The sequence below is a fragment of the Rhipicephalus sanguineus genome, chromosome 9 (genome assembly GCF_013339695.2).
Source record: "Rhipicephalus sanguineus isolate Rsan-2018 chromosome 9, BIME_Rsan_1.4, whole genome shotgun sequence".
Taxonomy (NCBI): Eukaryota; Metazoa; Arthropoda; class Arachnida; order Ixodida; family Ixodidae; genus Rhipicephalus; species Rhipicephalus sanguineus.
In genome coordinates, this window is record NC_051184.2 from 24728291 (window position 1) to 24856539 (window position 128249).

A 128249-nucleotide genomic window follows, 5' to 3' on the forward strand; every position below is an offset into this window, starting at 1 on the left:
AAAACTCTCTATTACCAATGGTTCAACGTGCATCTCAATCTAAGCACACGGGTGGTGTTTGCATCTTCCCCCCTTCTACCGAAATGAGGCCGCCGTGGCTGGGAACCGAAGCCGCGTACTCCAGCTAGTACGATTGAAGGCGGTAGATTAACTCCTAGGTAGTAACACTCGCACCTAAATGCTGAGCACTGAATGAAAAGTTGCCTATGTGTCACTCGTTTTCTCTAACACAACCACAATAGCAAAGCATAAGTGTTGGCACGAGATTTAAGACCTCATCTTTTTGGATGCCAATCATCGAAGCGCAGAAAGGATCTGTCCCACTGGATCGCTACAAATATATTCACAACTGCCCGAGCAAAGAGTGGCTAACCCCAAACGAGTAGACCGCGTTGCTCGGCACAAAACATTGCTTGTGTAGCCATTCGAGACACCCATTTAATTCCTCCCGGTAACGCCGCAATTGCACCATTAAGTTAGTGCAACGAATTCGCGCTTGAGCTAGAAAAAACGCACATCAGCCACGCGGCAACAATCTTCGGTGACCCCCAATTCAGTAGTGACCGCAGTAAACAGCACCTTAATCGCGATTATTCCACAGCAAATCTAAGCGTATTTGATCGTCCTGTGCGTTAATGAGCATTACTTTTTATGAACTAATTACGCGACACGGATATTTTTCAGCTATTCGTAGCAAAAAAAGAAGTGACATTTCCGCTCACCATTCTCGCAGCCGTGGCGTCCTCGGCCAGGTCACGGCACGTTCTGACGTTTCACGGCCGCAACGCGCATGCGCCGAGTTTGCGCGGGCTACCTTTCCGAGCCGCGCGGCCGCTTCCGCGCATCGACAGTCTCATATCGCTCGTCTTTATCACTATCGCGTTCGCTTGATCGCCCGCGACGGTATAGCAATCTAGTCGACGCGTTTTGTAAAAAGTTCAATTTTGCTGGTGTGCCCGAATCGCGTTGCGCTACACAAATCGGCGAAGACCCTGCAGCCTCTCGTCATCTCTTGCGCTTTCCGGCACGCCATGTGTGCGGCTTCGTGACACCATAGTTGCAGTGAACTAGTACCATAATGAATCCAAGGAAAATGATTACGTTACTCGCCAGTTTTCGTAGCCGACTGATACGTATAGCCAGTTTTAAATTAAATGACCCACGGTTATAGGCGCCGACACAACCGTGTATACGTATGCGTTTACAAAAATTACAGGCAGTTGCACGCCTGTGCAATCTGTGAACGGTGGAGCTTTTTTTTTTGCTGTCCTACGTTTCTTTCTTTATCTCTGGCTCCTAACACTCACTTCCCTTTCCCGTTCCACTCCTGCGACTAAGCTGGAAAGCTTAATTATATTCGACTTAACTAGACATGACTTAATTAAAATGGGCTCCATTAGTCTTGACTATAGTGAACTAGAATATTCTAGTTCACTATAGTCTTGACTAAGCTTACCTTGCTGTCACTCAGTGACGTCATAACTAGGCGCAGTTACCTGCACGCAAAACACGGCCTAACGAAAACCTGAAACAGCTCCGATTTTAATAAACCGTTCTACCGCTTCCTTAAAAGAAAAAGTTATGGCAAACCACATACACGACGATGTAAGTTCACTCGGTATTACCGTGATGACGCCGCGTCCTTAATTTTCTTGCATTCTCAGTCTTCGCGGTTGTATTTTGTTTTTGTTTTTTCGTTTCTGCGGACACAACAGCATAGATGAAGCTGGCATTCTTTTAACCGGGCGCATGTTCACGATAGAAATATACTTGGATACAGTTCCGCACGCATCTGCCCTTACATATAAACAAGATGACTACCCGCCGCAGTCGTCTGGTGGCTATGCTTCCTCGCTTCTGACCCGAATGTCGCGGGATCGAATCGCAGTCGTGGCGGTCGCATTTCGCTGAAGGTAAAATGCTAGCGGCCCGGGTACATATATTTAGGTGCACGTTAAAGAAACTCAGCTGGTCGAAATCAGTGTTGTCGGCAACGCGTTTCATGTAAGGGCGTTACCGGAAGCGCACTACTCTTTTCGGTAACTTTGTAACGTACACCATTACGGATTGCATTTTGCGCGAAAAACATGAACACAAGGAAAGAACCACGAAACGTACTCGTTACCATTTCGGAACTGTAATGTACTCTGGTTAAAACTTTTCGGTAACGTGAAGTGTCAAGTTACTCGTTACTTTTTGTTACAATTCCAATTGTCCCTGGAGTTTTACACTAAACTCGTTTGTCTCATAGGCGCCACTTTCCGGGAGCTCGCCCCCCCCCCTTCTTTTGTCGCAGCGGCAGGCTGCCGATGGCGCAGCTGGCGCGCCAGAGACTGACTGGACGCGAGATCGAGCAGAGTCGGCACCTAGCGGCGAGCGGACGAAACCCCGTCGTGTGGATGGCTCCTGGCGTCGTCTGCTAGCCACACCGTGTTTGCATGTGTGCGTGCGTCATGCACGCCCTCAGATTACAGCTTATTCCGTTGTGCTAGCACAGTACCAAATGTTCGTACTACACTTTTCGGTAACGTGAAGTGTCAAGTTACTCGTTACTTTTTGTTACAATTCCAATTATCCCTGGAGTTTTACACTAAACTCGTTTGTCTCATAGGCGCCACTTTCCGGGAGCTCGCCCCCCCGTTCTTTTGTCGCAGCAGCAGGCTGCCGATGGCGCTGAAGGAAAAGTACCTACACGATATACATAAGCATTTCGCGTTACGAGACTTGTATGCACTCTAATAAGCATAGGCGTATATAACGGGGGGGGGGGGGGCAAGGGGGGCGCTAGCACTCCCACAGAGAAATGTTGGCGGGGGAGGGGGGTGTGAGCGCCCACTTTCGACTGTGGTTATTGTCGGCTGAATGCTGGGAAACTAACAAAAGTCAGGCAATGTTTTGCTTGAACGCAGCAATAAAGTAATTTTGTAATAACATTTGTCCTACGATTCTGCTGTGACGACTGCTGTGACGACTGTGACGCACTGTAGGCTACTTGCGGTGCGGGCTGCCTATTCCACGCTTGTGCGTCTTGTGCTCGAGCATGGCAGAGGAGGCTATCGCGAGCAGGGGCTATACCATTACAGCAATCTGTCATGATTTTATTTTGTTATGCTTGGCCTGAAATTTATGTAATCGGCGACGCAAATATGGGCGGGAACCAGTAAACGTTTTACAGACCGATCAAACGCTCTCCTTTTTCAGGAAATTCAGTTTCTTTCTTTGAAAATGAATAGCATCCCCACTGATCCATATTCAATATTCAAGCTGCTGTGAGTTGATGAGTGTGCAGAAGTATCCAGTATTTTAGTTGTGCCTAGCCAGGACAGCTAAAATAGATTCCCACTTCTCCAATTAGCCTGCTTCACTTGGTTTATCATATGGTCGCCTGCAGCGATCGTGGCGGCTTGTAACAAGGCAGTGGACTCGAGCACACTGAGAAGCCCAGCTTTCAAGTTTGCCCCGTTACTTGATCTACCTCACCAGGGAGATAATCAGCGTCCACGGTGTTCTGGACTAAGAAGGCTGCCTACTTGCAAAGGATTGTGTCTGTTCCTAATAATGTTTATTTCTCTCTCTAACTTCCTATCAGCAACGATGGGTTCACAGAGAGTTGTACACGCGCAAAAACAGCTCATCGTCGTTATACTATCTATTATACACATATGAATCCATCTCGCCCGCTGCTATAAGCAGCCGCTGCCAATGTGATTGGCGGGCAGCCTTCTTGAATTACGTTCAGAAAGAGACACTGTCTGACTATTCCGAAAAAAAAAATGAGTTATTATTCAGCACAGTAATGTGTGGCTTATTGTGCACACTTCAATTTAACGCCGCGAGTTTTCGCAGACTTGTGACGTCGCGTAACAAGGAGGCGATTTTATGACACATTGAAAAATTTTGACGAATAGCGAAGAACCGATGACAAACAATACGCCGTATTGAAAATAGTTCATTACTATTATTATTTTATGCAGCCATGCGTATGTGGTAATTATGCGGTGGATCACTTACGCGTCATTTGTTGCGTCATTTTACGAGCAGGTGCTGTGAGCATGACCCAGAAAATTTCGACCAATCATTAACAGCTAACGACCTATACGGAAGGAAACAATACGAGATAGTTTAACGTTATAATCGCCCACATTTTTTCAAGGAAGATTTTAGCTTACACAGTTTACGTAGGCTATTCACTTGAAGGATCCGGAGGGGAGGAGTAAAGGGCCACTTCATCGGTTTTCCGTCCCCCCCCCCCGCCCAAGCTGGGAAAAGTAAGAGGGCAGGGAACGACACCTAGTACATAAATTCGTAGTCATTTATGATCTTATAACTATACACAACCATCTCAATGTGGTTTCCATAAATATTAATCGACTGAACTTGGTCTTCTTCTTAAGAAAGACTTTATATTAGAGGGCTCTAACAGTAAAGAAATTGGCACTCGGCTTATCCTGAAGACTTCTGCGAAGTACCTTGCTTTGTCAGCCACATGTTTTGTTTAATAAGTGAGAACCTAAGGTACTAGAGCCATAGCAGGTTCTTCATATCGTATCTACAACGCCAAACTAAGACTGGGAAGTTTGCTGATGCAATGCTCAGATGATCAGGTTAAATTTAGGTGTACTTTATAAACTTCACGGTAATATTTACAAAATGTTATTAAACACTGCTTTGTTGTCGCGGTATAGGGCGGCCCAGCCTGCACAATCTGTTAGTGCAGATTCTTCCTTGATTTAAAACAGTTTTGAAAAGCAAGTTATCTGATCAGCTCTACGAATATAAAAACATCCCCTCATATCAAATATATATATATATATATATATATATATATATATATATATATATATATATATATATATATATATATATATATATATATATATATATATATATATATATACTGCGGACAGAGTGAGCGACGCCAGCCCCCCTTCTCGCGAACGAGTTGGTACGCCACTGCATGCTGATAAGTGAGTGCACGCACGTGTCGGTATGGCGCTAGGTCTAACAATCGTACCGTCTATTCGCCAAAATCATTTCAATGTGGGTACCACTTTGTCGTTCAAGCACGTCACATGGTGCATTTGACGTCGTCCTAAATGAAACAAAAAGTACTAAATGTCGAGGTGTGAATGCAGAATTTTAGCGACATCATCTCGTGGAGTGTTGGCGATTTGGAAATCCTTGTGATTACGCAAAGCATTAATTAGCGTCTGCAGAGGCCGGTTAACGGTAAAAAGAAAACCTTAAGCCACGCATTTTCATGCGTGGCTTCAGGTCAGTACGCGTCAGTACGCGTTTTCATGCGAACAGAAAAGCAGCGTGCACAAAGTTCTACTTCATCTAATTACACAGAAATACAGGCTCTTTTTTTTTTTTTTGTAGCCGCTAGAGCAAGAAGTAAGTACTTAATTGGCTCAGTCGCGCAACACTATTTATAATAAAATTTAAACACGTGCAAGAAAGAACATCGAGCACAGTGCAGTGCCCCATTGATCGGCAGATTGCGCTTATCTCACACGTAATAGGAATGTTAGGCCGGTTGCGTGCATTAATGTGGCTACGGAGGGCGTATACATCACCATTAGGCTGCAGTCAACGCGCTTTATTCGCCGACAACCGACTCAAACTGAAGGTGGTGTTGCTCAAACCACCTACGGCGAAGCGCCGCTGCGTACACAAACGTGGCGACGGTGCTGCCACCTATAGCCCGATCTCGCGGCGAGTAGTATCCAGTGCGTCCGTCGGGAGTCTAGAGCACTGCACGGGCCGGATTTTTAGGCCCGGGCCCGGCCCGGGCCCGTTTTATGAAGCCCGAGCCCAGCCCCGACCCGTGGTTCCAAGCTCGGGCCCGGGCGTACATGAACGAACCCAGCCCGAGCCCGGCCTGGGCCCGTGGTTCCAAGACCGTGCCTGGCCCGGGCCCGGGCGTTCATTACTAAGCTTATCCAGGGCACGCGTGTTCATGACCAGGTGATTTAAAGCTTACACAAGCCTTAACATCAGTAATTCGACCAGAAGGATAGCCACATATAGTGCGGTCTACGCCTCTATAGGCGCAACGAAGAACGCGAGCATCAAATATATTCGTTTACTTACAGATTGTACCGCATGTGCTTGTACCGTATGTGCTACCGTATGTGATTGTACCGTTTTTTTTTTGTATAATTCATTTTTCCTCACGCTGAAGCCATGCTCGTTTTTGTGGAAAAGAAAAAAAAGTAGGACTTCAACATGTTTTTCTATTTACTTAGCTAAGCCTTTTAATGCACGCGTGACTTCATCTTGGCACAGAATGCCTTAGACCATACAATGCATAACGTTCGTGTGTGGTCGAAGGCCCGACTTAGGCCTTTGAATGAGCGGGCCCGAGTCCGGCCCGGCCAGCAGCCTCAAGCCCGGGCCCGGCCCGCGGCTTCAAGCCCGGCCCAGGCCCGCACTTTCAAGCAATGTAGTATTGTAGACATTGTCGGAATTTGCTTCGTTTATCGATAACTGACCGTCAATGTTATTGAAGTTCGCATTTTTTCCCGCTTCGCGCATGCTCCTTCCTTATTTATTTTTTCTACTTGTGTGTTACTCGTCCTCTTTCTGGCATTCGAATAAATCGTAATATCTCAGTGCACCTTTCAGAATCCATAGATTAGATTTCATTTTTTCTGTATTTATCGCATATGTTAAATTGAACCATGTATCGTCACCCTTACACAATGCTCCGATAAGGATCCTGTAAGGTATTGTGAATAAATAAATAAATGAATGAATAAATAAATAAATAAATAAATAAATAAATAAATAAATAAATAAATAAATAACAAGCAATGGTTAGACCAATAGGTTAGTACAATGATTAGAACAAGTAAGATAACAGAAGTATAAAGAAATAAAATGAGCCAGGCTAGGGTATACTATTAACCCACAAAAAGCTCTTAACTCAACGCCTTAATATTGGTAAATAGCGCTTGATGCAGTGCACTTACTATAAAAAAATCATAAGCACATGCCCCGAATATGAACTTCGCGCTCAGTGGTTTTCCATCTCTCCTGTAGAGAGAGGCCCAGGGCTTAAAGTCAGGGAGGGCCCAGGGATGCCCGGTCCCCCTTTTATTTTTTTTTAAGAAGGGGCTCCATTCCCCCCCCCCCCCCCTTCCTTTGCAGGTCAACTGCAGTACTGCGGCACCCATATGACAAGCGCTGGAGTTGATTTGTTGACAGTAGTGCTATGTGCGGAGAAATTATAACTCTAATATATTTATTTGTGCAATATTCATAAGCATTTGTTCAATTCTAGACATAGTTGGCTTCATTACACCGTGATCGCACCAAACACACTCGATTTTGTGTGTGTTTACATTAGTAATTTTCAAATGTCCATGGCTTACTTTTTTGCTCTCGTCGCGGTAGCCTCGTTGGTGACACAACAGAACACATCTTTTCAACCACCTTTAGCAGCACGTTTCTGGCACGATTCACAACACGCAAGCCGGCTGCCGCGCTAGCGAAACCTCACGCACCAGCAGTTGGAGTCTCGCCGAGTGTCGTCTGCTGCTGCGGCGACCTAAACATGGCGGCTTGTGGTAGTTCGCGCGAAGGGCGCTTGAGGCGCCCTTTTACAAAACGACGACGAAGATGTAGTACTAGAGAATTTCAATTGGAAGAAGGCCGAAGGAAAAATTCCTAAGCGCACTACTCCGGGCTTAGATGGGGTGCCCGTCAGTCTCATTAACGAACTCGGACATAACACTAAAGAAGCACTGCTGAAAGCCGTAGAAAAGTGCTTGCAGAAGAGGGAAATACCAGACAGTTGGCGAAAAAGTAGAATGAACTTAATCTATAAAGGCAAGGGAGAAAAGGATAACATTCGCTCGTATAGACCGCTAACAATTACATCGGTGCTATACAGGTTGGCGATGCAGGCAGTAAAATTAAAAATAGAAGCGTGGGTAGAACAAAATGATATTTTGGGAGAACTTCAGAATGGATTTCGAATCGACAGGCGGTTAGACGATAATCTGTTTGTTCTTACCCAGTGTATAGAAATATCTAAAATAGAAAACAGGCCCTTATACGTAGCTTATCTAGATATCACCGGGGCGTATGACAACGTTAATCAGGAAATTTTGTGGGATATATTGAAGGAAGTGGGCATAGGTGACGACTGTGTACAGCTTTTGAAGGAAATATACCGAGAAAATACAGTTTGTATAGAATGGGAAGGAATAAGTGGCAAGGACAGCGTTGAAATTAGCAAGGGGCTGAGACAGGGATGCCCTCTGTCCCCGCTGTTATTCATGCTGTACATGGCGAGGATGGAAAAAGCGCTAGAAGGTAGCAACATTGGATTTAATTTGTCACACAAACAGGTCGGAGCGATGGTTGAGCAGAAGCTTCCTGGTCTATTTTATGCTGATGATATTGTCTTATTTGCGGACAGTCAAGATGATATACAGCGACTGGCAGATATATGCGGAAGGGAGTGTGAGGCTCTAGGACTAGGATTTAGTGCAACAAAATGTGGATTGATGGTATTCAATGATCACGGAGACCATACGGTCTTAATACAGGGCCAAAAAATACCGAGGGTAAGCGAGTACAAGTACCTCGGAGTATGGGTAAATGAGGGGGATAGATATATGGAAGTACAAGAGAAAGCATCGGTAGCAAAGGGAAAGAGGAATGCTGCAATTATGAAGCACAGAGCTTTATGGGGATACAATAGGTACGAGGTGCTTCGAGGGCTGTGGAAGGGTGTGATGGTTCCGGGGCTTACATTTGGGAACTCAGTGGTGTGCATGAAGTCAGAGGTGCAATCAAGAATGGATGTAAATCAAAGGACGGTGGGCCGCCTCGCGTTGGGCGCTCACGGGAAGACGACAAATGAGGCGGTAAAGGGTGATATGGGATGGACAGGCTTTGAAGTGAGGGAAACGCAGAGCAAAATGAGATTCGAAGAGAGGCTGAGGAAAATGAAGGAGAGTAGATGGGCAGAGAAGGTTTTCAGGTATTTGTATAGAAAAAGCGTTGACACGCAGTGGAGAAAAAGAACTAGGAGGCTCACCAGTAAATATACGGCTGGCAGTGCGGGCGATATGACAACAAGGAGCATTAAGCGGAAAGTCAGAGAGGCGGAGAGGACTTATTGGATGACAGCGATGGAAAAGAAGCCGGTTCTGAGTAACTACCGAAAAGGAAAAAACGAAATAAGGAGGGAAAGGTTTTATGATAATTCAAGGGGAAGCGCTTTACTGTTTGAAGCAAGGTCGGGCTGCCTTAGAACGCGTAGTTATAAAGCGAAATTCAGTAACGAAGAAGAACAATGTACATGCTGCGGGGGAACTAAGGAAACGATGGAACATGTACTGATTGAATGTGGCGATATTCACCCAGGTATACGTGTGGGCACGAGTCTACATGAAGCCTTGGGTTTTAGGGACAACAATGGAAAGCTGAACACGTCCGCGATAGAAATAAGTAAGAGACGGTTAGAGTATTGGTGGCAGAAAAGTAGAGATAAAGTACAAAAATAAATAACTGGGAAAAAAAAAAGGTCATTCTGCCTTAAGAGGCAGAGAGATGGACCGTGAATTTATATTTTTTGGTATAATAACGTAGATTTAATCAATGTAGATAAGGCATTAGGACAACATGAAACAAGGAAGTTTTTTTTTTCTTTCTTTTTTTTCGCCTTCGAGCCTGGTGGCAGACATGTCACCGCCCCGTTATAAAGGGGACGCTCATAGCATCCATCCATCCAACATGTGTGAGTTTGGTGCTGCTAGAGGACGGACGTGTTTTTCGTGGGCTCCGGAATGACAGCGTCAGATAAGTGTTTTTTTTTTTTTTGCATGATTCGAGCTTGTTTTTTTAGTTAATCCACTAGATTGCAGCTTAATAGAGCTTACAACTTTGTACTGTTGGTACAAAGTGGTGTGACAGTCGCCTCGGGTGTTTTTTTTTTTTTTAAATATTTGTTTGTTCGGCCACCACGTGGCTGAAAGGTGCACAGGTGCTTTGACGTGTAACGTACTTGCGGAGTTTTGTGATACATTTGGCTTTAAGTGTATCTAATCCACCGTGTGAACGATCTATAGCCATGGTCAAAAAGACCGTAAAGTGTTCAGGATGCGGAATGGGGCGGAAAATAGAGGTTTGTGAGGATGAGACGACAGAGACAGCTGACGCCAAGTGTAAGCAATGCGAGTTAGAGGCGAAAATGGAAATAATGATGGCCGCCCAGAATGAGCTCATGGTGAGAATCTCCGAGCTGGAGAAAGCGGTAGCGACAGAGCGGGAAAAAACGATGGCTATGGCGAAAAGGCTTAAGTCAGCCGAGGAGGGATTAGCAAAGGTAGCCATGCCAGCAAAGGTAGCAAGCGACAGCGGCAACAATGGGGCATCGACCCCGACAGTGGTAGGCGCGAAGGGGGAAACAGGTTTGGAAAAGACAGGTGCAAGGGTCACAGGACCCACTTTCCGCGAAGTAGTCTTGGGAACGGGAGGGGACAAAACAACAGCAGTAGCAGGCGCTAGTAACCGGGGCAGTGGCCAGGTGCGGGAGAGTCCAGCAGAAAAGTCGGATCACGTGATAATCGCCGGGGACTCGAATTTAGCTACATGCGCAGAAGCAATCGAGGAAAGGGTGAGAGGCGACAAACGAGTTTTAATAGGGAAGTTCCCGGGACATAGGCTGCGATCAGTGATGAGACAAGCTAGCGCAGAACTCGCAACTAAGTCTAATAGACGTAACCTCGTGATAATCGCGGGAGGTCTAAACGACGTCTTGAGTAAAGAATCAGCCGAACTAGCGACCACATTGGCGAAAGGGGTCGATGACATGCGCGCCATTTCCCCTCAGGTGCAGATAGTGGTATGCACAATACCGGAAGTACCAGTGCGAAATATCAGCTTGCAAAGAGCGGTTGTCGTCGCAAACAAAGAGATATGGCGAATTAGTCGAGAGAAAGGCATCGAGGTAGTGGAAATAAACAGAGAGGTGCACAGGTGGGGTGGTTTTCGAAGAGACGGAATACACTTCGATAGGAGGCTTGGCCATGAGGTGGGTTGGCGTCTTGCAGGACGCGCAGTAGCTTTTTTTTGGGGGGCAAGCGGGCCCTTCGGTGCCCAAGGTAGCTTGTAATGAGGAAAACAACCAGGGGGACTCTTTGACAGGTAGTATAGCGAAAAAACAGAGAAAAGGTAAAAGAAGGGAGAAGGCGCGTGTTGCAATTAGTTACATTAACATGCAGGGTGGCAGAAAAAAGGCAAAATGGTTAGAGATTGAGAGACAGTTAAACAAGGAACAGATAGGTGTTTATGCGGTTACAGAAACACACCTTATAGACTTGGAAGAGCCACCACATATTGAAAATTATGTTTGGGAAGGATGTAACAGGATCACATCAGAAAGGAGAGGTGGGGGGGTTGGAATGCTAATTCATAGCAGAACAAAATGGGAGAGAGTGAAACAAACGTGTTCAGAGCACATATGGGTTTCGGGCACAGTAGGTGGAAAGAAAACGTGGCTAGGTGTAGCTTACTTGTGGACGGGGAATAACTGCAGAGAAAAGAATATGGAGATAGTGAAATGCATAAGCACCGATATTAAAGAATTTGGTCGTGATGCCGAAATAATCCTTCTAGGGGACATGAACGCTCACATTCATGACCTTGACGGATATTCAGACACCAATGGCAAGTTATTGCTAGATCTCTGCGAGCAACATAGTCTTGAGATAGTTAACGTGGGGCCTAAGCTGTGAGGGGCAGATCACGTGGGAAGTCGGAAACAGGCAATCGAGCATTGATTACTGTCTCATGACAGAAGGAATATATGACAAACTTACAGACATGAGAATAGACGAAGAAGGCATTAACAGCTTGGGTAGTGATCATAAACGCATAATATTACAAATGGGATATAAAACTGAAAATAAGAACATAGAATCAAAGTTTGGCAGCTCGTATCTAAATGACAAACAAATAACAAATATAGCCGCAAGAGTCGAGGAAAAAGTAGACGAACTACCAGGCAAAGACTGGAAGTATAGTGAGCTGCTACATGTAATCACGAAAGAAATGGAAATAGAGAAGAAAACTATTTGTTGGAAAGGAAAGAAAAAGCCAAAAAGTTGGTGGAACAAAGAAATCCGGGAAGCGATCGAGATGCGACGTCAGGCATCACGGGAGCACAGACAGGCAAAAAAGGAGAAGCGGCCACAGGACGAAGTTAACCAAATATGGGAAATATATTTAGAGCAAAAATCCATTGTGCAGAAATTAGTCGAGGCAAAAATTAAAGGTGAAAGTGAACGCTGGATGACGGAGATTCGCGAAAAGAAGAAGGCCGCGCCTAGGATATTTTGGAGCCACCTAAAAGCGCTGGGTAGGAAGTCTGTCACAATGCAACAACATATGGTAGATGAAGGAGGAAATAAATTCGAAGGATATGAAGCGCTAGGTTACATTCGAAAGATAACAGCCGATTCGTTTAAAAAGGTCCCCCAGGGATTCCCCCGGTGAGTAAAAGTACGCAAAGGAGAGCAACCGACGAAGATGTAGTACTAGAGAATTTCAATTGGAAGAAGGCCGAAGGAAAAATTCCTAAGCGCACTACTCCGGGCTTAGATGGGGTTCCCGTCAGCCTCATTAACGAACTCGGACATAACACTAAAGAAGCACTGCTGAAAGCCGTAGAAAAGTGCTTACAGGAGAGGGAAATACCAGACAGTTGGCGAAAAAGTAGAATGAACTTAATCTATAAAGGCAAGGGAGAAAAAGATAACATTCGCTCGTATAGACCCCTAACAATTACATCGGTGCTATACAGGTTGGCGATGCAGGCAGTAAAATTAAAAATAGAAGCGTGGGTAGAACAAAATGATATTTTGGGAGAACTTCAGAATGGATTTCGAATCGACAGGCGGTTAGACGACAATCTGTTTGTTCTTACCCAGTGTATAGAAATATCTAAAATAGAAAACAGGCCCTTATACGTAGCTTATCTAGATATCACCGGGGCGTATGACAACGTTCATCAGGAAATTTTGTGGGATATATTGAAGGAAGTGGGCATAGGTGACGACTGTGTACAGCTTTTGAGAGAAATATACCGAGAAAATACAGTTTGTATAGAATGGGAAGGAATAAGTAGCAAGGACAGCGTTGAAATTAGCAAGGGACTGAGACAGGGATGCCCTTTGTCCCCGCTGTTATTCATGCTGTACATGGCGAGGATGGAAAAAGCGCTAGAAGGTAGCAACATTGGATTTAATTTGTCACACAAACAGGTCGGAGCGATGGTTGAGCAGAAGCTTCCAGGTCTATTTTATGCTGATGATATTGTCTTATTTGCGGACAGTCAAGATGATATACAGCGACTGGCAGATATATGCGGAAGGGAGTGTGAGGCTCTAGGACTAGGATTTAGTGCAACAAAATGTGGATTGATGATATTCAATGATCACGGAGACCATACGGTCTTAATACAGGGCCAAAAAATACCGAGGGTAAGCGAGTACAAGTACCTCGGAGTATGGGTAAATGAGGGGGATAGATATATGGAGGTACAAGAGAAAGCATCGGTAGCAAAGGGAAAGAGGAATGCTGCAATTATGAAGCACAGAGCTTTATGGGGATACAATAGGTACGAGGTGCTTCGAGGGCTGTGGAAGGGTGTGATGGTTCCGGGGCTTACATTTGGGAACTCAGTGGTGTGCATGAAGTCAGAGGTGCAATCAGGAATGGATGTAAATCAAAGGACGGTGGGCCGCCTCGTCTTGGGCGCTCACGGGAAGACGACAAATGAGGCGGTGAAGGGTGATATGGGATGGACAGGCTTTGAAGTGAGGGAAGCGCAGAGCAAAATGAGATTCGAAGAGAGGCTGAGGAAAATGAAGAAGAGTAGATGGGCAGAGAAGGTTTTCAGGTATTTGTATAGGAAAAGCGTTGACACGCAGTGGAGAAAAAGAACTAGGAGGCTCACCAGTAAATATACGGCTGGCAGTGCGGGCGATATGGCAACAAGGAGCATTAAGCGGAAGGTCAGAGAGGCGGAGAAGACTTATTGGATGACAGCGATGGAAAAGAAGCCGGCTCTGAGTAACTACCGAAAAGGAAAAAACGAAATAAGGAGGGAAAGGTTTTATGATAATTCAAGGGGAAGCGCTTTACTGTTTGAAGCAAGGTCGGGCTGCCTGAGAACGCGTAGTTATAAAGCGAGATTCAGTAACGAAGAAGAACTATGTACATGCTGCGGGGGAACTAAGGAAACGATGGAACATGTACTGATTGAATGTGGCGATATTCACCCAGGTATACGTGTGGGCACGAGTCTACATGAAGCCTTGGGTTTTAGGGACAACAATGGAAAGCTGAACACGCCCGCGATAGAAATAAGTAAGAGACGGTTAGAGTATTGGTGGCAGAAAAGTAGAGTTAAAGTACAAAAATAAATAATTGGGGGAAAAAAGGTTATTCTGCCTTAAGAGGCAGAGAGATGGACTGTGAATTTATATTTTTTGTTATAATAACATAGATTTAATCAATGTAGATAAGGCATTAGGACAACATGAGGAAGTTTTTTTTCTTTTTTTATCCTTCGAGCCTGGTGGCAGACATGTCACCGCCCCGTTATAAAGGGGACGCTCATAGCATCCATCCATCCAACATGAAACAAGGAAGCTTTTTTTTTTTTTTTCGAGCCTGGGGTGCTATCGCGGAACGATTCTATTTTTTATTCCAATGCTTTTCGTGCTTTTCGCGCTTGGCCAGTGGTCAGAACGACGGTCCGTCCGCGTTATCAACGCGATCAGCCAGCCGTGAGTGGTGGATGATAAGAATAGCATAGAATATGGCATGGAATCGGGAATAGCATCGTTCCGCGATTGCACCCCTGGTGGCAGACATGTCACCGCCCCGTTATAAAGGGGACGCTCATAGCATCCATCCATCCATCCATCCAGTTTATGGCCGTTAAGTAATGCAGCGCCACAGTTTTTGTAGCGGCAGTCTTAAAACATCGCTGTGTGCTTAGGCTGGACAGCGCATGTTTAGGAGACCAACTAAACTTCATTTGTAGGATTTCTGAATGGTGGGCATGTTGTCCGAGTAATTTGCCGAGACCCTTGAGCTGGAGCGAATGAAATAAGACCGCAATGCTGCGATCGTTGCCAGGTTTCGACCGGCACGGCGCAAGCGTCCTGTACGTGCGACATTCTGCATGACAACGGCGTCAGGCCGCAGCCGGCGCGCTGCGCTCTGTCGGTCGGCGAGACATCGCGATGATGCACGGGCGGCGCGTATCGCTCGCGCTGCTATTGTGCGGCTTGCTGTGTACGCTGCTTGTGCCGTTTGCGCTGGTGCTGCGTTCGCCGACGGGCTGCAGCGTTGGTGATGAAGATGACGACTATGAGCTTGAAAGCGCGGTAGGGCACCGATTAGCCGTGATCATTCCGTTTCGCGATCGCTTCGACGAACTGCTCCGGCTGGCGCCTCACTTGCATCGCTTCCTGCGCAAGCAGGGTATTCGGCACCGGCTGGTTGTGGTGAACCAGGTAAATCCTTACATGTCGATTGAGTTTGTGAAGTCAGCGCGCGATGGTTTACTTGCGCCGACAAATTTCGTGTGTATATCTCTTGCATAAACCGGCACCTAACTGATTGGCTGTGCGTAAATTAAAACGAAGGTACGTTTCTGCAGCAACCAACAGCAACCGACCGCCGCCTGCTTTGCAGAGCTTGAAACTGTGCCTCTGACGTCATTTGTTTCTGCGGCCATTCAGTCCAATCTCCTACCCCGCTCCTGTCCGATATCCGCCTTTACTTTCACGACTGCATGGCGCATGCGCCCTTCTCCTTGCGGGAAAGTCGTGAAACGCCTCTTGATCTCGGAGGCTTTATTTCTGGCGATAGCAGCTAGTTGTCCCGTCCCGTACCTGAACCCCTACCAAAACGGCAGAGGACAGCATAGGAAAATAAGAAAGGCTGGATTTCACGCACTGAGCAGCGCAGGAGAACAGGGTGGCGAATGTCGATGCATATCATTCGTTTCTACACACAGCAGTCGCGTGAAGTGGTTGCCAAACGTTCTCTAGAAACTGTTGCCAGTTCCATCAGGATGTTAGTACTAGTGTACTGCTAGTGATTGTGACAAGAAATATAGAAATGAGTGGGCTTGCAACTTTAAGTGAGAATTTTGTAGTCGGTGGCAACTAAAGAAGGCAGTGGAAAACGCCAAATTTTATCTTGGCTGTTCATAACCAACTTGGATGAAATCGTATAGAGGTGCCTGCCAATTATGTTCACCCATTTCCATGATGTCTTGGGGGAGGCAAACTACTTTCAATATCGGCATATTGGCAACTGTGTTGTCATTGGGGCACAATATGCAAGTGCACTGCAGTTTTGTGTAAAATTTTTTTTTGTGTTGACCAAGTATTGACCGGAAGGAACACATCTTGCTGCAGCTTAATGGAATCCTTGTCAGCTGTGCTGCAACATAGCTTTTTCTTGCCGTATTTCACAGATTGACACACTGCGGTTCAATCGAGGGTCGCTCATCAATGCCGGCTTCTTGGAGAGCGAGGCAGACTGCGACTATGTTGCCATGCACGACGTCGACCTCCTGCCACTGAACCCTCAGCTGAGCTATGCATTCCCTCCCAACGGTGGACCGCACCACCTCGCTGCACCAGGCCTGCATCCGCGGTACCACTACCCAACTTTTGTTGGTGGCATCCTCCTGTTGAGCACAACCCGCTTCCGCCAGTTGAATGGCATCTCAAACCGCTACTGGGGTTGGGGACTCGAGGACGACGAATTCTATGCACGCATCCGCGAGGCTGGCCTCAATGTTACTCGCCCTGTTGGCATTACAACTGGCAAAAAGGACACATTCCGGCACCTGCATGACCGCAGACGCCGGCCTAGGGACACGGCACGGACAGCAGACCAGAGGCGTGAGAATCGTCGTAGAGACCGTCGAACTGGCCTGGGTGACATACGGTACCAGGTCAAGGCTAGGCACAACCTGAAAATTGACGGGGCACCTGTGGATGTGCTTGATGTTAGACTGTTTTGCAACCGTACTGACACGCCGTGGTGTGAATTGCCTGTAACTTGACTGACGTGGACGGTTTGGTAAGTGTTGACTGGGCCCTCGTTTGCTTGCATCAAGCGGTGCTGTAGTTGCCTGTGTTTTTGTACTTTTCTTTTAGCAGGTGTGCATTTTGTATTTGATCACGCGTGAAACGATGTGGCAGTGTTCGTTGCTGTGGCACGCTTCGGTGGCCGATTTCTTGCGTGTTTCTTTGTGCTCACATTGTTTGTAGCACCACGTGTAACGAAATGCCAACCAGCTGCCATATGTATGTAATTTTTCGGGGTGTTATCGGTCTGTTGTTAAGAGGCTACATGTTAAAGTGCCATAATTTCCTATCCGAAGGAACCCTTTGGTGTTGCAGAAACACACTAAGTGTTAAAAGGACACTAAAGATAAAAACGATTTTTCTCGTACTTGTAAATTACTCTTTCACAAAACCAAAGGCATAACTCTTGCTGCGAGAAGATGCCTGGTAAGCAAGAAAACACATGAAAAGAAAATGCATGTGGCGGTACCACCTGCAACAAGCACCAACTTGTTCTGATGTCATAGATTTTGATAGTGTCTGCTAAGGCTTACATGGCTCCTTATTGGCAAAATCAACGTAAACTGTCTTCCAAAGAGGCCAGAGAGAAAATTAAAATTTACCAAGTTTCAGAAAATTTTGTTGTCTCAACGTAGCCAAAATGCAAACACATTGAAATTTCTGACATTGTGCTGGCATCCATGTGCAGTGATTTCAGTGCGAAATTCTTAAATATGATACTTTGACCTTCATTTCCTCTTATATTATTAATTTTATGATGGTGATAATAATGACAGTACTGTTTTCAAAGAATGATATATCCATTTGAATTGATTCATTGTTTCACTTTACTGTCTCTTTAACTGAATGTCAACTTTAGGGTATTGCATAAAACCAATAGTGTCATTTGTGTTTGCCATTATGTAGAATAACTTTATGCAAACTATTGTGCTCTAGCCTTGGAATGCACTTGAAGGGTAGTCAGTAGCTTCGCAGGATAGATGCTTCAGTTGCTGTGCATGGGATCATATTTCGCTTTGTTAAACGTACTCAAAATTTAATGATAAGTCTTTTTCATGATGTGGAAATGGTTCCTTCAGCACACGCGTCATATTTTCTTCCCATGGTAACACGACAAAGGCTTATTGCTCAAACCTCAAAATGAAGTGGCATTTCTAACAAATGTGCATACTTATTAGCCCATTAAGACGAAAATGCACTTTTGTCACTTGCAGATGAAGTCAACAGTAGGTCAGAAACCTGGAGTAGGTTAACATTTGACATGTACGTACATGTATGAAGGTCACATTAAAAGACTCTCTTGTTAAAACTTTTTCATTGAACCTGTTGTCCCACACCCATTGATGCTAACATTAAAAACTATTTTATATCGGAGCTGTTAAAAGGGTCATGAAACACTTTTGCAAGTAATGATCTAATGACCTCAGTATCGGAGTTTACTGCCTCCCGAATCGATTGCCGCAAAAATTTCTTGAGTCCGTCAAGAATGAGCGGAGTTACGGGGTTTGGGCGCACGCTCTCAGCGCTTTCTCTCTTTTCTCGTGCCGACGGGCGCACTGGAAGCTACACGGGTAGGGATGGCACGGGGGAAAGAAGTTACGTCAGCGCGCGTCATGAAACACAATCGCTCTCCCGCTGTGATTCGCGTGCGCAAGCGCAGCTACCGTGTACTGAGGAGTGCGGCGCCGGCAAGTGGCGGCACCCCGTGGCAAGAAGCACATCTAATCCGAACGCCGCTCTCGTCGGCTATTGGCCAATGAGGATGCTATGTCTTTTGCGACGCAGCGATGCAGATCGCGACGTCAATCGGCAGACGCCCCGCCCACCGACGAGAGTGAGAACCGGCCTCTGTTTGAAAAGAGGGCGCCTGAGAAAACAGCAACTTCGCGTTCCGCTTGTAGCCTTTACGTGGTGCGCACGACTGCAATATTTGGCTGAGCAGTTCATAGCCGTGTCAGCTTTCCGCCGGATGTGTTTTTTCAACAAGCCCAAGGGGTGCTTCATGACCCCTTTAAGCTCTTCGTTATGCCATGTGGCGGCACCAAAAAGCTATCATCATCATTTAACCAGCGTGCACTCTCTTTGTCCTCTTCTTCACCTTCTGCTTTGCTCCCAGAACACACGCACTGATTTGTAAAGCATGGCATGCAATAACCCTGATGGGTGAGAGAAGAGCACAGAGAGAGAAAGGGAAGAAATAAAGAAAAGGATAGAAAGAAACAGACACAAGAAAGAGAGAGTAAGCATAACTATGTATAATATAGAATAGCAAGGTTTGGGAAAGGGAAGTGAGGGAAAGGAGGAGGGCATCGCCATCAGCTCCGCTGCCTCATTCTTCACACCACTAGTGCTTAGCTGCGCCAATTTAAAAAAAAAATTAATTAGTAACAATTTTCTGAATTAAAAACATTTTTTATTAGTCATTTTATGCAAAACACTCGTGAGAAGTGACCTTGTGGAAATTGATTTAAAGAAAGTTTAATATTCATGTTTTCATTTAGGTCGCAGGAGCGTAACAATTTTGCATATAAGCACATGGAACACTTCTGGAGTTCCGCTTGCACTTAATTCGTCAGCATAATGCAAGACATTTTCTGTTTTTGGTTGAGAGAAAGCCTGTTTTTCTGCTTTTGCTACAGGATTGAGGGGAAAAAGAAAGAATGACATGTTGTCATTTTCTTTTCAGATTTTCAGTGCCACCTGTGGTTTGCATGATTTGTCCGCATGTATTTCACATCATGTACACATCGCTAGATTTATGCAAAGTGATCATTGACTTGCTCTTGGGATGAGGACGGGAAAGTGATTGCAACAATGTGTGCCAGAAGGCCTTTCCAGTCTTTGCCAGTTTGAGGAATGAACGAGGTGGCAAAATGAGAACCGTGTACAGTTTATTGAGACGCCGGCCTACAGTAGTGCTCACAATTTCGAGTGGTGGTTGGTCAATTGTGCTGACGTCTGTATAATGTTTGTGCACGCTTATGCGTGTTTGTCTCTGGCCGTGTGCAATATTCGAATGCGTTGCAAGACGAATGTGTGTGATAATTGATGTTTGTTTAGGGATTATATCATGCCACTCTGAACTTTTAATGCCTTGTAATTCTTTCCACCAGCAGTGATGTTCTTTTCCTACCATGTCCTTATGACAGGCAAGCTCTGCGTAATGTGGCATGGCCTTTTCTTTTTTTGACTCAACTCTATGCATTTCCCATACTCGAAGCATAAATCATGTTGATGTATAAGTCCAGCACAAGCAACATGTATCTCATTTCTGTAATCCATGCAAGGTATGCAAGTGCCTAAGTGACGTAAGTTGAGTACTAATTTCTGCAGTTAAGTTTCTGCTAACGTTTGCATAATGGTAATGACGAGCTTTGTGCTGACAAGGACAGGCACTGTCAAAAGTCGTTTCGTTTGGTTAAAGGCCAACTCCGGCGATTTTTTGGCCATGTCATAGTAATGGTGCTTTTATGTTCCTGAGGCGCTCCTGTTACGGGCCCGATAGCAGAAATACTCGGCAAATTGGAGAATAATTTTAAATAACCAAAAAAGCGCAATACCGAAACCGAAACCCAACCGAATGTACTGTCTACGTATGACGTAGACGTTGTTACGAACGAACTGGAAGTCGTGCAAGGCATGCCGGTCACGCCGGCGCAGAGTATGAAAACAGTGATAGCCGGGACAAGCAGGCGCACAGTGGAGAGGTGAGCACGCCGCGCATCAGCTGTAATGTCTGCGACTGACAGTGCGACGTCGGATAATGACAGTGTCTCGGCCAGGACAGCAGACGCTCGCTGTAGCGGCCGAAGTTAGTGGTGCCCTCGGCTGCGTCACTTCTGCCGCCTTCCCAATACTGACGTCACAGACGCAACATTGCCAATAATTGTGGGAAGCCAGGAGGGCGTTTGCAGATAATCTTTAAAATTCATTTGCAAACTATCTGCGCATGTCTCAAGCCTGTAATTTGGCATAAATGACGGAAACGTGCAAAGGAACGTACCCAGCGAATTTCATTGAGATCCATCGACCTCAAAAAATCGCCGGAGTTGGCCTTTAAGCATAACACATTCAACTAGTGTTGATTAAACAAGGAATACAGCTGAAGTGAAGCATACTGACCACTGAGTGGCTGTCGTGTAGAGGTGCTGTGTGCTTAGGTGGATGAACTGTCAGATCTCAACATTGTGTTCAAAATGGTGGACACAGTGGGATTGATGAGAACTTTGACGTGTGGCAGATCGCTCTGTCCAGTGGTGAACAAATTTTAACGTGTTATGATATTTATCAGTTCTTGCAGTTTTTGTGTATTTGTGTTATACATGTATTTGTGTTGTAATTGATACATTTTAGAAGACAATGTTTGTGAGTGGTACTCTGATCTCTGTTTTGATCTATTGGAGTACAGAGTTTGTTCCTTATGAACGAAGGTGCTTGGTTGTATTAGTAGCTGCACTGTATGTAAATGCAATGTAATGAACAGCTTTGTGAAATGCATTTTTTAAAGTAACTTGGTCTCTCGCAATTGCACAATTGTGTCACTGTAGATTAAAGGGGCCCTGCAACACTTTTCCAAGTAATCGTCTAATGGCCTCATTAAAAAAGCTTATTGTTTCACGAATCGACTGCCGCAAAAATTTTTATAATCCGTCAAGCACAAGCGGAGTTACAGGGATTTGCCGCACGCTTTCTCTCTCTTTTCTTCCCAGCGAGCGCGCTGAGAGCTACGCAGGGAGGGGGATGACAAGGGGGCAAAAAGATGTGTCCCTTCATCAGTGCACATCATGACCTTGAGCACTTTTCATTTTTCCTTTGAACGCACGGTTTACTTTCAGTGTGATCGCGAGCATGCGCGGTCATGTGGTGGCATCCCGCGGCGGCCACAGTAACTATGCAGCTTGCCATGCTGAAATCGGCCAACGGCCGTGCACTTGGGTTTATGGCGCAGTGATTTGGGTATATAGCATCATTTTTAGAAAGAAGAGGGAATAATTTCTAGCTGACTTTAAGAATTAATCGTAAATTCCAGGCCGCCTGCTGTGCTATAATGTTTGGCTCACGTGTTCTCAGGAGCCTCGAATACCGATCGGCAGTGTTTTCTGACCATGCTGAAAAAGTGTTGCAGGGTCTCTTTAAGAAACGTTTTGCTCATGATGGTGTTCAGGTAACACTGCGAACAACACAAGGTATAGAGAGGAGCCTTTTTGTTAGGTTTTGTTGTAAAGGGCCTCTCACCAAGTTTTGGCATGCAAGCAAACAAGCATGGCGCACAGATCACTCAGCAGCGATCATATCTGCAAATATAAAATGCTTCTTGTGCAAAAAATGGTTGAAAGTTAAAGCAGAATGTTGCATGTCCTCTCGTCTGCGAGATTCATTTTGAGAGAGTGAAAGCTGACACACACATATTTACATCAGAGGCATCTGTTGAAACGTCCACAACTAGTCTGTGGAACAGCGCGCACCCAGAATAGTCATGAAACATCACTGACAATGGCACGTGACATCGGTTCATCATATTTGGAGCGTGCAATGCTGCCACTGCAACTGGCACTAAAGCAAAGTAGAAGGAAGACAAAATGAACTTGGTGCTTGTAACGTAAACGTAACATGTCCCTTCACGTCCGGCAGTTGGAAGGAGGCAACACTCGCAAACGCTAGCTGAGGCAAAGACACAGAGTGTTAGTTTGTTTTGGCAGTGAAGCTCGTCTCCTGGAGGCATAGAAAAGGAGAGTTGAAGTTCTTCTAACATATTCACTAATAAACCTATTTGGAAAATTGTTTCTGTAGAACGCTCCCCACATGGAACTTTGCAACATTCACTGATTAACAAATAACCAAAATTTCAAATGTGGTCTGGTGTGGGGCCCTCTAAGAAAATACGCTGCTCATTGCAAAATGATTATTGTGGCCGACACAAAAGTAAGCCAAAAGAAATAACGGAGGCACGTGTTGTCTGTTCTTTACTTCAACTGCTCCTCTTTGCTCATCACCGCTGTCTCTACTAATGCCGTTAAGCTTTCCATCAAATGCCACCTGGCACTCTCCCAATATAGAGCCAACAGGTGCTATGCTTTCAAGATGTTTAGCTGTGGCAATTTTGAAATCTGTGTGCATTGTTTTATGTAGATCAAATCCACCACTGTAGAGAAATAAACAGAACTGAAAGATGGCGGGAGGAATTGAAAGGGGCTCATTTCATTGTAACAGTGTCTCTTTGTTGGGTCTTTTTGCAATCAGATGTGCCGCACTTGGTAAAACTTGTGTGAAGTTCATTTCACATACTTGTTCATGTGCTTTTGTGACAAGCATTGTTTGAATATGAGTACATTCTTAGTTGCAATATATTACTAGGCTGATTTCATGAAGTCGGCACTGTTTGAAGTCACTAAAAGTTGTTCACCTCATTTCCTGCAGTCTTGATGAAATTGCAGTGCTGCGTGTTTTTTTCCCATGCACTTGAGAGTTGGTCAGTGCTTGAAGTCTCCTTGTGTTTAAAGCGTGCCATAAAATATACGTATTGGTTGTTCATGTCTGACTGCTTGTTGTCTGAGTGTGTGTTCATTGAATGGCAGTTCTTGAACACTGTTCTCTCATTAAAACTGAAGGAAGACACTCTTCAAAGTTTCAACTTGTGTAACCAAAATGCCGGGCTTCCTGGCCTGGTTATATTTTCTGCACTAATTCGAGGAATGCATGACTTTCATCCGCCATGTAGGCATTGCACAATGTCATTGCATGGAAGCATTGTACTGCAGCTAAAGCCTGTTATAATGAATTTACAAATGAGACTAAAATATCCACATCACATCTGATATTCATTATACATACATATATTGGTTATACATTGATATTTACTTTTTGACAACGTTATAGATTTACTTCAGTACATGTGATAATTTGTTGTATGAAAGGCTTAACCAATAGGTATTATTGTATCGCAGAAGTAGGACACGCTGACACTCCGTTCAATGTAACTAAAAGGTGTGCAGCCGCTTGCTGTGGCCACTCTCTATTCACTTACACAACATCTTCAAACACTAACAAGGTTGCGAACATAAAACTACAAACACGCCTTACGTGAATGAACATGCGAACACAACACGTATGTTACTGTGACGTAATCTTACCTTGTGCAGAAAAATTTTCTCATTGGCCATTGTTTGAGTATGTGCCATTTATGACAGCAATCGGCTTGATAATTTGGTGTTAAATGTAGCAATGGCCAATCGACAAAAACACACAAGGAAACAAACCTTTCTGCATGCAAGCCGAGTTCTGCGCCACTTAACGGCACTTTTGCACACTGCCGTAAATGGGAGGATGTGTGGCAAACGAGATATGCCTGTTGAAACTGTTTTTTTTTGTTCGCATCTTAGAGCAATCAGTCCAGATGGCTGAGGAGTTATTTAGACTAGTTAGCTCAATTTACAGTGATTAGGATAAAAATATTATGGCAACTTCGCACTTGTGGTGCCAAGCCTGAAGGAAGAGCGCAGCTGGGTGGCCTTCCTCGTTTTTCTTTATTTATTTCGATATTTCTCTCTGTTTCTTCATCTATTTTTCTATCTTGTTTCTTTCTATTTCTCTCTCTATTTCTCTTTGTCGCTCTTTCTATTCTTTCTTTCTCTTCCTTTGTTTCTCTCTTTCTGTCTTGCTCTATGTTTTTTCTATCTCTCCTTCTTTTATGGTTTTTTCAATCTCTTTTTATGTCTTTCTCGCTCTTTCTATTTTTATTTCCTTCCTTCCCTTTCTTTGTTTCTCTGTCTTGCTCACTGTTTTTTCAATCTCTCTTTCTTGTATGTTTCTTTCAATCTCTTTGTATGTCTTTCTCTGTGTTTCTATATTTTTGTCCTTATTCCCTTTATTTCTCTCTTTCTCTTTCTTTTTCTGTCTCTTTATGATTCACTGCCTTCGCTTTGCAGCCATTTTTTGGGCTAACTGACGCCTTCCTCATTTTTGGTGGACCAACGGTGAGTTGCGGGAATTACCCAATTTCTGTGGTACATACCCGTTTATGATAGGCCGCACAGTGGCACATACCCACTAACACATTGATAGTTTTCTGCGATCGAGCCACAAGGAACGATTTGCTAAACAGCTTCGCTCTTAAGAGGCTGATTGTCAATAAGCAAAACTATGACCCTGACCCTAAAACCTTGGTACATTGGCATCGGTGCACTATTATTGTGACTTCACAATTCTCACAAATATTTTGGGTAATGAAAAGTGCTCTATCAAGAGGCTAACACTGGCTAGTGCTTCGTTCATTGAGGATAAAGTGAAATTCACTACTCTTTTGTGTATTCACACAGCGGACGTGATCATGCATGAATCAGTCAAGTGACATGTGACATGATTCAGACCACTCTGCTGGTAGAATTCACACGACAGGCGGGGGTTTCGGTATATCTAGCCACAGATCCCATGTGTGATTTGAGTGTCTGTTGTTTCACAAATCACTTCAGGCAAACTGAAGGAGCGTTACAGGAACATGTGACGTATATGGTCATGTGATATGCATTCCTTGGGCTTGGATTGTGATTTGGTTTGTCATGTGAATACGACTTTAGCAGTGAACATCTTCACTATGTGGCGGCTGTCACTGCCAAAATCAACATTATCACAGCAAGTTTGTTTGGGCAATTTAGGGTCACACCAGTTTCATCATTATATAGCTAACCGAGTCTTCCCCAACGGTGGCAGTAGCTATTTTTCTTGCACAGAAAACTTCATTATAATCTTATTTCACCCTGGTATGAAAATTGTATCGTCTTCATAACCAACGTTGTTTATGAGCAAGAGTTTTGTGTTGTATTCCTCTTTTAACGTTCCTCTGAGCACATCAGGCTTATATGTGTTGGCATTTTAGTGTTGCACTGTTTACCATCCGCAAGTGCGAACTTTGCGCCATGAAAAAAAAGAAATGTGAACATTACTACACGTGCAAACACAGCTAGCTTCAGTGACAATGACTCAGCAGAGATGGCTGCTTTTGAAAAATCCTTTATTTGTGCTTTCAGCCAGCTGCTGAAAAAAAGAATTAAGAAAAACAAGGCATACTTTTTTTCACCGTCTCATTTTGAAGAAAGTCGTTTAGCTCACAACAACAACATTTTTCTAGCAACAACTACAACTGTACTACTACAAGCGTGCACCTCTACGCTACACACACTGCTAGCTGCATGGTGCTTTTAAGTGCTAGAAAGGCCACTGCGCGTAACAAGGCTCAAACTTGTACAGGCCCAACTGGTTGGGGCAAAAAATTAATATCTTTGATTTATGAATTCAGATGCAAGAGAAGTTGCACCTAAATTTGATTGTGCGTGCAACCCAGTTGCAGGCAGTAGTGGTGCCATAAACTTAAGAGCTAAATGGGGGCATGTGGAAGATAGCTGCTTAGACTTGTAGCACTGACAAAATTTTTCAAATGTCCTTTTTTTTTGCATTAAGTGAATGTAGAAGTTCTCTCAACCTTAAAAAAAGTGCTGGCAAGTGCCAGAGTGCTCTAAATTAACTATATTTGTTTTGGACATTTCTGTTTCAGTACTTGGGAGGTGAATACGTCATGATGGCGAAATGCGCTGCCTCACTCAACTCCTGTGACTTGCCCTGCCTGTGTGCAATTCTTCTGCGGCTCCCACAAGCGAAGGGAGTCTGAATAGATGCGTGCAGCAGACACTTCAATTTTTTTTCAGAAGCACTGTAACGATGGCCAGCCTTAGTGTTACACGATGTCGACAAATGTTGCACTGTGTCACGATGTGACAGTAATGTAGATGGCACAATGCCCGGCATTTTAAGCCCAACAATAGAATCAAGTAAAGCCATCTTTCATGCGTTTTCCTAACCTTCACACTTGTTGACTGTCATTCTTATACATCAACATGCATGGTAACATTCTTGCGACGTTCAAAATGTGTTTCAGTACAACGAACACTACAGTGCCCAAGGTCTGCAACAGGCATAGGTAAGTCAGGCTTACAGACTGCACAGTAAATTTCTTTAGTCTGTATCCTATTTCCAGCTGTTAAGCCAAAGTGGCCACTAGTTGGGTGGAGGCATAGCCTAATAGCCATGTTCTGCCATCTCACTCTATCCTTGCGCATCTTTTTTTGCAGCTGACATTCGCTTCATGGCATCTAGCAAGATTTATTGACACCTCTGCTAAAAGCTGTCCATGGGTATTTTATTCTCAAATCTTTCACTTTGTTGTTTGGTGCCCTTAAGTCTACCGATACATGCAACAATGTTCTAGATTACGAATGTCTCGCATTATCGTGTATGTGTTAATAAAAACAAAATTTTGCACGTCATGGTACAAGCACATGGTACAGGACGACAGTTGGTAGACATGGCGAAAGCATGTTTGCCCCGTAACTCTTGCATACTATGACAGACATCAGATTCAGTGGGCTTAAGACCATTGACCCTTGCCCCTCTCCCCCTGTATGCAAGCCTACGAATTCTCAATTTGTCATCAGCGGGCATTCTACTGAAATAACGTCAACAGGACTGACTATTCGTAGCGACTGATGATCATAGCAAAAAAAAAAGAAAGATGGATCTAAAGCCACTTCTTTCAAAGTAAAACCCTCCAATACTTGGGTGTAAACCAGAAAGAACATTTCAGCACTGTAGGATCTACTGAAATTATCGTTGTGGTATATTAGTAGAAGTGAGGACAACTATGTACCTGTTGTTGTTACCACTTAAGATCACAGTTCGCAGCAGTTCAGCACCGCTAGGTTTGTGGTAGCACCTTGTTTAATCACAATGGAAAAGGAAGTGTGAACTGTGCTTTTGTACTTCAACTTGAGTTCACTGTTTTCGCTCGACTGACTGACCTCAAATATCTTGATGTTTAGATCAAAGAAATGATGCCGGTTGACTGGAGACACAAGCACATATTGCTGTGTCATGTCTTCTGTTGTTGCGCATTGTTTCTCTGCGCTATACCTCAACATATGCAGTACCCACTAGCCCACTGGTTTGTTTTGTTGGTCCTGAAAGATCTTTCTAGCATAGCCTTTCTGTGTTTCGTCATGTGCTCTCAAGCAATGGTTTTCTCTAGACTTAAACTAACACATTCAGATGATATTCCATTTTCAATACTGCCTTTTGAGACCTGTAGTAACCGGAAAATTGTACAATAATTTGGTAATGCAGGGTGAAATGCAAAAGAGAAACACGTTTATGCAAGAACAGCAACTGATATCTACATCTCTGCCTCAACTAGGCGTGTTGTGCCTAGCAACTTTGCGTCGTAAAGTTGAACCAGGCGTGAAAGCTGTTTTCTGCACATTTGAAACCGTATGGACGCATTGCTGGCATTTTAGTCTATGTTTTTAAACGGTGAATTACTACCTGTATACAACAACGTGTATAAATGCTGCCAAGTAAGGCCTCGGGAATAGAAAGCCAGGTTATAATGCGCCATCCTTGGTTAAGTTTACATTGCCTTATTCTATACAATCTAAGCAAGTTCTGTTATTCGGACGGGAGAGCGTACAATGAAAACATAGTGAAGGTAGGCATCCTCTTCATTCCTAAATGGAGACGGTTCCAATGGAGACGGTTCCTATCATGCATTGTCACAACAAAATCCTTCTTTAAGAAATGGCTCCTCAAATATGCTTGATAGAGTGTAAAAGGAAATCTCATGTGGCATAACAATAGCATCATGTGTAAAAGGGGAGCGGTTAGAGAAAAAAAATGCAGAAATAGTAAATTAGGAGATCATACGTTTTCTCAATTGCAATGTAGCCTTGGATTGCAATTTAAAACAGGACACCCGGACTTCGTAGTAGCTCCAGACAACCCTGGCCCACACTAAAAAATTTACGCATCATAAAAAGGCGCACTCTTATTCAAGAAAGTATGGAGTGTAAATTTTCACTCTGATGCCACTCCATTGAAGTTTTGAAGTGGAGAGGGAGATGCAATCAGGAGAATACAAATACGTGCTGTTCACTGCACTGCCCGGGGTTTGTGTGTTCTTTGTTCTTGCATTATTTTATTCAATTAGTTTGTGAACATTTGGAATTCATCTGGTGCTGGTGCACATAGCAAGTTGCTACTTTACGCAGGGCTGCCTATGTACAACAGTTACTTTACATCGCTACAAGTCTTGCTTCTGAATTTGCATGGTATTTTCCAAGGCCATTTATGACGTGCATTTAATAGTGTATGTAAGCTCTGGCAACCAAATGACTGGTTGAGGAAACTGCGACGGATAGGGCTGACTTTACTGTGAATATTCGCGGCTCTTGCCTGAGAACCAGGGTAGCTGCACAGTTCAGCATGCTATGCGTTATGCGAGATAAAATGTACAAAGTCTTTCATGATTGCAATGACAGCCTCCTATAACAAATGGAGCTGTGTTGCATGTGTCAAGCAGTATATGTGTGTGAAAATGATTGATAATTATCCCTCATTATATGTTTGCTCGTACAAACCGATTCCTACTCTCACACTAGATCAAGGCTATGCTGGCACAGCTTGCAGTTCTCACTTGCATTATAAATCAAACCAGACTCCATTATGACGAATAAAGGGTTCCAGCAATTTTCCAATGCGAGAACAAGACAAAAGGAAATGCACAGGACAAGGCTGGTTTTCTTTCTTCTTGTGCTTGCGTTTGAAACATAATTGTTGGAACCCTTCACTTGTCATCATGTGCCAACTGGCCCAGAAAACCACACTGCAAGACTCCATTAAAAGGCACCAGGACGTAAAATTGTTTTCCACTCTCAGTTGGAAAACTCGTACAAATGAAGCATGGGTCAAGATTTCCCCCAAGTGCTAACGTGAAGATGCAGATTGCCCACTTATAAAAATTTGTGCTCCAATTGTTCTGCTTCTTGAATATGGAAATGTCAAACTGTGCCTTGCACTATGTCTTAGAGGCTTTCTACAGCATTTTGTGATCCTGACGTGCCTCAACAGTCTAGACAAACATGGTGACCACGAGGCTCTCTCTGTATGGAGACACAAATTGTGCACAAATTCTTAACATAATATGGCATATTTCTTTTCATGTGTCTGTTACAGCCTTCTCAGCAGTACGAGATAGTTAGAGCAGCAATTAAAGTTGTTACTGTTAAGACTGCCAAGACGTTCCTTTCTCTATGTCATTGTGCAATTGCAGAAAAGGTTGCGAGCACTCTGTGGAATACACCCTATTGATTGGCCTGGCAGCCTTAAACGTTCTTTTGTGACTGCTAAAGCTGAAACTACATGGAGTGTACTTCTGGTGCACTCAGCATGGCACTGTAGGCACGTCTATTTTGTACGATTCGCTTATCCATCAAAGTGGTTATGCAGAGTATGCATACAGGCAATAATAACATTTTTGCCATTGCACAGAGCCACACAGTCATACCGACACAATGTGGCTACGCACTGAAAACATTTGTTGCAGATGCATTATTGTGTTTGTTGCCCAACATTCTACTATTCCAAAACTGCATGTGCATTACCTACCATTAAGGTGCGATACATTTTTCACTCATTCAGTGTTTTCCACTCCTCTGCATCATAACCACTAGCAGAAGGTAGTGTTTCTCAAGTATGTTGAAATGTGCTAATGTAGAAAATTTTTGTACGAGATGAAATATACAAACACATTTAAAAATTTCTATGAGGCCCTTTAGAAACTATGATGAGCTGCACACTTTTGTTTGAGTAAATGGGAAAATCAGTGGCCTTGCTCAATAACAGAGAGCATCATAGGAGGCTCTCTGTAATGTGGGCAGAAAAGGTGATCCTTTAACGGCATATTTAAGGCCTTGTGCGATACAGTTTATACTACCATGTTTGCCTAGTTTGTAGCTAACATACCGTTGCATATATAGCTACGTTTTATCCTGCTGTCATGACCACCCCCTGCCTATGCATTTCCAATATCTCATTAACGAAGCACCCTACATCTGCAGCAAAGAAAAGAAAAAACAAACAAACAAGGTGACACGCCACTAACGTTAAGGTGCACACCGCCAGTATACATGGTACTTCAGTGCACTCTGCATGCTCAAGGACAACACGTATTTATAGTTACGATGATACAACATGCTCACATTCACATGCACACATTCACATGCACACCGTGCCACAGCACATTGCTCTTGCATCAGACTCGATCTGGTGTGGTCCCCCTCGTACTTTACAGAAACAACAACCGTTTAACAATTCTCTGCTGCACGCAACACTCTCGCACTCTTTCTTGCTGTCTTTTCGTAAGGCATCTTGAAAACACAGAGCTGCACCAACGCCATACCGTGCCTTCGTTGCAAAGAGTGCAGTTTGACATGACTACCGAACATGTATAAGATCACTGCCTCCCGGATCCCTAACCTTACCTCACAAGGGGATCTGTCAAAGAAAGATTGCACGGCACTGACACCGAGATCAGGTGGAACTTCCAGAAAAATGTCACTTCTCTCACTCTCTAAGTGTCATGTTTCACGCGTTACAATTTAATACCTTGTGGTAATAAATGTGGTGCCCTTGCTTTTAACACAGTTCCCGCATTATGTTGCACATTTGTCCAACCACTTAAAACTTCATCTCCCACGTTGGCTTGGAAATCTTTTGGGCATTGCAGTACTACATCACTGCACACATTTAGCTAATTTCAAACTGGAACCTTTGAAAGTCAGCAAGAGGTTTAAGGCGCTTTCTTGCTTCACTTACAAAGTCATCATTTCGCGCGACATTGCCGCAGCTCTGCATATTTTGTTTCTCAGTGACAGACAGCACATCCTATAAAAACTAGCACATCAGCGTAACCATGACTCTCTAGATCCATCTCTGCGACAACTACAAACCTGACCACACCTCAGTCCCATGCGCTTTTTGCCGTACTTGATGGCACAAAAAAACATAAACGGGGCCAGCACTGTGTCGTGTGCTCTATATATTACTGTGACCCCCCCCATTGGAGGGCCACGAGACCATCAAAGTACTGTTTACAAGGCCACTGTAAAGGCAAAAATCTCTATATGTCGTGCACGTTGAAGCACATTCACAGCTATAGGCAATCCAGAAAAGGTGAACTGGCAACCACGTGACAAGAAAGCGACAACCCACCACTAAATCATCTAAGCTGAGGTATCCAAGCCACAAGGCTGCCACAACAGCTGCGTTATCAAAGTGCTCTCTGGGAGGATAAGGTCTGAAAAACGTCGAAAAAGAGACGGAAAGGCGCTCTAACATCGCCTCTATACAGGCAACTTCTACTTGCGTCAATATCTTAGCACCATGCAAGCACGGCCACGCGTAGTGTTACAGTGGGCATCTTGATGCCAAAGCTTGCCACAGTACATACAGCGAGCACAAGCAAACAAAGGTGAAGTTCACTGTCTCTTTTTTTTTTCTTTTCAGCATGTGCTGTGTGTTAGGACTGAAGCTCATTGCGAGGACATATTATTTTGTGACAGTACGTCCAGTGTGCATGAAAACTGACAAAGCTACTATCTCTCAGCTGCAGTATATTGACAGACATGCTTTGTATAGGTTGTACCGGCCCTTTCTCTGGAAATTGCTGCTGGTGTGCTTCTATTAGGTCTGAGTGATGAAACAGACCAATAACGTATTACACGTGTGTCAAACCTCATTAAAACAAAACACCGGTGTGGCAAGCACCCAAGGCAACACTGACGCTGGAAGTTTCACTGGTGTCTTGATTGCTTTCGTCGTCACAGGTACGTGCCATGGATGCCTTTCTCTTGGATAGGTCGCCGGCTTCCAACAGTTGGCCAGAGATGACGACGGACATGGCAGGACGACATTTTCTGAGAGCATTGACCTGATAGAAACAGGTAAAGATGTAAAGGTCCTAAGGATATGCAGTAGGCAATGTTGAGATCGTGGCTGCATTTTGCTAGCCGAGGTCATCAAGACTCTGTGTCACACATCCCAATGTGACGCGAGATGTGTTCTGTGTCACCCAAACCCTTCCTATGCCCGCAAATTTCCTGTACTTGTAAATTCATTTATAATTTTATGCCCTCCTCCGTTGCCTTTTCCTTCCCTTGACACCAGTCTGCTATTATTCAAATTATCATGCATATCTTGTTATTTGTGCTGCATGACCCACTTGGACCAGTTTGGTCTACATCACGTTACGAATAAATAAGTAAAGTAATAAACATTGCACTAAAGTTGTCTCTTCTACACGTTATACAACCTGTGTAACTATTTTCTTTCTTTTCGATCTCAATTAGAATCAACACTGCTCTCCCTGTCTCCTGCATTACACCTAAAATTTGTTGTTTCATTGATTATTGCATGTTGCCTCGCTTCTCTTTGAACCCCTTGCTCCTCAGCGCGCTGGGTTAGAAAACTCAACCACACGCCATGCATGTGCTGGCGAAATAACGGCGAGCTATTTATGTTCACCATTTACTCCTGGTGCTACGCAGATCTTGGAGGAGCTTGAGCGTGTTTTCCATCACGCAACGCTCCTGCATTTTCTTTCAATTTGAAAACTGCCCTTGAGATGCGCACGACAAAGTGGCCCCTTTCTGTACCCACTCGTGATGTGGAACGAAAAGAAAAGAACACCGTGCAGACCTTGCGTCAGACGCCCTCATATGGCAGGAGACGCAGAGGGGTCACTCCACGCGCCGCAGTTTAAAATAAAAAGAAATATCTAAGAGCGTCTGATTCTCCATTGTCGAAACACAGTCTTGGCCAATCCCCTAGAGTGGGTATGTGCCATAATTCTGAGGAAACAAACAAACATTGCCGACACTTGCAGCACGTTGCTCAAGCACAAAGACGTAACAACTGTGACAGCTGTTAGTTCACTCTTGTCCTGTGTATACCTGTGCATTCATTTTGGGTGTCCTTCTTTGTGCTTCAGCGGCGCACTGCAAGTATCGAGCTGCTTGTCGTTCTTCGTGTGACATTTCAATTTCTTGCTATCGCATTCATTGCTTCACCCTTGCGGCAAAACTGTGACTTCTTTTTTTCTTGTTATTCTCCAGGGTTCTTGCAGAACTGGGTGATTTTCATGTCTGAAGATTTTCATGTCAGTACCCCTTTAAAGTTAAGAAGGCGTTCTTTAAAGCAGAAAAGGGATCTTAAATATACACTACTCTTTCCAGTTAAGCTCAGATACTAAAAAAGAAACCGTACTCTCAGTACTTGTCTTGAGCTAAGAGGCGATTCAGTTGTGGAGAAATTGACAAAGCCCATTGTTATGGCATGCTTACCTAGCAGAGGGGCAGGAAGGCCTGGAGCAGGTCATGTGGCAGGTCGTAATAGACGAGCGATGGGCTGAAGGCCGAGCGCAGAGCGGCGAGATCGGGCAGTGCGGCCGCCCACGGCTCACCGCGGCGGGCAAACACAGTCAACGAAGAACGCGGCACTTGGGCCAGCAGCCGCTGCAGGTCGCCCAGCGAACGACGTGCCAGGGGCAGCCACACGGGAAAGCTCACGGGCTGACCCAGGTTGTACTCCCGAACCAGGGCACCCATGCTCTCGACCATCTCCCGCGTGTACCTGAATGAAGGCAAGGCGTGCCACTTTTGTCAAAGATATGTGACTTATCTTAGTGTTCCAGCGAAGGCACCATTCAAATATTGGACAGAAATAGACACACAGGCAGACAGACAGTGTCTATACAATGTAGCACAAGCCAAAGTTCCACAAATGCTTCTTTCTCAAATGTCTATGAAGTACTTGACAAGTGCAGCAAGTTTAGCTAGTTGGTAATGGCTCATTGTGACAGACTATCATCTTTCATTCCCCTTACCCCTTTCCCCAGCACAGGGTAGCCAGCCGGTCTGAGTACTGGCTAACCTCCCTGTCCTTCCATTTTTCTTTTCCTCCTCCTCCTCCAAGATACCACAAAATTGACATGGACTAAGAGAAAGAAGATCTTTCTTTTACTAGTTTTACTAGTTTATGGCTTTCTTTATTTCTTTTTTTTGCACTGTTTATCAATCACGAGAAAGTACTTGCTTGTTTGAGCAGTGTCAGTATCAGTAGACTCCTTGCTATCACGCACAAAGCAGATAATTTCAAGTTACTATCAATAGCACTATTTTTCAGGTTGCTACGAATAGCTTTATTTCCAGTTACTAGACAGCAACTCAGCTACTCATTGTTTCACTAGTACTGGCCAATAACTCTGTTACCAGTGTCCACGCCCCTTGTTGGCATACTGTATCTTATGCGGTGTACCGTTGCTAAATGCCGAAGAACCTACCCCATCTTCAGACACGAGCCTTCCTGAGTTGTCCATCCAAGGGAAATGATGGAACGAGGGAAACGGGTTCGACAGAGCGTCAGAAAGGTCCAGGCATCCACAGGAGGCACAGCCGCACAGTCCGGTCCTGGCAGCACATCGGCATTCAGCACTACAGGCCCTTGCAGCTGCGTGGTAGCACAATTCCTTCATTATCATCACCTCCATTGTCAGCTGTTTAAATGATATTTTGCTCTGGCTAAATTAGATGCCGTAAATTATAAATGCCTTGCCTTAAGGGTGGATGCAGCATTGAAAACCAACTCACTGACAATTTAATGTAGTGGAATTCAAATCTGCTGCAGAGCCTGCATTCCATAAACTTTTGTGGCTGTCTCTGCATCTCTTGCATGCCATGCATGTCAAACAAGCGCGCTTAAAGGGGCCACGAACCACTTTTCCAAGTAATGATCTAATGACCTCAGTATCGGAGTTTACTGCCTCCCGAATCGATTGCCGCAAAAATTTCTTGAATCCGTCAAGAATGAGCGGAGTTACGGGGTTTCGGCGCATGCTCTCAGCGCTTTCTCTCTTTTCTCGTGCCGACGAGTGCACTGGAAGCTAGACGGGGAGGGATGGCACGGGGGAAAGAAGTTACGTCAGCGCGCGTCATGAAACGCGATCGCTCTCCCGCTGTGATTCACGTGCGCGAGCGCGGCTGCCGTGTACTGAGGAGTGCGGCGCCGGCAAGTGGCGGCACCCCGTGGCAAGAAGTGCATCTGATCCGAACGCCGCTCGTCATTTACGTCGGCTATCGGCCAATGAGGATGCTATGTCTTTTGCGACGCGGCGATGCAGATCGCGACGTCAATCGGCAGATGCCCCGCCCACCGACGAGAGTGAGAACCGGCCTCTGTTTGAAAAGAGGGCGCCTGAGAAAACAGCAACTTCGCGTTCCGCTTGTAGCCTTTACGCGGCGCGCACGACTGCAATATTTGGCTGAGCAGTTCATAGCCGTGTCAGCTTTCCGCAGGATGTGTTTTTTCAACAAGCCCAAGGGGTGCTTCATGACCCCTTTAAGTATTTGTGGCATGCTTCCTTTAATAAATACATGCGATTCCTATGTGCATAAAGAGTGACTATTAATAGTACACACTTCTACAGTCACTAAAGGCGTGTGCCAGAAGATGTGCCTGTGCAAACTGTCAGTGCACGCCACACAACAGCCCACATAGCAGTGGCGTAGGCAGAAATTTTTTTCAGGGGAGGAGCACGTCCTTGATCTGACATGGGTCCAGGCAGGCAAGTGTGGTTGAGTGTCATTTTGTTCTCTGTGTCCCATGGGCGAAAAAAATTTCAGGGGGGGGGGGGCACAGGCCCGGTGTGCCACCCTCTGGCTACGCCACTGCCACATAGTCATCTTAAGGTACTTACATTTCATGCGTGACAGTCAGGCTTAGCTTGGTGCTCTAAACATTATAATATTGAGTCGTAAACTGATGCACAGAAAAAGAAAGAAGATTCACATCTGCATACCTTAAGAGTTTTGTGAGCCCTGGTGTTTTCATAAGAGTTATTTTTTTAAGAAATACAAACTAAGAATGGCCGTAATTTGTGGTAGTGAACGAAACACAAGAAAGAATTAAGGCCGGCGCGCACGCCAAATGCTATGCTGTCAACTAAAATTTATTGAAAAAAAAAACAAGGAAGCTTTATTTCAAGAATGAAACTCTTATTGGAAAAAGCAGACCAGAAGCTCAAGTACAGAAATGAAACTAAGTTCCGTTTTTGTGCTTCAGCTTTTTATTTATTTCTGGTGCACATTGTTTGAATGTGTAGTGCTTGATGTGTGTTCCCCTTCGTTTGGTTTTATATTCAGTAGCATTTCTGAAGACCGTGCTTACTGTAAAAGACAGCCCAAGTTCCTGTTCCGTTAACCAAAACTGATTACAGTAGACACTTAGTAAACAGAAATTTCTTAAAAGAATTGTTGCCTAAATGGAGCAACTGCCTCTAATGTGATTGGTTTCGTACTTGAATCCTGCACCCTATTTCACCTCTCATTGAATGGAACTCCTATTAAACGGAAAATATTTTCCCATGGTCCCTTCAGGTTCTGTTCGAGAGTCTACTGTAGTGTTTGGTGTCAGTCAGCAGTAGAAACAGTCCTTGGCAAGCACACAGAAACTGTCTTTTGCAAAGCCTGTGAATTCACCTTGTCAATGTAGCGTGCCAGGATACGGCAGGCAGGTTCAACGACCTCGGTGGACTTGAAGTCGAGTTTGACGCCCTTGGCCATGCCGCACAAGGCCAGCTCATGGAGCCACTCGTCCAGCGTCAAGTCACCATTCCCGCCTCCGCCACCAAAGGCTGCCGCTATGGGCGGGTGCGCCATGATGGGTACTGGGTAGCGACCACTGGCGCCCATGCTGACGTCCCCCTCAATGACCATGCCAGGACCTCGTAGGGCCATCGCTAGCCGCTGCCGGCTGTTGACAGCGTGCTCCCAGACCACCTTGAGCCCATCGCCGGCGGCCTGTGGAAAGTAGTCCACCAGCGACGGCGCCACCGGGCCCGAGGTGGTGCGACCTCTGTGCGCCGATGTTCAAACATTGAGCACTGTTCGTTTGGATTGTCAAAATTCTAAACACCACAAAGACAGGATGAAAAGAACACAGACGTACACACAAAGTGCAGGACTTCCAATTAAATAACTTTATTTAGTGAAAGCAGGCGATTTACAGGTTCTTCAAAATAACAAAACATCAGAGCAAGAAACAATCGCAATGACATGGTTCAAAAAACAACAGCAAGAACACGTGTGCATCATGTATGCAGGAGTGACCTGATGTACCCATCTAAGAATTCTATTTCTTTCCTTAAAGGGGCCCGCAACACTTTTTCAGCATGGTCAGAAAACACTGCCGATCGGTAGTTGAAGCTCCTAAGAACACGCGAGCCAATCATTATAGCGCAGCACGCGGCCTGGAATTTACAAGTAATTCTCGAAGTCAGCGAGAAATCATTCCCTCTTCTTTCTACAAACGATGCCATATACCCGTATTCACGGCCATTGGCTGATTTCAGCATTGTGAGCTGCCTAGTTACCGTGGCCGCCGTGGGAGACCACCACGTGCCCGCATGTGCGCTCACGATCACACTGAAAGTAAGCCGCACATTCGAAGAAAAAAAAAGAAAGAAAAAGTGCTCAAAATCACGACACGCGTGACGTAACTTCTTTCCCTTGTGTCATCGTCCCGCGCTTGTCGGGACGAGAGAAGAGAGAAAGCAATTACAATGTGTGACAAATCTCTGTAACTCTGCTCGTACTTGACGGATTCTAAAAATTTTTGTGCCGGTCGATTCGCGAGGCAATAAACTCCTTTAATGAAGCCATTTTATGCTTACTTGGAAAAGAGTTGCAGGGCCCCTTTAATAGTGATGCAGAGGGAGAGCCGACACAGCTGTCTTCATCTTTTTGCTATGTGAAATGCCTCGATGACTTTCTTTTCGGTTTTAGATGAGGCAAACATTCCTTTTGTTTATTTAGAGGAAGTTTATTATTCACAGGGGTTTATCGTTTATCTGCAGGAACAATGCAAAATTTGCCTGCAGGAGGGAAAGACTAAATGCTGAAAAGCCTGACAAGGTATTGACCCTCTGATCAAGAATACAGCCTGCATCAACTCACACGGCATAATATATAGTTCATCAGGCACATGGTATTTGCTTCACTTTAGATCTTATCATATGCATATTTATATGTGCATGTACATTCAAAACGTTCCATACATTCAAAACACATTCATATTTCTACATAAATATACATTTAGGAAGTCATTTGTATGTCAATTCTACATTCAAAAGCACAGAAAATTGTCATCTCACAAAGCCTAAGCACCATTTACACCAAGCAAAATGAAAACATGTCCAGGGTGGTTTTTGGTCGTAGAAAGTACATCCATGCAAAAAAAAATTAGGTTGCAATGTTTTATGTGCTAGTAACCACCATTTTATTATAAATTACATTGAAATGGGGGACTCCGGATTAGTTTGGACAACTCAAGGTTAAATCAGAATTTTGAGATGAATTCAGCATAAAGACAGAATTATGCAGCAGGCTTTGGGGGATCGACCAATGTTGTTGGTGTGAGACTGCTGCTGTGCCGTTTGGAAACACCAGTGTTGTTCAAACAAGACAACTGTAGTGTTGTGTAAATGTGTTTGTGTGCTCTTTTTGTGCATACATCTTGTTTGTTCTGCTCCAGCACTCTAAGTGAGCTTCCTTTTGGTAATGTACGTGGTTAAGCAAAGAGCGCATCATCTTTGTCCAGTATAACAATTTCCTTGCATTTATGTTAGTTCTGCGTTCGTGAAACTTCTCTACCTTATTTTGTGTAAGATACACTTTAAGGTGTGCTCAGACAGTGTGCTTAACTTAGCACCAATCATATCGCTTCACAGCAATAAATGTAATTCTGCCATGGGGCGCAGACCAACTGGGCTGAACATGGCTGCCTTCTTTGAGGACAGATGCACAAAGACTTACCAAAATCTGCTTGGTTTATCGCAGAAAGGTATGTTGCATTAAAAAACAAGGTCGTTACAAATTTCGGTGTTGAAATACAATAGAACTATAATTTTACGCATATTCTACTATACATATAGCAGTTTAGGACACCACAAAGTGAAAATAAAGTCGCTTCTAACATGAAAATATCTGTGTTGTAGCCAGTATTCTTTATAAACATGTATTTATTACATGTGTGTTAATATCCGGGAGAAAGAGAATATATTTGATTTTCTTATTTGTGTATTATATACAGGCTTGTTACAAGGACTGCATTTATAAACATGCGCCGGTCAGGAGCTTGAACCAGTAGTTATACGTACACCAACTGAGGCCAGTCAAAGCACAGGACAGATTATTAAACATAAAGCAGAAAGTGGGGGGGGAGATTGGAAATGTGGGAACAAGTGGCACGTCGAGGCTCCCGGGACCCTTGAGAGTATGTATACGGAACTTCCCGAGTTTGGAAAGCCCCAAAAACCTTGATTCTCCTAAACATAGACAAATAGATCACTAGGTTTTTTGAAAACTTACCCGGTGTTGGTAGCCCCGGGGCAATGTACTCTATGGGCCGCCTTGTAGTCTTCATAATGCGTGGCTGTAAGAAAAAAAAGAAAGGCACGCAACAGTGAAAAATTAAGATGAGTCGACAACATTTTATAAGATCTGTTTGTAGCATCGCACAAATAAAAATTCTGTGAGCCATCATTTTGTGCAACACTTGCCAGTAAATTAATCATATTGTGTGTTTTTGCATTAAATTGGCAAGAACTCTGTACTTATGTACTACTTGCAATGGCACTGAAAGGAAAGCTTTCGGATGTATGTAAGTGTGCCAGGGTGTTTATGCAATGCTTGACAGTGCCTTTAGCAACACTTAAATTTGGATCATTTGAAGTCATGAGGAACTTATTGTTGATTATGTGCTGCAAAAACATTTTCGCAGCTGGTTATACATGTAATAAGAGCACATAAAAGTATATGTACTACATGTAAGTTACGAAAAAGACCATATTTAGAAAATACATTGCGCTTAATCATCTAAAAACTGTCTTACAGGTACACACAAACGTGCCACTCTCTCATTTTTAGACGCCAAATGCCAGCGCATTTTTAATCAGTGTGTCACAGATCCTTTATGCATATCAGATGCATAGACAAATGTTGGGTGTGTCCAGTTTCAAGTTTCAGTAACAACCACAAAAAATCTTTGACAATTTGATTTAATTGCCTGAAATGCATCCTATAGAAATATCCATGCAATTAATGTAGATGAGAATATACTAACCATTGATTAAGTTCAAATGTTTGTACAAACTCAAGAAAGCTGCAGCCCCCCCCCCCTCCCAAAAAAGAATAACTGCTGTTATATGATATATATAGTTCCCTGACGAAGGCCGGACCCCAGCCGAAACGTTGCAATAAAAGTGTCTTGGTATGTTCGTCCGTTATTTTGAAAGTTTTCAAAGCACTAGATGCACAAAAACATTTCTCTCTCTCTCTCTTTATATATATATATATATATATATATATATATATATATATATATATATATATATATATATATATATATATATATATATATATATATATATATGCATGCACACACGAGTTTGCTCACTTAATTAATGTGTATGTTTTCCTTATATTACATGTGTGATATGTAATGCTGTAAAAATAATTGACATACAGTCCACAATACTATACAATTAGCACACGAACTTGAAGTGCCGGTAAACATATCTTAACTACAACTGTCTTATAGTGAACATAATATGTGTTTAATTATTATTAATTAATTACACATTACATCGTATTAGTGAGTCTCGACCAGTATATAATGATCGAATATCTTGCCTATCGGTGCAATTAATCAATCTTTAGCGCGTTGACCGGCGGAATTATTAATTTAAATTAATACCGGTTATAACCACAGACGAGCAAGGAAATCGCTTGCGGATATATATGTGGTACAACGTGCGTCGCAGACACTGCTTTTCCCGATCGAACTAAATGTGTGCACTGCGCGCCCACAGCGCACGATATATGTGACCTAGAAAAGTTAGCGAAATATACCTGTGGTGTAAAATAAAAAAAAAAAGTCACTCTCCTAACGGCACGCGCGCATCCGTAATGCGCAACGTCCCGTTATAATTTCATTAGACACTACAGCGCCAAAGAATGCGATCGCGCGAGCATAAATCGAATTAACAGCCGTTAGCTGTTACTCCAACTTGCTTCTCGAAACGATCTCAATCTTTTTTCTACGCACGCCGGGCGCAACAGCAAAACGCGCGTTATAAAACCACCAAGCGCACCTATAAACGCGCGTTATGTATCGCGCGTGCTCGAATAGAAGAATAATATATTGACGCGCCATTTCGCCCCACAACACGCAAAAACACCTCGGCTAAGGCACGTACCGCTTCGAGGCACAAGAAAAGAGTACGCGAAGAGCCGAAGCGGCATTTACTTACCCGACATTCGGATCGGAGCTCCTCAGGCGGGCAACGGTACCGCTTCCATTCAGAGGGCACTGGCCTCTACTGGGAAGGTCAATGACACCCTCAGCCCAGCTGAGCCAACGCGCGCCGCTTGACACAGAAACAATGCTCCCCACCTCCTCCGTTCTTTTTCAGCCTCCTCTTCTCTCGTTTTCGGCACCAAGCGTGCGCGCGGGCATGAAACGTATTGTGTACTCTCACCCGAATCGCCGATCGCTACGCAAAACGAACGGGACGCGCAAAATATCGCGTGGCTTGGACTCGGGGTTTTACGGCGGTGCACCTCCGCCTACGGGACACGCACAAACGCTGGGAAGTTGCCTGCGAATGCGGAGAGGAGTCGCGCGCGGGCCGCCAACGAAAACGGAACCGACCAGCGCAGCGCGCACGTGCGGGAATTAGAGAAGCCGTCTCAGCTTGCCAACTCTCGACGTTCACGTGAAAAATTTTCATCCTAACGCCGCTGCAGTTGTAAAGCGCTGTAATCGCTTGCGATTCATTTTTGTAACTTGCGGATGTTGTCTTTGTGAAACCGAAATTACGCCGAAGCGTTAACAAACGCAGACTTTATTAGGCATTCGTAAATTATTCTTAATAATACGAAATATATTTGCTATTTTTGAATATCGCGTCCTCGGACTCGATGTCGCCCTAATCGCAAGTGTGGTGTCATGGCACCGCCCATCGTCGGTCTGCCAGTGGTCTTTTTCGTCAGTTCGCCAGGTTCTGCGTAAACGGACAACTTCTCGAGCGAAAAGGTCTCATTTTTGGAGTTCGGCATGACCTCGAGTTGTTGTTTCGACATTCTCGTTTTGTTTTTATGCCGTAACAACTCGCTGAAGTGACGCTTAAGCGCGAGAAACCGGCCCGGCGCAGTTCTGTTCTTGCGCGTCTCCTTTGCTAAACTGTCAAACACTGCAGCATTTGCTGCGAAGTGAGACAGAAAACGTGCGGAGACAGCGAGTGTCCTCCTTCGTGGCGAACTCCCGGACCTAGACAAGGGGCTTCGCACGATGAACTACAATCTGCAGACAGTCGAAGCTGTAAGTACGCAGCGGCGAAACCCAGTTTTTGGCTCGGTGTTCTCAAACTAAAATGCAAGCTTAGGCATTCACCTTCCTCACCTTCATTCAAGTTAGCCATAGGACTAGCCGGGAGTGGGTTCAAGCCCCTCCGAAATATTTTTTCTACTCTCGAAGTTTAAACACGCCGCTCTGGGTAACAGTTTGGACGCATATGTTTTGTTGGTGTATTGTAGGTGCAGTCGGAACCATAGACGTGCGCAGGGTTCCCCATCAGGGAGGGAGGAGGCGAAGGTTCATCGCAGCGTCTCCCCTCCCTAATAAGTCAATGTATGGGGCAGACATTGCCCACACCCCCTTCCGTGCGCACGCCCATGGTCGGAACCGCACTGTCTCGAGCGGTCAAGCGCGTGGCTGTGGACGCTGGTGTTGTCCGCAGCTGCTACCTCGCGTTAGCTACAGGCTTCCGTTCATGCTTGAATTATAGCACAAGAACCAAGCATGTGGTATGACTATGTTTGGCATCATTACGGCGTCGGTGTCTGCATATTTTTGCAAAAAAAAAAAAAAACGGCAGCTGAAGTAGAGAAGTGATTCTGACTGTACTATCTTAGTTGCCTTCTTGAGGCAACTAGGATAGTACCTACATCAACAGTGCTTCGAAAGTTGCATCATAACTAGCAGGTCTGAAGAGGGAGTTCTTGCGGGAGGCGTAGTACCACTGACGTAAAATTTCTGGCTATGCTACTGCGCAGGACCATGTAATAATAAAGGGTCGTAGGTAAGTGGTAGCTTGCCTACGACCCATTAGCCGGTAAGCTACGAGTGGTAGCTTACAGACTTAAGTGTGGCGTTGCTAAGCTCTAGGTCGCGGGTTCTATCTCCGGTCATGGTTGTCGCATTTCAGTGGGTGCGGAATGCTAAAGCACTCGTGTACTTAGACTTGGGCGCACGTTAAAAGCTCCAGGCGGGCGAAAATCAATCCGGAGTCCCCCAGTAGTGTGTGCCTTGTGATTATATCAGAGTTTTGTCACGTTAAACCACGAATTCTGGCATCTTGTATTGCTTTTGCGTGTTAGAGCCCACGTATATGTAGTTGTAAGTAGTTGTTTTCTTTTATTCCGACCTGCCAACTTATAACGTGCAGGCCCTGAGCCAGCTTTACTGCAATACGGGTGCCGGCTCTGCAGAAGCAAATCAGTACCTGACTGCAATGCAGGCTTCAGCCCAAGCGTGGGACATTGCATGGAAACTTCTTGACATTACCAAGGTATGACAGTTTGGAAATTTGTTGGCAAGCTTTAAAGGGACACTGGGCAGATAAATTATTTCAGATTTGTAAATGACCCTGTTTGGTTAACAAAAAGCCACTGTTACCTAGTAAGAAGACAAAAGTTATTACGCTGTCTCAAAGCTTCTGCAACAGCTAACTGTGACAGCACTTGGATTTTGGTAGCATCTGTGCAGTTATTAATAATCTTATTTCAGTGTCGATGACACTTTGTTGGCACGACTAAAATCAGTCCTATCAGGCTTTATAAGGTCTGCATCTCTGAATATCGGCGAACAAGTCGCTTGAAAAATACAGCACATGAACAGAATAAGCTGAAGTGTAAACAGAAGTTGGGTGGTCCTGACTAATTTCTTATGTCTCAAGAAATGTTGCATTATAATAAAAAAGAATTAAAGCTTAAAACTGGCAATTTTAGACTATACTACAGGAACATGGCCCAAACAAAAAAGTTTCAATAACTATGAAATTTGTGACTCTACATCTATTCGTTCTAAAGCTTTGGTGTAAAATTTTAGAACTTCACATTCATGTTCTACTCAGACTGTTGGTTATTACTGATAAATTAACGGTTTGCCGAGTTATGGCTGGAACTGTGTCGTGCTTGCAGGAAGAGCCTAGCAGACAAAACTTGTGTTTGAGGTTGGCTCTCAGTGCATGTGGTTTCTCTTGCTGATTTCGTCTCTTTGGATGTCATGAGGCCATGACTGGCTGCCCACTTAATGCTTGCGCAGTACTGTTAAAGGATCGGTAGGCTACACTGTGTAATACGCCTACAACCCTTTAGTGAAATTTGATGTTGCTGAACATAGTGAAGAAGTCGAGGATCAGAGTGGGTTTTCTTTCTTTTTATTGTCACTTGTGCAGCCAGTAGAGGTTCAGTACTTCGGTGCTACAACCTTGCACACCAAGATTTCACGGCACTGGCACCAGCTGCCACCATATGAGTACGAAAACTTGAGAACCCGGTTATTGCAAGCCATGGTGGACTATGCACGTGGCCCGAAGCTCGTCCTGACCAAAATTTTGGTGGCAGTAAGTACTACAGGAGAACTGGAGCTGTGCTTATCAGTCTACTCTGGCGAATGCTTGGGAAGCACTATTCAATATTTACATTAAACAGTGTTGAAGGAATTCAATGATAAATTAGGAGTACATTGAACTGGGCTAGTTGGTACTGGTTCATTATGTTACAGCGCAACAAGAATGAGAAAAAAGCTCAGGCACACACACGACGGGACAGTTGATAGTCATCGCTGTGTCCTGTCGTGTGTGCCTTAGCTCTTTCCTCATTCTTGTCGAGCTGTAACATAATGAAAGTTAAATTCCCTTTTCTTTATTTCTAAATTTCAGTTACGTGTAATGCAGAACTACTAGTTTAATGCATACTTTATTTGTTCTTCATATCGTAATACAGTAATCTCTCGTTATAATGAAGTCGGTGGGACGGTGAAAACATTTCTTATAAGCGGTATTTAGATATGAGCGACCACTCGAGAAAAGCTTAAGCAGTAGAGCTTTCATTGCACTACGAGGAAGTCGAAATGCAATGTATTCAATGATGCAAAACTTTATTCAGGTGCAACAAAAAAGCACTCAGAGTAAGTCACATGGCCATTCACACAGTACACCCCGTGGAATGATACGGCGCAAGTCAGCCCGCAGTCTTTTGGTCATTTTTCGGGATCCAAGAGACCACGGTTTTCTGGCACCTTAAAGCACCAGGAAATCTTTATTTTCATGTAGATTCTATCAAGGGGGACACCAGTGATGTGATTACGACAGATTAACAGTTTGGGCACGTTGCACCATGGAATTTGACAGCTCCCATTCGCTTTGCAGTACTAAACAGCTGGGAGCACTGGGGACTCACTTGGCACCCATAACTAGGCAGTCATTGGTCATGGGTTCGGTACTTTCGTGGCCTGTTCTGTGCCTGCATGAGACGTAGGAGGCATCAATTCGCCACTGCATACGTAAAAGGGTCGCATCCGCTCGGCGACTCCTCCGCTTGCCACTTTGTTCTAAGTGGATCAAGCTCTTCGTGCGCTTCGAGTAATATGGCTTAATATGCATGAGTTTTGGTCAGGACCAAAATAAATCTGGATAAAGTGATATTTCGAGGGAAGCGATTTCGTTATGAGGGATTACGGTGTGTGGGTCTATACATACCCCGACACATTTATCCTTGCTTATTTTTGAAGTAGAGGGTGGCATTCGTTCAGGTAAAAGATAGAATTTTACATTAACTGTAACTTGAACACAGCTTTCTTGGTACGCTTTCTTGGGTACCAAGGTATAATATGGAATCATGCTGATTATTTTTGTTTTTATTTACCAGTTGGCCTCGTATGTTGTGAACACAATTGGAAGCTTCTGGCCTTCTGCTATTGATGATCTACTAGTATCTTTACGACCACAGGTGTTCACAATTCTGGCAGTGAGTACCTTTGTTTGTGTTCATTCATTGTTCTGTTACTTTCACGCATAATACTTCTCTTGAAAATTCACCTTGACATTAATGTAGCAGGATTGGCATGGCACCAACAGATGTGCTTGAATATGGGAAGGATATGGGAAGGTGTTGCATTGAGCATAGTATCGTGAAATAGTGATAGCAGGTCGGGTTTGGTTAGACCTTCACTGGTGGGAAGATGTAGCATTGTATGTAGTCTTGTCAGATTATGATCACTTGACTGAATGAAGGTTGCGTAGGTGTTGACAGAAATGTTTCCATTTCAGCCTGACCACCTTCTGAAACTTCTTCTGGATCTGCTGGCCTTTATACCTGAGGAGGTATGTACTTGATGGGACCAAGTATGAATAACTCAGTGGCTGTGCTTTGCTGCTGACCACGCCATTGGTTACAGCCAGCATCGGAAGTTTCCAGACCGTGGCATTTCAGGAGATGGTGAATTGCCAAGCGGTTCATGAACCATAGCGCGTTGGGAATCGGAATACCAGGTTGCGAATGTATTTAATTATTTTCTTAGAGCACACTTACGTTTGATGCTGGCTACATGGCTAGGTTGGATGTGCCATGCACAGTTTCGATGTTAGAAAGCCTCGTCGCTACCTTGCAATTCCTTACACAAGATTCGAAAGGTGCTAGCATGAATACTAGCCATTCGAGTGCTAGTATGAATGCCTTTACGAACCCTTAAACTATGAATTAGTTTGCAGGTACAAATCGCAAGGTATTTCATACATGGGCCCTTGCTGTTAAAGGGAACTCCTAATGGATGCTCAGTGGACAACTCGAGCAGGTGTAATAGTTGCAACGTGCTACCTTTGTGGTTGATCTAGATTATTGCCATCATCCTTGAAGTGACAACTGCAGGACAAAGACCTGCTTCGGCTATCTTTGAAAGAGTGCAGAGATACTACTAGACTTCGTCTTTCCATGTCTTTATCACACATGAAGCCACTAATAAGTCCAGACTTTTATCCTAGTGCTGAAACCCAAGGCAACTTATGTGTAAAAGCAGAAAAAAGAAAGACATTGCAAAGCAGGGCAACGAAGGGATCAACAGTTGTCAAACACGGAATATTATGTTTCCACAAAAGGGGCTTGTCTTAGGTGGGAGTCATGAACCCTGTGTTGCAGCTTTCACTCCAGAGGCATACCTTGTTTTTCCGAGAAGATACTGACGAAGCTGTTGACAATGGATGAAGCTCTGTCTTTCTAGGCAAAAAAGGATATGTTTTTGCAAATGTGTATCGTTACAGCTACAGTCAACAGAGCAGTCGATGAGAGGTCCAAGTCGGAAGCCACTGGAAGCATCTAGCGACAAAATCCTGGCCTTTATCAACAGACTTGCAGTGCTAGACACCGATGCCCTAGGCTGTCTCGCCTCATGGTCCCAGCTGGCCTTCAGCTGGGAACAGCACTTGGTGTTGTTACCACGAGTACTCGCGTGTGTCCGGAATGCAGAGTTCAGCCGCCCTGCCGTCGAACTGTTGACCGTCATTGCTGGACAACCGGACCTTCACAAGTGAGTGGCTGCCAATCCTCACAGTGAAAGTGACGCTGCTCAGGCTTTTTCTGTCTACGAGGGCAGGCTTTTAGTTCAAGTCCTAACCCAATCAGCTGCTTTTGTGGGTAGCAATAACAAACTATTCCATGCTGTTCTTATTCAGTGTCCACCAATAGCACTCGATGATTGGTCAAAATCTTCTGGTCCATGGCCATGGTGCCTGTTTGTCTAAATTGTTGTTTATCCAAATACAAGACAAACCAAGTAAAAGCTGTTCACATTTAGGCAGTAGTTCTGTCTTAGTCTTCATTTAGTGAGGTTCCACTACAGGCCCGTAGCCAGGAATTCTTCACAGGGGGGGGGGGCACTTGCTGAAAACCTTGACTATTAGAGAAAAACACCTATTTTCATTATTTATTTTTAAAGACCTACTTCACCAAAATTTCGGGGAGGGGGGGGGGGGGCTAGCCCCCCCTTCCCCCCTCGGCTACGGGCCTGTTCCACTATAATACTAAACACTGCCAAGTGCCATGTCTAAGCAAGCAGTTTAGGATTCTGTGCTACGTCACTTCTCATTTATGTGAGACACTAGTAGCCACTATTAACTAGCCACTAGTAACCACAGTTACTAGTGTCTATGGCATTACACTGCTGAGATCAAGGTCGTGGGTTCAATGCTCTCTCATCAACAAAACTTCAATGAGAGTGGAAGGTTATGAATGCTTGTGTGTATACGTTTAGGTGACTTGTAAAAAATCGCGTACAGAGTACTCAGTTACTTTGTGTCTCATAATAGGACAACGTATTTGGCACCCAGCCCCTATAATTAAAATTTTTCTGCTGCTTGATAAAATTTCTGGATTTGTGAATGACTATTCAGTGTGGTCGAGTTGACAGGGATGATATCTGATTCATCATTTGCTTGAATATTTGCTTCGAATATATGCAGCCCCCCTCCCTCCCAATCTAAGTGGCGTATAGATGGCTTCTTCTGCATTAAGGAAATCCAGTTAGACCAACCTTGTTGTTTTAAATGGCAATTAATGCTTCTTTAATGTTTTACTGCTCAAACTAAAAGCAAACAATGCCGACATACTTCTTTGGTTGGCACTGTGGATGCGCAGTGAGCACTGCACTACAGGTTTGCGGTATCAGTAGTGACCACAGGTGAATAGCTAGCCATTCATTTTTTCTTTGCTTCACAATAACTAAGCAAGTAGTAACTAGACGCAACACACCACACTGTTCAGTTTATCTATAAAACCGGCTAACAAGAGTTCAGCTTAGAGAGGGCCCACTGTAATAGTCCTTTAATTGCAGTTCACATATTCTTCTGCAGGTTCCCCAGGTTCATCTTGGAGATGATTGAATGCGTGGTACAATTAGATGACGTCTTCTCTGAAAAGATGGCCTCTGGCGATACGGTTGGTATCTTTCTTTTTTGTTCCCTTACTGTTAGAGGCATTATACTTTGTCCGAAGCATAGCACGAGCATGTGGAAAGCCTCTTGCCTTTGTAATGTCGCCTGATATGCTGTCGACGAAGTTCATCTGTAGTCAAAGCAGATGGCATAGAAAAGTAATATGGGAAGGATTTATGGGCAAAGCTTGTGCCGTATTGTCGAGTTGTCATTGTGTATGCACTTGAACCTCATTTTAATAGACTTGCGTTATAAGTATTGTACATAATAAGGTAAGCAATGTTAGACTCTATCCGCATGCAACAAATAGTGTGCTAATGAATGTGTATCAAACACACAGTAATGTAGGTCTTCCTTGATTTCTAGGTACCATGAAATTGTTCAGAAAAGAACTAATTCATGCTTTCTTACTGCTGTTCAAGTGCTCAAATCATCATGGCGACATCTTAAAGGTCTTTCAGCACATTTGTGAGGAGTCTTGGTGCTTGTACTGTGTTTAACACTATGTCCTACGACAGTGGCCCCTACGTCTATTTGTGGTATGATTTATACATATAAGTTTTTAGATGCGAAGCAGCTTATGGCGGAGTTCAATCCGGGGGTGGTGTGCGGCATGACCACCCTTACTGCGCATCCTCCTCCCCCTCTCTCTAATCTCCTACGCTCCCCCCTCTCACGCGCCTGTCGACCGCGTTCCCCGCTCGCCCTGTGAGAATTAACGGCCAGACTAGAGGGAAGGCACGACGCGTGTAGCGTTCCTCTTCGCGTTCCACGACACGAGGTTGGTAGCATGCCCAACGAACGCAGACGGAACGCGATCGTGCAAGTGCTCCGGCTTCGCATCGCCTCATGGTCCCCTTTAACGGGAGATGGTGTAATTTTAACTTTAATGAGTACCGTTTTTTTTTTCCATATGAAGACCCACTACTAAAACAGGCAGCTACTGGCTACGTGTGAGTGCCAATCTTCAGCTCATACTTTTATCCTCAAGTTTGTGCTCTGTCTGCAGAATAGAACAGTGACTCTTCAACAAGCAGTCTCGATGTCGGCAAAAGTGTGTTCAACGTGCTCACGTGAGCCTGTGCCCGTTGCCGCAGGAATTGTGCGGCCACCTGTGCAGACTGCTCGTTGAGATTGTCGAGTGCCACGCCCACAGTTTGGTGATGATGCTGCTCAACAAGCCTGACCACAAGCCAACGATACTGAGGCTCTTTGACCATCTGCTGGTGAGTAATCGGAACTTGCTTACGGGGCACTAAAGGGCAACCTTTCGCTTGTATTGGTGGACTGCCCTTTCCATAGCGCTGAAAATGCCGCTCTTTCAGTAAAAGGATGCCAACATGAGACCAACATGAAGTTTTGGGGACCTTTGCTGCACCACCGTGGCCAGAATGTGAAATTTATCTTGAAATAACAGACGTCGCACTGACTTAGTGGTGCTGGGTTTCAGCACACACAAAAAAATGTACAGTACGGTCCACTGTTAAAGGGAACACTCGAATGAGCAATTTTCATTTTGTTGGCCCCTTAACGGCTTGTGGATGCGGAAAGATCGTTCGTGCATGTTACTAGTCTATCATAAGGGTTCGGAAGTGTCAACCACCAGTAGTGTTATGCAAATCTAAGCCATTATGCTTTTGTAGGAGAGCGAAATCCGGACATACCCGAAACGCAAGTGTTCCCTTTAACAGTGGACCCGCCTGTACACGGAACTTGGTCCTTAATTTTCCTTCTAATACTGAACTTATGATTGCGCAAGTCATGACAGTGGAGGCTAGAGAATAAGTTTAGTCTTAAATCTGATTTAGCATTCCAGTTTACTGTTCCTTTGAGGTATATATGTATGCATTTAATTTAGGGTACATTGTGACATTTCAAGTTGCAGGGATTTCACTGTGTAGCATTTGTTTGTATAGTTAACTGCTTCGCTTCACCTAAGTTCTTTTATGTTTGTTGGACTGCCGTAACTTCTTGTGTTGCATTGCAGCTGTTTCTCTTCAACTGTCTCCTCACCAGATTTGGGCATTACAAACAATAATGAACATATTTGAAAAATTCTTTCAACTTCCGATCTGTTATGGAAATTTCAGATGTGGCCTGCTGAGGGGTCATTCTTGCAGTAGGTTTCCTTGTAGCGCAAGTAAGGCAGGACAAATGTAGGCATACATGGCCACGATGGTCGCTAACTGAGCACTTAGAACTTGAGAATCCTTGTTCCATGTCCCGTTGAAGGAGCGCAACCACTAAAAAGGGTTCAGGCTTCTTTAGGCAGAACCCTTCGTGAAGCTTGCGCTCCATCAACAGGATGTGGAACGATTATCAAGATTCTGCGTACTGAATTAGCGCCCATTGTATCCATGTGTGCCTACATTCATCCAGTCTTTTATTTGCGCTCCGAGGAAACCCACTGAAGATGTGTTACCAACAAGCCTACATCGCATCCCTCGTCTTTCCCGCAGTGCCTGAAGCCATTCACCAAACTTTTGCTTTTGCAGAAGTTCACGGGGACGCCTCAACAGTACCCAGTAGACGAGACGTGGAGCCGTGATTCCCTTCCTGCCTGGCACGCCCTTCAGGACGCAGTCTCCTTGTGCGAGGGGCCCCAACGCGAATCCCTGCTGCTCATGCTGCAGCCGCTCTGGCACAATCTGTTTGTGACCCTTCTGTGCAAAGCGCAGCTGCCTCTAGACGAATCTCAGTGGGATTCGGGTATGTCCGCGGGGTGTCTGCAGTACATTATTAGACGAAAGAAAGGCATATTTGAGACACAATTTTGCCACATTGCAATAATCTATCGCACATACTTTCCTTGCTTTATCGCCGCGCGGGTGGTATTTGCCGGTCATGAACGGCATGCGGCTATCAGCGTGACACGGCACTGTTGATAGGAAAGTGGTAAGCGCACATTTTGCAAAGAAGGCAACACAAGCAAACCAAGTTACTATTGCTATGTAGCAGAAAGATGCCCCAAATACTCCTGTTTGCCTTGTAGTATACGTTGGCAGTCGTCTTGTAATCCACCAGGCACAACTGGTACAGCTGAGTTACACTAATCCTAGTCGTGGTAATGAACACATTGACAATCAGCCTGCCATTCTGTGAACTAATTTTTCAAATAGGAGAGCCATGGTGAAACAGTGAATTTTCCAGCAGCAGCTGTGGGCGAAAGAGTGCATGTCAATGTGGTGAAGAAGGACAGCATGCAGCTCGTGCGGCACATCGTATTGCACATTGCCCTAGCATTTCTATGCAGCAAAGGTCCATAATCTGTACGATGTGAATCAGTACCCGATTTGGTGTTTTTGTTGTCACTGCATATCAAACAAGTGTGAGTAGCTGTATAGATGTGGTAGCAGTAAACTCAACGAGCTCTTATTTATGTCGCAAATGATCGCAATCGTTCAGAAAACGAATGTCACAGGAAAGGCTAGCATCTTGCAAGAAATCTTCATTGGAGGAAGAAGACGTTGCTGCTTGTTCGGTGATATCACAGAGCTCATTCTCCACGATTCTGAACTCGAAAGGAGCTGTTCTGTGGCAAGCTTGACTCTGTAAAGAATAGAATAAATTGCCCTTGAAAGCAGTCGGAACTAACAGGCGCATTTACTTCTTAATAAAGCTTTTTTTCTGTAAGGCACTGCTGCAATAAGTTTTAAGCAGCTGACCTGTATTTTTTTTTGGAGCTTCTTGCAGTTACCAGCCACACTGCTATCAGCTTTATAAAATTAAGCGGATGTTCTGCGGTAAACCCAACTTACAAGACTTCTTTTGAGTGAATGCACAGTGTTGACCTAAATTCAAGTCTTAATGGGTGTTGCTAGACCCATTAAGACGTGAATTAAGACGTGACGACCTATTAAGACATGAATCAGACACGCTGGCATCGCCGGCGATCGCAGCGCTCACTCAGTTGCTTGAGCTTCACCCAGTCATGGCCTCCGATATTGCGCGCCGATTGCACGCCGACAGGTTGCGCGCAATCTCTGAGGCCCAGTGTGCCCGGCAGCACGCCGTCTGGCAACAGACGAAGCTCATGGAGTGGTTGATATCTGCTCCGACAGGTTCCTCCACACTACCAGCCGATCTTATTTTATTCTCCTGTACGGCGACAACCTGCAAAAGCATGCGGACAAACAAAAAATTCGAGAACGATCACCGATAAGTGTAAGCTTGGCCAGTGTGGTTGTGTCTTCAGGGGTAAAGTTACAGCCGCAGACACGTGGATCGGGGCGTTGAGCGGATAGCAAGAGCGCGACGCTCATTGCAGCGACGAGCTAAAGAGATTCCGCTCGCCAGATGTCTCACAAACACTGCACGATGTCGCAGCTACAAGTCACCAATTGCTAGATATGTGGTACACAACACGGCTAGGGCAATTCATTTTGTCCAGGAAAAGAAACCTCGAGATAAACACTGTCGCTCGGTTCACATCAACACTGAGCACGTTTTAACACAGGCAGACGACGCTTGACTACAGGAGGTTCAGTGACTTGGACTGGACATATCTAGGCTTGTGCGAATATTCGAGCACTTCGAATATTCGAACGAATAATAGAGTATTCAAATTCGTTTCGAGTTCAATTTAAATTATTGAAATGAACGTATTCGAAATGAACGAATAGGTGTATATTAGTCCGCCTATAACCTCCCTGTAAAGGTGGTTTCACTGCAGTGGAGGTATGCTGTACCGTGAATACACCTTTCCAGGGAATATCCGCACTGCCAACTTGTAACCTCCTGTAAAGGTAGTTTCACTGCTGTGGAGGGTTGCTATACAGTGAATACACCTCTACAGGAAAAATCCGCACTGCCGCGAAGCCCCACTTTAAGGTTAAATGAACATATTCCCTCACATCGGTTCATCGTTTTTTTAAGTTTAAAAGCTTGTTATACCGGCTTATATGCTCCACGTATAGTAAATTTTAAAACTTAACATATTATCATTTGCATTCTACCGAAAGCCAAATCCTGCTACTATTAAAAGTTGCTTCCACTTCCTTTGAACCAAAAAGAATGACATTTGCACATGCCTTGTTATAATTTAAAAACAATGTTGTGCAGGTTGGTTGTGCAGGTTGGTTGGGCAAGTGGTTTGGTTCAGTGAACATGATCGCTTTCGTGACTCGCCACTCTGGGAAACATTGAAGGTTTTGATGACCAGCCAAGGTGGCACAATAGTCGCGATAGCTTCACTTCACTCGTATTACCACAGCGCGTTAGACCTTCATTACTTTCCACTTGCACGTCACGTATGGGCTAAGACTTTACCGGCACACGTCAAATTATATTCACCAGATCCTCTGTTCCACACTTTTTTTTGTGATTGAAGTTGGATGTTTTTGTACCGCTGTATTATTTGAACATTCTAGTGATGATGATGACCAAAACTTTATTTCTCCCAAAAGAGGGGACCGACCCAGAGATCGGTTACGCTGCTTAGAGGAGGTCAGCGGTTCTAGTGACAGTTTCAGTCTAAAAGTCAATCTTTCGGTGACTGTACAAATTTTAATTGAACAAACTTTCTATATAGCAATGTAAATTGCTGATTTTGCAGATTTGCACACTTATATAGAAGTTTCACTGTATTTGGTTGAGTCTGAGTGAGGTTTAACATTGTGCTTGCTTTCAGAGGAGAAAGATGCCTTGCGGTGCTATCGCCAGGACATTGGAGACTGCATTGTAAGTAAGACAAGCCATGCTTTCTGCATCTTTGCTGCGGGCAAGCTCTGCCCAAAAGAGGCAATAATGATAGGTCCAGTAGGTTCTATATGTATTAATTTTGTCTCAGTTAACTATTTGTTGCCATATAATATTTATGCATATGACTTGATCAGAGGTGCTTTGTTCAGCTAATTGGTGAATAAAAAAAGGATTAATGAAAGTACTTGAAGTCGTTCAGCTGATATTCCAGACCGCCAGCAGGCAAATGGCTTGTAACTCTTGGGTACCCGAGCATTTAACGACAGTGCCAGGTGGTTCTGGCAGTGAGGAAAGTAGGACACAGCCAGTGAAGATGAAAGGCATTATTGGGCGAACTTATTGCCAGTAAAAGATTCAAAGAACAAGCAACACTCACTGTACAATGATAACAGCAAGCACGGACATGGGGCGTTGACTAATCTACTCGTCTGTGAAATGAGTCATCCTTTATAGATGCCTTATCGAAGCTTCCAGTGTTATCACTGGTGCTTGCGTTAGCTCTAGAACAAACTCTGTTCCTCATGTTGTGTGCATAATCTTGACAAAGCAGCCCCGCCACGATGGTCTAGTGGTTATGGCACTCGACTGCTGACCTGGAGGTCGCGGGATCAAATCCCGGCCGCGGCGTCTGCATTTTCGATGGAGGCGAAAACATTTGAGGCCCATGTACTTAGATTTAGGTGCACGTTAAAGAACCCCAGGTGGTCAAAATTTCCAGAGCCCTCCACTACAGCGTCCCTCATAATCGTATTGTGGTTTTGGGATGTTAAACATCGGATATTATTATACTAATCTTGACAAAACAATCTGACACAATCGCGAAGTTTTCAAACACCGTGGCGCTGCCTGCGACGAGTGACAGTAACAGGTTTTTGTGGGTGAAGCGCGATCACATTAAAATAAAAGAAATAAGCGCCTGTGGCATTAGTATGCGTTTAACATTGGGTACTTAAGCATTTCAAGGCGTTCGTCACTCGAGGCGTCCAAGACTGTTGGCATTCGTCGTGAAATGTGAACAGCTGAGAGGTTTAATTTTTATTCCTTTGGTTCTTCATTTTTTTTAGATGGCACTGTTCGACATCTTGCGGGAGTCTTTGCTCGCAGCGCTCGCCGCTCACCTCGAACTGGCGATGCGCGCCCTAGAAAAGGACCGTAGGGCGTGGCAGGCAGCCGAGGCATGCCTGTTGGCACTCCAGTCCGTGGCAGAGAATGTCAGGCCCCACGATGAACCATACCTGGGACCCCAGCTTAGGAAGGCGCTGCCCCAGCTTGTGTCCGACCCTCGGCTCCAGCCGGCCACCTTGACTTGCCTCGGATCCCTCGGCAGCTGGCTACAGTTGAGTGCTCTCTCGAACTTTGCATACATGGCATCAAGGGCATAGCCAGGTGGGGTACAACCCCCCCCCCTTCCTTCCCTGAAATTTTTTTAGCTTGCTTGTGTCTATATATACACACTAATACAAACGCATGCACGAACATACTTAAAGTATGGTTTAACACCCCCGCCCCCTTAAAAAAATTTCTGGCTGTGCTACTGCATGATATTAAGGGCCCTGCAACACCTCTCTAAGCTACAGAATGACCTTTTCAAACTCTGTTGCCTCAGAAATCTTTTGCTGCAAGATCTTTTTGAATTATCAAGTAGTGTTTGCTTATGTATTACTATATTGTGTAATCCATGTTAAGTTCTAATTTTTTTTTTAGCCTATTACTACATTGATATATTCATGTAAGATAGTTTCTCCTCCCTGTAATGTACCGTGTACTTTGAGCCTGAGGGTAAAATAAAAACTGTGTACCATGCCTGCAGGGACCCCCAGCAACTCGGTATGGTGCTGCCTATTCTTCTGGCGGGACTCGAGGCGGGACCCAAGATGTCCATGGCGGCCTCTCTGGCACTCAAGGACCTTGCCAGGGATTGCCGTCAGGCCCTCGTCCCGCACACCCAACCAGTGCTGGAGGTCACCCAGCGACTTCTCTTGGGGCAGCAACTGCACCCTCCCGAGAGGGTGAGCTTGCACATTTGCAACCTTCAAATTCTCCCGAGCACTTCGTAGAGTATGAATTCACTGCCCGCTGTAATAGTTTAGTGGCTGCGATGTTGTGCGATGTTATGGTGCAATGTTATGCTTCAGAGGATTAAGGGGGTGGACGCCCCTCATGCAGAACCTTGCGGCCCGCCTGTGGTTATGCTGCTAAGCTCAAGGATGAGGGTTTGATTTCCAGCGCATTTCAGATATTCATGTGTTTCAAATATGTGAGCGTATTCGAACTCGCTTTGACACAAATTTGATTTATTCACAGTTTCGAAGTATTCGAAATGAACAAATAGACGTATATGTATTTGACTGCAGGTAACTCCCCTGAAAAGGTGGCTTCACTGCAGCGTGGGACTGTTATGCTGTGAAACCACCCATCAAGGTGAAATCCGCACTGCTGCGAAGCCACACTTCAGGGTTAAATGTACATATTACGTGCACTTCGAACTGTTATTTTTTTTATGTTTGAAAGCGTGTTATACGGGTCTGTATGCACTAAGCATAGCAGATTTTAAAACATAACGTATTTTCCTTCTGATAACTTGCACGCCCTACTGATATTGAAAGTTGTTTCCACTTTGCTTCAAACCGAAACAGTGATATTCGCACAAATCTTGTTCTAATTCTTAAAAATGTTGTCCAAGTAAGTTGGGTCACAAAATTGCTCATTTTTCTTGATATGTGTTGTACACTATTTGAACCATTGGATTCGAAGTTAATCAACGAAATCTCTATTTGCTTTGAATTCGCTTCGAACCTCAAATTTACTATTTGCGCATCCTTAGTTTTAGCACATGAAACCCCATAATTTAATGTGAATTCAGTAATGTTTCCGGTACAGTTTTAGTCGTCGACAGAAGTCTTGGCATCTGTGGATCATCTGGTTACTGGGGGCATAAGTGTGAGTAGCCAGTGTGGTGTGGTCACCCGTAGATGCAAAGCTCAACCAGGCTGATGCAGCTGTTCTTGCAGTAACAAAGTGTGCTTGGCTTTGCTCTCCGTGCAGGTTTTTGGCAGTGGCACAATCACAAACTCGTTTGCTTTTCGGTTAATTTTTCAGCAAGCACACTTGTCGAAAAAAATAAAAGAACTTCTTTAACTGTGGTTACACAAAGCATCGCTAGGTGTCGGTACTGTTGTCCAGTAACTTGGTTTTAAGCAAGTGCCCTTGCATCTTGCATATGCTGAAATACTGGATGTGTGAAAAATCTCTAACAGTTAAGAAAGTTTAATTTCACACACACAGACAGAAAAATACAGGTGGCTGTGCTGCCTTGATGTCGCACCAACTCAGTGACATCATACATTTTTAAAACTTCTTATAAAAGCGGCCCAAGGCTGCTATTTCATTAGGGTCCCACTAAAATATGTTACTAATGTCTGCTAGCTTCTTTTGCTCTGTTCGCTCTCGCAAGGTTCGCCTGTTAAACCTGGCCGGCCAGTTGCTCGCATCCTGGGACCTCGCACCTTCCGAGGCTTGGCTCTCCACAGTGCTGGATTACCAGCTACAGCTGCTGCAAGCAGGCACGCCTGCAGTGGGACAGGCATTGCAAGAACTGGCAGCGCTTGTTTCGGGACTGGCGGGCCGTGAGGAACCACCATCGCTGGTCGAGCCAGTCATCCAGCGAGCCTTGCCTGCACTTGGCGCCATCGCCGCCAGGCATGCCAGTGACGAAGGCACCATAGAGGTGGGTACCTCCACTGCTGGCGTCACCAGTATGTAAATCATGGCTGCATGGGTTCACATACGTACTTATCCGTCTGCTTCACTGTGATCGAGCTTAACCAGCTAAACCTAATGGTACGTTCAAGTGGTACTTTCAAGTGATGGTTTCAGAACACTCCGGATGTAAAAAAATGATGTAAAAAAGCGACTAAGCATTACTACTGAAATAAGCAGGCCTATACGTGATACATAAGCAGCAACATAACTTGCCTACCTGCTTGTTCTCGTTGTAGAGATTGAAAGCTGTTGAATTCCCCACTTTCAAACACAGTCAGAGCACTCTCAAATGACCATCTGACTGTGCCATAAGCATAAGATACAGGTGGGAACCCACGGATGGAAACACAATGGGATATGCAGGTTGACCACCTATCATAGCTGGCAGACGTTTTGATAGGCATAGGCGTCATTGTCGCAAGTGCCCACGACAGGCTGGCCGACGTTTTGATAGGCAGACCTATCTTTCTCATAAGCTCCTAATCTTCTTTGCCGTGTTAGTCTTCAAAGGGTTTGTCGGTGACGTCACACCAAGTGATGTCGCTGTTGGTACTTGTCATCTGCAAAAGAAGAAACTGGAATTTCTTTTTTTTTGCAGATAGGTACACGGAGTGACACCACATGATGTGTTGTCTGTCATTAACCAAAGTTTTTCAACACTTTGGTCAATGACCAAAGTTTGACCAAAGTCCAGGTGGCATGTCTGGACCAAAGTTTTTCAAAACTTTGGTCCAGGCAAGCCACCAAGGATAAATAGCTAGCAAGCCTAAAGTGCAGGTTCAGACTCAATGATCGTGCTCATTGCTGTCATTGTGCTTAGATTGTTGCGTGTCCAAAAGGGGTACAAGTTTGCCCAACAAAGGGTGAAATTCCTAGCTCTGACAACAGCATGTGCAATTTACGAAAGCATAAAAAACAGCACGCATGGTTATCACTTCTTCAGTGTGTGCACATTGCTCACGACTGCATTTTATCTCGACTTTGCAGGCTCTTTGCGAGTGCGTAAAACGAGCAGCTGTGGCACTCGAACGGCCCGCAGCTGAGCAGCTCCTCTGCCTTTTGGTCCAACTCCAAGAGGCCTGTCCCCAGGTAAGTGTCGAGATGCGGTCTACTGCTGTTGCCCTGACGCCTGCTCCTGTGTTTCACACACTACGCTATGCCTGTGGTTTAATGTGCCGCAACCATCACTGTGACCCCAAGTGGCACTGCCAACACTCCCGGGGCTTGCATTAAAATTCGTGTTTACAAATACCCAGCGAAGTGGACGAGTGCACAGGTGCTCACGAAATAATTCGAAATACTGAAAAGGCGGCTGCTTACCGGAGGAGCACACCTGTGGAACAATATAGCCATGGTCTGCGTGTGCGCGGTCTCCCTCGCTAGCAAGCCTCGCTCCCTAGTGCATCTGGACTGGTGTTGCCTTGCACCAAAAGGCTTTAATTATGTTAGCTGAAACTTAGCGTTGTGATGGGAGAAGGTTGGATGGGTTATGTGATGTGTATGTGTGTGCGTACGTTGGAGCATACACACGTTGGAGTGCTTGGGCAAATTTACCATATTTACTGTAATGTAACGAGCTTTTCCAAATTTTTGCTACCTGAAGTCGACCCTCGCGTTACAATTGAATACTGAAATTACTGAAATTCAAGTTGTCTAGAAAGTGAAATGATGCACACAAATCTTTTATTTATTATTATTTTTTTTCTTCCTGGGTGCAATGAAAAGTCACCCCTCGTGCTACCATTGTGGTCGCGTTACAATCTGGTAAATCGGGTAATCTTTTGTTCTATCTGGCGCCATATATATCTTCTCGACATCACTATCCTGACTGGGCAATATATTTACGGTACATGTTTGCGAATAATGCTAGCGAAGCCTGGAGTTTTGCTGAGCGCTAAGAAGCACATAACGCTAGCCGTTTGGCGCAAGGCAATGCCATTGAAGAAGGCTTGCTCACTAGAGATCCTGCGCATGTGCAGACCCTGGCACTATTTTTTCCATCAGCATGCTCCGCCGGCTAGCACAAGCCTGTCTGGCATTCCGAATGATTCTATGAGCACCTGTGCATCTGGCAGCTGCAGCTCAATTGGTGGAGCATTTCATTAACCTTGACGATTTTGTGGATTTGGTTCCTGTACTCACTTTCCGGCTTTGCAGGCTGCGTTGCCGAAGCCATGCTATTAACGAAAGAAAGAAAACCGAACACACATGGAGGCAAGTACTGTATTTTCTCGCGTATAACCAGTCCTGCATATAACCCACACGCCCAACTGCAATCTGCGGAAAAATAAAAATTAAACAATATTGATCACCACATATTGCCTTGAAGCCGCCGTTTTTGCATTGCTGTGAAGCCAACCTGAGCACTGAAATTTGTTTAACCCCTTAACTGCTTTGGACGAGCAGAGCGCGTCCTGCCCAAACTGTCCCCAAACTGCTTTGGACGAGCAGAGCTCGTCCTAGCGGAATAGGTACTCCCCTCTAGCGTTCAGGACAAGAGGCGCTCTTCTACAGCTTAGATTGCGTGTAATCCACCAGATGGCAGCATTTACTTGGCAATTTATTTTTCTCCTGCGGAAAGAGCGCGGTTTTTGTATGAAAAGATGGCTTGCGGTGGCGGTCACCCATGCATAACTGACTGGTCAACACGAAAAAGAGGCTGTTCATTTTCGTCATCTTCTACGAGTGATGATCATTCGGATACAGATGTTTATCTTGTGTGCGGAAGTGAAGACAGCGAAAGCGGTGAATTGAGCATCTCCTCCGGAGATGATGAAAACAGCTCGGAAGCGAACGTCGCAAGTGCTCGCCAGTAGATTCTGCTTGATGCGGACAATCCTCCTGTGAAGCCTCCTCGCTTTCCATTCTTGGCCATTCCAGGCAAAACTTTCAACTTGTCATCGCCTGATGACCTTATGGAATATATTCAGCAGTTTCTTCAAATGTGCTTCGTTTGCTCTCGGAAGCGAGGAGAAAACGGGGAAAAATTGAGAAAGGAAACTCGATTTTGGTCCAGGAGCTGCAACAGGCCCCCTTGCGTTATTCCGCATTTTGATTTGACTAAGTATGTGGTACAAATATTTTTTCAACATCGACAAGCTGCTTTTTAGTACAATCAGATTCGAAATGAGCAATAAAAAAAATAGGCACTTTTGGTTGGGAAATTTTCAAAAAAATAAAGCACTTAAGGGGTTAACTTGCACCCTAACTTTATCTCCGAATTTTCTTTATTTTGTGCGGGTTATATGCGAGAAAATATGGTATTTGTAGTTTTAAATTAAAGAATAAAGGGAAACGAAAGAGGGTGAATAAGAAAGTCGCAGTTTCGGTGCAAGGGCAAAGCAACGAATGCGACAGCAACAAAAGGAAATGTTATACGAAGTAGGGTTGGCAGCTAACACTTCTAGCATCCGATCTGACGTATAACTCAAAACGCTGGCGGGAAGAAATGTAAGCGCTACAATGAGCGAAGCGCCCTTTGTGTTGTGTATCGCTTCTATGCTAGCTGAGTGGCGAGAACACGGCAAGTACAAAGGAATGAACTGCCTACTGATCCCTGTCGAGATAGGGTGCGTGCAACTGTGCCCGGTCTCTCAAAGTATACAGTTCCTGCCCGAGCCACGCAGTGCCCCTCTCCGAGACCTCCCCTCCCATGTGCCTTTCACGCCAGTGAAGACAGCCGGCATGTTTCCTTTCCGCTTGAGCCATAGAGTTTCCTACTATTACCTAGAGGACAAACTGGCGCTGCAAGGCTGTTGTATGCATGGGAATGCTGGTATATGTCAGAATCGGATTGGCTTCATTCACGAAGAGCCCGGACACCTCGTAGCCGCACTGGCTAGAACCGTTCTTCGCGTTAATTTTGCATTAAACGAGTCCGAAATGAACTATCTTTTTTTCTTAGCATTGCACAGAAATAAGTTTTATATAACTTTGAGAACTTCGGTTTTGATGTGCAGTTTCATGAAACATAAAATGTAGTGGAACGGCCACTATAGTTGGAAGACAGACGACACGGTCAGTGTTCACTCTGCGACACTTTGTCGTCTGTTTCATCCTTCCGCCGTTTGGTTACACCCTGCAGGTGAGCGAAATTTTGTTTTGAAATGTAAAATGGCTTAATGGGATCCGTTTATGAAGCTTTTGTTTTAGAAAACCTTTATTTGCGCAGTCGTATCCGCATTTTTGCCGAAGCCTCGCTCAATGCCAGCCAACACAGAAGTAACTAATTAGTGCAAAAAACAACTGACAAGATGAAGACAGGACGCAGTGCTAAACTTCAAGTGAGCATTCACTCGCAGAAAAAACATACACAAGCCGTGCAAATACACAAGCTGTGCAGGAGGCTGCGCAACACGGAAAAAAAGTGGCGTTAGGGGGGGTTTTTTAGTGATCTTTTCCAACTCTTGACATACCTACGCAATCTACTCGTGCCACACCTAACCAAACGGTTACATATGCAGATTTCGTTCAAGGTATGCGCATTCTTTATTGCTGAGAGCCAGCGATGGAACATTCGCACATTGTTCACCTGCTTTTCTTGTACAAAAAGCCTGAAAAATTTCCCGGTCCTTTTGTATAAGAAAAACAGGTGATTGGTGTGCAAGTGCTGTCGCTGGCTCTCGGCAATAAAGAATGCGCATACCTTGAACAAAATATGCGCATGGAACTGTTTGGTTAGTTTACTTATGTAGGTTTACTTAGTCTACTTAGTTTACTTAATCCATAACAAACTTAGACATTCCATTGAATTTATATACTTGCATCTTTCTTTCATGTCACACACATCTTTGTTACTTATGCGAGAGTAAGATATTTAGCCTTTGCAGCATTTCCTGCTACTGTGTATGACTTAAGAGTGCAAGCCCGCCCTCCTCCCCAACCAGCACCCTTTCCAAATTTTCTCTCATTCTACACAGCACACACCTCGAAATGCTTGAAAAGTTTAACCCTGTAATTTATTTGTGTGTGGTATATTTTCTCAGCAGGCATGCGTCATAGTGCTGATTGTTTCAAACCTTGTCTCTTCCCTACAGGCAAGCGTTGTGGACACCTGTCGGCCACTGTTGGTGATGTTATCGATTCCGAGCGACAGGCCACACCCAGCTGTTATTCCAGCTCTCGGGAGGATCTGTAACGCGACCTTGTTGCCAGCATTGACATCCTTGGACAGTGCGTACTGTCCAGCTTCTTACGTGCTCTTTTTTAGACGAAAAGCCTTAGACTCCTCGTGAAATGGGAAAATTGACTGTCTGTGTCCACCACGAGTGATGCAAAAAAATCATTTTGTGATGAAGTCCTTATGACATCATCATGACATCACAGATCACCAAAATTTGTGACATCACAGTGACGTCACATATGATGCCGCATGATGTCACCACATGACATTGTCACCTGGTCGAAGGTAATGCATAATTGTTCGGGTTTTATGTCCCAAAACCACGATATAATTATGAGGGACACTGTGGTGGAGGGCTCCGGAAATTTGGACCGTCTGGTGTTTTTTCACATACACCTAAATCTAAGCACATAAGCCTATACCATTTTTCCTTCATCGAGATGTGGCCACCGTGGCCGGAATTCGATCCCGCGAGCTTCTGGTCAGCATTCGAGCATCATAACCTCTAATACACCGTGGCGGATATTGGTCAAAGGTGGGCTGATCACGGAGGCAATGCAAAACCAGGTGAGGGGCAAAAAGCTTGCAATACCTCTGTTCCTGGAGGCAGTGAAAAATCCCATTAGGTTTAGAATATTTTCGGAGGGGTGCGGGGGCGGATCAGTACATGGACTGAGGCGAGTGCGTTTTACGTGAATGCGTAAGGGACCTGGCGAGTTTTTTTCGTTTTAATGTCACTGCTTCACAATATTTATGATAGCATGAATCTTGAAGGCATCCAAAATAATCATTAAATGGTCCCTGAACAGCTTTATGCGTTAAACAGACAGGCTTGGCGCATAGACTACTTGGTAGAGATCGTGTCTGCAAATTATTAAATGCCTGTGTCCCTTGAGAAAGTTCGAAATTTTAAGATCTGCTGTGTGTTCTTCTTTTTGCTATAGCCATGCTTAAAGAAGGAGAGGGTAAAGACAAGCATGCCTACGTCAAAAAGTGCTCCTTGGAGCATCCACGACTGGTTAAATTTGATTTCATTATGGTGAAGTTTATACGGGGTGAAATTGAACAATATCAATGTAGCCTCCCTGATGTGAACAGAAAAGAACTTCTTTTTTTATGTCAAGGGAGTACAATGCATGAGAGAAGTTTCGTGTGTCACAAGGAATGACTGGATTTTTAGAATAAGCAAGTTAAAGTTGTCATGTGCGTCTTTTCACCTTTCATTCGTGTAATTTGTCACCCCTGAAGAATAGGCTGAGTTATCCTTGAAATGTTGAAATGCAAAGAACACCCATGTGTCCCATGTGGTTTTGGGGCGTAAAACCCCAGCGTTTGTTATCCTCGAAACGTTGGGCCACTTTTTATTAAAACTAGTAAGCTTGTTTGGAAAGTGATCTGCATGTATTGCCTCCATGAAGCATTTAATTGCTGGGGGTTATCTGGCAGGCACTGGTCAATTTTGACCATGCGGAGCGTTTTAACATGCTCTGTAATGTTATTGTGGGACAGGTCAGTATCTGTAACATGCACAGCACGCTCATTCAAGTGCAAACGCCAAGGTTTGAAATCAGACCGCCGAAGTACCGTATTTTATCGTGTGTAGCTCACCCCTGCATATAACCTGCACCCCCAACTACAAGCAGCGAAAAAATAAAAAAAAAAAAAATCCTCGCGTATCGTCGTGAGGCTATCTTCCTTGGCAATACTGTAAAGCATTGTTGTGAAGCCGCACAAGTTTTCATATTAGCAGAACCTCGATCCAATTTTCGGTATTTTTTTACGGTTTATATGCAAGAAAATACCTTATTTCTTTCGCTGGTGAAATGCTGTAGGTGCCAAGTCACTGCAACTGCTTTTAAGAGCATTCGTGAGAGTTCTCAACTTCAAGGTACTCTCTACCGTAAAGAATAGATCTGTTGATGGTGCTGGGCATGTAGTTAAATACGCAGCACAGCGGTTATTTATTTATTTTTTATTCACTCTGCAGACTTTCAAGAAAAAACAGCCGTTCTGGAGTCCTTCTATCAGTGCCTTGGCAACGTAAGTATCTTGCTTATAGCTTTGAAAGGATTATAGGTTTTAGCATCTTTTTTAGCTTCGGGTATTGATTGAATGTAAAATGCCATTGCAGCTTGCCCGCAAGGCCGTTTACGTTCTGAGCACAGAGGTTGTCAATCTCTCCATGGTGTTCCAGTGTGGTGAGCTGCCTTCCATTCGTCACTGTTCTTGCTTGCTTTTGACTCCTATGCGTGCTTTGTTGGGTATTGGAACACTGAATTCTGATTGAAGCATGAGGCACTTAAAGGGACACTAAAGGCAAATATTAAGTCGACGTTGATTGTTGAAATAGCGGTCCAGAAACCTCGTAGCGCTGCTTTTGTGCCAAGGAAGTGCTTATTTTGAAATAAAATCACGTTTTTAGTGGTCCGCATCGCGTTAGCGCGCTTCAAATCTCCCGCCTGAAAATACGACTCTCATACGTCACTGCTGCCGTGCCCAACGTTGCCCGCTTTTACTGCGCGGCCGCCGACACTAGTAGCAGCCTAGCAACAACGGCGCTGCGGCAAAGACTTGCTCGGATGGGCACATTCAAAGCCGTCACCAAGTTGCGGTTGGTCTCGTAATCCTCAGTACGAAAGTGCAGCGAGCACACACGCAGAGGTTTTGACTGTTTAGCACACTGGCGCAATGGCATGACACTAAGCCACTTCGAGCGTAAGGGTTCATTCCGCGGCACCCAGTGAAAAGACACACCGGTTTCCTTGCTGCAGCGCTCGCGTTGTGCACCATTCGGGCATCCGGCAATATCACACGCATGCGGCATTTTGTCGAACTTCCTGTCAGAGCGACTTTCACGAGCGCGCAAAACACGCACGGCAGTACGCGATCCCGAAACTACCACTGAGACGGGCGAGGCACAGCTCGGCGAAAACGGAACCTTTGAACCACGCGCGCCGTTCCCCATGGCAACGCCACGGAGGTTTTGTTTTCCATGAATCAAGCGGAAACGAACAAACAGCATTTTATTACGTCTTTTGATGCTCGGAATGTTCTTTTTTTACTGCCGCTAGTTTGATTACTAGTGATTTATTGTAGGCCGACTTCCCTACGTCATCGGGATCACTTCGAAAATGTCCCACTCGTGGCGCTCATCATGTGATACATTTAACTTAATTTCTCGGTAAGTAGGGCACTGCTGTTGATAATATTGCCGTTTTAGAAGTTGTCATACATTGGGCTTTCACTCTGACATAAATTATTATTTGCCTTTAGTGTCCCTTTAAGGGGGGACCCTGCTTCGAAGACATACTTCTTTGTTTTTGAGTACTTTTTTATGAAACTATCGCAGCTCATGTATTTTTATGTCCCGATTTCAAATATGCAATCATTTTTCTAGTACACTATGCTGTTTTCAAAATATCAAATCTTTCATGTATATTGTTGGGAGCAATATTTATTTATAAATTGTAAGAGTTATGAAGCAAATCAGCATATCACAATAAGCTGGAATGAATACTGTTTGCAATAAAACAAAAATGGATGTTCTAGGCCCAATTGAACAAGAGTTATAGTACGTTGAACACTTGGCAAGTCAGCGATGTCAAGCTTGGTCAAACTGGGATCAAGCTGGGAATGTTCAACATATCATAACTTTTGTTCAAATGGGCCTAGAACATCCATTCTTGTCTTATTGCATACAGCATTGATTCCAGGTTATTGTGATAGGCTGATTTGCTTGATAACTCTCACAGTTTAGAAATAAAGCCTGCTCCTAACAATACAAAAACTATTTAATACTTTCAAAACTACATATTGTATTAGAACAATAATTGCATGTTTGAAATCAGCACATAAAAATACATAAGCTGTGAAAGTTTCATAATGATACGCTCAAAAACAAGAAACATGTTTCAGAAGCAGGGTCTCCCTTAAAGGGGCTCTACAACACCTTTTCAGCATGGCCAGAAAACGCTGCCGATCGGTAGTAGAGGCTCCCGAGAACGCGTGAGCCTTACATTATAGCGCAGCACACAGCCTGGAACTTGCAATTAATATTCAAAGTCTGCTACAAATTGCTCCCTTTTGTCTCGATAAATGATGCCATAAATCCGCATGACCGTACCGTAAACACAGTCCACAGCCATTGGCTGATTTGAGCATCGCGAGCTGCATATAGTTAGTGGCCACCGCGGGATGCTGCAACGTGCCCGCTCGATCTCTCGCGAAACAGCAGCTGATAACTGCAGCCGACACACTGGAAATTGAGGTGTCCATCCTTCGCAACCTTTAGGTTTCATTTGTCGCCCGTCGAAGGGACATAGAAAAGGCGCTTTTATTTTATTTTTTGTTTTATTTATAAATACTACAATCACTGGTGGGTATTTTGTAAGTTGGGAAAGTAGACAATACATGACCTGGTTGAATAAAATTTGTAGAAAAAGTAGTAAGCGCAACAGTGTCACATATTTCACGAGACCGAAAACAAAAAGTGGTGACGAATTGCTATATTAACAACAAAGGAAATGCAGTTTACATCTGTACACACACATTGCTTGATGCGTATATGGCCGGCAAGTGATTATGGTATGAGCGGTCTTGTTTAACTGAAGTTGAACTTCTCTCTTACATATATTGCTGCCCTCTGTTTCTTCAACTTTGTGCAATATAGTGGCCTTTTTTGCATGGATATCAGCATTGCTCTCTACCCTGCTTTCTGTTCAAGCTATTGTGGCCATTGGACTTCCCGAGAAAGGAACAGTCAAGGCAGCTGCATTTTTCCTGGTAAGGAGAACGTCACGCTCGGTCCTTCGACATGATTGCCGCGATATCCCCGGCACACGACACTTAATTGGCATGGCAAATTGCACGTAACCATGGTCATAGGGCACGATGATGGCTGGAGGGCAGGCTTCCTAAGTTGGCGTCACCATTGTTATGTGATGCTCTTTCTATTTGCAGGCTGAAGTTATCCAGCAGAGCCTACAGCATGAGACGCTTGTACAACTTGCACAAGTGGTGGACACTTACCGGATGCTTATTCTGGAGAGGTGCCTCGTGGTGAGTTTGCTTTTCAACATGCGTTTTTTTTTTGCGGGTGAATGTTGGCATAGTGCTGGCCGTTCCTTCCGAGCAGTGGCACAGCCAACAGCATAGAGGACAGTGTAGCTGCTATAGGGAGCGAAGTGCAGCTAAAAGGACACATCCCTTTGGGGATCTCTGTGCACACATCGTGATACTGCATCAAAAGCAAAAGCATGGGTGTAAATAGCAATACTTAAAGGGCCAGTAAACGGGCTGAGACATTTTTTTTACATCTACCAAACAGGCTCGCCAATTTGTACAGAAAGCCACGGCGATCACATTTTATGAATATTGCAGCGCGGCGCGCTGCGTAGACGCTCCATTTCGCGACACAATTCCTGCACCCATCTCCAGTGCCTGTCCAGTCCTCCTTGTACGTGCAGTGACGTAATCTTGCCCATGGGTAACATTACGTAGCCACCGACTTCGTCGATTGGTCCTCTGCAATACGAAACGGTGCCTTGGCCCTGCGGTGTTGTGGTTTTGGCCGCGCATTTACCGTGCTTCACCACGCTGTGAGGGTGACCCTAGCGCCGCTCTGACATGACACTTGGAGGGAGCCTTGCTCAGTCGTTGACTGTGTGCCTGACTTAATCACTGACATCGTGTTACGTTGCCTAAGTGGGCGTAGTCACAACAACAGGCTACAGCTACAGCTATCTTTGCTGCTGAGACAAGTGGGAAGGCTGAGTGAGAAACCGAAACCAGCTGAAGCGGGTTGTTCTATACCCTGTAACTTACTTATTAGAGCACTTATTCGCAGAGTTCTTGTGGCAGCATGTTCACATCGTACAAGTGTGCAGTTATCGCTTCGTCGCACATTTTGGACAGTGGGGTTTCTTACTGGCCCTTTAAATGGGCCCTGCAACACAATTCCCAAGTAATTGTTGTATCACAATTATCACAAGTAACGCAATTTTCCAAGTAATTATCGAATCGCCTCACTATAGGAGTTTGCCTCACGAATTAATTGCCACAAACATTTTTGGAACCAGTGAAGTACAAGTATTTACAGGAATTTGTCACACACTTCAAGCGCTTACTCTCTCCTTTAATTGCAATGAGCGTGCTGAAAGCTACACACGGGGGATGACACAGGGGCAAGAAGCAATGGTAGCATAAGTTATGACCTCGAGCTCTTTTTTTTGTTCCTCCTTTTTGATTAAATTTGCTCAGTTTCGTTTAGTCATGCACGAGACTGGGATCTAAGCACACATCTTGACTCGAAATTGTAATTTGAAAGTGCCACCTTTAAACTACTTCCACTGGTAGTGACCTTCATTTTGGCGCACAGTGTCTGATGCCGGGAAGCGAGGAGCCACCACTGCATCGCCTGCTTTGAAACGGTGTGATACCATACTGGACATATACCATCCTGGATGTGCACGTTTGGTTCCCAGTGTCGCAGCAAGGATGTTGTCATTAAATTGTGCCTGGAATTTATTCGCTTGTGCAACAAAACACCATCAAAAATCACTGCTACGCACTTGGGAAAACCAAACGTGTCTGCAGTGGTGCATCTCCAGTCCATGCTACCACTTCCTGTTTTTGCAGTGTACAAAAGCATGGCCTTCACTCTAGTCGTTCGAAGACTGAGGAAACGGCTGAGCTGGTGGCGTTCCTCCTTTCCCCCTCCTCACCCTCTATTCTCTTTCCCACCCCCTTCCTATTCCAACTGTACATGCTATGCAATGCCTTACCCTCTCCCATACTCCTTTCCCTCCTTCTCACCCTTGCACCACTCCTCACTTTCATTTCCCACCCCCCTTGCTGTGCTATACTACACAAGGCTATGCAATGATGTACTCTCCCCACCTGCCTTTCTTCCTCCTCACCATAACTTCCCTTTCCCACCCCCTTGCTATATACTATACTATCCATGGCTATGCTAGGAGCTGCTTGGCACATACCTGCTTTCTGGGGTGCATATCCGCAGTTTTGTGTCTATGCTACACGGACATTACCTTGAGCTTAAACAGCTCAGCTGTTAAGTGTGCAAGGAACGCAAAAGTGCCTGCTGTTGTATCACCACAGGTGGTCGGTGGTGGCCAGTCACCACGGTCATCGGTGGAACCCATGGCCGACGTGGTTCTGGCGCTGACCAAGCAAAACCTGCCGGCCACTAGCCAGTGTGTCTCGGAACTGCTGCTCTCGCGGCCAGATTTCCCGAGTCCGCAGCTGAAGCAGGAGCACAGAGTGCGCTACATGCGTGTGCTTCTTAAGTGAGCTCACTTTCGTAATAATTGTAGTTATTTGTTTAGAGAAGGGTTTTACACACGTGACAAATGCATACATACAATGAGAGCTCCACAGGTACCAGTAGGTACAGTGAGAACCTACTGGAATGAAGCCACTATACCTATTTAGTATAAAATGGGCTGCTTTTGCAAAAAAAAAAAAGAAAAAAGCTCAAATACATATTAGGCTACGTAATTTCAAAAACTGTATAAAAGATGCTAGCGAATACGTGTGAGCAGGACAAGGAGGCCTTCCTGAAAAATACATGCAAGCGTCGGAGGTAACATTGTCGAAAAGTCTCTAGATTTAGTATTTAGTAACCTTAAAAACAGTCATTCCTTTCTTGAGCCTGTGGGACAGCGTATCATCTCGTTTAATTCGTCAAGGATTTATGGCTAAGTTTGGTGCCTTATACCTATTTTTATCCCAAAGGAAATTTATCTCTCCATTTCTCACAGCCTCTAAAAACTTAAGTTAGTGAAGAAATTATTAGAGGATCATTGAAAGGTTTCAAGCAGCTTGTTTAGGTAAGGCACCATTGTGATGTTGAGTTGTTTCTTCTCTTTTCACACTCTGGCCAGTGCTCGCTGAGAGATAATAGAAAACTGTAGTTAGACAGAAAAAGGTAGACAAACAGACACAATTACAAGAAATAAGCAATTAAAAGTAACCATGATCACTCAGCAATTTAAAGGGCCCCATTACCAGGCCTAGTAATTATGCTGCTGGGAAAAGTTTTGTCCCCATGCTAAAGCTAAAGTGTGCGAGGCAGAATTATGCCAATTCTTGCAAAAACAGTCGGAAGAACATGGTTTAGTTAGCCTGACCTTGTTTCTATTTCAATTGTCCATGACTGTACAGTGCTCGGCGATCTATACTCTATACTCAGAGCGCGTGGCTTGCTGGCAGTGAGTGTGATGGGGAGAGCGTTCGTGACACATGACTGCATCTGGTTCAGTCTGCCATTCTTGAAGGCGCCTGGCTTCGGAACACTGCACTCACGTGCCACGTTGTGCGAAGTGGCTGGAGCTGGCGGGCGTTACGAAGGATTGCAGTGCTCCACCGGTGCCACCGAAAATTAGACTGAACGACTGTTTACCGGATGCAGTCACCATGCATCACACATTCCCGCCTTCACCATCACCTGACTCACCGCCAGTAGCTACGCACTCAGAGTATCGCGTTTCAGTCGCCGAGCACTCTACATGGCTGAACTTTTCTTCCTTCTCAAAAATGCAGAGAGAGATCCAACAAGCGCATCATCAAGGAGGCACTCGTGGAGATGAGCCTAGTGTGCAGAGGACTCATTGGCACAGAGTATGCAGCCCAGACGACGCAGCCCTTCCCGTAGGCTGCTTGACAATCTCTGCAAGGGGGCCATCCTTAGGGTGTGTCGGTCAGTCCGTGCTCAACGGAAAAAGGGTCTGCGCGTAAAAGTGTCAAATGCACAGAAAAGACGCGTGAAAGGACCGGATGTAGCACAGGCTCACAATATATGTAATTGAAAGGAAAATTAGGGGGGGGGGGGGGTATCCTGTTTCATAAACGTATGCTTCATTTCTGAGCGGATTTTCGTGAAATTTTCGCAGCTTGTGTATGTATGTTTATGTGACAATTTCAAATATGCGATAATTTTTTCTAGCACGAAATGTAGTTTTAGAATATCAAATTTTGATCTTGTAGGAGCGAGAGATTTTTTTTTTCCGAAATGTGAGTTACTAAGCTAATCAGCATATCCTAAGTCTGGAATGAAAATTGTATGCAGTGAAACAAGAATAGATCTCCTAAGATCATTTTAAAAAAGTTGTGATGTGTCGAACTTTTGTGAACGAGTCGGTGGGATTTTCACTCGCGAAAATTCAGCATATGGTAATTTTTGTCTAATGCTTGCACAAGACACATGAAATGTCTGATACTTTAAACAGTATATGTTGCACTACAAAGATGATCGTATATTTGACCTAACTGCGTCAAAAATACGTAACCTGTGAAATGTGCTCAAAACTAAAAATAATCGGTTGGGTCTTTTTTACATAATGACGCAAAGCCAACGGCATCAGCATGTCTTTTTTTTTTTTTAATCACAGACAAAGATTTATTTCTGCATGGCTGTATTTGAAAGGTTCATCCTTCAAATCTCCAACTAATAAGTGATGTATGGCAGTTATGGTTGTTCGTTTATACAATAGACTCTCAGCAAACGGAAATCTCTTAAATGGAACTGCCTCTAATATGATCGGTTTCGTACTTGAATCCTGCACTCCTGTTCATCTCTCAGTAAATGGAACTCCTATTAGACGGAACACATTTTTCTGATCCCTTCAGGTTCTGTTTATTGAGTCTACTGTATATTCACTTGCCAACCTGCCTATCAACAGGTAAGAACAAGTACAACACAAAATATGGGGGGGACAACGTTTTGTTTTGTAGTGGATTGCCAACATGCCTAAGCTTTCACGCTAAAATATCGGAGTTTGCACTACGTCCTGTCGTTTTATGCACCTTTCCTGTGCATTTCCATTTTGTGCATGAACTGTTCAGTCTGTGATATCATACTTCAAACAATGCACCTTTGTTTTGTAGAGGTGTGCAAACATTGCTTGTGGCAACAGTCGGTGTTCCACTGAAGTGTAGTACTCACCGTTGCATTAACCATTGCTGTAAAAGATCTCAGCCACGTGTCATGTAATCAAACGCTTCTGTGTGAAGTTGTGTGTGTGCGTGTTTGAGAAGCAATAACAAGACTGCCCGTGCCTCGTGCACTATTGCCAAAATCGTCCAAGTTACGTTCGTGATTCGCCTTAAGTTTAATGTTCCTCCAACGTATGTTCCATTGAGAGTTCACTTACTGCATGGCAGTGCTGCGCTCACGTGTAAATTTCCGGGCTACTGTAACTTTGCTGTTGGACAAAAATATCATCCGCTTGACACCGAAGCCCACAGGCATTTTTTTTAGTACTTTGACATTGGGCCAACTAAGGAATAACAGTGCTAAAATGAAATGACAAAGTACAGCTGCTCTATGCTTTAATTATACTGTCAACTTTAGTACCAGTAGTGTAGTAAGTCTGAATACTACTAGCAGTAGTACAACTAAAGGCGTGTACTACTAGTAGTAGTACCAAGAAGTGCAGCAAGCGCACAGAATCGCAGGAAGTGGAAGAGGCCAGCAAATGATGCTGCAGCTTGTATGCACTTTTATGTGACCGTGCCTGCGCTGCTAGAAAGTTTTGATTTTCAGGGTGCTGATTTGTTCAAGGGTTGGGCAGCATTACTTTATTCGTTAACTTTTCACCCTCTTGAAGTCGAGGCGGAGAGTTTTTGAGAAAAGTTTAGATACATTGGCATGTTCTTATACTTCAATAACAAGGGCAGTTTTCTGCTTTTTTTTTCTTTTTTTTACTTTGCTGTTAGGTTCTCTAGCAGTTGACACAGGAAGAGGATTTTGTTTGCTTGTTTGTGACAAGCGCTTTGGACCCGGTGAAAGTATCATAATGCAGCACAGGGCATGCCCTGTGGTCTCAAGGTGTGTGGTCCGAACATGAGCTACTTGTCATTGGTGCACTGTCACTGAGAAGAGGTTAGGGTAGCATTGGTGTTGTTGAAAATTCGTTGTACATTATTTTGCTCATTAGGTGGATGTTTGTTCACACTGCATCACAAAGTCTGCATCTGTACAGTTTTTGTCGATTGCTTTCTGTTTTTTTGTACAAATGACATCTTTTTCAAGGATCAACAAGCAACAGCTCTGTTGGCCTTGTTTACATGTACAGGTTATAAAGATGTTTGCAACAGAAAATCAAGACCTTGTCTCTGTATTCTTGCATATATTTCCTTTCTTCATGGAACAACACAATGTACGGGGTGATGAAAGAAACTCGAACAGCGCAGTGTGCTGTTTTTGTCGCGCTGTGACCTTGGTGGTAATAAAAAAACTCTATAATGGTTCTCTGTTGTATCATGGTTGACTGTTGGCAGTTTATTACCATCCAGGCTACAACCGCTTGAAAAGAAATGCGAAACAGCAGAGAATCTTGATGTCGCACTGTTTGAGTTTCTTTCAATCACCATAGTACATGGTGCATTTTGCATTGTATTCGTAGTTGCAAACAAATTCTAAACTGTTTATATATCCCAGATCTGATTTTTTTTTTCACTACTCTTCACGTCCATGCTCTCGAGATGCTTTGACCCTTCAGTTGTACCACGACTGGAATAGTACAATGATTCTACGCTGCCATGCCTCATTTACCTGATTGGTGCAGCACTTTCGATATTGCCAGATGTGATGAGCGCAGACTAGGTCATCAGTAAAGCTCCACTCGGATTACAGGATGTGAAAGCAGTGGTGTACTTACGTTTAGGTGAACATTATAAAGGCCCTGCAGCAAGAAAAGAAAAAGTTTAAAAAAGAAATTGTGATACATAGATCTGAAGGATTTGCGGTGATAGAATATTAGTGCTGTTATTCCTACTACTTTCAAAGGCGTGCACAATGTCAAAACAGAACAATGCTTCACCCATCATTGCACAGCTAGTCTTCAACGAGCACATCCTCGAGATTGCCTGCTGTTACATTTTGTCACGCCACTTGTCTAGGAGTCCACAGTATCAGCTGATCAGATGGCACCATGTTGGCTGAGTTGCTACCAGAAGAGTAAAAGACTATTGGAGGGAGGCGTTTTATGAAAATTTAAGGATGTGCTTTGCCTTTTGAAGCGAAGTCTGGTTGCCTTAGTGTGTAGTTGTAAACTCAGTTACAGTAAAGATGACGCATGTATTTGCTGTGGGAAAGCAAATACGTGCATAATCTCATACAGAAATGTTTCATTGGAATCTGGATACCCACGTGTTTGAGCAGTAGCCTGCATGAACCTTTCAGTTTAAGGGATAGCTGGAGAAATTTGAGATAGCAAGAAGTGAAGTGTTTACAGGACTAGTGGCAGAAAGCTAAGGAGAACTGCCTCTAACTTGATTGGTTTTGTATTTGACTGCAGCATCCATATACATATTGGTAAACGAAATTCCTATTAACTGCAAGATTTTTCAGGTTACATTTAACATTCTACTGCAGCGTGAAAATCTCATTTGCTGGTTAGTTTACCTTAACTTTTTTTAGTACAGATTAAAATAGGCCAGGCATTAGGGCAAATTGGAAAATTGAGCTTGGTCACTCGTAGCCCACTGCCCAGTTTAAAAAAAAATCGCCAGGTCTGCGCAGAACACGCAGCACAGTCTCATCGAAAGCTGGAAGAGCGCCCTTTCTAGAGCCCATAATCGACTCTCTTAGGGCACCTAATACAAGTACACATGCAAGGGTACCCACTACGCCATAAATAATTGTAACTTTCATGAAGTAGGGAAGCACCACTGTGCCATTATTCGTCATTCTGCGGAGAAGCGTGGTACCCGCTACAAATCTGTAAGGCATTATGCGCACTTTGTGCTGTGGCCGATGGCGATGAAGATTTACGACTGAATCTTTTGTAATGGGTTGGAAGCAATGAACAACCCGGTCACTCGTTGTGCAATTCACATTGTGTGATGCCTGGTTGTTATTTTACTCTTCTACGACGCTATATCACATATGTTAACACGATTGCTTGCCCGACATGAGACCTGTATAGGGCATTTTTGTGAGAAGTTTCAAGCACCAGCGTGGCCCTGTGGTAGAATACTTGACTGCCATGCAGCGGGGTCAGACTTCAAATCCCATCCGTTCCTAGAATTTTTTCTATCTTCAGGTTTTCTTATTTCGCGCGAGAGTGGGTACGGGCAGCGGCGGCAGCAGCGGACAACTACGGCGTCAAAAGCGGCTCTTGTGATCTCTTAACAGTTTTCGCTATAATATATATAAGGGCCCCAAACACCATCGCTCTCACCAGAGCCGTGGGCGAGCACACAGAGTGGCTGCTTACCAATGGTTAGGTAGGTGGTGGGTGGAAGCAAAGAATAACACTCACCACCGGTGGTATCTGTTGCCCAGGTTGATGCTTAGAAATTTTATTCTCATCTCGTTTCATTTTTTCTGATTCCGCGCGATAGTGGTTACGGACACTGGCGGCGGCGGATAATTACCCCACTGCCATTGTGATCTGATAACAGCTTTCACTGTAAAAGGGATGATCGTAGCATCAATCCATCCATGCTATATGAACCCCAAACTGGCTGCCCGAAGACATACTGAAGCAAACATTTCAACAGTATGGGGCATAAGTCTCCTGCAACAGAAGTCCTGAAACTACTCTGCACGTTATGTAATGTGGGGACATTCACCCTGCAAGACCTGTAGAAGGCATCCCCCTTTTGGGGACCCTGGGATTCAATGTGGACGGATGTATATTAACTTATCAGCAGTTTCAGTAGGAAAGAGACATTTAGAGTATCGGTTTTAGACCAAAAAAGCAGGATGCCTGTATTAGTGTTGATAGAACCAACACTAATACAGGCATAGGTATCAGACAAGTGCCGGCACTTGTCTTCATGTCTTCATCGTCAGTGTTGTGTCTTTTCATTGTGCCGTTTCATAATCATGAACCCTTACCAACTCGCCCAACTATCAGTGCTACATTATAGAGGCTTGTATGAACACAGCAAAAAATTGGATAGCCAGAATGCTAGTATGCAATAGATTAAAAAATGCCCTCTTATAACAAACTGGCCATATAAGTTCTTGTAGCAATCTGTTTCAAAGGGAATACCTATATGTTAAAAGAGGAGCTTTCATTAGAAGTACAGTGCACTACTGTATAAAGCCATATCACTATTTGAGAAAGCTTAGCTATGAAAAATATGTGTGCAAAATTGTGCAGAAAACGCTGCACATCTGTCGCAGCAATAAGTTTGGAAGCAACAGGCTTGACCGGAGGCTTCAGGATTTCACGACAGTGCGGCAAACCTAAACGAAACTGGCCCTGCAGACTAGAAAAAAGTAGTTGGCAAGTTTTGCGGTGGAAGGGAAGGAATAATGCTGAATGAACAAAAGTTTCCGATGTGACCAATATTGCTGCGTATACCTAAATATTTAGATATTTAAATGCAAAAAAAGAAGTTTACAAGAAGCTTGGTGGCATCTGCAACTGCTCGTTTTTGAAGAGAATGCTCATATAACTTCAGATTGCTTTGCATTTGCCTTTCAACCTTTTTCAGCAGCGATTATATTTACTGCTAAAGCTATTGTTCTGGGTGTGCCAGAACCATTAGCTGTGCCCCCCAAAAATATGCCCCATGAATGTCCACCCTGGAGCACTAGAAAGCTGATCCTGCTGCTACCTCGTAATAGCTCAAGATCCCCTTCAGACATTAAAAATACATCATATAAGATGTTTTCATTCTTAATTCGAGGTTCTTGCCTTTAGAAATCATGGTGTTACATCAAGGAAAATGACCTGTTTATTTGAGCAATAATAAAAAAAAACTGCAAGTACAAGGTATCACTGCATCTTCTCCGCTTCGTACTTGTAGTACAAGTCCTTACAGTCTTCTTCGCTGATGCACTCCCAGCCGGTTTCTTTCACACGGTACACGCGCACAATACCTCCACTGGCAGAGTCCCTGAAAGTGGCATGAAAAATGGCTTTGCGACCCAGCTCAAAGGCGTCTTCGTCCGACATGTCGTAGCTGTATCCGTTGTCGAGAACACCGTAGGCATACGTCGATCCGGAACCGCACGAGTAGAGGTTGCCCGGAAGCCGGTTGCCCTCGTTGTCCACGTAGTAGAGCCCGGGTCCCCTCTTGTCCCATCCGCAGATCATGACGCCCAGAGAGAGACCCATGCCCTTGTAGTTGTAAAGAATGTTGGCCAGCAGCTTTGAAGCAGCTGCCACGGAGATCCGCTCCCGGTTTCGAAGCTCGTAGATGCGGCACCGCTCGGCAAGGACACGCTGCCAGTAGACACAGTCCGCAGCCCCGCCAGCCATGGTTCCCAGGAGGTATTTGTTGATCACAATTATCTTCTTCACCGTCTGTGAGCCAATATATTCTCCCCCCGTGGCTCGCGAGTCTGCCGCCACGATCACTCCACCTTTGTACTTGAACGCCAGCGTAGTCGTACCTTTGTCGAAGCGGATCTTGATCTGCTTGCCGGCATCGTCTTTCAGCAGCGCTGCCATCCCTTCCTTGGGATTTGCAAACGGAGGTAATGCCAACTGCGTGTGGCATTCGAAGTTGGATCCGAACGTATCGCCAAAAGCGAGAAGATCTTGCTCGTCGAGTGAAGCTTTGCCATATCCAGCGTGCAGATCCAACTTGACGAAATCTTCGAGAGCCATGATTCTACAGAAACTGCAGCTCGCTCAACGTTGTTTATCTTCGCGCAAACCGCGTTCACCGAGGTTGCCAGGTCCGAAATGAAAGTCGCCAAGAAAGAAAAACGCCGGTTCATTGCAAGTGCGCATGAGCTCCAGGGGCTAAAAGAATCTACACTCGATAAATTCCTGCCAAGAATGCTAATCGTAGAGAATGTGAAACCGTGATATACCTTCTCTGTCATTACATGGGGAGGAGATAAGATTCGTGATAAGCTCTTTTTAGAGCGTACACAATCGGGGAGTATTTCCGCCACACACACACTAAGAAAAAAGCGAGTATTTGGGGAGTATTTCTGCTACAAAACAATAATCGTCATCTGGCTTGCTCGCGTTTCCTTTCTTGAAAACCCGGCTCTCGTCACTTTCCTATCAAGAATGTTATGTCACGCTGATAACGCGCGCGCTGTTCGTGACCGGCAAGTGCCGGGACCGCGGTGATAACGCGAGGAAAGTACGCGAGGTGGATGACCATTATCGTTCTGTAGCAGAACTACTCCCCAAATGCTCGATTTTTTCTTACACTCTAAAAAAAAGTCGGGTATTTGGGGAGTATTTCTGTTACACAACAATAATCGTCATCCACCGCGCGTACATTCCTCGCGTTATCACCGCGGTCCCGGCACTTCCCGGTCACGAACGGCGCTCGCGTTATCAGCGTGACATAGCGTCCTTGATAGGAAAGTGACGAGAGCCGGGTTTTCAAGAAAGGAAACGAGAGCAATACGGATGACGATTATTGTTCTGTAGCAGAAATACTCCCCAAATACTCGACTTTTTCTTAGAGTGTAGAGTGCACTCCACTGTAAAAAAACGAGTATTCGGGGAGTATTTTCGTGCGTTATCACTGCGGTCTCGGCATTTCCAAGTGCGCGCCACATAAGAAAAAGTCGAGTATTTGGGGAGTATTTCTGCTACACAACAATAATCGTCATCTGGCTTGCTCGCGTTTCCTTTCTTGAAAACGCGGCTCTCGTCACTTTCCTATCAAGAATGTTATGTCACGCTGATAACGCGCGCGCCGTTCGTGACCGGCAAGTGCCGGGACCGCGGTGATAACGCGAGGAAAGTACGCGAGGTGGATGACGATTATCGTAAAAAAAGCGGCTAAAAAGGGTGTCTTTTTGTCCCACAACAATAATCGTCCTTTATTTCGCGTGCCTTTCCTTGCATTATCGCCGTGCGCCCGGTACATCCAAGTCACGAACGGCATGCACGTCAGCGTGACATAGCACTCTTGATAAGAATGTGGCGAGAGCACATCAGATATTGTGCACCAGATTCTGTTAGATCCTCTTACAAAACCTGTTTGATTGTCAGAACAGGGTATTTAAAAAGGAATTGTCTTTGGTGTTCGAGATTCCCTGCACGCCACATGGTTTTTCATGCCATGTACAGAGTCAGGAATTTTGGAGATAATTTTGAGGGACTTTGCAGAACTGGATCTCTGCTGGAAAAAAATTCCCTTAAAATACTTCTTTACAAGCAAAAAGGTGCCGATTTTTATTTTCCGAGCAAGAATTTTATTGACATGTGCTTACTGAAATGTCTCCCATATTGGCTTCAACATGCAGTTCCTCTAGCCAACATAAAAAAAAGGGGGAGCAGAAGTTACAATTCAGCTCTACACTACAATTTCTCATAGCTGCTGTGACATTTTGAGACATGAAACACCATCAGCCACTACATTTTCTATGCATTGTATTCCGCCCTGCTAAAATCCTGGTAATGGTGGTTGCAGGAGCACAAAATGAATAAAAAAACAAATTAATCAGTGAAGGTGTAATGTATTTATATTCAATTATTTTAGCTGCACTTCTAGTGCAATTCAACACCACAAAAGTTGATCACTTACCCGCCACAATGGTCTAGTGTTTATGGTGCTCATCTGCTGACCCGCAGGTCGCGGGATTGAATCCTGGCTGCAGTGGCCGCATTTCAATGGAGGCAACATGCTTGAGGCCCGTGTACTTAGATTTATGAGGACGCTAAAGAACCCCAGCCATCGAAATTTCCGGAGCCCTCCACTACAGCGTCCCTCATAATTATATTGTGGTTCTGGGACGTAAAACCCCCCAAAATTATTAGTTCACTTTTCTGCACCAAAATGTAAGAATGATGCACAAATGCCATTCACACAAACATACATTTTAATGGTCATCCTAGTCACTTACCAATCCAGAAGGGAAGGCATTGCCCTAAACATTAGGGAAGGGGGTGTTTTCTTTAAGGCATATGTTATAGTACCTATCTGACAGCAATGCTATGAATGCACGTAGTTATCCTGTATTAGGCACGCTGTACTAAGAAAACAGGAGGAGCACAAGTGGGTATAGATGGTATTGACAAATTCATGCCTCTGCAACAATGCCCACAAGTTAAGAATAAAAAGGGGGGGGAGGTGGGGTACAGATGGTAGAGGTCATTATGCTGCTGAGTGCATATAGGGGAAAGCGATTGTGGGAGCCAGGAACACATCAGATGTCGGGTATTGGACGACACCTACTGTAACTGCAGGTAGGGAGTAAAATCACACCTGAAAGGGTGCAACATGTTTTCATGACACAAGTCTCTTGCAATGAAACACTAAAAGTCTGTTCAATAATGGGACATCAGTCACTTGTTTCATGTCACCTCTGAACTAGTTATATGGTAGAATGAAAGCTTGCAGTCTCTCTCTGAGAATGGTGTGTGACTCAGAACGCTGCTAAAACTGCCCATCTGAAAACGCACACAACCTTTACTGCCACCATGATGATGTCGGCGTTTTACTTATTGACCGTATACCGACAAACGCACAGGAGGAATGGCGCTAGTCTGTTCTTGGTGCCATGCTGTTTCAAGTCCTCCAAGAATCGTGCCACAGGATATTTATTTCGTGTCCCGCATTAACACTGCGCAGGAAAGTTATCACTGTTGTACTTCTATTTCACACAGTCCTTCTTGCCTGACGTCCATGCGCGACGACCAGCTACGCAAGACAGCAAAACACGTCACCAACACTCCACTGCAAAGCACGAGATCTTCCAACTAACCAGTAAAATCGAAAACAATGCTGTGTAAAGGTTCCGATTGACTGTCTGGCAACACTGACAAGCTGTCCGTTTCTTCAACGTGAACATGTGGCTGTCGACAAATCTTGTAAGCCTGCTCAGCTCTGTGCAGAGTTCCCTCGCAACCAGCTTGCTCTTCTTGAAGGATTTCAGTTGAGCATACACGTGCTGTTGCTGCCTCGTCGAGTTGTCACCGCTTGCGCTTCCGCGGCATCTTGACCGAGCGCAAGTAAGGGTTGTCAACCAGTTCAGGTGGCCGCTCGGGACTGCTCTTGGACTGTTCCTCCTCCTGCTGCTCGAACACCTGGTCCTTAGGAAGCAGTGCAGCTAGGTACGGCTGGGCCATAGGCTTGCAGGCTATAACTGTGACGGAACAGAGAGGACGTAAGAAGCGAGGGTGAAATTTCATGGCTGAATGAAGTGAAAAGCTAAAGTCCCTAGATTTTTTTTCTCTTCGTTGTTAAGCAGCAACAACCACTGATGCGCCACAGACAAATCTCATTGAGTAATGCTCGTTTTTGGCAGCCATGCATGTTCTTCCTAGCGCTTTTCCAGCGCCTGATGATTTCTCCTCCCACTAATCCCTAGTCATCAGTGAGTGGGGGGACGCGTCCCCCGCTCACTGATGACTGGGGATTAGCGGGAGGAGAAATGCGCATCGCGTTCACATATTGTCCGCTGAAAGGTGCATGGCTAATGTACTTAAACGCTCGTGTATTTGTAAATCTTCTAGGTTGGGAAGAACATGGCGGCAGATGCCGGCTGCGCGTGAGAGAAGGTCGTGAGTGGAGGCAGTTGTTGCTACTTAAGTAAAAGGGAAAAATCTAGGGACTTTATAAGAAGCCAAAGTACCTTTTCCTGATATCACCTTAGAAGTACTCTTTCCACAAAAACTATCCTAGGGAACTCTAGCACCGCGTTCACTAAGACACTGAAGATAATTGATGCGTTTGTCTAATCTTCACGCTGCTATTACATAATTAATTACATAATTAGACATTTTCAAAACTTCCGAGCAGTCATTCTATAACAGTGCGAAGCAAGACATCATGGTACCAATGGCACAACCAGGGGGGGGGGGGGCAGAGAGAGTTCACCCCTTCCGCCCCCCCCCCCCCCAAAAAGCTTTCAGTTTGCATGTGCATATACACACACACATACAAACACACGCACAAACTTGTGTAAAGGGTGGTTGAACCACAACCCCCCAAAAAATTTCTTGCTACGCCCCTTCTTGGTACACATGATCACTGTCGATAGTTTTAGACATAGCACAATACTTTGTTAATAAAAACGAATTTCCAAAGCCACAAGATACTTTGTAGATGGAAGAACAAAGTTTTGGGAAGTCCACCGGCAGAGTAACCACTGACAAATCTCACACCGCATGAATTGGCATACTTGCAGCTTTGATCAAAAGTAGGAAAAAAAAGTTTCTGCCAGTCCTTTTTGTAGGGTACTTCATGACGAAGGTGAGCTGCTATGAAAGCATCACAGCCGGTGCTTACGAGGGAATGGAGCTGACTGGTCGGCAAAGAGGCTCTGAGTGGGGCCCGTCTTGGCCACAAAACGGGTCAGGGCGCGCTCCACGTCTCGCTTCTGGCTGGCCAGCTTCTCCCGGATAGCTTCGTATTCTGTCACGGGCTGCTTGTGAGTCTGTAAGGGACGTTGGCAGGAAAGACAGTGCATGCAAGTTGAACAAAATGCAGAAGGTTAAGTGACTAGATGTGTTTTTCAGACATTCACGGTTTAATGTTGAAACACGACGGCTGGCATGCAAACACGGACACAAGAGAGAAATCGGGACAACAAATAACGTTGCCTAACAACTGAAAAGGCGCGCAGCAGCAGAAAAAAAAAAGTATTGTGCACGCCCAGGCAAGAGGCGACACCTACCAATCTAATACAGTCTTTTATGAATCCCTACCAACTAGCTCAGCTTTCTGTCATTCTATGCTTACTACTAGTACTTTTTTGTTTGAAACACTTTTTCAATATACATACCATACCCTCTGTAGCAGCTTGGTTGCTATGGTACTTCATTGCTCAGCAAAAGGCCACAGCATTGCATCAAGATGCTAAAAACTGACCTTCACATCTTGAAGCCACTTAATTAATGTCATGTTTCCTTCGCATTTCTTAGCTCGACCTTTTTCTGCCTGCTTAATTAATTGTCTATGAATTCTGTTTTGAATAAATGCCTGTCTTGTACCGGTGAACAATGAGCAGAATGACAGCTGAAATATTTAGGCCCTATTTCCTTACAGAGAAACGGAAGAGTGCTTCCAAAACAACCCAATATCGTATATCACTTACTGGTGTCCGGATGTAGGCATGTGGATCGGGAAACGGCACCATGTGTTCGGGGATGTGCGGCGGCAGGGGCTTCTTGTCTCCGGCCTGCAGGATCTTTGGTGTCGACGATCGTGCCTGTAAGCCCGCTGGTCATACGCAGAAAGCAGGTCTTGATTAGAGTTTGAAGAAGGGTAGAAGTAGCTTTTTATTTTTCCGTACCAAATCAAACAACTTAACAGCAACATAATGTGAATACAAAACAAAACAGATGCAGACCACGATGAGGAAATTGATGCCTCAGCTCCCACGTGGAAGGCAGAATGTCCAAGCTTTGAATAATTTCTCACCAACCGTACGAGATTTTGTTAGACTCTACTTCATTAACATGCTGCTTTAATACGGGATCAAGAATATTTCTATAATCAACTTTCAGATAACTGAATATGCTGCACAAAAGTCTTTCAAGTAGAATTGTGGCCAATAAATAGTGTCAAGTAAATAGTGTCACTAACCTAATTATCCCTTTAGAAAGTCCAGTGAAAGCAGCAGAGAGGCTATCATTACATATTATTCTTCTATAATACATAATGTGTGTTTAGGAGTGCGTAATACTTCTAAACACACATACACAAATATGCTTACTCTTATATAAGAGTATTTGTGTATGCATGCTTTAGGAGTATGTAAACTGACATCTGCAATGAAGAACAACTTTTCAGGAATTGCTAGTCCTATGAATACAGGGGCAGGGTAAGCGACTGGGCCCAAAACAAATCTAGTTGTAAAGAAGTTACATGCCAGGCGTAAAACAAAGATGTAAAAGCTCTTCTTACGTGTCGGCAGTGTGATGCGGTTGGGACGCTTGACAAAGCCCCACAACGACTCCACGTTGATGCCTAAAACGCAAAAATAGTATCAATATGAATCAAACTCACACGAAAGGAATGTTCGCACTACGTTCGTAGCACATTTGTTTCATGCTAACTCGCGCGCCGTCCATTTAAGTCAGCGGATGCTTTTCGTTCAAGTCGTTTTGACTGACGAGCGATTACTCACCCATTTCGATGAGAGCCACGAACACATCTCCAGACAAGACCTCGGTCCTTCCAGAGAGCTCGCAGAAAGCCCTGCTGCTTCGAGCAATCTCGATGAGACCTGAAAAAAGTTGCAAGACACGCTCTGCAGCAGTCATTCGGCGACATATTTCGTCAAACTGAAAAGGTGATTACAGGCACAGGCACAGGTCGCTGATATACATGACACATCTCTCGTGACTTCTTCCAGTCAGCACGGTTCTGACAGTTGCCGAGCTGGTGCTACTTTTATGAAAGTTTACGTTTATGAAAGTTATTTTGAAAGAATCCAGTCGAACGTAGTCACTTCCGATCGCGATCGGTTCCTTTGCGCAAGTTGCGGGAGGAAGCCAATTAAGGTAGACAAGGTCGATCCCGATTGAAATTTAATCGTGTCAACGAAGACGTGTCTCGCTGACACAGGCATCGCAGTGCGACTGAATTGGCCGAGTCAATTCTCACGCCGACGCACTTACAGCTTTGAAGCATCTCCACGAGAGACTCAACTGCTGCTCGCTCTGCGCTCGAAAAGCCGGTTTCAACGCAGATCGAGCACACTGCCGCAAAGAGAGCTTTTCGTCGTGGGTTCACAGGACCCGCGTCGACCGTGGACGACGCCATTACCATTATCATTGCCGCGGTTGCCGAGAGAACTCTTGTTATCCCAGCATGCTGCATCGCCAAAACATCAGTATTTAGAAGACTAGTAGACAGATGAAGTCCTGTTACCCTTTCTTTTGTGACGTTGCGAGTTGCTCGAGTTGCTCGACTCAAAGAACAACAGAGAAGGAGCAACAGATTTCAAATCACTGTGGCATAAATAATTACTAAAGAGTCAGGCGACGTCACGACCAAGTTAACCCGTTGCCGGCTTCTGACCACAGCCAACATCATCTCTACATACAAGTAGTGACAATAGAAAGCAGACGAAAAACAATACGCAGGTGATGGTTTCCGAAGTGGGATGCATTCTGTGGTCTTTGACGTCAAGCTAGAGTGACGTGACGCACGTTTATAAGCAAGAACAAATGCCCAAATGCTCCGCGTACGGTTGCCGAAGCGGATACGAGCCGAGCACTTCCAAGGGCCGACACTTCTTCGGCGTACCGAAGGAACCCGCGCAAGCCGCCAAATGGAGTGCCGCGCTTGCTCGCAAAGGAACGACGCTGGGCGCGAAAAGCACGATCTGCAACCTGCACTTCTCGGACGACGTTCTGGTCAAGAACTACGAGCACGTCGTCCGAGGCAGCCTGGTGCAAATCCCTCGCGGTCGCTGGTGCCTCAAGCCGGGAGCTGTACCGACTCTCCGACTGGCAAGCTGCGTTGAAAAACCCGTCAGGAGGAAAAGGCAGCGCTTGGCAGCGGTGAGTGGTTCGCTGGATCAAAGTGTAGAACGAGACGAACGCTTCGCCGCGCTCGTGGCGAGTCTGGCTGAGCGCAAGGACTTGTGCGGATGGAGTGTTCACGGCTGTGGCGATGAGCTCGTTGCCTTGTGTAAAATGAGCGTAGTCGACTCAGTCGTAGTCGTTGAGAAAGCTGTCGTAGTCCGCGACTCTTTGGAGGTGACGGTGAACGCGATGGGACGCGTTGTGCGGACGGATCACTGCCTCGAGTCGCCTACTGTACGCGTCAACGACGTGGAAGAGCTCGCCGAACTTGTGGCCCGTTTAGACGCGCTGAATATTTGTTCGGGCTGCCCCGGTGGCGAGGACTCGAGCGATACCGAACGCCCGAGGACGTTCGGAGTGTTTAGCGAACAGTGTCACGTGCTGTCGATGCAACCGGTGTGTTCTGCGTGCCAGCTTCTTGGTGACGGCAGCTAGCTGTTACGGTTCAGCTGTCTTCCGAGACTTAATTAACATTTACGGCCGGTACCGTACGACCATTGCGTGAAGGAGTCGTCAGAGGCCACTGATGAAGCCACACCGCCTATAAAGCACTGTCAAACATGAAACGCCTCGAGTTTGAGGACATTACAACGCAACATCCCAGTTGAAGCTATTGGTAACAGCTCTTCGCAGGTATGAATGGGCTAGCTGTCTGGCAATTGTGCATTACTGTTGTGGTCACTTTGAGTGTTCACTCCACTGACATGATTCCCAAGTTCCCGCGATGAGTACACCGATACAAGCCTGCCAAGGTCTTTACCAAAAACATCGTAGCAGATAAGCTGTTAGTTGCAGTAACGTAAGCCACAGTGTTATTGATGATGTCATAGGAAATTCAGTGCTGCATAGACCAGCATGTGTCACTATCTGTGGCGCAGGTGCATCCTCATTGCCAAAAAATGTAGGACTACTCCATTTAAGCCATTAACAATTAAAATCCACTATGTCGGAAAGTGAAAAGTCTAAACATGTGCGAGAGTGCTTGAAAAAAATAGAGCGAGCAAAGACAAAATTTTGCATCTTCTTCTGTGGTATATATGCAAAGAGAGAGAGAGGGGTAAACTTTGTTTCTTTGGTACCACATGAAACTACTCCTAGGTCAAGCTGTCGCTGTGTAAGTTGAGCTGAGTCTACGGTATTGGTGACGAGTTAACTTGACTGCAGTAGAGAGGTGTGCTGCATTACATGCATCACTTGCCCCGGCAGCTCTGGTGTCCTCTTGGTTGCAATATGGTCAAGGTTCAACCCCTGCTGACGTCTGGATGATATCAGAGCGCAAAAGAAGAAAAAAAAGCACCTGTCTACCACACTTCATATGTACATTAAAGAGCCTGCATTGTTGCAAATCATATACAAGCCCCAGCTCTGTGGATAATTTTCATTGACTTCGGTGTTGTTGCTGTTTTTTGGAGCTACAGTTGAACCCCTTTATAAAATACGCGTACCGGGGAGCAGTTCTTGTCCATTATATAAGGTGTCTCTTATAAGCAGGGTACCAGGTTCTCATTTTCTGATCAACCCTTATTTCGATGTAGGCACACTGGTGTCTTTTATGCCAAATGGTCTGTTACATCAACTTCTCTTATTATGGGGTTCAACTGTAACACAGTGAGAGGCAACATAAACATGACAGAGAACCAGAAGCAAACAAGGGCGGGGCATAAACGGGAAGCATGGCAAGGGCATCTAATAAGAGAGCGTACAGCGAAAAATGGTCACTGCATGTTGAAAAAGAAAACGATGCGCGTGTGGTACTATGGGCAACATGATTACACCTAACCTTACACCTTTATGAGCAACATCATTACACCTAACCCGATTGCTGCATGACATTGGCTAAGTTCACTCAGTGTTGCGACACCCTGTTAACGTCCGGGACTCCTGCTCCACCAGGCTGAGAGTAACTTTAGTATCAGATTAAGTTATTTTGTAAACACTCTCCAATCTGCGTACCTTCCATTCTTTTATGTGCGAGAACGGTTTAGTGGAGCTCCTGCGGTGTGAAAATGTGTGTCAGCATTCCTTGGATGTGCACTATAGCAGAAGTAAAGGCTATATGTTCTTACTTTTTACCCACGTGTCACTTATTTCAAAGCTTATCAATACTTGCCAAACCTTGAAGTGGATGGAAGAAGACATCGAAAAAAGGTGGACATTTTGCAAAAACGCAAGGGTGGATTCATGCTTGGCAAGTGATGATCTGCTTGTTAGCACAATAGCGTTAAAGAGCCCGTGTTGCAGAAATTCCAGTGGTAGCAGCATCGTTTGTGAGCAAAAATCTCAATGAATGCAAGAAATAAAAACTAGGGGTTCGAGCCTGAATCGAACCCAGGCATTCTGCCTGGCAGTCAGGTGCTCTACTACAGATCCATGGCAGTGCTTGAAATCGCTTTAAAAAATCGCTTATCAGGCCTATGCAGGCGTCTGATAGCATGAGGAGTTGCTTTTAAAAAATGCAATATCGTGTGGCTGAAGCTACAATCTCACCTGGCATCACACCACGTGAATGGTGCAACAATCGGGTGGTTTAAAGGCTTGCCCATTACAAAGTGCTCAGCCATAATTAATCAGCATCGTGCACAGCATAAACAAACTGTGAAGGTGTGCGTATTGCCTTATGGACGTCTAGTGGGTACTTCGTTACTCCGCAGAATGAATTAGGGGGTAGTGGGCACTTCACAAGTGTACTTGCAGTAGGCATTCTAGGAAAGTTTTAAACAGCCAATGTTACACACACAGACAATCCGTGTGTCGCAGCACGGTTGAGCTATCCACCAAGAAGCGAAGCATGGCAAGCGAATGAGAAGGAGCTAGTATAACGGAGCCCCATTACACTATTGTGTTCCACACTAAAAGGCGAAGCATAAGTGCTCTCCAAGTTTTTTTTCCATTCTTTTTGTCATTGGCTCAAAAAACCACCATGCCGCCGTTATCACGGTCAGCCATTTGGCTTTGGTGATAGGGAGAATGACAAAGAAAAAACTGCCAGGCCTGCACTGAAAACCCAGCAAGCACAGTCACAGCGAAAGCTGGAAGAGCAGCATTTCTAGACCTGGTTGTAAACTCTCTTGGGGCTATGAATACAAGTACAGTAGCAAGATATCCACTACGTTACAAATCATAATTTTTGTGAAGTTGGGAAGTGCCCACTATGTCATTATTCATCCTTTTGCGGAGAAGCAAGGTACCAGCTGCACATCTGTAAGGCATTATGTGCACTTTGTTGATGCAACGGCTGATGACGATGAAGAATTATGGCTGAGCCCTTTGTAACTGGTTACGAAATTCGCATTGTGCGACGCCTGGTCGCTATTTCACTCTCCCACTACGCTATATAACATACGTTAACGTGAGAAAGAGAGAGGGGGGGAAAGGACTTTATTGAGACCCTGAGGAAATGGATCATAGGGGCCTTATAGGCTTCCTTGGCAACCAATACAAATGCACTTGCGAGGAACGCACTTCGCTATAAATCATAATTTTTGTGAATTAGGGAAGCAGCCACTATGTCATTTTTAGTCATTCTGCGGAGAAACAAGGTACCCGCTAAACACCTCTAAGGCATTACGTGCACTTTGTTGATGCTGTGCTTGATGACGAAGAATTATGGTAGAGCCTTTATAATGGGCTGGAAGCATTCAGCAACCTTCTCGCGCAATTCGCATTGTGTGACGCCCAGTTCTTATTTACTCTTCTACCATGCTATATTACATATGTTAATGTGGTTCCTTCCAGACATGAAGCCTGTATAGAATCTTTTTGCAAAGGAGTTTCAAGCACCAGCATGGCTCTGTGGTAGAATACTGGGCTCCCTCCCACGCAGAGGGCCCAGGTTCGAACCCCGTTCCATCCTGGAAATTTTTTATTATTTCGTTTTTTTTTTTCTTTCTTATTTTTGCACGATAGCGGTTACGGACACCGGTGGCAGCGGACAACCACGGCGCCAAAAACGGCCGTTGTGATCTCATAACAGCTTTCGCTGTAAAAATACTTTTGCACACACACAGCATCTGAATAGTGCTTTGTGCTTGCAATATGTCAGCAGGCAAGATTTGGATAGAGTCAGGGAGTGAAAAATGCATTCTAGTGTAAACCTAAAAAAAGTTGTCTGCCTCTTTTCTGTTATGGAAACCCAGTTTGCCAGACACGTGATAAAAACCTCATCACACTGGGCAGTGTCGCGATTGCAAAAATAGTTTGATATAAAAATTCTATCCAGGTATACATAAATGAGTGATAATAATAATAATAATAATGATATCTGGGGTTTAACGTCCCAAAACCACGATATGATTATGAGAGATGCCGTAGTGGAGGGCTCTGGAAATTTTGACCACCTGGGGTTCTTTAAAGGGACCGACAACTGATTTTTCTCGACCCAGCTTTTAACGGCGCGACAGGAAGCTTACCCTTCGTAGCGTTTGTAGCTGCAGTGGTTTTTCCTAAAAGCACGTAGTTATTTTATAAGCAGTATTTTTCGATCTGAAAGGCTCCAAACACGCATGAAGGCTTGTTTCAGCAACGCTGAGAATTGATAGCAATGCCGCTAGCCCTTGTGAAAGCTGTCGTTGTTCTGCTTTCGCAGGCGTTACTGTAGCTATGCTTAACCACCTTTATTTTGAGCTTTCCAGCCATTTTTGAAAATAGCAAGCTGTTACAATGAGATGATGTGGCTTTATACACCTTCTCGGTATTTGTACAGCGTTGTGCGCGCCTGCGACCAAGGTTGCCTGCGCCTGTGTCATGGATGGCTTTTCGCGGCATGGGATCATTACGCCAAGCGAAGGCAGCGCCACTTTGTTGCATACAACTAACGCAGGCCTATATGTACATTTTTATGGAATAATATCTTTTAATATAAAGAAATGAACAATATTTCAGTACTAACAGAAAAGTCATCGAACCCATACACCAATCAATGGTCACGTGACCGGCTTCATCGGACCGTGTATGATTTTGCCGCCAGAGGCGCCAAAGGTCATTTTTCGCGACTTTCAATGAAGAAATAAAAATATAAATCCGCCTCTCACGAGATAAACAGGGTTGGTTTGAGTCAATGCGACGGACAATCTTTCCATCAGTGCATTCATCTCATTTCATGTTCTGGGCAGTTGTCGGTCCCTTTAACATGCACCTAAATCCAAGTACACGGGCCTCAAACATTTTCGCCTCCATCGAAAATGCAGCTGCCACGGCCAGGATTTGATCACACGACCTTCAGGTCAGCAGCCAAGCGCCATAACCACTAGACCACCGTGGCGCGGCTAAATGAGAGTGAAATATGGCCTATTTCGTTTCATAATACACATTTAATTTTCATGCCGAGTGAGTGTAGAGTGTGTTTTGAAGGAATAATGTACTAGAGTATAGCATTTGTTTTTCGCATTCCTGTACCATACCCATGGGAACCTGCTCACAAGTTCTTGTGTATACAATACATAAAAGCGGTGAATTTCATTTACTGTTGTACCAAGCTGTACTAGTGTGTTAAATGACTGATGTTAAAGAGAACGTTCTACACTAAAACCTCGACATAATGAACACGGATATAACAAAATATCGGTTATAACGAAGTAAATGAAGAATAGTTCTGTGTCGGGAGTATATGTTTATAATGAATTTTCGGATATAACAAAGTTACTTTCGTGTAGGACGTAACTTTGTTATAATGAGGTTTGAGTTTAGTCATACCGTATTTATTCGAATCTAAGCCGATGTTTTTTTCGAAAAAACAATGTGCGAAAGTGGGAGGGTCGGCTTAGATTAGAGTACAATGATTACGTCTTTTTTGTTTTCTGGCCTTGCGAATTCCGGGGGTCGGCTTAGAGTCGAGGCCGGCCTAGATTCGAGTAAATACGGTACTACTAGACTGAACAATCTGTATGTCTACCAGCAGACAGCACACAACAAACACGAAAAATTAATGTAAAAATATATTTCTCTTGCATAGTAATACGGAAGTTTAGAGTCTTATGCACCACAGAAGAAAAGGAGAGGGTGTTCCGTTGAATGACGGCCACCGGAAGTTGTTCTCGGAAAGAAACGGGAAATGCAATGTCTTGCGAAACCACGTCAGGAGCGCATAGAATAGACGTTCAATGGCACCACTTCATTGTCGCATCCAAACCCAGAATGTTAATTTATATATTAGTCTATTCTATCTTTTATAAATGTACCTGACAGTCACTTTCACAGTTTCTTGCTGCTACATAATCACAGGGACCGATTTCCTAAAATCACTGGTGGAGTTTTCTTTGGAGGCAGATGACCGTTTTTACAGTTCACATTTAGAGTAGAAAAAAAGTGGGAGGGCAGTGGTGCAGATCAGTCATATCTATCATTATGGCATGCTGGCTCTCTGCCTCTGATTGTAAACCAGACACAAGTTCAAATACATTTTTACAAATGTGTGCTGCCTTCGTTCACAACACCGGAAGAAAAATTTCCCAGCCACCAACTGAGATTCGAGCAAGCTAACTCGTGAGCACTGCCGATTTCAAAAGGTATGGTTTACGGGCTCTGTCATGTCACGCGGCAGTCTTTTCTGATCACCGCGCTTTTGGCACTGTCTGTCGTGGTCCACTGCTCGTGTAGTCCATTCGCTCTCGAGTGTGGTTGCGGCAGATGGTCTGATGGCAGAACCAACACCCCCACAGCTTCACAGGCGGCCTAGTCACTTGCCAAGCTTCTTCTTCAGGTTGTCGGCAAGCTTGTCAAGAAACTCGAATGTGTTGAGGTAGTCGCTGCGCTTGACGCTGCAAACAGAAATGAAGGCTTCAGTCAACTGCAACACGTGGAAATTACAGGCACAATAGGTAGAGATGAAAAGATAAACTGGTGCGTCAAAACCTTAGTATCGTTAATTTGCCAGAAAACTGGTCAAAATTACTAGGCAAAAAAGAAAGGAAATGATATTTCCCTTGTACAGCGAAACTGTCTCAAGTCTACCGTGTGCTGTCGTCGTTGTCGTAGTACTAGTAGTAGTAGCGGTAGTCACACAGGTTACGTGACCAGGAGGGGAGTGAATAAAGACAATGATGATAAATAATGATGATGCGCGTGTTATCGCTAGCCAACCACTTCACTCGCGTGCTTACAGCTTTGCTGTCCGATGTTTCTTTTTTTTTTTCATTTTACAGCAAAACCAGAGCATCTACTGTCAATTTGTAAAGTGCTGTCTATACCTTAGCAGGGGCGTAGCCATAAATTTTTTTTGGGGGTGAGGGGGTTCAGCCGACCTTTCCTTAGCTTCATGAATGTGTTTGTATGTGTGCATGTATACGTACACATGCAAAATTGATAGAATTCGGGTAGGTTTGCACTTTCCCTGGTTACGCCAGTGTACCTTAGTAATACTTCTTGTTTGACTAGACGGCACATGCTTAGTGGCATACCACAGGTGTGGTGTGGTGTGTGTGCCAGAGAAAGTGGCACACATTTTTTAAACTATGCTATATTGGTCACTCACCCGGACATGCCCTTGATGCAAATGGCCAGATCCTTTGTCATGAAGCCGGCCTCGATGGTTTCGATGCAGACAGCCTCTAGCGAGCTGCAGAACTTGGCCAGCTCGTTGTTGCCGTCCAGCTTGGCCCGGTGGGCAAGCCCCCGGGTCCAGGCAAAGATGGATGCTGCATACACAAATTATGCACCGTATGAGAAACCGTAGCAGCAAGGCATGTTGTTGGGCTAGTCAGTTCATTGTTTCAAAAAAGGTTTAAACTGCGCGATGAAGACGAGACGACAACAGGAACACTTCTGCGCTTGTGTGTGTGTATGTGTTCCTGTTGTCATCCAGTCTTCATCGCGCAATTTAAACCTTTTTTTGAAACATAGCAGCAAAGTTAGTAGCTTTGGTTGTAGATGTGCCAGTAAACGGTGGCTTACGTGCTGGAGCTGCACCACACTCGTTAAACAAATCTTAGGCTGCTGTGGCAAGGGCCACAAGCTTTCTTGGAAAAAAAAAAAAAAGAAAAAAAAACTCGCAAAAGGGGAAAGAAGTTCGCACAATTCACTTGTGGATCCTTGAAAGTGCGCATGGTTGGCAGACCATGCAAATAATGGTATATGGAACACATTAGGCAAGCAAAATATTGTCACGTGGTCGTGACGTCGACGAAGGCAGCAGTCAGCACGTCAGAGATGAAACTCTTTATTTGGCTGAACTTGTGGCCAGGAAACTGAAAGTCAAACTACAGCAATACACTGATAGCGCCGAACAGAGCGTCGACCGTCGATCAATTGCTCATGGCTGGGACGCGCCATCTTTTATACATCACGCATTGAACTTTCCAGTCTTATCACTAGTGGGTGGTCGCACAAGCTCCGGAATAATCTAGACTATTCGCGTCCTGCACAATCTTAACAAAATGATCTACACTCTAAGAAAAAATGGAGTATTTGAAGAGTCTTTCTGCCACGCAACTATAATCGTCATCCGCCTCGCGTACCTTCCTTGCGTTATTACTGCGGTCCCGGCACTTCGCGGTCCCTAACAGCGCGCGCATTATCAGCGTGACATAGCATTCTTGATAGGAAAGCGACGAGAGCCGGGTTTTCAAAAAAGGAATCGCGAGCAAGCCAGATGACGATTATTGTTGTGTGGCAGAAATACTCCCCAAATACTCTATTTTTTTTTTTAGAGTGTACTACAATCGCAAAGCTTCTCGAACACTGTGGCACAGTCAGCGCCGAGCGTTGCTAACCGTCCTTGCTGGTCAAACCCGAATACATCAAAATAAAACATGAAGCGGGCGTGGCAATATGTACTCACCTGCCTGTGCATGGCTTTGTTTTTCGCAAGTTGGGCATCAGCCTACCACAGTTGCTATCAGAGAAGCATTATCATTTCTTAATAAGGCCTGATGATGCTTGTCATTGTAAACATCACAATTTCGTCATAGTTGCATTATTTCACTCAGCCATTTCAAAGATTTTTGTCTCGCCTTTCTTTTCAAAGTAGTACTTACACCAATTTTCGAAGACGAGTTTACTCCTTCATTCAAATCTCCTGTCTGTATATAGAGACGGCTCTGAGCAAATGTGAAGCACAGTAAAATCTGATATTTTATTTTGATATTCCGGTCAATTTTTGCACGGTGCACCCACTGACATCAGCAGTAGCGTGACGTCAGGCTACAGTGTCAATTCTGGTGACTTCACATGCAAGTATGGCTAGTTGTGATGATGTCAGACACCAAAACATCCATGGCTGCTTGTGTATCACCAACGTAGCCATGCAGCTGAGCGGCCGTGTGCTGGTGTCCACCGCGGAACAGATTTTAAGAGGAGCGCGACCCAGAGGGCAATTGCCCGCCACTGATGCTCCGTCCGGCAGACGCCCCAAAGTAGGCGTTGTACCCTACATGCATGGGATATCTCACAACTTGAAGAAGATTGCCCAGAAGGCAAACGTAAAGCTGGTGTTCTCGGTTCCCAATAAGCTCGGGGAAGCTATGCAGGCTCACGGATCCAAATGCCGTCCCGCCAGAGAGGTGCACTAAACGGCACCGAAACAAGCTTGTTGAGTGTGCCGAACGTGTGGTGTACTGCCTCCCTCTTTCGTGTGGGAAGCAATACATTGGGCAAACGGGCCTTGCCTCAATGACCAGCTAAGTGAACACTACAACAATGTAAAAAATGGCACCGGTGTTTTTTTGGCGACCCACTGTCGAGATTGTGGCTGTCTTTCTTCCTTTGCTCTGTGTACGGTCATTTCACGCAGCAGAACGCAGCTAATTCATGAAGTGACAGAAGCAGAGGCGATTATAAAATTAGGCAATTTGTGCGTTAGCTCACCATCACTGGCCCTCACCAATAAGGAGCTTTTGTTCCGAAGATCTTCTAACGTGTAACTGTTTGTTTCACTCATTTTTTATGCATGCGCGGTCTTTTTCCCGTTGCGTCCATTAGCGCGCATGCGCGATGTATACTGTGGCAATACATAAGCAGATCCAGTGGCACAATAAAATTCAGTTGAAAGATTGCGCTGTGTTTGTATTTGTCTTCTTCTGTCACTGTTTTCGTCGTGCAATTTCTTTGATGTCATGACATCTTCCGCGAGCACGTGACAAGAAGCTCTTACCGTGTTGTGATGTTGGGGTACAGTAAGAACTGACGCTAGCTTTAAGAACACATTGTAATTCGTTTCTCAGGATGCATTTGCACTTACCAGTACATTTTCTAGGCTCCTGAGGACTTGGTCTTTCATTTGATGCAGAAAAACGACCACTGAAGACTTTTGTGTCAGTAGCCCTTTAAGTTATAGGGTGAGACTTGACTCTGTTTAAGAAGTGTGCTTTGGCCCGTATTCATTCGCTGTCGTCTTTGCTGCCATAATTACAAGAAATGCACCACCAACTCCGCAGGTGACGTACCAATGGGGTTGGTGGAGGTCTCCTGGCCCTTCTGGTACATCCTGTAGTGCCGAGTCACGGTGCCGTGGGCTGCTTCGGCCTCCAGGGTCTCGCCATCGGGGCACACCAGGACGCTCGTCATCATGCCTAGGGACCCATAACCTGTGCCAGACACAACCCATACAGGCGTAAGGTGAGTAAACATTTTTGTACATTTCAGTTTTGTTGCCCCACAACTCCACAAGCAGGAAGTAAAATACATGTGGTTTTATAGGTACGTAAACCGCAAGAAACCATCACTGTGATGAAAAGCTACATGGTTAATCATCCCTCTGTTGGTCTTGCACTGTTCATATCCTGTATGGATTACCTTAGCCCAGTCGGCCATATTTAAAAACTTGAAGGACACTTCAAGTTTTTAATCGGCCCCGTTCGCATCACCTTCTTAATCTCTATCTGTAGCTTCAGTTCTCCGTAGACACCTCAACAATGCTGCAAGGAAAGCAATGACTTTGCACATAAAATTACCCCTTTCAAACTATCCTAGAAAGCCTAGTTCAAGTACAGTTGTGAAGTGCCCATTACGCCATAATTCTTTCTGCGAATTGGCGAAGTATCCACTAGGCATCCATACAGCAACATGTGCAGCTGCACAATTTGATGATGCTGTTGCTGATAATGATGATTAATTAGGCCTGCACACTTAATAATTGGTGGACCTTTGAACCATATATGCCCGAACTCAGAAAAAATGACAAAACAAATATTTCTTTTTCACGAAAAGTGTACTTCGACCCTCAAAAGAAAGCATAAGTTGTTTATTTGCTGCCAGGTAAACGCAACACTGTTTTTGAAGTCGTCCTATACATATAGGCCACTGGCATTATGGGTGCTATGTGCGGGTGTGGTAAGCCTTGAAACATTTCACATGCACACCGACATTGCACTTCTTCCTCTCCATGACGTCTTCCACACAAAGCACGCGTTTGCCCAGAGAAAGCGGTCAGCACGTGGCAGCATGAAAAGCAAGCAATGTCTAGGCTTGCACACGTTGAGAATGAGGCCTGCTTGACGTGCAGTAGGTGGCGCTAGTGATCAGCTAAAGAAATAGCGATGTTAGAGCGCATCAAAGAGGCATCCTATATGTAGGACACTAGGCATATATGGGTTAAGCCAACAAATCGTTGCACAATTCATATTTTGATGCCTCACAAGATTCCATGCTCCTGCCATGCAATATTACATGCATTAAAGGCCAACTCCGGCGATTTTTTGGCCATGTCAAAGTAATGGTGCTTTTATGTTCCTGAGACTCTCCTGTTACGGGCCCGATAGCAGAAATACTCGGCAAATTGGAGAATAATTTTAAATAAGCAAAAAAGCGCGACACCGAAACCGAAACCCAACCGAGTGTACTGTCTACGTATGACGTAGACGTTGTTGCGAACGAACCGGAAGTCGTGCAAGGCATGCCGGTCACGCCGGCGCGGAGTATGAAAACTGTGACAGCCGGGACGACCAGCGAAGCGCCGGCCAAACCAATGCTGTCTGTCGCCTTGTGCACAGCAGACGCTCGCTGTAGCGGCCTAAGCGCCGAAGTTAGCGGTGCCCTCGGCTGCGTCACTTCCGCCGCCTTGCCAACACTGACATCACAGACGCAATGTTGCCAATAATTGTGGGAAGCCAGGAGGGCGTTTGCAGACGATCTTTAAAATTCATTTGCAAACAATCTGCGCATGTCTCAATCCTGTAATTTGGCATAAATGACCGAAACGTGCAAAGGAACGTACCCAGCGAATTTCACTGAGATCCATCGACCTCGAAAAATCGCCGGAGTTGGCCTTTAAGGTCACTCCTTGCACTACATGGCATTTGTACAGGGGTTTTTCTGAAACAGCTTCAAGCACGGGTGTGGCTCTGTGGTAGAACACCAGCCTGCCATGCAGAAGTCCTGGGTTCGATTCCCACTCGAACCGAAGATTCTTATTATTTACGGACAATGCTGATTGTGAGTGAAAATTTGAGATAGATGCAAATAAGCACCCATCTCGAATTTTCACCCACAGACAACGCTGATTTTTCGCTCACAATTACCGACACTGACACCAGAATTTCTGCGAAATGAGCTCTTTAACGCTGTCACAGTAAATGTTGCGTACAATATATGCACAGTGTACTTAACTTGCTTGAGGAACATTCATTTTGAAACCGTCCCAGTGGTCCTCATAAACCTTATCAGCTAGCCTATGCTAGGTCATAACTTTTCATTGCATGTGGTTATTTATCTATGCGTCTTGTGCGTTGCATTGCTCATGACATAGCACGAGGAATCTATAGAGCACAAATAAAACATGTTTTGAGAAAACAAAGTGCCCAGAATTCTGCATAACGTGCTTTTTCTGTAATAAACTCTACATGTGCCAAAAAGTGAAGACGAAGAAAGCTACCCGTTGATTGAGAACTACACTTTTCTGTGCCCCTAGCAAGAAATCTGATTCACTTAATTGCTAATCAGATGGACTTTCCAAGATATTGGGAAAATCTGTCTCTTGTAAATATTTTTGCAATGCCTGCAACATGGAGATGTTTGCTGGGCTGAAAAAATTAACAACACACCTTGTGCCACGGCATCGGACTGCACATCGCCATCGTAGTTCTTGCAGGCCCAAACGAAGCCTCCCTCAGACTTCATGGCCTGAGCGACCATGTCGTCGATGAGCCTGTGCTCATACCACACACCGCGCTTCTCAAAGTCGGCCTTGTACTGCCTGCACATTGGAAAGCAAAGCAAATGTCTCAGTGTGCACCAGCAATGCCCCTTTGCAGTTTACCATTTAAGTGAGCCAAGCACTGAGCTCAGTCGACTGTACTCTGTATTAGCACTTCGGCTCTGACTGAAGGCGAATCTACGATTACAGCGAAACGGTTGCGGTCATGTGCCTACCGTGCACAAGTTTGTAGAGAAAGTCGTACTTTCAATACAGTCGATCATATTCGCGTCGACTGCAGCACACATTCTAAGCTGAACTCGAGCCCTTATTGGTCAAGCTCATTGTTTACAAACAGTATATATAAAACAGGATGGGGGGGGGGGGGGGGGGGGGGGGGGGGGGGGGAATGTTGGATGTGTGCTGAGAGTGTTTATTATTCATCATGCAATAATACATACAACATGTTCTTTAAATGATATAAAGCGAGTGAATGAACTTAAGAATGCCAAACTTAAAGAATGCAGCTTATGTGCTGCATACAACACGAAAGCATTGCATATCATAACAAATACTTTTTTACAGTTGTGAGAACTGTAAAGAACTGTATCCTGTAAGTGCACAAGGCACAGTTGTGCTCAATATGACATGCCACACGAGAGCGCAGGGCCTCATGGGCTCAAGTATCACTTGTGGTTTCCACTAGCCCTTATTTTCACAATTAAACGCGGTTCTCTCATTCGGGGATTGTGTCAATAAGATGATGTTATTTAGTTGTCGTAATGAGGGCAAGTTGAAGCGACGCGCAATTTTAGAGCTCATGAGGCCATGCGCTCCTGGGTGTCAAGTCATATTGAGCACGAATATCAATTGTCGGAGTGCTTCTATGTTCAGAGTCCGTTGTTTTGAATTCTCACAATGCAAACAGACACGCTTAAAGGGCAGAAGGAAGTGGAGAACATACTTCTCGTAAATCTCCTGAAAGATGTCCTTGAACCGGCCATCATACTTCTTGAGGATTGTGTTCTTGGTACTGCAAGCGAGAGGGAGAGAAAAAAGGAGGTAATGAAGTTAGCATCAGCAATTTGAATTTAAATTTTAAAAACACAAACCTAAGGTTAAAAAAAAAGAAGGGTTTGCCATACCTGAGGTAGAGTGGGAGCTCTCGCTGCAGTGCGAACTTGAAGGAGCTGTGTGCAAAGTCTGTAATAGACTGTGCAACAAGAAAGAGAAGTGACAGGGGTAGAAGAGAGAGAGAAAAAAAAAAGAAATAGGTTAGGCAATATGTCTGTATAACCCCCATATGATAATTCCAGATCTAGGGCAAGCAGGAACCCTCAGAAGAACCGACGTAAGCATTTCCTGCAGTCGTCCCACAACTTATCTTTATCTGTGCTTCTGTAGTACGCTTTTATGACGGCCATAAATGGTGTGCAACACTCCCGAACTGAAAGAAGGCCAAGGCTTCTGACAATACAGTGAAGGCATACTAGAACCGCTTTTCAATGCAGTTAGCATATTAGTAATTAGAAAATGAAGCTGCAGACTTCACTTTTGTTATTTAGTAACTGAAATTAAAGCCCAAGATGTTAGGTTTCACGCAAGACATTTTTATGCAACCTCAAATTGTATACTGCATTATGAGAACACTTTTTATCTGCAATGCAGCTCCTTGCTTTGTTCTGTTTTGTTCATGAATGGCAATTTTGTTTTTGTTATTTATTTACCTCAGTTTCCACATGGCATAACGTTGGAATGAACTTATTTGAAAGCACAAAGGTCAGTTTTATGCTTATCTATAATTTTGTTTGTGTCTTGTTGTCTAGTTCAGCTAAGATTCAGCACAAAATTGAATTTTAAGTATAGAATGAATGCGTGCATGCCAATGTTCTCTTTTCTGATTGATTTCTTGGTCACTGAGTTAGCTGTATGCAACCTAGCATTTTCATTAGTGCAGTGCTGCACCACAAGTCCTTTGCCAAAATCTTTAAAGCACTTGCAGGTTTTACCGTGCGAGTATATGCGCACAATGATCACTGGTACCTACCTCGTCCGTATTGAACATGGCCATGGCCACACCTCCCGTGTTCTTGAACTCGTGTACCTTGAACTCCAGCGGCGGCTCACCCGCGGCGCTGGGCGTGAACTTGATCTCGAGCGTGCCGGGACCCGGAACGACGAAGTCTGTGGCCCTGTACTGGTCCCCGTAGGCATGACGGCCGATCACAATGGGCTTCGTCCAGCCCGTGACGAGGCGCGGCACGTTTTTGCAGATGATGGCCTCGCGGAAGACGGTGCCGCCCAGGATGTTACGGATGGTCCCGTTGGGCGAGCGCCACATCTGCTTGAGCTTGAACTCGGTGACGCGCTTCTCATCAGGCGTGATGGTCGCACACTTGATGCCAACCTTGTACCTTTGGATGGCGTGAGCGCAGTCGACGGTGACTGCATGCGTAGGGTAGAGAAGAAAATGTGACAACTTAAAATAGGTGGTGTGCATTGGCTTGGTTTTTAGCCATCGCTTCAGAGTCTCAAGCTACTTCAAGCTGCTTGTCTTGAAATGAAATGGTAACTTGTACACTTCACAGGCATCACAAACTGACGAAACAAACTTTTTACACAGTTTTAATAAGTACGAACTCATGCATTCTCCTCGATCAACATGCCCACCTATCAGTCAGATATGCCACAATGTTTTTAAAATGCATAAGCTGCTGCTGTGTTAATGTAGTGTTAATGCAGTGTTAATGTATAAAAAGAGACAACTCACACTGCCATGCTTATTTGCTCAGTCCAACTTTTGTGCATCTAGGAGTAGTGATATCTGAACAACACAGGAAATGGCACATAGTTCATCCATTAAAAAGAAAAAAGAAAACGAACCACACAGGTGTGTTCCTGAACAGACTGAAGTTGTCGGCAGCAAATATGCCTTTGAATTATCAAATGTAGCATATTTGGTCTCGACTGGTTAATTGAAAAGCAGACTGTGAACGGTATCCAGTGTTGTTCAAGACAACTTCTTATCATGTGCTGTTGGTTCCAATACGTAGAGTCACGCCTTTTTTTATTTAACTACACGAGTCAAATGAAACACTTGGGGTATGCGACTGCAGGTCACTGCATATCTGACATATTTTCGAAGTCAGCTGTGTCCTTCTATACGCTATAGAAATAGTTATCTGCTCAAAGCACCTGTACGCTAAAGGCTCTAAATTACAGATCATTTGGCATGTAATTGTCATTTCTAACCATTTGTACTCTAGATACTACCACGAGATGCAAGCACTCTTTCCTATGCAGTTTTATGAATGGACGGTAGGCTTGTGCGAATATTCGAGCACTTCGATTATTCGAACGAGTATCACAGTATTCGAATTCGATTCGAATTTAAATTCTTGAAAATTTCGAAGTATTTGAAATGAATGAGTATGTGTATATTAGTCCACATGTAAACCCCTGTAAAGGTGGTTTCACTGCAACGAAGGGGTGCTACACCGGGAACACGCCTTTCCAGAAAAAATCCACACTGTTGCAAAGCCCCACCTTAAGGTTAAATGAAAGTATTACCCTCACATCTATTAATTATTTTTTAGGTTTAAAAGCTTGTTATATGAGCTTATTTGCGCTAAGTATAGTAAATTTTAAAACGTGACATATTTTACTGGTTATCACTTGCATTCTACTGAAAGTCAAATCCTGCTACTATCCTTTTATTTATTATTATTTTTCTTTACATACTGCAGCCTCAGTGAGGCTATTGCAGGAGTGGGAAAGAGAAGAAAACAACATTCATGAACAGGCTTCCAGAAATTTTTTAAGTGGTAAGGAATGGACACTTCTGAGCAACAAATTCCAGGCTTCTATAGTTGAAGGAAAAAAGCTGTATTTGAGCATGTCAGTGCGGGTGAAAAAAGTAAAAAGTTGCAATGTTAAGGGCGTGGTTTCTCCGCGTAGATAAAGATCTGGAGAACTTAAGATAACTGTCTAAAGTGTCGAGGCGGGGAGAATTGATTAGAGTGTAAAGAAATTTCAGGCATTCAACATGGCGACGCTTTACAAGTGTAGTGAGACCTAGCTGGGGAACAAAGTTCGACGGGCAGAAATCCCTGTCATATATTTTGCAGTTGCTTCCACTTCCTTTGAATCAAAAAGAATGACATTTGCGCATGCCTTGTTTCAATTAAAAAAAATATTGTGCAGGTTAGTTGGGTCTTGACAAACATGCTCATTTTTCTTTATACTAATATGTGATACATACTATTCGAATTCGATTCGAAATTATTCGACCAAATAACTATTCGCTTTGAACCTAAAATTGACTATTCGCACAAGCCTAGTGGACGGGCCCACTTACCCTGGTCGTCCGTACGATCCCTGTTTTCAATGCCAAGGTCGTAGACGTGCAGCTCAACATCCAAGAAAGGAAGAATGAGCTTCTCCTTGATCAGGTCCCAGATGACTCTGCATTATATCAGAATGGCAAGATGGTGAACTCACTACACAATACTAACCACGCAAGTAATATCACAGAAGTACCAGTACACTCAAACCTCGGTATAACGAACACGGATATAATGAATTATTGGTTATAACGAAGTAAATGAAGAATGGTCTTGCAATAGATACAGTGTTAGGAATATACTTTTATAACGAATTTTTGTATATAGCGAGCTTATTTTCATGTAAAATTTAACTTCTTTATAATGAGGTTTGAGTGTATTAAGATGCAACTCCGAGCTATAATGGCGTTCAATAACAATAATGTCCTATGAATGACGCACCTGTGATCTGAACAAAAAAAGGGAAATGGATCAAGAACTGTACGTGTGATACACTCTATGTGTGATATTGATTTACACTCTATGCGTGATATTGAGTTCGAAACAACTTGTGGCCAGTAGGTTTCATGAACCGGTGAGAAACAGAAGGCAAGGTACAGTGTGTATGCTTGAGAGACCAAGCACCCCTGCAGTAGGGGACTTGTAATAGACAAAGGGAAATGGGTGGATTACATGGTATTAGTATGCTCTCCTGCAGTTTATTAAAGAACAAGTGATTACGGATATATACCAGGAGGTATTAACTTCAGGGGGCACATACATATGTACATGGGGCTATTAGTGCTTAATGATGAAGCCGGCTTGTTCATTAAAGTGGTTGGCTATACCTAAGCACAAGTGAAGATAAAAATGAGCTTGGTTGATGATAAAGATGCTGCTAACAGAAATGGCAAATGTAGCATTGACAGTTGCATTCAACTCCAGTCGAGTGGCCTTGGTGCAATTCTAAGATCTGACATCTGAAAAAATATCCAGGAAATGGTTATGGTGTTAGTCCCCTTAGCGTTGCACGCACATTATTTAAAGCTTGCTGTTAGTGCGCTTGCAATGAACATTTTGCAGCACTTCATTGTAGTAGAGCATAGCGCTTTAACAGTCATGGAATATCTTCTAAAGCCAGATTGTAGAGGCCCGTACTGCAGTTTCCCATCTAATACGGTGCATAAATTCTTAAAGCTAGAATGCGATTTCACTTTGTCTCAGCGGCATTGTACATCATCCACATTTCATCACAGTTTTACGAGGAATTTGTGACCTCTTAAAGCGCATTGAGGAAATAATTATTATATCAGTTCAATCGAGGTCAAGGTGCTTCTCGAAAATGTATGTACCTAAATTGCAAGCTATGGTGAATATAGGTCGTGTGACGTTGCTACAGTCCACACAATGATGTGTTCTTCACTTTGAAGACCTAAACCTCTGTCCCGAACTGGCCAGCATTAATTCTGATAGAACCATGTCTGTGCCAAGTGATAGTTAATTTCCAGATTAAAATACGGGAATCATTGCATGGGTATTGCCGACAGCTTGTGGTTTGCGTTGACACCATCTAACATCTGTGAATGTCTCTGCGCTCGAAAAGATGCCACGAGCGCTCGCTAGCGCTGTGGAAGCTAGCCTGACGCCTGCTTTTTGAACACACGCCGTCCGGATCAATAAGGAAGCACAAAATGAAAAATAGGCGCGCGCCCTTGAAACGTCGGACTTAAAATCCTGGGCCAACGTTTTCTACGAAGGTCAGGCACGCGGCCGATTAAAAAAATAATAAAACATCCGGCGCGGTGCTCTTTTTCTTTTTCTTCTTATGTCAGCGTAACGGCGTGGTAACCCGACCGTCGCAGATCGAAGCCACGTAGCAACAAATCTCACCTCGTCATCTCGTCACCCAGGATGTCGACCACAGGTCCACCTGGAGAATAAACCAAAGAATCATTAACGTGCCGGTTCACAGGACCGAAACCAGAAAGTAGACATGCTACGTACACTGAATTTTCGCCATGATCGCCGTCCCAGTTGGTTTCCTTTCGACGACTGGGTGTGTTCGGTTGATCAGGAAGCTTTAGTAGCGGAGCAGGTTTTTCCCCGTCGCTCACAACCGGCTCCTAAACTGCGATCAGTCGTGTAGTACACGGAGGGGGAGTGGACAACCGCTTCAAAACAGCCTAGATCAGCAGCGGTGTTTGTAAAAAGATAGGGGACGCCCGGGAGAAATTCTGCCGACTGTAATCTCTGGCCGCTCTCCCGAGGAGGTCCGATAAGGGTGCCGGACGAAACACAACGCAGTTGTAAGCACGACAGATGATAGACAGTCCTGGGCTAGCGACGATTGCCGGCGTCTGGCGATCCAAGCCGGTCAACGCCTGATTTGGCGGATGTACAAAGAAGGCTCAGTGGAGCCACTCCTGCTTGTTTTACCGGCGGGGTTTGTTTACGTTGATGATGATAGCGGGAAGCGATTATCGCCGTGATGCGGCGGTTGCTGAACGTTTCTCGCTTGAACCGACGCTTTCGGAACTGTTGTTTCGCTGTGTTGCAAAGGCGCGCTGTTTCTTTTGGGGCATTCTGAAGATGTAGTTGTTGTCTTGAAGAAAGCTCTGATAGCTGCGAAATCTTGGCCAGAAAAAGAAAGAAAAGAGATCAAGAGCTACGAATTCTTTGAAAATCTCTGAAAACTTCGTTTCCCTCTGATGAACAGATTTTCTTTTCATCGTCCGTGATTATAAATGATTATTTGGTGCTTTTTTTTTCTTTGTAGAGTGCGGACGTCGTTTTCATGAAATAACACTCATATAAGCTCGAAATCAAAACAAGCGCTCCTCCACGCCCCTCCCCTCCACCCTCCACTTGCTTGTAACTTCAATACCCTTGTAACAGTACTCTTGTGTCGTCTTCTAATACAAGTTTCCTGCTGCAAAGGGCAGAAGAGCCAATCTACCGATGGTCGAGCTCTTTGGCTGGCGGCCAAAACATACATAATCGCGTTTGCAGTTGCGCCAACAACGCACCCCATGATAAGCGATGCAAACACTCCTTTCTCTCGTGATACCATGGCACTCAAATGTCCGATGTGCGCAAACACACACACACACACACACACACACACACACACGCACACACACACACACACACACACACACACACACACACACACACACACACACACACACACACACACACACACACACACACACACACACACACGTACGCAATGAATAAATTCAAGGAATTTAGGTTGGCGGCGCGTCCGCACGGGAAACATGTGCGCCTACATCGATTGAGGCGCATGTTAAAGGGAACACTTGCATTTAGGGCATGTCAGGATATCGCTCTCTTGCAACAGCACAGTGACTTAGGTTTGCATAAGACCACTTGTGGTTGACAGTTCCGACTCCCTTTGACAGACTAGTACCGTGCATGAATAATGTTTCCACATCCACTTGGAGTTGGGAAGCCAGCAAAATTGAAGATGCTCCTTCGAGTGTTCCCTTTAACAGTGGACCATGCTGTACATACCTGCTATGCCGCCTATCTTAGTGCCACAAGACACGAGAACACTCACCTGCCACGTAAGAGTTTATTTCGTGCGAAAATAAAATTAATTAGACGTGACAGGCAGTCGGGTCAAATGAAAGAGCTAAAGTTCATCCTGCGAAGAGCCCATTGTCGCTTTAGGGTTTCCAAAAAGCAATCGCTGGTAGTTTTTGCGAAACAATATGGAGATGCGACCAGATTCACTGGCGAAACCGAAGCCCCGAAGAGCGCAACAGCCATACCTCAGCAGACGATCCGAATGATGTTATTGTTTCGAAAACGATTGCGCTGGCCTTATGCATTCGCTATTAACATATGTGCACCATGCGTGCTATCATGGCAAGCGTAGCTCTCACACCACGAAGCAAAGTAGATAGATGGGTTATATAAAGAAGAGAAGCACGCTCATTCTGGACGTCCCGGGAAAATATGGCAGTCGCGCTCTACGGCGTTTCGGTTTCGGTTTTAACTGGATTTCATCACTCCGCGTAAATTGCCAGAGGCAGCTTTTTGGAAGTCTGATACGGACAGTGGGCTCTTCACAAATAGGACTCCAATTCTCCCGCTGTCTCAACCGCCGTCTCCGGTAATTCCAACATTAATTAAATTATTTCTACAGCACAGCTGGTATGGTCGAGCTTTACCTCGTGCCGTAGATGGAAAATTATCATCATCATGAACCAGCACGCGCTCAATGACCGCCCAAGAGCCCAAGCATTCTGTAGCGATGGAGAAGCTGAAACGTAATGGTATTTGCCCAATTTCTGTGGCACATGCGCGCTATAGGAATTTTATGGTCGAGGTTTGCCGTGTGCCGTAGATAGATAATTATCATCATCATGGACCGGCACGCGCTCGATTAAAGTCCCTAGATTTTTCAGGAGAGAAGAAAATCTAGGGACTTTACACTCAATGACCGCCCAGAGAGAGAAAGAGAGAAAGGTTAAGTGAAAGGCAGGGAGGTTAACCAGAAGTTGTTCGGCTTGCTACCCTGCACTTGGGAAGGGGTAGGGGGGGTGGGAAGGTAAGGAAGGAAAAAAGAGTAACAAAAAGAAAAAAAAAACGCACACACACTCAAGAACGGGAGCATCAGTCGTTTAGCGAGGTCGGTTGAACGAAGAAACTTCAGCAGCGCCTTCGTCGCTTTCTGGTTGGAAGCTAGAACGTTCCGGCACTCAATATTGATTGTTCAGAAAGCGGCTGGTCATCGAGGCGTGCTAGCGTTGCTGAGAGCTGTTGTCTTTGGGAGCTGTAGTGAGGACAGTGACACAGGAGGTGCGCAATGGTTTCCTCGCTGCCACAGTGAGCACGGGCAGCACTGTCTGCCATTCCGATTTGGTGAGCAAAGCTGTCCGTGAAAGACACTCCAAGCCACAGGCGGCAGAGGACTGTTGTTTCGGATCGGGATTTCGCCAAGGTCGCGAGCATTCTGAACGTGTCCACCTGCTCTGCCCAGCCTTGCACGACTTAGTGCAAGCTGCGCTAATTTTTAGCGTAATTAATACTTAATATGTCTGCCGTCATAGAAAAACCATAATGAAAGGTGGCAAGCAAGTTTCGCAGTTCCCTTACTTTTAAGATTTTTGGACACATTTCTTGAAACGCCCGGCATATATGCGGTGTTGTGATTTTCTATCGTGCCTTGAATGAAGTGAAATCTCGCGTTTCGTGCAATGCAGTGCAATTTTCACGAAAGACGGAACTTTAGATTTTACAACGGACAGTAGCATAGCGCGCTGTAACTAGTCCGGCAATTGTGTTTTATTTTGAACTCGTACCCACAGCGAAAGTGGCGTATTTCTTGTTTCGTTATTCGCGTATGCACATTTGACAATTGTGCCGGCGATTTGTATGGCGCGCGCGTCGATGTGTTACGCCGGTCGCGTGACCTGCGCACGAGGCGGCACTCGTGTGCTTGTCCTTTGTACGCGTATACACGCGCATCTATATAGGTGATAGGGACGCGCGCAAGCCGGATATGCTGGGCCACGCGCGCAGAGGCCATTGAAAAGCGTCCCGGGGAGGAGGGGAGAAAGAGTGGCACAGGAAAAGAACAAACGAATAAAAATGTACGGAGGGATGCAAAATAGCTAGGTAGAATGGAAGAACCTGCTCGCATTCGCTCGCCGAAGTGCAAGCGAGGTCGCCCGAACGCCAAGGCCGCGAGCGTTTGCCGGTTTGTGTCGATTCGCCCACATTTTCTGCAGAGAAGAGAAGACGACCCTGGCGGTGGGCTAGTGAACTAAGGAGTGACGTCAAGACGTGGCGGCACGCTAATGCATGATACTACGATTTTTGTTTTGTTTTGTTATAATTTGTTTCAGCCGCCATCGCGGCTGTGGTGATGTGGTACTGAGCTCTCGAGAACGCGGGGTCGATTCCCGCAGCAACGGTAACCATACTTAAATGGAGGCGAAATACGAGAACGCAGTTGCAGGGTAAAGAATCCCTTGTGGTTAAAATGAATCCTGAGTTCCACACTACAGCGTGCCTCAACCATATTGTGGTTATGGCACTAAGCCTCAATTTTTTTTTACGATCTTTAACTTTGCAAAATCTTGCTGAGAAAATTAGCATAGGAACATCACCTTCCAGATAAATCTAAGAAATCCATCTGTGCATATATTAGTGGTGGAGTCCATCAGGAATTGTATAGAACTGTTGTCAGAATTAGCGCAAACAGGGACGCGTCTTGATGCATATGAATCGAATGTGTAGTGTTTGCATTGTGCCTGGTTAGTTAAAAGGTTGGCTGCGTTCTGACAGTACAGCTGCTGGTAGTATGACGCTATACCGGACATTACTTCAATGCGACAGCTATCAACTGTTCCAATTCTCTTGATAATATGAGTGCCATGTTAAAGTTCGGTACGATATGTTGAAAGCATAGACTCACGTTATGCGGTGAGAACGCATACAGTTTGTGACATGATAAAAAAAAAAAGTTATGCGTATGCCATATAACTGAAAAAAGAAACGTATGTTGTTAATCTCGTGAGCAATGAAATCACACTTCACGTGGTGATGGTAAACGAACAAATTATTGTGTATGCGTGTGTGTGTGTATGTGAGCGCGCGCGCGTGTCTGTTTAACCTGCCTGATTTCAGCATTGGCTTTTCACTTTAATACTTTAGTTGCGCAATTTACCTTAATATAGCTTTATGTAGTTACGCAGGGAAGCTAGAGAGAGGCTACACGGGGTATAGGCGTCTTGCATTCAGTGTTTATCTTCCTCGTAGAGAGAGAGAGAGAGAGAGAGAGAGATAATAAAACGAGAGAAAGACAGGGATGGTCAACCAGAATTGTAGCATCCGGTTTGCTACCCTACACTAAGGGGAGGGGGAAAGGGAAAGAAAGATGGAAAGGAAAGCGGAGAGAAGAGAAGGCACGCGATAAAAAAAGATATAAACAAAAGGAAGCTGTAGACCGGGAGTACTAAAGCCTATTCAATAGGCCACTGGCACGCAAAAAGTTTGGCAAGGCCTTAATTGATTTTCGGTGTGAAGACAGTTCGGGTCGGCATTCTAGCACTGACTGTTCCGACAGTCATAAGTGCGCGTTATATTGTGTGTATTTCCCTATTACGGCTTTTTAGCTGCCTTACATAAACTTCGTATGATTTCTTAAGCGGAGGTTTCTTTGCCGACTTCACATTGTACACGCAACTCATTTGGCGTTTCCATTTCCACTAATTAAAATGAATTAAAAGCTGATGCAGATTTTAATTCCTGATCTTGCATCTTTTGTACTGTTAATTGTATTTTTTTGTTTACTATGTAACCACTAACACTGTTTGCGAATATTGCAATCACTGTAATCTAACACAAAATTGTGTGGAAAAGGATGCCAATAAACTGAAACTTAAATATGTGACCTTTGTAGTGCTCATATATTGTAAACATTGCAAGAGTTTACGCGTTAGATATAAGATGAAAATCAACGCTACTATTCGAATTGCCGTTAGTTCTATGGCATGTAATCGGCCGCTTCACATCGATTCAGGCGTGTGCGTGGATCTGTATTTTTTATTATTTTCTCTGATTTTAGGTGATGCACAGTATTCATGCACTGTACTTCAATGCTGTTAAAATCAAACCCAGTTCTTGGGAATATGTCAGCCCCACGCATATTCACTTCAACAGCAGTCGTTTAGTAATGATGTCAGAAGCGTCTGCACATTCAAATAAACGAATTGCAATAAGTATACAAGGCAGCCTACCTACTCAACAAAAACTTCATACACAATGTGGTGCGGCGAGACGCCCCTCTAGCCCGGCCATGGCCAAACACGGGAAACGCTACACTGCACGTATCAATTGTAGCGAGGACGGAAGGCTCCGCCATTGTGCATGAATGTTTGTTGTGCAGGTAAGCTGCCTTTGTAGATTTTGCGACTCGTCTATATAGTGTGAAAGGCCGCAGTTCCCGTACATTTCGGTCTTTCGGCCGTTCGCTTAAGAGCCGCTTTCCTGTAATGGTAACTTGTGTACCGTACTTGTGAACCACCATAAGACCGCACTGATTGACCGTTTGTGACGCGTGTTACTGGACTGACGACATCAACAGTGGTCTTTTCCTTCTTATCTCAAACCTTCTCTCCCATTTTCACTTTTCTATTGCAGGGTAGTATTTTCTGGTGCGGTCTTCGTCCTGGTTAACCTTAATTCCTTACTTTCTTTCATTTACCATCCGCCCCCCCCCCCCCCTTCGCCAAACCCCTATTCCTTCTCGCAATGATCTCACGTGTGCGATTGACAATACTGTGAAATAGACTGCCTAATGGCGCCAAATGGCTCGCATTATAAAATCGGTGAACTAAAATGACGTTGATGAATTAGGCCTAGTTTCACTCTTAGGCCTAGCTATACGCGACACTGTGTAAAAAAGGAAAAGAAGGAATGTAAGCCAGCGACGACACACACAACATGTTTTTAAGCATTTCGCGGACGTGTCTCAATGGTCTGCAAGCGGAAAACAGCCATGCAATCTCCGCACTTGTGACGCTTTGTTCGGCCTGTTTAGGCGCACGTGCGACGCGTTTGAAAGCTGGCGAATGTGGGCGGGGCCTATTCTTCCGTGCAAAACAAACGCTATGCGACGAAAGCTGCTTCTCTGCGAATGCGCAGACTGCGGGGGGGGGGGCATCAGAGTCGCGTGTTGATTGACGTTGTGAAAGTGTTCGTCACGCAAACGGACGTGTCAATGCGTTTCCGGAAAGCTCTGTGCGTGACTGCCACACTTTGTTGCAGTGAACACTAAATATACAGATGCGAAAAGTCAGAGCAACATGAGGTATGCTGAGAGATGTACAGGAGATTGAGCAATACTTTGGGTCTGTGCCGGTGGTATGAACAATGCGACGTGGGCTGGAGACATCGGGGAACAGATTTTCTAACCAGGAATTTGAACTTTTGGGCACGCTTTCGTGAAACTGCTGTACGTTGCTGACCGTTCAATATGTCTGCGAAAATGAGCAGCTGGCTTTCCATCAAAGCTTCTAGAGGTAGCTTGCATCTGACAGTATACACATGCAGATTACCGCCGTGCTCCAACATGGCGGCTTAGGTGACGTCACTGCAAGCCAACTATAAGGTAGCTTGTGCATGACATCATGCATAGAGCTTTACCGCTGTGCTGGGCCTCCATCACGCGTGCATCTAACCAACGTGCTGTTCTTTCAACATGGCGGCTAAGTTGGCGTCAGTGATATCCACCTACAAGGCAACATGCGCATGACGTCACGCATGCAGCTTACCGCCGTGCTGGTCCTGCAAGATGGCTGCTAAGATGATGTCAGTACAAGTCATGTATAAAGATGTCATCATCGCATGCATTTTATCAGCCTGCTGGTCCCCCAACCTGACGTTAATGCAAGTCATCTGTAATGATTTCATGCATAGGAAGGGCTGAGAGAATGCGCCTTGGTTTATGACTGCGCGTCCGGGGCCCCAGAACCCTGTCAAACATGCGTACACACGTGCGGAGCGATGCCGTGCACGAAAGCTTGAACCCTTACAACAGTGGCGTAGCCAGGGGGTGGCACACCGGGCCCGTGCCCCCCACCCCCAAATTTTTTTCTCCCATGGGATACAGAGCACAAAGTGACACTGGACCACACTTACCTGCCGGGACCCCATGTCGGATCAAGGGCGTGCCCCACCCCCCTTCCGAAAAAATTTCTGCCTACGCCACTGCCTTACAACGAAGAGTACGTTGGCAACCGTCAGTGACACCTCGAGCTCTCTTAGACAAACGCAAGTGACGGGGAGCACTTGCGTAGGTTGGGGGGGGGGGGTTCAACCCCTTCCCCCCTCGGAGTTTTTAAGTTTTGCGAGTGCATATATATACACGCACACACACAAAAAAAACGCACGCACCAACATACATCAAAAGTCGTTAACCCCACCCCCGTTTTTCCAAAAAAAAATTCTGGCCACGTTCCTGACGGAGAGATTGCTATCGAAGTCCACATAACCCTTTCCACTGCACACAAGCGACCACTTGTCCAAGCGCTTTGAGGTACGCTCAATTGCCCTAGACAATATACGGAAACGGAGCACTCGAAAATGCTCTAGGCAATGCTCAACATATACTATGCCATCTCGAAATTACAATGGGACCTTCTTCGTGTACTGATGCAGCACATATCGCTATGTCTCACTGCATCATCGCTTTCGATAGACGTATGAAGCCATTCGGGCTGGTTATCAGTGGCGATTGTGTCGACGGAGTACCTAAACCCTTGACCGCGCTCTTCCAGCGATCCTTTCGCGTCACATTGCTATCGGAAACCAAACACTTATGCGTTTATTCACACCAAGCAGGTGATAAAGACGACATTGCGCGCGACCGTTATCCTCCTAAGGAAGGTTCAGTATTGCTTCCTTTCAACGCGGCTTCTCAGTTGGCTTATAACCTTGGGCATGCCCACGTGTAAGGAAAGTTTTATCGTGCGTTGTGCATTATGCTAGCTCTTTCGTTTTCATTTCAGGGAAATATATGTATGTTCGGTCAATCTAGACGTCCAGAAAAAGCACGCGACGTACTTAAACGGGCATGACGACATCGGGGCGCCCTTCAGATAAGGTACAAGTGCCGTTATGTTTTATCAGATGGATAATTTCACTTGGGAACTGCAGTTTCTTCTTCTCTCTCTCTTTTTTTTTTTTTTTTACGAACCTCCAGGGCGCTGCGCCGTCGTATATGTTTCAAGCATGGAGGAAGAAAAAAAGAGAAGAGCGAGCATTGCGCAATGCGATTGAAGCTCAGTGTGTCGGCCCAAAAGGTGATCAGAACGCCAGAGCGCGCGGTAGGTTTTAGTAGGTTTTAGTACTTTCGGTTAAGTTCTGTTTTTGAACCAGCTCTGTGAGCCGGCCGAACTGCGCCGAGTGAGCGCGCTTCGATTAAAGACTACCGGGCACATGCATAAACCGAAGTCTCGGCAAATCTCGTTTATTGCGTGATCTCACCGCAAAAGGCCACGTGTTGGGTTGATGCTGGCTTAAAACGGGTTGGCTTGCCAAGGCTGGTTGCGTCACGTAATGCTCTCTCCTTTCTTTTTCCTTCCTTCATGATTTCAAGATCCGCGACGGACATGCAGCCCGCGTGCCCATAATGTCCGAAGTCATGTGCTTTGCTGCACGTCACGTGGTGCTCTGAGTTTCGAAAGCGCGGCACAGCGAAATTGTAAAGAAGTCGATATAACACGAAACGGTCGCAATCGCGCGCGCTCCACGTTGCCGACGCTCGTTACAACAACGCTGGGACCGCGTGGTCTCGCGATCGTATATAAAGAAAAAAGTGACATGGTCCCGTATGTATTTGCCTAAGACGACTCGAAGGCGAAAACCATCTCCTTTCTTTTTATTGCGATAGCACTTATATGGACACTCTCGCCTGGTTTTTGCCGTCGCTGTCGCCGTCTGTCGACGCCGTCATGTCCCGGATATGTACATGTATGCATATTTAGATAAAAGCCACAAAGAAAAATAAATCAGAAGAAAAACGTTTCCACCTAATTCGGTTTTGCAGTGCCTCCGGGATCGGCCCACCTTTGATCAAACGACGATGTCATCTCATGACATCATCATGTGACGTTACGTGACGTCATGTGACGTCGCAAATTTTGGAGACCTGTGACGTCATGTGGATATCATATGGTGACGTCATCACACGATTATGATTTTTTACATCACTCGTGTTGACGCCGCCGCCTACGCTGACGGTCACTTTTCGTGTTTAATGAGGCATCTAAGGCTTTCGCCTTAAAAGTTCACGCGCGTCATTAGACGCCGTGGAACGGTGCGTGCAACTATGCGCGCGTTTGTAATAATGCGCGAATTTTACATATCTTCCTACCGCTGGAAATTCCTCTCCTTATCATACGCCCGTCGGCGTGCACGACTGACGGCGTTTCCGGCGGCGTGCAAATCTATCTACTCGCAGCGCCGGAACGATTCGATTGACTCCGTACCGGGCGCAGAGTTACTCGAGAATATCACTTCTGTACAACAAGTCTCGCGAAGGTACAGCAATCAAGTCTCGCGACAGGGGCGGTATCTTGAGACCATCACTTGGGCTGATACTTTCACTTTTGCGGGGTTTCACAAGATAGTGCCGGGCGTGTCGGCGTCTGCTGGCGATAAGTTTTCTGGCGCGCCGTCTTAGCACAGTTGGCACGGCGACAGTCGGCTGTGACCCGCTCAAGTACGGATGCGTCGGCTTCGCCACTAGTCAGTTTTAGAATAACGTACGCAAAGTTAGCGTTCGTTGCGTACGCCCGCTATTTCGGTCAGTTAACGGGAGACCACAAGGGGATAGCGTACGACGCATGCGCAGTGGCGACAAACGCTAACGCAAAGCTTTGCGTACGCTATTCTTAAACTCGCTGCTCTCGCGTGAAACCCCGTAAAAGCGAGCGAGAGAGGGAAACGACTTTATAGGGGGTCAAACTAAGACCTATAGATATTCCTCCGCCAGGAGGACCATGGCCAGCTGGTCGCGGCCAAGTCCGCCGATGCCGACCACACCCGCCAGTGGGGAGGTTTAGGATAGTGGAAGGATTGTGTACGGCTGCGGGGCACGAGAAAAGGACGTGTTCTGCGTTTGCGTACGTGCATGGCCAATTGGGACACGAAGGGTCGGAGCAGTATAGCGATAAAGGTATTTGCGTGGAGTGATCGGTACACTTACCTCGATTCGGCGCCTCTATCTTTCCGGTTCCGGGAAGTTTCTCTCACACTTCTACCCACAGTGCATGGTATCCGCATGTGTTTACAAAATTTAAGTCTAATAAGTCCAAATTCCTTGATGAGCAGTGCCCGCTTCATAACAAATGCGGGACACTAAAATAAAGTGTCGAAGTGATAGAATAAAAGCAGGACACCGACCATGAAATAAAATGCGGAAAAAGACGTTTCGGCTCCCCTGACGGGAGCCGAAACGTCTTTTTCCGCATTTTATTTTCAGATTGTGAACAAGGCTCCCGTCAGGGGAGCCGAAACGTCTTTTTCCGCATTTTATTTCATGGTCGGTGTCCTGCTTTTATTCTATCATGTTACTTCCCGACCAGACGGGCTTCCGTCAAAGCCTCGACTTCAAAGTGTCGAAGTGTCTCTCAAGAACCTCAGGACGTACATGACGGACCGTGCACACGTCCTTGACGATATAATCGTTCGCGCACTAACACAGAGCCAACGCTTAGCTTATACAAGAGTGCTCTGTCACCCTTGATGATTGCCTGTTTGCGGGAGGATGCGCTGCTCAGCGTGACCAGGCCCATCGAGCCCTGCTAACTTTCATGAATAAAACCGATTTAGACAAAACCGCGTTTATGGACATTTTTCCACGCTACCACTTAATTTTGTCCGCGCCTGTGCTATTTGTTTTAATTTCCTCCGTTCATTTCTCCTTCTTTCCCCCTTTCTTCCTTTCCTCTCTGTCCCCCTTCCCGAAGGGGCAGGCAGGCATTGGGCCAGGCCTTTAGGGCGGCAGTTGTCAACCCGTTCCCTCCATATATTTCCTCTGTGTCCTTGTGTGTTTTTGTGTATCCAAATCAAACTATGATAACAAATTTAGTCGTTGCTAGCTGTGAAAGCTTGTCTTTCGCAGTCTTCTGCGGTGTTTCGTCCGCGCTGCGATTCCCGGGCGGTGCATCATGGCACGCGGAACGCGAAGGGATAACAAGCGCTTCCTGGTTCGTGCGAAAGTCAAGGGCCGTCAGCGCGTCGTGTCGCCCTTGTTTGCGCGGCCTCGTCCCCGGCTTAGCCGCCGGCCCTTTGTCTACGGGAGTAGGCAAAAAAAAAAAAAAAAACATCTCGCTCAAAAACAAAACTCTCTTCCAGTTCTTTGCTTGTTTGTTGCTTTCACCGCATTGTCACGTGGGAGCGAGAGGAAGAGCGGAAGGACGAAACGTTTCCACTCGACGAAAAATAAACTAATGGGCACGTGTAATTTCGTTGAGCGGAAACATGATTTCTCTAGTTTTTCAACAACAAGGACTATAGTGGTAAAGAAGGAAACCTAACGGGGGAGTGAAAAGGGGAGTATTTGATGATGGTGATCATGATCAGACGAATACTGGTGCCTATCCCACTCGGGGGGATTGGCCAATATCGGACGGATATGAATGATGAGTACTTGATGAGGGGATAATTACTGACGTCACATTTGCGCTCAGTGCATTTGTGATGTCAGTTAAAAGCGTGTGAATGCGAGCCATTTGGCTCGTATCCATTGTTTAAAAAGTCCGTGTCTACCTAGCGCTGTTTTTTAACAGTTATGCCAATAATTATCCTCTCATTAAATCCTCATCATTACTGGCATCACATTTGCATCTTTACATTGCATCTCTACTGACATCACGTTTGCGAATGTGATGTCAATAAAGTCGAGAATGACCTGGAAATTACGCCTGCTTATACCATCCTGACATATAAACAGATTGCACGGTACGTTGACGGAATAAACTTATCACCGTGCTAATATTTAAACACTCATGGCGGCCGCGGTGCCAGCTCACTCCAACTCACGCGTGAGGTTGAGGCGAAAAGCTCTGACCTTACTCACGGAATCTTCAGTACTATACCCAACCTCACCTTAACCTTATCTCAGTTTGTGAGGTCGTGGTTAAATTGAGCTTGAGGTCGACCTCGTGAGGCTGCACACCTTTGATGGGCAGTGAATACTGAACTGACAGGCTAGTGAAATATGAGAGATATATTTTGTCGCGTATCCTGTGCGAAAAATAAGCTTTTGTTTCTTTACGACACGTACCTTTTTTTTGTAATACCACTTAAGTGGGGGCCCCTTATTTATATAAGAATAAAGTAACGCTGGCATTTGTTTTGACTGGCAGCCGCCGCGGTGGTACAGTGGTTGCGGTGCTCGACTGCTGACCCGAAGGTCGCGGGTTCGGTCCCGGCCGCGGCGATCGCATTTTCGATGGAGACGAAAGCACTAGAGGCCCGAGTACTTGCTTAAGGTACACGTTAAAGAACCCTAGGTGGTTGAAATTTCCGGAGCCCTCCATGCACTGCGGCGTGTCACATTATCATATCACGGTTTTGGCACCCGAAACCCCAGCAATTATTATTACTTTGACTCACAAAACGTGTAGTGCTTTCTCAGTTAATGGCAAACCGACTCAGTTTAGACAATGGTGAACACTACTTGATTTCCCCTTGCCGAGGTGGTGTGATCATTAATAATAATAATAATATCTGGGGTTTAACGTCCCAAAACCACGATATGATTATGAGAGACGCCGTAGTGGAGGGCTCCGGAAATTTCGACCACCTGGGGTTCTTTAACGTGCACCTAAATCTAAGTACTCAAACATTTTCGCCTCCATCGAAAATGCAGCCGCCGCGGCCGGGATTCGATCCCGCGACCTTCGGGTCAGCAGTCGAGTGCCATAACCACTAGACCACGGTGGCGGGGCGGTGTGATTATTAAGGTCCATTAGTGTCTGTGCCCACAACGATGGTAATTACCGGGAGCCAGTGTTGGAACATAGCTGGGATGGTAGTATATATTGGACAGGCGACGTCGTTGTGTTTGTGCGTTTGAACACCGCTTGATATCGGTCTCCTCGAGAAAACAATGTACGAAGAGCGTGCGCGATTAGGCGAGAGGACGCGTGTGGTAATATCTTCTCGGCTGCACAGACAGTATACTACGAAACTTACATAGCGATTCATGCCATCCACGGCCGCGCTTCCTGCGTATAGGCGGCCGGTCGAAGCCTTGAAGAACCCCACTCTGATAAGCTTGCATTGTTTGATAAAGGTATGCGAGGCTAGGCATCCGGTCTTGATGCGTTACGGAGACAGTGGGTAGGCCGCCAAGTCCATAATTCGAGCGGTGGTCAATTGAGTAGAGCTTCCGTCCCCAAGGCAGGAGCTGCTGGGTTCGATTCCCAGTGCCGCCGGGCGCCCGCCGGTTTTTCTAAGGGGGAGGGAGGTACACTCTAAGAACCCTGACTCTCCTTATATGCATGTGAGAGTCACATGTGTGTAGCACTCTCTTTAGAGAGTCACGTTGCCTTCTCTTTAGGACAGTCGTGGGACGCACGACTTTCCAAACGAGAGTCCGTGCACGACTCTCCTAAAGAGAGTCAACGTGCCTCTGTAAAGAGAGTGCTACACTTGTGACTCTCACATTTATAAAAGAAGACTCAAGCGACACTTTTTTTTTTTCTTAGAGTGTAACCCCGACATGGCGCTTGGAGGAGTGGCAGCCTACATGGCTTAACCTCCCTTTACCCTCTAACCCTTTCGATTGATAAAGTTGTTACTCGTTGGGGTGGACACTGGCCCATCTATAAAGATGATTGGCTCTCCTTTCCGCTCTCTAATAATGAACGCGACGTGAGAGGGTCGAATCAGTAGTCGAGCCGCGGTGCTCAGATCGACTCGACCGGGCGGTTGCGTCCGTGTACGTGCGCATTGCCTTACAAGGTGGGCGAGTCGACGTGAGTTGGACCGACTGAAGCCGCCCCGAAGGCTGAAGCTTCTTCCAGCTATACTCGCTGTCGTTTTCGGAAACCAGATTTCAGTCCGACTCATTGACTCTACCGGGCTTTGCCGGGTTCTTGCGGGCGTATAACTACATATCTATGACTATATAACTATACTATACTATACTATACTATACTATTAATGAAAACTAACCGACAATAATGCCAAGGAAAGTATAGGGGGTGTTTTTAGTAGTAAATGTAAGGTAATTGTGAAAAAAGAAAAGTGGACGAAAAGATAGCTTGCCGCGGGCAGGGACCGATCCTGCGACCTTCGAATAACGCGTCCGATGCTCTACCAACTGAGCTACCGCGGCGGCCATCCCCCCGTCCACTTTATAGGGTATATATGTGCATTTAAACGTGGGAGCGTCAGTCAGCGCCGCCAGTAGCCATGACGGCGAGTGTGGAACACTCTTTTTATGCCTGTTGGCGTCACGTAGCACGTGAACTTATTACGAGCTGGCAGCTGACCAATAATCCCTCGCATACTACCAAGCTATCTTTTCGTCCACTTTTCTTTCTTCACAATAACCTTACATTTACTACTAAAAACATCCCCTATACTTTCCTTGGCATTATTGTCTGTTAGTTTTCATTAATATTGTGTATAACAAAGAAAACGAGCCCTTGAAATTAACACTTCTTTCCTTCATTCATAGCGAGGGTCTCGTTCTGGCAGACTTGACGCTTTCAGGTACTATGCGAGGGATTATTGGTCAGCTGCCAGCTCGTAATAAGTTCACGTGCTACGTGACGCCACCAGGCATAAAAAGAGTGTTCCACACTCGCCGTCATGGCTACTGGCGGCGCTGACTGACGCTCCCACGTTTAAATGCACATATATACCCTATAAAGTGAACGGGGGGATGGCCGCCGCGGTAGCTCAGTTGGTAGAGCATCGGACGCGTTATTCGAAGGTCGCAGGTTCGGTCCCTGCCCGCGGCAAGCTATCTTTTCGTCCACTTTTCTTTCTTCACAATTACCTTACATTTACTACTAAAAACATCCCCTATACTTTCCTTGGCATTATTGTCTGTTAGTTTTCATTAATATTGTGTATAACAAAGAACACGAGCCCTTGAAATTAACACTTCTTTCCTTCATACTATACTACGCTATACCATACTATACTATATAACTATATATCTAGAACTCACGGGACATTACTGGGGCTATACAAAGCGCCGGGTAGTAACCATAGGCGTGCGCAAGGTTCTCAATTAGGGGGAGGGCCCCCCCCCCCCCCGCCAGAGCCCTCTCCCCCCACACACGCAATCGTCGAGTCCGAAAGAAATCGAGTCGCAATGGAAACGAAAATGAAGCGATGGCACGCTTCTCACAACGGTCTGCCCGTGGTTCGCGGCTTACTTTCCGGGGGCGAAGTTGGTAACGAAACCGTTTTTAAAATGCAACATATCAGGGGTCCTCGACCGCCGTTTTATCACATCCTATAGTCATCACATCCTATGCCCCATGAGCTGGCGCTCTTTGGCCATCACTGGTCCCTTGCGCCATAAAACACCACATATCATCATCATCATCATCATCATCGACCGCAATTTTCGTCAAATATCTGCATAGTCATAACCCTGCACCTTAACCAGTGACAGGAATGTTCCCCCTGAGTAAAGGTATCGGGCAGAGGGGCAGACTCAGCGCCCCCATCAGCCTCAGATGATCAGGGGGGAGGGGGAGGCTGCCCCCTTGTGAGCACACCTCTGGTATAGTAATGTCAGACCACACGTCAGCGCGGCATTCTTTGCGCGCTTATTTGTTTGTAACCTCGTCCTTGCGAGAAACGGTGCTGTATACACCGACAAACCTGTCACGGCCGGCTTCCCGCTGAGCAAGCCCTTCACTCTTCGTGCATACCTATATGCGGTTATGTTAGTTGTCAACAGTGAAGATCCCCGCTGTTTGCGAGAAGGTCACAAAGCGTTCACTAACGAGGGCGAAATGCCAAAATTGTGTGATTCACATACCGTGGCCACCGCGATAAGCTCCAGCAGCGCGCCGCATCAACGGCGCGATGCTGGAGCTTATCGCGGTGGCCACGTTATTTCAAGTACGTAGCACTTTAGGAACTCACCTTTTCGTCCATCCGTGGATCTCATGTGGTGTGATCACGCCCGAAATCATGTGGTCAATACATGCCTAAAATAAGGCTAGCAACACTCAAAACTGGGTTGAAATAAACGAACAAGGTCTACAATAATATAGTTAACAGAAATAGCCAAGAAGTAATTGCAGTAATTAATTTAAAATCGCTAAAAAGGCCTCGGAAGCATGCGGCTGACACCCGCGCCGCGCAAGAGAGGGCGCCACCGCTTCGCAAAGCGCGCGATTGCTCTCCCACCGGCGCTTCTCCGGCGCCTTCGTCGCTACACCTGAAGGGGAAAACAAGCTGACGGAACTCGCTGCAGATGACACGTATCTCAACTGCCTTAACAAGCAGGAATTCGATAAAGCGCAGCAAAAAAAAAAAAAAACCCGCATATCGCACACCGAGTTTTGCGAATATCGCTAACAATATTTTACTAGTGCCGGGGAAACCCTACACGCTTACCTCAAACATTGACGTCATCGACGATTTGGTAAACGGAGCAGTGGGAACCCTACGAACGGGAATCGCTGGGTGCCCGTGCTACGCACTTTCTCAGGTGTCACACGGTAGTGGAGCTGCATTTAGCGCGGCATTTAGAGCTACCTCAATCGCTACACAATTTTTTTATGAATTTGCGTTACCCGAATTAGTATTTCATGTGACTCTACACGTACCACGCAATGATGACACTGGCGCAGTTGGAATGAAATTATAAATAAGAATATATACACGCAAAAGACGGAAGCTGAAACGACAGTAAAACACGCGAAAATTCACGAGGACTTCAGCTGTACATAAACAGCGTCGCTGCATGCACAGTGCATGTGGATACAACAAACATGAATAATGTCCTCCGACGAGATCGAGTGCAAATGTAGTTCGATAATCACCTTCAACAACCACGCATACTGCGTGGTTGTTGAAGGTGACATCAATATTACGTTATTGACAATAGCGCTTGACGATATTGCTGTTGAATAAAAACTTCAAATGTATGAAGTTATCGTCGTTTCTTCGGTTGCGAGGGTTTCTTTGTATAGCTTTGGATGTTAAATTCTGTTACAAGTCGTTGGAGTTCCCGGCCTTTAATTTCACACTCAGTGCCGTGCATAGGCGTGCGCAGGGTTCCCCATTAGGGGGGGGGCGAAGGTTCATCGCAGCGACCCCCCCCCCCCAACCTTATAAATCCATGTATGGAGCAGATTTTGCGCCCCCCCCCCTCTTAGGCGACTAGAAGGGTCAATGTACGGGGAAGATTTCGCCCCCCCCCCTCTTAGATGAATAGCCCCCCCCCTGCACCCCCCCCCTTTGCGCACGCCTATGGTGCCGTGTATGGGTGCTCCAAACCGCGGTATCTTTAATGTTCCCAGCGGTTATACGCAGAGGCTCCGTTGACCGTTGGTGTACGACGTAGTGATGCGTGGTGTCAGTGCTGATGACTGTCATCACCAACGCATTTCTCGTAATCCGGTAATGACAGTCGGACACGGCAGCTACCTGGCGGGCGTGTACTATACGTCTTCAAATCGTGCGCGAATGTATTGTGTCGGATGTTAACCGTATTTCCTGAGAGTTGGAGCTTCGCTTTTATTACAGCGAAAGCTGTTATGAGATCACAACAGCCGATTTTGGGTGGCGTAGTTGTCCGCCGCCGCCGGTGCCCGTAATTACTATCACGCTCAATAATAATAATAAAAAAATCCAGGCTCATCTATGGGCTGTCCAGAAGGCCCACGACGCAGCCGTCTGGCTAGGCCTGACTGTCCCAACGTGGCAGCGGCCCGCTGTGCGCTGAGTCGCGCACCTCAGGGCTTTCAATAAAGTTTTGCATCCATCCACCCATCCAGGGCCGAGCAGGATTTGAACCCAGGCTCTCCGCGTGGCAGTTGAGTATTTTACCACGGAGCCACGCCGGCGCTTGAATCTCCTTGGAAAAAAAAAAAAATTCGGCAGATCCCACGCCTTGTGGGAATCGGTTATATGCGAAGCATTCAGCGAGTAGCTGTCTATGCTGCATTTCTTTTGGCTTTGTGCCAAGCGTTACGAGGTGGATTGACGTTTTTTTGGAAATTGAGTAGTTTTGTGCACATCGTGGGCTTACCAAACACGTCGACTACACTGGCGTTTAAAAGGTATACTTATGGTCTCACGTAACGTCAGCACTCAAATTAGAGCACGAACTTCACTTTTATTCAAACGAAGTGCATGCTACGGTGTGATGATGCGACTATCACACGTAGCATTCCGAAGCGTATTCCTCCGGGGCAAAGCAACGTTTTAATGTAGCTTGCCGAGTCATAGCAGTACGTATACGTAATGTATATTAGACTGTTGTAAAAGCGGAGACAACACTGAAACCACAGTTGACAGTAACCCGACATGACGCTTGTATCTGGTGTGTGATGTTTATTACCGTGTTATAAAATTATATAGCCAGCACTGCAACCACAACTGACGCTGCGCCGACATGACACCTGCATAGGATTTTTTTTTTTTTTTTCAGAACAGTTTGAAGACCAGGCGTTGCCAGAGTCCTGCTGGGGTCCTGATTTTTATTCTTTGGATTCGTCGGGCCAACACTGCCGATGCCGGATTTTCTTAACGCTCTCGCGTTTCAATTATTAATGTCTGTTCTCGCCGTTCCTGGGTAGATATAAACTGTAAATCACCTGTGGCGCGTACCAGCATACCGCGGCCCGTGGTATGTGGTTATATGCCACACGTGACTGGAGGAAAGGGTTTCATGGCGTACACGACAGTATTTTCACGTTGTTCATGTCATGACTAGTCATTCATGTTCGTCATACGCTCATGCCCTCCTATGCCAATTTTGGTCTATACCGAGTTAAGGAGGTGACCACGCGAGCACCCAGAGGTAGGCGGCTAGATAGATGGAAACGCTCCAACTGCCTTTGTTTCGCTAAGAAATGCTCCGAATTTGAAATACCCTATACAGGCCTAATGTCGGGCAAGGAATCACGTTAACAGTGACAATATAGCGGGGTAGAAGGAGGAAGAGGAAGAGAAATAATGAAGGACAGAAGAGTGAAATAACAACCGGGCTTCACACAATGCGAATTGCGTAATTACGACGTAACGGGTGGGTGGTTGAGACTTTCCCACTCATTACAAAGGGCTCAGCCATAACTGCTCATCGTCATCAGCCACAGCATCAATGAAGTATACATGATGCCTCACGTAGTGGGTACCTCGCTTCTCAGTAGCATGACGAATAATGGCATGGTGCAACTATACAGTTGTAGTAGTCGCCCCAAGATAGTTTACAATGGGATCCAGAAAGACCGCTTCTCCAGCTTTCGCTGTGACTGTGCTGCGTGTTACGCGCAGGCCTGGCGTTTTTTGGTTCCGATGGTCACAGACTTAAGCTCTGGTTTGATATATTCCATTACGGCAAGTCCGTAATGATGTTTACATCAGAATCTACATAGTATTGATGCGCACGAACTGGACAAGGCTCGACGAAGAGTATACGCGTAGTCAACAAAAAACCAAGGCCTCGACGAAATTCATATTACATGCGATGCTTAACGCGAGGTTAGTAGCTATGCGCGTCTGTGTTTTTCGGCCCTTTCCGGACATCGTTCAACCAGACATTGTACGAAGTTCGCTTCGTGTGCATGTATTTACTGCACCTTGACGTGATTCTGTATAAGCTTACGATGTCAGCAGAGAGACAGACAGAACTTTACTGTATGTCCTTGCTGGGTTCAAGGGAGTCGGGGGGCCCCAGTTCCCCTTCGTCAAACGGTGGCCAGACCTTGAGTCTTGGCGGCATCTTCGGTGAGCCGGACTGTCCAGAATTGGTCCTCCGGTCATGCGCTGAGCAGCATAGCCTCTCGACTCACGTCTCGGCATTGTAATTTATGCTAGCAATTGCATTTCTTCAACCATTAAGATGCGCGCATGGGTTGTGTAAGCGAGTTAGCCTTGTTTTTCCTGGTATACATATGGCGGGGATGTGACGGGAACGGTCGTTACAGAAAGTCGGTCGGTACATGTTTCATTATGATCTTGGAACCTGCATC

General features: G+C 45.2%; 6 protein-coding genes across 7 annotated transcripts; 2 read left to right on the forward strand and 4 right to left on the reverse strand.

The window, feature by feature from the left end:
* Positions 1–15082: 15082 nt before the first annotated feature.
* Positions 15083–23756, forward strand: LOC119404767 (beta-1,4-galactosyltransferase 7). The gene is made up of 2 exons (XM_037671427.2): positions 15083–15548; positions 16520–23756. Exons 1-2 carry the CDS (start codon positions 15276–15278, stop codon positions 17114–17116), a joined length of 870 nt encoding a protein of 289 aa, XP_037527355.1. The 5' UTR covers positions 15083–15275; the 3' UTR covers positions 17117–23756.
* Positions 23757–26129: 2373 nt separating this feature from the next.
* Positions 26130–42781, reverse strand: LOC119404768 (protein FAM151B). Of its 2 annotated transcripts, XR_005186364.2 has the most exons (7): positions 42385–42781; positions 40442–40505; positions 37553–37928; positions 35359–35525; positions 34361–34649; positions 31695–32949; positions 26130–31648 (listed from the first exon to the last, which is right to left on the reverse strand). XR_005186364.2 is itself a non-coding variant. In XM_037671428.2 (6 exons), the coding sequence occupies exons 1-5, from the start codon at positions 42389–42391 to the stop codon at positions 34361–34363; spliced, it is 903 nt and encodes a 300-aa protein (XP_037527356.1). In that variant the 5' UTR covers positions 42392–42781; the 3' UTR covers positions 26130–32949. The 2 variants fall into 2 exon arrangements, 1 of the variants encoding a protein (XP_037527356.1); XM_037671428.2 differs by having other exon boundaries at positions 26130–32949.
* Positions 42782–43099: 318 nt separating this feature from the next.
* LOC119404770 (importin-13) lies at positions 43100–75824 on the forward strand. Its single transcript, XM_037671429.2, has 21 exons — positions 43100–43454; positions 44581–44703; positions 45592–45759; positions 47066–47164; positions 47467–47520; positions 48454–48719; positions 50041–50125; positions 51219–51347; positions 52617–52830; positions 55751–55800; positions 56886–57157; positions 57632–57830; positions 59276–59548; positions 60571–60672; positions 64620–64755; positions 66693–66745; positions 66837–66903; positions 69429–69487; positions 69665–69763; positions 71822–72009; positions 73265–75824. The coding sequence occupies exons 1-21, from the start codon at positions 43425–43427 to the stop codon at positions 73374–73376; spliced, it is 2778 nt and encodes a 925-aa protein (XP_037527357.1). The 5' UTR covers positions 43100–43424; the 3' UTR covers positions 73377–75824.
* Positions 75825–79399: 3575 nt separating this feature from the next.
* On the reverse strand, positions 79400–80329 carry LOC119404771 (proteasome subunit beta type-5). The gene has a single exon (XM_037671432.2). It carries the CDS (start codon positions 80293–80295, stop codon positions 79459–79461), a length of 837 nt encoding a protein of 278 aa, XP_037527360.1. The 5' UTR covers positions 80296–80329; the 3' UTR covers positions 79400–79458.
* Positions 80330–81867: 1538 nt separating this feature from the next.
* Positions 81868–87389, reverse strand: LOC119404772 (transcription initiation factor TFIID subunit 8). Its single transcript, XM_037671433.2, has 6 exons — positions 87229–87389; positions 86736–86834; positions 86513–86575; positions 85701–85825; positions 84893–85040; positions 81868–83747 (listed from the first exon to the last, which is right to left on the reverse strand). Exons 1-6 carry the CDS (start codon positions 87383–87385, stop codon positions 83575–83577), a joined length of 765 nt encoding a protein of 254 aa, XP_037527361.1. The 5' UTR covers positions 87386–87389; the 3' UTR covers positions 81868–83574.
* A 6671-nt stretch (positions 87390–94060) lies between these two features.
* LOC119404773 (isocitrate dehydrogenase [NADP] cytoplasmic) lies at positions 94061–107870 on the reverse strand. The gene is made up of 10 exons (XM_037671434.2): positions 107530–107870; positions 107416–107455; positions 105561–105667; positions 103251–103648; positions 102349–102416; positions 102168–102236; positions 101112–101263; positions 98517–98657; positions 95609–95771; positions 94061–94895 (listed from the first exon to the last, which is right to left on the reverse strand). The coding sequence occupies exons 1-10, from the start codon at positions 107543–107545 to the stop codon at positions 94814–94816; spliced, it is 1236 nt and encodes a 411-aa protein (XP_037527362.1). The 5' UTR covers positions 107546–107870; the 3' UTR covers positions 94061–94813.
* Between the last annotated feature and the right edge of the window lie 20379 nt (positions 107871–128249).

Coding starts and splice junctions, on each gene's coding strand:
- LOC119404771 (XM_037671432.2), bottom strand. CDS start 80,295: ATGGCTCTCGAAGATTTCGTCAAGTTGGATCTGCACGCTGGATATGGC.
- LOC119404767 (XM_037671427.2), top strand. CDS start 15,276: ATGATGCACGGGCGGCGCGTATCGCTCGCGCTGCTATTGTGCGGCTTG. Junction 15,549..16,519: donor GGCTGGTTGTGGTGAACCAG/GTAAATCCTTAC, acceptor CGTATTTCACAG/ATTGACACACTGCGGTTCAA.
- LOC119404768 (XM_037671428.2), bottom strand. Junction 35,526..37,552: donor TGGCACGCTACATTGACAAG/GTGAATTCACAG, acceptor GCTACCACGCAG/CTGCAAGGGCCTGTAGTGCT. Junction 34,650..35,358: donor GGCTCGTGTCTGAAGATGGG/GTAGGTTCTTCG, acceptor GCCTTCATTCAG/GTACACGCGGGAGATGGTCG.
- LOC119404772 (XM_037671433.2), bottom strand. CDS start 87,385: ATGATAATGGTAATGGCGTCGTCCACGGTCGACGCGGGTCCTGTGAAC. Junction 86,576..86,735: donor CGTGGCTCTCATCGAAATGG/GTGAGTAATCGC, acceptor TTTGCGTTTTAG/GCATCAACGTGGAGTCGTTG. Junction 83,748..84,892: donor CCAGTCAGCTCCATTCCCTC/GTAAGCACCGGC, acceptor GTTCCGTCACAG/TTATAGCCTGCAAGCCTATG.
- LOC119404770 (XM_037671429.2), top strand. CDS start 43,425: ATGAACTACAATCTGCAGACAGTCGAAGCT. Junction 43,455..44,580: donor ATCTGCAGACAGTCGAAGCT/GTAAGTACGCAG, acceptor TATAACGTGCAG/GCCCTGAGCCAGCTTTACTG. Junction 45,760..47,065: donor TGACCAAAATTTTGGTGGCA/GTAAGTACTACA, acceptor TTTATTTACCAG/TTGGCCTCGTATGTTGTGAA.
- LOC119404773 (XM_037671434.2), bottom strand. Junction 103,649..105,560: donor GGATCGTACGGACGACCAGG/GTAAGTGGGCCC, acceptor CTACGCATGCAG/TCACCGTCGACTGCGCTCAC. Junction 102,417..103,250: donor CCATGTTCAATACGGACGAG/GTAGGTACCAGT, acceptor CTTGTTGCACAG/TCTATTACAGACTTTGCACA.